The sequence below is a fragment of the Haematobia irritans genome, chromosome 1 (genome assembly GCF_050003625.1).
Source record: "Haematobia irritans isolate KBUSLIRL chromosome 1, ASM5000362v1, whole genome shotgun sequence".
Classification (NCBI taxonomy): domain Eukaryota; kingdom Metazoa; phylum Arthropoda; class Insecta; order Diptera; family Muscidae; genus Haematobia; species Haematobia irritans.
The window spans coordinates 2,303,850-2,408,736 of NC_134397.1; the positions used below are offsets into that span (position 1 = coordinate 2,303,850).

The window sequence follows — 104,887 nt, forward strand, 5'->3', positions numbered from 1 at the left end:
AATAAAGTGCTGAAAACATAGTTATTACGGTTAAAATTGTTAATTCTAATATTTTTATTATATATTTATTTATTAGCTTAATTGTTATTCAATTCTTTTAGATTTTTTTTTAAATATTTTTTCTTAATAAACCTGTTATTGTAGTTAGTTTATTACCGCATAAATCTGTAATATATTGTTAATTAGGCCAGGTTTGGCTTTGTGTATATTACTTTGGAGAATAATAAATGAAATGAAATGAAATTGTGAAAAGTAAATTGGTGAACAATTTTTGACTTTCCAAATGGAATAAAGTGATAGTTTTTCAAATATTTTTCCAGACACGCTGCCTCCATTGGGAATAAAAGTACTGGCTGATAGACGCTACAACATTTAACTTACAACTTGTAACTCAACATCAATCTCTTATTAATGCATAAAAATGTGTTAAATGTGATGTGATAGTCTTATAAATGTTATATTTATGAGAATTTATAAATGTTTCATAAAATTAATAAACATCTAAACAATCGTGTTTTACTTGACCACAATGATTCTTTTACAACTATCTTAAAATGCACTTTGTCTGATTGTTTGAAGGGGCTCTTATTGGCGTCCTTCTAAATGTATCCAGAAGGGCTCCTAATAATTGCACTCATGCGATACTTTTTTGTAGTAACTTGGCGTGGTACAACTTCTCAATAGTGACGGCGCTTTTCCGAGGAGTTTTGGATATCGTATACGACTGTTTTCGACGTAGTGGGGATTCTCAGAAGCGTCACCAAATTCAAAAAATGTTGGCAGGGGTAAAGCGCATTACAGTGTGTCGAATCGAAACGACTTGTCGGCGATGACTAAATAATCGGTAAATGTGTTATCGATCCCATAAACATGCAGCAGTATCGATTATGCCTTCAGACTTAAATTATAATGTGGTCAATATATGGGATATGTTTGACACGAACACTGTCGTCCGGAATAACTGATAATCTGTAAGGCGCATTAACTTATAATGTGGCCAACATCTCGGATATGTTCGACACGAGCACTGTCGTCCGGAATAACTGATAGTCTGTAAAGCGCATAACTGATAATCTCTAAAGCGCATAACTGATAGTCTGTAAAGCGCATTACGAGCCGTTTTAGGATGCATAACCTTAACATTTCTTTACCTTCATTTATCATCCCTGCCATAGACCAAGAAAATATAGAGACATACCTTGATAATTCACCATGGTTTTGTTTATTTGCAGTGCACAGTCATTCCACTCAATTGCGCAGTCAAGTGACTCAATTTATTTTTGGAAAACGAGAATAACCGTATAAATTAGTCAATTTGCATTACAAAAAAGGTGTGGATGAATAGTATTTTTTAAACTTTCACAATATTTGGTGTTTCAACGAGAGAACAAAGGAAAAAAAACAAATTAAAGCCAAATTAAAAAATCACTCAATTGCAGACGAAAAAGAGCCATCTACGGTGTGCAGACAAACTACAGCGCTGTGAATTAACTTTCGTTGTCTATACCTTCCTTGGTCTATGGTCCCTGCCATAGACCAATTAAATATAAGACATCTCAATTGAATTCACAGCGCTGTAGTTTGTCTGCACACCGTAGAGGGCTCTTTTTCGTCTGCAATTGAGTCATTTTTTAATTTGGCTTTAATTTGTCTTCTTTCCCTTGTTCTCTTGTTGAAACACCAAATATTGTAAAAGCTTATAAAGTACTATCCATCCACACCTTTTTTGTAATGTAAATTGACTGATTTGTAGGGTTATTCTCTTTTCCAAAAAGTAATTGAGTCACTTGACTGCGCAATTGAGTGGAATGACTGCGCAATCTAAATAAACAAAACCATTGTGAATTCACATGAGATGTCTACATATAGGGAATTTCCCTATAGCTTCCTTGGTCTATGGTCCCTGCTGTAAGTCATATGTTCTTTATTTACCTTTTTTATTACATTATTATTTATAATTACAATGGTTTTGTAGAACCTAGGAGATATTAACACGCTGGAATATAAATAGAAATCTGAAATGCCTGATGAGGGGTTTATCTTCTCTAAAAAAACTATCGTGACAGCGGCAGGTTTGGGATTGTTGTTGTTAGCCACAAAGCGAAGCAGTCTCCTAAGTTACTTTAAGCGTATGCAAGATCCTTTGAGGCATAGATCCATTGAAGTCGTACAAACTGCTGATGAGTGTCGTCGAATTGTCCATGAATTAAAAAAGTGAGTACATTTAACGTACGTTAAAAAAAATTAATAGCTATGTTTCACTAATCGAATATGTGACGATAAAGATCACACGAGTAGAATAGCAAATATATTCCATCCGTCTAATAGTATTTAAAAGGATTAGTTTTATGTTCGTCGTATAGTTATGAGAAAGGTTGATTTTTCATGAACTTCCAACATAAGGAGTCTTTTTATTACACATTAATTATCTTTATTTCAACATAGGCATTGCGATGGTTACAAAGTTTTGGGATTCGATTGTGAATGGGTAACAGTTGGAGGTACCAGACGCCCAACAGCTCTATTACAGTTATCGTCCGAAAAGGGATTATGTGCTTTATTCCGTTTGAGCTGTATAAAGCAAATACCAAAAAGCTTGAGAGAACTTTTGGAGGACGAGAATGTTCTAAAAGTTGGAGTTGACCCACATGGAGACGCAAAAAAGTTAAGTTTTGATTATGGGGTGGGTGTGGCAAGTACTTTTGATTTGCGATTTTTGGCAGTAATGACAGGAAGAAAGCCTGGAGGCCTTGCAAATATGTCAAAGTCAGTTTTAAACGTGCATCTCGATAAACATTGGCGAATCGTATGCTCGGACTGGGAGGCAACAGAGCTGACAAAGAATCAGTTGCATTACGCTGCAAATGATGCTCTAGTTGCGGTTGAAATTTTCAAAACGCTTTCCGCAGAGCTTTTGCCCAGAAATTTTTGGCAACTCCTAAAACCCATAGATTTTGAATCCATTCGATCACGCTTAGATCCATTTCTTGAAGTTAGTTTCAAAGAAAGTTACATTAATCCCAATTCTTGGAAAACTGTGAAGTCATCCATAACTGCCAAGAAAAAAGATGCTGTCAACATCAAGAAAACGCAAGTACGGCATTATGCTACCAGAACCAAGGCATTGTACGACAATTGTTTATTGGAAGCTCCGGATGGGGAATTACTCTGTACAATCGATAGACGGAAAGCCCAGTGGTACGTAGAGAGAAGTCTGGGAGAGGAAGTCAATAAAGAATCTTTCACCGTGAGACTGAATTTCGAACCAGCCGGAAGGACAGAAGGAGATGTTGGAAAATATTACCAGACCCCAAAGGAAAATCAATGTGTTGTCTGTGGTCATAAGGAAGCGTACATAAGAAAAAATGTCGTTCCTCGAGAATATAGAAAACATTTCCCAGGTAAGATGTGTTTCTACATTGCATAGATGCTTCCGCCTACACATCATACTTTTATTTCCAGTGGTAATGAAAACCCATACCTCCCATGATGTACTTTTGCTATGTCATCCATGCCATCAGTTAAGTAACATATCTGATTTAAAGATACGACACAAGCTCAGTTTAATGTGTGATGCCCCATTTACCCAGGAGGAGAGTTCAATTAAATTCAAAGAAATTCCTGAACTTAAGTAATGATTAAATTTTTTTGTTCAAAATATACCAATATGTAGTTTCATTAAAATTGAAATTCTTCTAGGAAACTAAGATCAGCAGCCCGTGCTCTCTTATATCATGGTGACAAACTTAAAGACGAGCGTCGCAAGGAACTGGAGACCGTAATTCTAGATTATTATAAAGAGGAGTCCATTGTAGAGAAAGAATTATTGGAGACGGCTGCGGAAATTGATATAAAAACTTCAAATGAAAACTATTGTAATCATGGTGAAAAAGTTGTTCAGATGTTCCAAACAAAGTTTGGTGGTCTAATCGAATTGGAAAAAATCTGGCGTCAACATTTTTTAGAAACAATGCATCCTACATTTTTGCCCAAGCTTTGGGATGTGAATCACAATGCTAATAGGTATGTAAACAGGAAGATGAAAGGAAACCGAAGTTTTCAAATCAAGAACAACATAATGATATTTTTATACGATAAACAATCAGAAGACACAATTGTCTCATTAGAAGTCAATTTTCTAAGAGAAGGAGAAAGCAATGAAATCGTACTAAAAAATAAAAATGTGGCAACTTATAGTATTAGAGTACGGACATATTTGACAAAATATTTGACAAAAAATCAAAAAGGAATTTATTGCCACAAGCACCAGTGTGTTTGGAAAATAGTTTCCGTGTTAAAAAAAAATACTTCTAGAAAACTGTTTCACACTTATTTGGGCAATTATTTTCCCAGTGTGCCCATAATCTTAGTTTTTAGAAAATCCAATTTAAGTTGGTCACCTCTTTTCCAGATTATATATAATTTCACTAGCGTAAACCGGCCGCCGCGTTGCGCCTCCCGAAGCATATTTTCGTTAACTTAGTCAACCATATCCTTCGATCTGAAAGCAAATTCGAAAATATTTGAACTCTTTTAAAGAGTAGGGTCAGGGGAAGTCTGGCACAAAAACTGAAGTACTGATTAATCACTCCAGGGTTTCCACATAGGTGCCCCGTATATTTAAAAAAAAAAAAAAAAAAATGGGACTACTTGCTTTTTCGTTTTTATACAGAAACAGGGCGGTTATGCAGATGTAAAACGTAAAACGGCTTAACAAACGTCGGGTAGGTGGTGTTCCCTTTCAACCAATTGTTTGTTGTTTAATTGCTCTGTATTCATATCGTTGGACAATCTTCTACATTTCCTGTGAATTTCAAGCGTGGTTTGTCAAGGGGAGGTATACTTCTCCTAACCATACCGTCCAATAAATCGGAAAAAGTAAAAGTACTTACAAATTGACCATATTTTTTGTTCCTTTATTGTTCCTCTTGGGAGCATAGGGCTTCTACAAGAATTTTGTATATGCTTTTATCGATACATATAATTTCAATATCATTAAGTGTCTTGTTTATTCTTAATAAGTCAGTTTGTATGGTTCTGCGCCATGTGTTTTTGGGTCGTCCTGGTCTTCTCGATCCTTGAGGGTTCTACTCCAGGGCCATTCTGGAGATGGTGTTTGCTGGTTTTCGTAATGTATGCTCAATCCATCTCCATTTTCGTCTAGCAATTTGTCTTGTTATTGGTTCTTCATTTACTTTTGTATACATTTCTACATTTGTTATTGTATTGGGCCTGAATATACCACATATTATGCGGAGGCATTTGTTGACAAAAGTTTGAATTTTCTGGACTATGTTTTTAGACATGAGCCATGTTTCGCTTCCATATAGAAGTATTGACTTCACGCACGAATTGAAAATCTTTATTTTTGTGTTCTGAGATATTTGTCTTGCCCTCCATATTTTCTTCAGTCGGCCAAATGCTGATCTGCCTTTTTCAGCCGATTGTCAACGTCCTCTTCTATACCGTTGTCACTAGACATCATACTACCCAAATAGCAAAAGTTGTTAACAAAAGAAATGGGCCGATTGGAGGTGGTGAAGTTGCTGTCGGTAGATTGGTTAATGCGCATTGCGAAAGTTTTGCTAATATTTATTTCCAAACCTACTTGTTTTGACATGGCGACGAGGTCGTTTAGCTTATTTTGCATGTCAGAGTGTTTATGGGATAATAGGCAGATGTCGTCTGCGTACGCTAGGTATTCAAGGTGCCTGTGCATGTTCGATACTATCCCTCTTTTTTGTTGAGACAACTTTAGCATGATGTCATCTAGCACTACTGCAAACAGAAGTGGCGAAAGTGGGCAGCCTTGTTTAACTCCAGCATTTGTGTAAAATGGGTCACTGATTGTACCATTGTGACGTACTTGTAGCGTGAAGTTTGTGTACATAGCTTTGATGATATTTATTATTTTCTTCGGGACCTCTTTGCGTACCAAAGCTTCCCATATCGATCTTCTCTTTATTGAATCAAACCCTTTTTATTTAAATCTATGAATACCATATCGGTGTACGCCATTCGATAGATTGTTCTATAACTATACGGAGTGTGTTTGTTTGATCTAAACAACATCTGTGCGGTCTGAATCCAGCCTGCTCTTCGCTTAACGCTTGCTCTATACCTTGCATTCTGTTGTTGAGAATTGATAGTGGTAGTTTTATTACTGTTCCTTTTGTCCACTCTTCTGGCAGTTGTTCCATTATCCATGCTTTTTGTATATGTGGGGTTAGTATTTCCGCCGATACCTGAGGGTTTGTTTTTAGGAGTTCTGGTGGGATACCGTCTTCTCCTGGAGACTTGTTGGATTTTAATTTGAGGATGGTATTGGCTATTTCATTGATGTCTGGCATGTCCACGTTTATGTGACTGTTATTCGCTTCTGATTCGTTGTGTTCGCTATACCTGTTGTCTTCGTAAACTCCATTGTCGTTGCTAATCGATTCAAAATGTTGTTTCCATCTACGTGTTTGTTCCTCAGTTGTGGTTGGGATTCTACCATGTTCGTCCTTGATTAGCTGATTGTGGTTTCTGTACTGATTTGATATTTGACCAATTATTTTGTATAGTTCCCTCATATTATTGGCCCTTGCTGCCGCCTCTACTTCGTTTGCCAGAGTCTGGAGATAATTCCTTTTATCATTTCGCGCTGATTTCTTAACTGCCTTTGCGATTTCGTGGTATTGGACTCTGAGATTCAAATTATCAGACTCGTGCCTTTTTAGTTGGTTTCTTTCCTGTATAAGTCCCCACGTTGTTTCCGATATCCATCTTTTCCTTCTCTCGGGTTGCTTGTGTCCAATTTTATTTTTTCCTATTTCTCGTAGCATGTTGCACGTATGTTCCCACGTGTCGTCATTTCCTGGTAAGCAACTCCGTAGAGAGTTTCCTACCTCCTCTTTTAGTTCTTCGTTTCTCAGTTTCGATACGTCTAGGCGGTTGTGTAGACTTCCCTTGTTTTTGGCGACAATGTTTTTTAATTTGATTTTTATTGAAGCGACTACTAACTCGTGGTCACTGTCTATGTCAGCCCCTCGTTTCGATCGAACGTCTTGGAGCGATCCTCTCCATTTACGACCAATGCATATATGGTCAATTTGATTTTTCGTTGTGCCGTTGAGCGATGTCCGTGTGTATTTGTGTATGTCTGAACCACCGATAAAAGTTTGGCATATCTCAATAAAACGATCTCCATTATTATTTTTTGTACCAATGGCATGTTTTCCTATTATTTATGTGTCGTAGTCGTGTATTTTTGCTTCCTTTAGATCCCCCATAAGGATAGGTATGTCCCTCTTCGGAGTACTATGTATTGTTGCCATCAGTTGTTGGTTGTAGAAGTCATCTTTCACTGCATTATCAGCGTCTTTGGTTGGTGCGTAACATTGTATTATTGTGATACATTTTTTATTGTTGTGTGGAAGCGTGCTGTTATAATACGATCAGAAACGGGTGTCCATGATTTAAGAGTTTTTGCAACCTTTTTGGCTATTAAGAATCCAACCCCGCTTTCCGCTCGGTTCTCCTTGCCGCTATATAAGATGATGTTACCCTCCGCAGATGTTATTTTGTCACTTTTACACCATATCATCTCACTAATGCCCAGTATTGCTATTTTAAACTTTTGATGTTGGGATTCGAGTTGTGCCAGGCACGACGTCTCCCTGAGTGTTCTTACATTCCATTGTCCAATTCTAATCCGGTTTCGTGTGCCAATAGTCGTCAACGTGTGGGGGATTGTTTCTCTTATTTCCTGTAGATGTTTCATTAATCAGGTTTAATTTCGGCTAAGTGGGTGATTGGCCTACTGTAACCTATGATGGTGCTGGGGCTGCCAGCTTATAGACGCCATCCCGTCTAACAAAATTACACATTTATATAGCGAACCGCTTGCTCCAAGACCGACGTCCGCTTTCCGCTGTTCGGAAGCCGTTTCCATTGGTAGCCATTGGAGCGCCAACCGATTTCCATTGGTAGCCATACCAGCTGCCTCAGCTTCTGCCCACAAAAGGTACTAAGAGACCACCAGCTGCCGTCCCTTAGGCTAGTTTTTGGTCACCCCGAGTATTTTATTTCCTCGGTACCCGCTTTGCTGTTAAGACAAAGTGAGCTTCCCCAATTCGCCAATGGGAGGGTCCCGATAGAGGATCTAGCAATCCCCCACGGGAATTGACCATATTAACGTTTGTTAAAGTGTTGGACACGGAGAACATGCCTTTCCCAAATATGTACCGGAAAATGAAGCACCTTCTACGTTGCCTGCAACTTCATGTAAATTTAAGTATTTTGCTTTAAAAAGTCTGGTAGAAAATCTGTAAGTTTTCCTCCAAATTTCATAGTGTGGGCCAACGAAAAGGTTCCCGTCCAAATACCCAAAACTCAAGTACACCATATTGATTTCATAACCTTCCCCTACGGCCTTTGTAAATTTCAAGTAAACTTCTAGAATTCTACTTTTTTCAGTTTTAGAGGAGGTCTCTCCGTCCCAAAATATCGAAAAATGATATAGTGTATATTGTGTGGACGTCCCTTAAAATCTTAAGCAAGTTATAAGCTCAATTTTTAAACAGCAGGGCAAGGGGAGGCCCCTATTCCCTTCCGAATATCACAAAAACAGATATCCATTATAATAATATAACCTACCCACATCCTCTGTAAATGTCAAGTAATTTGTAAAAGTTTAATTGTTTCACGGTATTTACTTGAGGAGCTTTCCAACGAATGAAAAACCGTGGAAATCGGTTCGTGCGTTCTGGAGTTACATCAGAGATGGCGATGTATATAAAAAAAGATTTTCCCGCTTTTCCGTTGAAACTTTTCTTGGATTTTCTTTGCTATAAACCTTACGAATCCCGAGACCTTTCCAATGCAAAACCGGGGAATCGGTTCGTGCGTTCTGGAGTTAAAGCGTCAGGAAGGAAAATCCGACTTATTTTTATATATTAGATAATAATTCAAGTCATTTTAATTTGTAATTTATGCATAATTTATTGGTAGACAACTCTGATCATCAAATGCTAAAAACGGCAACATTCTCAAGAATCCAAACAAATTATTTATTTACGGAGCTATATGAAATTGGCCGTAAAAAGGATTAAAAATAGTTATAGAAAGTGATTGAAATATAGTACAGCGATGAAAAATAGTTTCGTTTTTATTTATTTATTTTTTTTTTTTTTAATTTTTTGCAATCAACATCAATTAAAAATTTAATTGAATCAATTGAAAAATAATTGAAATTTCTTAATGAAATCAGTTAAGTTTTTAATCAAGTATTTTTTTGATACTCAATTAAAACTGTGATTGATACTATCATTTTCGTGATTGAAGACATTTCAATTAAAAAATTAATTGGAACAATTAATTTTGTGATTGGATCAGAAAAAAAAATTTTTGTGTGTAGCAGACCGAATTGGGCTGCAATTGTTAAGTTATTTACATTTTCTTTCTGGTGTCTCCTGAAAGATTTACATCCGCAACAATGGCTTGTTATGAGCTGTCTCTGTCATCGATGCCATAACTATATACCACATACCTATAAAAACCTATTAATCTTAACCTTTTTTCATTACAGGCTAGAAATAAGAGCAAATGAAGGCCGTGTGGATAAAGCTGATTTAAAATTAGCTGGATTAGCAACGGAAACGTAGTATTTTTCGTGTACATTATAAATAAACACAAAATGAATATAACGATTTCTACAACAAAATCAACCTATTCCAATATTTTTTCTTCGGGGTATTAATTTGAATTATATTAGGAAGATAGTATGGAACAACGCTTTTAAATTTTATGCCAAGATTCCTCATTTTTAAACAGTTTTAACTAAAATTTAAGAAACAGTGCAAATTTACGCTTTAGGACACGATTTGAATTCATACTCATTTAGTAGGACCGGTACAGATGTCGCTAAATTTCCCTAAATATAGCCACATTAATCTCATTTACTTCTCAACTATTTGGAAATTAGGTACATAGCATTCTTGTCTATCATTAAACAAATATTCATGTTTGTGAGAAGTTCTTATTGGTTTAGGGCCCTCATACAATCAGAAAAGGAGACGGACCAATATATTTTACTTGTTTTATTTATTCATTTGCTATTAATAACTACAAGAGATGAGAGAAACCACAATGCTCAATGCGCTCCTTTAAGTTGGAAATGGTTAATGTGTAATAATAATTTGGTAGGTTAATTTAAATTCTACTTAATCGATAAATAAAAAACGCAGTCGTTTTCTTACTTCGCTATCGCGGGGTAACGATAATGCCCATTTCTTCAGAGCTGTTAATATGACGGAACTTACTACGAGGAATGCTCCCAAGAGTGAGTAGCCGGTAGGTGCTTCTCCAAAAAACATCATTTGCCATATAAAGGCAAAAACAATATCCGCACACCGGGCAATAGCAACAGGACCAGCTTGTTCTAGTTGTAGGGACAATGTGAGAAGTATTTGACCAAGAAAACTGAATATACCCAAAACGACAACTAGCCACCTATCACGGCCACAAGCTGGCCAGCAAATAGCGCCAATCGATCCGCATACAATTAGGGTATAGACGAGCGCAAAAGCTCCAAAATTCGTCATAATAACGGAGAAATGCAAACCTTTTAGAGCTCTTAGTAGGATGTATACATTGGCACCAAATAACGTGGATGATATGGCTGCAACTGGACCCCAAATGTCATAGTGTTTGTCCTCATATCGTTCTGCTTCCAATGAGGGCACTGAATCGCCAAAAACAAATGGCGGACGAGTGATTAGGACTACGCCAATTAGTGTTAGGATTATCGTTACTATATTAAAGAGACTACATTGCTCTTTAAGGAAAACACGAGCAAATATGGCCACAAAAACGGGCGTGGAGAAAATTATAACACTTGCATCCGCTAAGGGCATATGTCGGAATGCGTAGAAACTTAACATAAGTCCCGTGGTGCCCATGAAGCACCGCAACAACAGTATGACACGTTTACCTTCAGGAAATACGGGTTGTTTGGTGTAAACTACTATCGGAATGGCTGGCAGTAGGACTCCAATGAATCTATAGAAATATTAATGTGAAAACAATTAGCATACCAATCTCTAGTGAACTTACCTAAAGGACGCCAATTCCATTGGATTTATGTCAACCAGTCCCTTAACTATCACAGAACATAACGAAAAGAATAACGATGACAACGTCGCCAAAATAATACCCAAATACGGACAATCTAATTTATTTCTCAAGCGTGCAAACCAACGTTTGGACAAGGCTTCACTATGTCGAAAGCCATCGACAAATTGATGCAACTCCAAATTTTCAGGCATTTTATCGCTGTTCCTCTCGCATAAACCACAAATTTATCGTCTCATAGCAATTTGTTCTGCACGACTAAAATTAGTATCAAATTCCTTTTAGAGCATGTGTGCATCTCATGGACGCCCTATATCAACATACCTCTATTATATTGATTTTTTCTCCTTATGTCTATTCTAAGTGCTACTGGGGCTCACTATTTTTACTTTGGGATTTCTGTTGTTTTTGTTTTTTAATATCTATGCGTAATTAACTTCACCGATTCCCTTTGAATTTATTAATTTTTGAGTGCACGTCATTTGATTGTAACATTTTTATTTTGGTATATATCCTTATTTATTTAATTCTTGCATATAATTTAATAAATAAGGGTTGTGAGATTTCGATAACACAATAAAAAGGGACTGTGTGTGTGTTAGTATTACCGTTGTTTCCGATTCTCATGTTAATGACACGGTTGATTTAAAGTGTACTAAACAGCGATGGTTTCAGAAACAATTTTTGTACATCAAATTCCGTTACGTTAAAAATGTATATTTTTCAAACTAAAAAGGTCATCCTGGTTTGGTTTGAAAGGCATTTGCTTTTCACCATAAAGTTAAAGAGGATATACATACGGTCACTGTTGTATTCATGTGGGACTCCATTTAAGAAAAAGAGTAAAAAATATTTTTAAAATGTAAATACAACCACACGGTAAACAAATACTCATTTTTGAAAACCAATGTAGTCTCATATGAATCGGGCTTTCGAAAACCCCAAATTGATTCGAATTCGAGTGACTGATTTTTTTCGAATGGATTTTCCAACGATTAGACATTAGAATTTGACGTTTTCGCCTAAAAGGACGGTACTGTGTTCGTTTTCGCATTAAAAATTTCGCGGTTACTCTGATAAAATAATTAATTTTAATGCAGATAATTTTACTAAATTGATGCGAATGATCTTTCCCACCCAAATTCTGTCATGATTCAATTTTACTCATTTTAGAACCGTGTAAATGCAGTGGTTTTCAACTCGAAAATCGAACATAGGACCGCCTTGAAAGTAGAAAAACCAGTTTACTGCCTTTAAGGCCGGTGTTATTTTCGGATTTAGTCAAGATTTAACAGGAAAAAGTAACTGCAGAGGAGCATAAGAAGTAAACTTTCGCCATATGGATTAAAATTTCTTGACATGCTAAACTGAAATTAATTTACTACACCCAAAAAATTGTGTTACTCATAATAGCAAAAATGTTTGCTAAACAGCAGTTTTTGTTTGTTGAAAAAGGGATAGCAGTAGCATGTAGTTGTTTCAGCAAACATTCGTTAGTTGAAACAGCAAACATTTTTTACAGCTAAAATAGCAAACAAATGCTGTTGAATTAGCAAACGTATTTGCTAAAAGTTTTCGCTGCTGAAATAGCAAACTGCGTTAGTTAAAATAGCTAACATTGGAACTTGGAATGAGTCCAAGTCGTGTCCCAAAGTTCAAATGTAGCCGATAACGACAAACCGTGTTACTTCCGTGTTACTTCCACCCATTTCGACCAGAAATGGATCTGGTCCATACATTCCAGGTACTAGTCCTGTATCGATTGGATCCATTTCCCATAGGCAAGTTCGGGGAAACAAGTGCATATAAAGATACGTTTTTTTTATGTGATCTCAAATTTTTTGTTTCATTTTTAACTAAATGGGAAAGATTCAAATTTTTGAGAAGCATTCAGATAATATATGATGTCCCTATTTCAAATTTGTTGATTGTTTCGGCCCAACCCAATTCTAGTTTAATATATAACAGCAACTGCTTTCACTTTTTTAGTTGACTTTTTACTGCTTATGGAAAATTTTCTGCTGTGTCTACTAACAAATTTATTTGGGTGTAGGAAACACCAACAGTTGTTTTTCAGTAGTCTTGTTACTGGTGACTTTTACAGGTAGGTACTACTTACCTGCTTGTTTTCTCTCTATATTTCAAGGTGACTTAATGCTAGTTGACAATAATAACTACAAAGTTCATAAGACAAAAGAGTCGATTTAATATGTATGGTGCAACTCTTCAGTTTTCCGTGCCATTTGGACGTACTATATATTGCACAATTAAAAAGTTTCCTTGAACTTTATTAACCCTCCCAAGAAATGCCAACACTAGAAATAATCATATTATTTACACATTTTGCTTGGGTTTTACATAAAGCGGTGGTATTTTTTTTTATTTACCTCATATTTTTATTTTATTTGTTTATTTAATATTTTTGTATTGCTGCTTTTGCATCGTTAAATAAAAACATTTATCATCAATATAGTTTAGGGACTCTTTCTTTTTTTGAATACTTAGTACAATATTTATTTAATTAAGTATTTTAAATGTGAATATGTATTTTTCTGTTTGTGTTGTGTATATAAATTTTTGTATATTATTATTTAATTTTTGGGCATTTATTGCCATTTTTAAAGCCTATAATACAATATTGCATGAATAATAGTTATGGTTATAATTTTATTGTTTTGTATTTGGAAAAGTTGTATAAAAAAGTTAATGATAATTTTTCTTGAGCGCGTATTAAACGAAATTTATTGTGTTATTATAATGGGGCCGATCAGTTTAGTAATCCTTCGTCAAATATGGATGTCTTCAGTCTTCTTCTTCTTTTAAGATATTCATTTGGGTTTTATTTAGTTTATTAATTCAATGTATTTTATTGCAGGTTAAAGGTTATTAGAATATATAATTTGGTGCAAGATATAATAATTTTTTAGGATGATTTTGCTTGGGTGAAAATATGTATGCAGCTTTGGATGCATGATTTCAAGGGTTCAATTTCATGTAGATTTTAATGGAGTAATCCAATCATAAACGTATATGACGTTCTTGCGTGATAATGGTGAAAACAGTAAAATAATATGTAAAAAACAAGAATATTTACAATAGAGCTTAAAAATGTATCATTAGAAGAGGAAATAATCGAACAAGATGGGTTTTCATATTCATGCACTCAAAATCTGTTGGAGAATAGAAATCAATTCTTTGAATGCTACTGTTGTGGAACTACAAAGTTCAAAAATAACTCCAAGAAGTTCATTGCATAATGTAAATGGTAGTTACAGTTGTAATGTTGGAACAAGTAAATTTTTGTGTATTTTGCCAATAGAACCGATTAAGCAATGAAAATGTTTGGACGGACCATCTATGTGTGTTTATAAACTAGATTTAAACAAAGAAATTGCCAGTATTAAAAAGCTTGTTTTCATATAGAACTGGATCCAACTTTCTGCCTTTTATATATATATATATATATATATATATATATATATATATATATATATATATATATATATATATATATATATATATATATATATATATATATATATATATATATATATATATATATATATATATATAAGCCTAATGTCGACTTCAACATATTTCATGACCTTACCTGTATTAGTGTGCCCAATTACCCGAAATTTGCCAACATGATTTTAGAGAAATTTCTACACTCATAGAAAAAAGGCTGCTAAAAAAGCAGTCGATGTCTTCAACAACAAATTACAAAATTTTTAGTTTATCAATTTTTAGCCAAAGCCTATTTAAGAACCAAATGTAGTTTTTGGGATATTTTTCCACTGTAATATACTTACTTATGCCTCTACTTTATAAATACTCAGATTTTTGGGCAAATACCATAGAAAAAATGTTGCTTTAATTGTGTTAGGATAGCTTCTAAGTTGATAATTTTATTTGTTTCAGCTAAACTTAAAAAAATGAGGCTAAAAAATAGCAGACAATGTTTGTCATTTCAGCAAACAGTGACTGATTTCCCTTTTTCAGAGAACTTTTTGCTGTTTAGCAGACTTTTCTGCTGTCCCCACTAACAAATTTCTTTGGGTGTATACCTAGGACTTTCTGCGTGTTTTCCCAAAGACAGATTCGACCCTTCAATGACAGAATTAAAAATACACACATACCCAATTTGATGTGCAATGGCAACTAATTAACTTTTAAAGCGGTCTACAGATATGAATGCAATCCTACCTTCGTACTCAAATGTCGGTCTTAATGTCATTTCTCATTTAAAATCACTCACCGAATTTATCTTAATTTTTCAACGCTATAATAAGAAGATAATTTTCTACTGGTGGTAGGGGGTATAACGCTCATACCGCGAGTTATTATAATTTTTGAAGTGCAAAGGCCGTTAATATTGTATGTACGATGATATAAGAGACCATATTTAACGATTATCTGTGGAAAATTAGTAGAGAAAGCGCGTATATTTGTATGGCTATTGACCGTTTTTAGCATTTAAGATAAGTACACTCGAAGAAATTGTTTGGAATAATAATAAAAGAGGAATAATAAAATCCTATCTTGCTTCTTAGAAACGCCACTGGATCACTGGTCGCTGAATTTCGGAGTAGAAGAGCAGAACTGAATAAAAAAAAAATCATATTGATCTGAATGGCCCCTAAGAAACCCAAATACATAAGGGCGATGTTGTTTGTTTATATGCGGTGAATATTTATTATTGTATTTGTTATCGCGTTTGTTTTTCATTTACTTCAAATTTCCTTATCGAATTTTTGTCATATATTTTATATTATTTTGTTGTTGTATGTATGTATAAAATTGATATGATGTGTTTGTTTGCTTATTTGTGTCATTTCAAATACATAGTTGTAAAATCAATTAAAAAATGATTGCATTGATATTCTGGTTATTGTTGCCATAGAGTCATATCTTCTGTCTGTATGGTCCGTTTGTCCGATTGAATGGCTATGAGGGAGGCGGAGAGTGTTTGTTTTCTTCATTTTTACATTTTCAATAAGAACGAACACAAACAAACGAATTAATTCATTTGCTTTGTCAAGTATATAAAGGTAGCAAAATTTAAAATAAACTTTATTACATAATTAAATATGGTAAAATATTTCTTAAAAATACATTTTTAGTATCCTTATTTTGTTTTCTTCTTTTATAATAAATATATATAAGTATGTATTTATGTGTATATGAATGTATATCATATACTTGTATGATAAGCAAGAATATATTTTCTTTAATATATTTTATATATACTGAGATAACCAACTCCATTTGTTTTTGTTTGCTTTTCTAAAAAAAAGTTTTAGAGTTGATGTGTTTTATTTTTCATTATTTTCATCTTACAAACTTTTTCATTTGTATAAAAATGTTTTGTATTTGATATAAGTAAATATATGTATGTAGATGGATTTTGGGACAGAGCAAATACATTAAACATTTAGCATTTCAATAATTCAATATGTAGGTAGTGATAGTAGGTAGTTTTAGATGGTACATGATATAGTTTTGTATGCATGTATATGTTGTAGATAAGTCCAAATATATGTATATGAAAAATGCTTTTATTGCTTATTGGATTAGAGGCAGTAATGAGGAAAATGAGATGAACTATAAAATTCAAGCCGTTCAACTCTTGGCGAGCAAGAGAATCACAGGCAGAGTAAACAACAAGCGGCAAGAATTTTTGTTTGTTTTTTCGTGTGGAATATTTGAGAAACTTAAATGCTCGATATACAATAGTTGTAAGTAGATTAGTATGCTTGTGGTGACCATCAATTGTGTGTTGGTTGTGTTAATATTTCATTTTCAATATATCTCAAAGCCTAAAAACCTCTGAAACCATAGTAATCTTTAATAAATAAAATTTATACAATTCACCATAATGGTGTAAATTATGGACATTTCTGTGACTCTCACATAATAGGATTTTAAGTTAATAAATATTTCTTATGAGATCAACAAGTCGTTTCAGATACGCAGAAGGCTTTGTGATATAAAAAATGGTATTTTTGTGCGCATTGTTGCCAATAATCAACAACTTATAAAAATAGTCACCCTAATGTATGAAACTTTTGGAGTATTGTGCGTAATTCTTTATATTTGTGAGTGTATGCACGTATGTATGTATGTATGTATGTATTCTAATATTAAACTAAACCAATCACATTTTGCATTTGTTTACTTAATAGGTAGGGCTAGTGTAAGATAATAGTAAACACCTACAACGAAGTATAGACCGAAATACTGAAATCATTATTAGGTATGAAAATTTAATTGACTGATAAAATTCTCACGAAAGGCTTGAACGCTTTTTTATTGATTGTTTAACTTATCACAGTCTGAGATTTGGGACAATTGTTGTTGTGAACTTAAGGATGTATTGAATGTATTCATAAAAGTCCATTTAAGGAATTTTTCCAGAATTATAATCAACCAGTCAATTGTGGGGGTCATCTAAATTATCCATAGACAGAAGCCGATATGCTATTTAAAAACTACACTCAAGGAAATGTGCCTATAAAACAACAAAAACAATAATGCAATTTCAAAAACCCTCAAAAAAGAAGAGGAGTCCGTGGTTTTCCTCTAAAGTTCTCACTCCCATATGTGAGTACATGTAGCCAAACGTTACTGATTCGTTTTCTTATAAGTTTGCGAATGGGTCAACTCAGGTGTATGAACTTTTGCGGATGCTGCGTTGTTCTTTTTCCCATTAAAAAATATCTTTAATAAAAGAGGATTTTTAAATTATGCACTGAGCACTGAGTCTGAGTTGTCGTTAATAACAGTGTTTCCCAATGAGTGTAGATAATGTTGGTATTTATACACAAAACTTTGCTCCGAAACGAAATGTTTGGCCCAAAGAGGCTATTTATAGCGAACATGGTTTCTTTTAGTGCCAAATAAATGTCTACTTATTGCAACCTTTGATACTTCTATCTCCATCGTATTGAATTTTCCATCACAGAAACAACATTAATAGCAATTTTCGTTTGCCTATAATTTAGTTTCAGAGAAAAGCAATTTAGTTTTGCATGTATTTACCTTGATTGATCTCCGTATCCTCGATATCTATGTACTTCGGCATACATGGTTAATATTCTCTTTGTAATATAGGGAGAGGGGGATTGCTTAGGTATGACTCACATTGTAACTAAGTGTGAGTGTGTGTGAGTTGAGATTATCAAGCCTTGGGTGGGAGTATTAACTATAATCAGATGGACGCGAATTCAGACTATTTTATAATACGATTTGGTTACGAGATATGAGTGCTTATGTCTTAAGTATAGATGTATTAACGAATATCGTAATAATTCTATGCATGATATACGGCAGTGGTAAAACATGAAAGTTACTTTCTGATTGTAAAACCCACAAAAAGCCCGCACACATGTACTATGTACCACGAAGTCGTGCCGATGGACCTTGTCTTTCGTGTTTTACCACGTCCATACCTACATATGTGTGTATTTAATTATGAAGCACGATTTAAATACTTTTAGAGTACAAGAACAAAAATTTATAATAAAACGAATACTTTTGGAACATTTACACTGGTATCATATGCTTCGCGGCTTTGCCATAAATTGTGGTCTTAATCCATTGCAGTTAATGCAATGGGTTGGCTGTGGCATAAAGGCAGTCCTGATCGGATGTCATGGAGTAGTTGGCGGAGTCTCGATCTTCCGGTATTGTGGAGTTCAAGAGAGTGTTCTCGTAACCGGCTTTTGTAAATGCATGGTGACCTGCTCCTAAACCCAAATGTCCATATGGTGATTCGGCACCCTTCACGTAAGGCAGACGTCTGAGAATATTTGGATTGGAATAGCGGACCCCATTGGGTAGAGTGGTATGTGTCGGATGGGACGATGGGTATGGCGGCGGTAGAGGTGGCGTAGGGCTTGGCTGATTGGGCATAGTCATTTTTGTATTGTGTCCTGCCATTGCCACGCCTGAGTTCGCATAATGAGGCGTTTTGAATGAACTCATATTACTAGCTGCATTCAATGACTGCGTCATACAGTGAGCGGAGGTGGCATAGACAGCTGATTGGGCCTGCTGTGCCTGCGGTTGACCAAAGTTGGCATTTGTTGGTAATGGCATGGTACTGCAATGTTGCGAGTAATCGAATTTCTGCTCTGGTTGCGAGCGTTGTAGTGGTAATGTGGCGCTATTGGTATTGGCACCACATGCAAAACTGGACATGCGCATGTTTGTGCACCGACCATAAGGCTCTTCTTGGATAGCAGGTTGCGGTGGTTTCGCTGGAGGCTTGCATACAGCGCGTGGCCTGATAGCCACTTCCACGTCACGCTCCTCCGCCGAATGAACCCCACTAGACGATTCTGATGGGGCACGCTCTGGGGGAGACGTTGTACTTTCCGTACCCATCGAGGTTGTGTCACTGCGTGGTGTGAGGGCTTCTTGTGGAACTCCCGAATCGGCGCGTCGTAAACATCGCGGTGTGGAACTTGAAGTAATCTATAAAAAGCAATCCTTTTCATATAAAACGCTCTATAGGTGTATGGAAATACTTACATGAGCTTCATTCGTGTGTACGGTTACAGTGACGGGTGCCAATGGGCTGACTAGATGTTCCGAAGATGATGAAAGTTGCATTATATCAGGAATTGCCTGTGGTGGTCTATCTGCAACAGGTATTGTGGGCGGTGGAGGTGGTGGGAGAGGCGGCTCCAAGTCCCTTGTTGACGCATACGTAACACTGTCATCCCGAACGCAAGCTAACAGTTTACCCTCTTCAGATATATTATCATCCCCCAGGGATCCAGTGTTATTATTGTGACAATTAGCATAGTCCCTCGATCCTATTGTATGATTTGCTGCTGTAGACATGGACGAGATCAAGGTTTGTGGTGGCGGTGGTGGTAACTCTTCATATTCACTAAGGCGTAGAACGCTTACACCACCCACAGGTGGTGTATGACCCTTTGAAGTGCTACCACAACCGATTGCCCCACCCACTGCAATGCCCACAACAGATGCTGAAGTAGCTGATCTTAATGTCGCGTACTCTCCGTCATCAATTTCCCCCGTAGCACTGGTAAAACATAGCGCGGTTCCACGGGGCGAATTGCTAAAAAAAGGAAGAAACAATTAATCAATCCATGTAATCCCCAATTCTAATTTCTGTTGGAATTTCGTCATAATGGTACTAGGTATGACGACTATGAGTGTAGCTATGACATTAATGGAAACTTCTTTACATAGTTTACGAGACATATACAAATGTGTGTATGTGTGGTATGTTTATATGTATGTACATGCGACAATGTTACCAATTCCCAATCGACAGATCACCCTTTATCGCCAGTATCCCAGACACGTGAGGCTCTACTCCTCCCCAGCTTTGTGCAGAATATTCCAGCTGCCAACCATCCACATGGGTTCCGTAAAGTGCATAGCACAACATCTTTCAGCACACATAAATAGAGGACTCAACCAGCTCAAGCCGTGGAACTTACCTATCGAAGGCATTCGATACGGTCAACCATGGCACACATTTCGAGGTCATCGAGAATACATTCCTACCGGCAGAAACCAAACGTTGGGTTCTTAATTTTCTTGCGGGCGTTGTGGATGTGGAATTTAAAGTGAAACAGGGAATTCCCCAAGTTGGGTGATATATCTTGGGTGATATCACTGTTCAACCTATCCTCTATTCTTCGAGCCTATTGTTGATGACAATACGATCGATTAAACATCTACCTTGCTGATCTTACAATTTATTTCACTACCAGAAATTTTAAGATATCTGCCACCAAGTATGTAGGCAGTTGAATGTAAGATTTGAAAGAGAGATAACACCGACTACAAATTACCCCAAAATTCTCGGGGTTACATTCGAGAACCTTTCAATTCGTCGCCCTGTGCCACTGCAATTGTGATAATCAGGTCCTTAAGTCACTTGCCGGCAGCACTTGGGGTTCAGACAAAGAAACCTATAAGGTAATTGGCCGGGCAGTGGTAAACTAGGCAGCACCAGCGTAGACACCTCAAACAAGCGACGTGCAGTGGAATAACATACAGACCTGTCAGAATGCTGCCCTTAGAACTGCGACAGGATGTCTCCGCAGTACACTCTGGATCATCTTTATGTGGAGACCAAGATCATCTCATTGCATAGATACAATTACATGTTGTCAAAGCCTTCTAGAGCGCGAAATCAAGCTTTACAAAAGAGAGCCTATAGGTCAGGCATTATACCAGATAGCTGTGAACAGGATTCATGAGAATACTGTAACTGAAGCTGTGAAAAACTACAAAGTTAATCCTGTGCTCGGTGCTCGTCTATCCCCTATAGCACAGGGAGACCAGGGTACTTTTGGGCCAACTATGACCAGGCAAGTGCAGCCGCCTCGATTCCTACCTATCAATGATTTATAGCAGCGTAGTTGATGTGTGTCCCATCTTTAACCGAGCCACAGTCCCAAATCTAAAATGTTGTCCATATCTTAATGATTTTCATTCCAAACCAAAACCATTAAAACATATATAGATTTTTTTTTGAAATAAAAGTCATTTATGAATATACATTTTATGGACATTTGTGATGGTTATAGGCTAGCGACCCGTTATTTTAGTTCACTATATAGACAAATTTTGATACAATCAGAAATGTCAAGAGCATTACTAAACCATCACTGATAAACATTTTAGTGTTCGATCGAAACTGGGAATGATCCCTTCTATGCAAAGCGCAAATACTAACCCTGCATCACGGTAGCTCCGATGGTGTGTATAAAAATTATGGTATTTTTAAGATTTTTTCGTTGTCTACACGTTCCATTTCTCGCATTTTTTTCTTTTTGATATTCCTCATAAAACGTATACATGTACATACATACATACAAACAAACATAACAGTGTTACAGTGTAAAGTGTATAATGCGATTATCGATGTGTTTGTGTTAGTAAACATATGATACATAATAATTGTTATAAAATAAATTAAATAAAAATTAACAATAAACAGGCGACAAGCGGAACAAAAATAGTTTCTCAACAACAACAACAATTAACAATTTTGTGCTATTTTTGTACTCTTCTCTCTCTCTCTCTCTCTAAAATTGTATCAAATTAGCCATCTAATCTAATTTTCCATGTTATAAAGGATAAAAACTAATCATTCAATGGATGGACTAATGATTGGATGAATTAATGTCGAGACTATCGTCGTACGAGTTCCATGTACATAAATACAAATAATGGAAGTACAATACATAAAAATATTTGATGGGAATTCATAAAGGTCATGGAACATTTAGAACTTTGGTAATATACAAAATACAAAAAAAAATAATAATGACTAGTATGTGTGCAGGTGGTTGTTTGATTGATTGATGAAGGATGATTAGTTTGGAAACAAATCAATGGGACATTTAGAACAAAACCGTGCAAACATATGGTGGTACTCTGTGGGGGGACGGAGATAATCACTCAAAACAAAATATCAAATCAAAAGTGGATAAGGCAAAATTAAAAACATCCAATTTTTGGTAGATGTTAAAGAGAAATTGGATGATAAACATAAAATGGAAAACTAAAAATGTCAACAGTTTTCTCTCTAGACTGCTAATCAGTTGAATCAGTTAGCGAAAACCGTGTGCAACGGTTCGTGTGCTCTAAAAAACGATTTTTTACCGCTTGCCATCGTTTTGTTGGTGGTCACCCCCAATAGGTCGACGATTATGATCATCGCCTTCACACGTACTCGTAACTTCATTGAATGTGACTTTTAGTTTCGGCGAGCTCGGCGTCAACTTGGGCCAGTAGACATCGTCCACGGGGGCACCGGCCAAGGGATCCGTACTGGGTGCATTGGCCATTTGTGATCCGTTATGATCACAACCAATCTTGTGTTCGCCATTACTGTCTCCTGCTATGGAAGATGAATTACCGCCTCCCAAATTAGTAGAATTATTTAAGCTGGCTGTAGTTGTATTTGTTAAACTGCCACGATTGTGCATTAGAAGAGGTTGTGTAGTCGCTTTGCTGATAATGGAATAGGCATCCAATGGTGGTAATTTGAAACTCCATCTACGCTTTACGGTCAAACAGAGCCAGATTACAATCCACAGCAAGATATGCATGACACTAACTAGAGCTGAAAAGGAAAACGGAAAAGAAATGACACCGAGTTAGTCAAGTGATAAAAATCCCTTCCTAAAAACAATGCAAAGTATTTGGTTTCGGGTCTCCCTAGCCATTTCTATGGATAGAAAATTCCATGCATTTGCCATCTAATGTTAAAGCACCCCCATACATAAGTAGTCAAGCAAATATGATGGGATACGAAGTATGAGAGAGACCAAGGGGGACGAGCAATTGTAATTTCATATGGAACAATGATAAATTTGTGTTTTACATTGAAGGTGCTTAATCCCCCTAAGCATTTAAGTGGGCGCCAAACAAATTTGTACACTCTACCACATTTCGTGGATAATTAATAGTGTTGGCAATCAGATTTAAAGAGTCGACATCATAAAAATTTTAATAGAATTTGAATTAACTGATTTTCCACGATATTCCACTGTAATATGTAAACAACATAACCAGGGCGAGTGACGATAGGCGGAACATTTCTCCGCAACGATCAAATACTACAAACTTGTCGGAAAATATTTCGGTTTCGGTTCGGCTTCTTCGATTTCAATATAGCGCTATTTATACCCTTCACCACTACTGTGGTACAGGGTATAATAAGTTTGTGCATTTGTATGTAACGCCAAAAAATAGTGGTCATAGACCCATCTTTTAGTATACCGATCGGCTTAGAATTAAATTCTGAGTCGATTTAGCGATGTCCGTCTGTCTGTCCGTCCGTCTGCCTGTATATGTAATTTTGTGCACAAAGTACAGCTCGCAATTTAAGTCCGATCGTCCTCAAATTTGGCATAGGGCCGTTTCTTGGGACAGAGACAATCGCTATTGGTTTTGGAAAAAAATCGGTTCAGATTTAGACATAGCTGCCATATATATTTATCACCGATGTGGTCATAGTTAGCGTGTTTATCAACCGATTTTCTTGAAATACCGTACATCCAAATATTTTATGAATCTCGAAAATCTTGCAAAATATCAGCCAAATCGGTTCAGATTTTGATATAGCTCCCATATATATCTTTCGTCCGGTTTAGACTCATATGACCACAGAGGCCAAAGTTTACTACCGATCTTCGTGAAATTTTGCACAGAGGGTAGTATTGACATTCTACCAATGCTTGGTAAATTTGATTGAAATCGGTTCAAATTTAGATATAGCTCCCATATATATCTTTCGTCCGATTTGAACTTATATGGCCACAAAAGCCAGAGTTTTGCCGTGATTTGCTTCAAATTTTGCACAAGGGGTACGTTTAGTAGTATCGTTGATTGTGTCAAATTTTGTTAAAATCGGTTCAGATTTAGATATAGCTCACATATATATCTTTCGCCCGATTTGGTCTTATATGGTCTCAAAAGCCAGAGTTTTGCCCTGACTTACTTCAAATTTTGCACAAGCGGTACTTTTAACGATACTATTGTATGTGCCAAATATGGTCAAAATCGATTCAGATTTAGATATAGCTCCCATATATATATTTCGTCCGATTTGAACTTACATGGCATCAAAATCCAGGGTTTTGCCGTGATTTGCTTCAAATTTCGCACAAGGAGTACGTTTAGTAATATAGGTAATTGTGGCAAATTTGGTTGAAATCGGTTCAGATTTATATCTCCCGTCCGATTTGCCAAAGTTATACTCCCATTTACGTGAAATTTCGCATAGATAGCAGAATTATTATTCTAACTATGCATGTCAAATTTAGTCAAAATTGGTTCAGATTGTATATAGCTCCCATATATACGTACACCAGAGTTGGGGAAATATGGTAGACTGTTTCATATTTTAGACCCATTTTCAATGGGATTTTCCACCAATTGACTGGATAGTTTCCTCAGAGAATACAAATATGGCCAAAATTCTCACACTTTACACAAAATTCTGTGATGATTTCCCCATATCTTAGCCATATCCTACACACTGCAATGCCAAAATTTCCACAGAACGGATGAGTTTTAAATAAGGCTCCAAGTCGCCCGACTAGACCAAATAATATATCACAACCCACACTTGACCACATATCTTGGCGAGATCTAACCAATATCCTTGTAAAATCGCCACTGCTGAGTAGCAAAAATTGTAAATATTACTCTAATTATCCTATACCTCGAATATATATGTATCGCCTGAAAAATCATAAATCTCTTTTGTACAATTGCATTAAAATTTCTCTCGCTTCATATTTCCTATATTTTTTTAATTTTCTAATTATACGTCTAACCCCTGCTATATAAAGCTAGTGTCCCCTGTTTTCTTTGTTGTGTTTCACTGCACGAGTAAATACACTTGCACATATTGTTACGAAATTTTAAATTCGAGATTTCATTAACAGAATTTTTCACCAATAGAATTGCCAATTGTCGCAATGTTGACATAATAATTGCAGGTAGTGTAATCATATGTTCTTATAACACGATATTGCATCGGGCGATATTGCTGCTGAATCCATCGATTCTCGATACTACGAGACCCATGCGGTTCCACACAATTTCCTATCAATTAGTTAAAGAGTGTAGCTTTAGTCAATACTGAGCAATTTCAAGATTTATTTTTATTTGTGTAATCTATAATCTTTAAAAGAAAGTAAAAATTAACAGGTTGGCTGATAAGTCCCCGGTCTGACACATATATGGCGTCGCTAGTATTAAATGCATATTATTTTTATATAGTACCAACCTTCAAATGATTCGTGTCAAAATTTGACGTCTGTAAGTCAATTAGTTTGTGAGATAGAGCGTCTTTTGTGAAGTAACTTTTGTTATTGTGAAAAAAATGGAAAAAGAAGGAATTTCGCGTTTTGATAAAATACGGTTTTCTGAAGGGGAAAAATACGGTGGAAGCAAAAACTTGGCTTGATAATGAGTTTCCGGACTCTGCCCCAGGGAAATCAACAATAATTGATTGGTATGCAAAATTCAAGCGTGGTGAAATGAGCACGGAGGACGATGAACGCAGTGGACGCACGAAAGAGGTGGTTACCGACGAAAACATCAAAAAAATCCACAACATGATTTTGAATGACCGTAAAATGAAGTTGATCGAGATAGCAGAGGCCTTAAAGATATCAAAGGAACGTGTTGGTCATTCATCAATATTTGGATATGCGGAATCTCTGTGCAAAATGGGTGCCGCGCGAGCTCACATTTGACCAAAAACAACAACGTGTTGATGATTCTGAGCGGTGTTTGCAGCTGTTAACTCGTAATACACCCGAGTTTTTCCGTCGATATGTGACAATGGATGAAACATGGCTCCATCACTACACTCCTGAGTCCAATCGACAGTCGGCTGAGTGGACAGCGACCGGTGAACCGTATCCGAAGCGTGGAAAGACTCTAAAGTCCGCTGGCAAAGTAATGGCCTCTGTTTTTTGGTATGCGCATGGAATAATTTTTTATCGATTATCTTGAGTAGGGAAAAACCATCAACAGTGACTATTATATGGCGTTATTGGAGCGTTTGAAGGTCGAAATCGCTGCAAAACGGTCCCATATGAAGAAGAAAAAAGTGTTGTTCCACCAAGACAACGCACCGTGCCACAAGCCATTGAGAACGATGGCAAAAATTCATGAATTGGGCTTCGAATTGCTTCCCCACCCACCGTATTTTCCAGATCTGGCCCCCAGCGACTTTTTCTTTTTCTCAGACCTCAAAAGGATGCTCGCAGGGAAAAAATTTGGCTGCAATTAAGAGGTGATCGCCGAAACTGAGGCCTATTTTGAGGCAAAAACCGAAGGAGTACTACCAAAATGGTATCAAAAAATTGGAAGGTCGTTGTAATCGTTGTATCGCTCTTTAAGGGAACTATGTTGAATAATAAAAACGAATTTTGACAAAAAATGTGTTTTTCTTTCTTAGACCGGGGACTTATCAGCCAACCTGTTAATATCAGTACGCGAATAGTAAAATTATAAACCTTTTGAGGAATTATTTTCTTGCATTGGCAAGAAATATATTATTTTCCAAACAGTGAGGAAAAGGTGGTAAAGAGAAAAAGTTGACCTAAGCAAAACTATTCTGTTTGCTTAAAAGAAATTGCAGTTTACTTGAAAAAGAAAAGAAAATTCCATATCAATTTTTTCTCTTTCTATAAGATCTCGAATTGAGCTAGTCTTGAAGTAAAGACAAATTACAATAGTGGAAATTTCCATCTCTGCACTTTTATTGTATGAATGAATGTTAACGATTACTAGAGAAGCAGAACACACGTTTCCCCTTCTATTCAACATATTTTTGATATATGATTTCGGTAATCCATTAACTGCCGGAGAAACGAATCCCAGGTTTCCCCCTCTTTTCCACAAGTTTTGGATGCACAATTTCGACGATTCATTCATTTTGGAGCACATAAGGAGGACACGAGAACAAGATCCAATAACAACAAAGAAAGTACAACTAGGTGATCTACGTGGGAGTATAGAAACCCATTCATAAACAAGCTCTCGCGTAGTATTTCAGTTCAAATTGTTCCTCCATTCATAAAATCAAAACATATTAAATCGACGTAGTTGAAATATTCTTGACGTATTGAGTGTGGAACTATTTGGGACAGAATTTATTGTTTTATTGCTCAATTACTCTTTCGGGTTTTGTTTTTTTTTCTATTTTTTTTTCTATTTTCACACAATTAGAACTTAACTCATGACTCGCTGAATGGCCATTGAACGATCATCATGAAGCTGCTGTTACAAGGTAAATGAAAAAAAAACAACAACAACAAAATCTACACCATATTGAGTGTAACAAACAGTATGTACCCAGGTAAAATCCACTAATATACATTTTTGTCAACAATTAATTTAGTATATTTTATTAAGTTAAAAGTCGATCTAAAAGCTATTCATTTATTTATTTAAAATTTTGATTGGTTATATTGATTCCAATATATATTTAAAGTCGAAATTATTTCTTTCACAATTATTAGAATTAGAAGTTAGAATTTTCATTTGAAGTCCACTTCTATTCAATCAAATATTACACATTATAATTTTCTATTTTGTTTATAATATTACAATCTTTAAATTTGTCTTTATTTAGTTTATAATTTCGATTTATTTAAAACGTTGGTTTACTGTGTGAATTTATAAAATGTTTTGCTAAGCTTTTTTATAATAAAGGGAATGCAATTTGAATTTTATATTGAAATGTAAATAACTGCCTAATTTACTATTATAGGGACAAGTAATCTGAATTCAGGGTGTATTATTTGCCATAGGAGTACAACTTTTGTTGTGATTTGGGCGGGGAAAAAGTGCACCCGGAGAGTGAATATCTACTCTTCATATAGGTTTCTAGTTGGTACATCATGGTGGACAAATATCTCTTTAAAGGCACTATGTAATTATGGCATGTATATTTTCTGTGATTGCACGTATAAATCGTGGTACAGAACAATATTTTATTACTTTTTTCAGTGTGTTTTTAATTTGTATCACAAACTCGATATTACTATTAATTACATGTATAGCCAATATTCAACCAACTTACCTGCCATAAATGTTGGACAATGAAGATTGTGACGATATGTAGCACTTAAATCATTGAGTAAAGGTGCTTTCACAACGCACAATGCCAGGATGTAGCACAACGAAGCACAATGAGCAAAATATATCCAGGATTGTCCTGATTTTAATGTTATTATTGATCGATCTCTCATCTTGGCAGCCAATCGACCGTGACCATACAAATACATAATCATCGAAGAGGATAACATTAGTCCAGTCGAGAGTAGAAACAGTGCCAATGTCACAGTGGCATTGAGAATTAAACCGGGATTTTGTATGGGCTGAGCTTCACTGTAGATTTGGAGCTTGAAAAGATTTGATATGCCCGCAAAACTAAAGATAATATCACAGGCGGTAGCAATCATCTGTACACTGAAGACAGTGGCAAATGTCTTTGCCGTTGTCCAAAAGACAGCCGGATAACGGACACACCACACCAACAGAGCGGTAACTAAATTCACGAATTCTGCACTGGGTGGTTGGGTGAAGATATTCACATCTATTGGTTTTTCTATGCCGAAGAAAAGCTGCAGCATTCCGGCAAAACCATCTAGATGTACACTACCATCATCCGGTTGAAGTTCCACAGCATTAGAAGATGCTGTCGATGAATCGATTGTTGTCATCTCAGCTAGATATTCACTGGAATCATTCAAATTCAAATCGCCAATCAAATATTCTGGCTCGATTTCGACTTGATTTTCTTCGGCAAATGAGATGTCCCGCTTGATGCGATCACCAAAACGTTTTGTCTTTGCTTTGATCTCAATAATCTTGGAATTGCTCGAGACCGGTGTGGAGGGTACGATCTCTGGGAGCTTTTCTGGTTTCACAATGTGTATATTGCTATCACGTGTGGTAGTACTGATGGTTGTCGAAGATTTGGGATATATGGCCGCTCTGGCTCGTCCAAAATCCAATTCTTCATAGGAGGAGGGTCTATGCTCGTAGATACGACCGGACGGTGGAGCTGGAGCATATTCAAATTCACTCAGACGGTTTGATTTTACTGATACATCTTCTGAATCTTCGGACACAAATTCACTTGTACGCCTAGATCCCGAGTGCTGATGGTGTTTTCGTTGGGAGCCAGCTCCTGAAGATATTTTCCGTTGCCTATGATGGCCATTGTGTCTTCGCGATGACTTGCCATTATTGAAATTATGATGATGTTGATGTTTGGATGACCCTGAGGAACTCTGCTTCTGCTGTAGGAATTCCCCGCTGCTTGTTGGAGTTGTAGGCCGAGCTGAGAATGTGGTTGCGGTGGCGGCAATCGATGTAGCCGCAGATGTCGAGAATGTTGACTTGGTAGATGACTTCGCATCAATGGCCATGTTATTATTACCACTGATGGTTAATTTACTTCTGCTATATGTAGTGGGTGTAGTGGGAGGGGGAGTAGGTGATTCGTTTGTTGTGGCTTTGGAATTTATCATTAGATTGGGTGTTGTGGGCATTGCCCATGTTATAGCAGGTTGTGCTACAGATGTCGTCGTTGCTATTATCCTATCCTCCTCTATTGTTATCCAGGCATTGCCTCTTTCCTGCTTACCACCAGCATTATCTTCATTGTTCTTTTCCGTGGTGGTGGTGGTGGTGGTAGTGTGTGCTTGTGCTTCTGTTGTAGTAGTACTTGTTGTAGTCGTTCTTTGCTTAGGTATTGCTATTGGTGTTGTGGGGCTTTTTGCCTGTTCCATCTTGCCTGGTGTTTTGTTGTATTTGGTGCTTTGATTTTCGACAGCTTCTATTAAATCTGGGAATTCCAGGAATCTGGTTTTTCCCATTGCCGGCCGTATAACATTGTTCCGTTTACTGCCATGCGGCTGATGACGGGAGTTGACATCCCATATACTATTCCTGATGGAATTGCCACTGTCAATAGCAGAAATCTTATCGTTGGCCGTAGTAGTGGCTCCGCCATGCATAAAAGACCCATCACTGGGAAAACTACTGAAAATGGTATCGTTCAAATACTCTTCATCTTCTTGGGATTCGTATGAACCCGTGTCGTTCTGATAGGGTGAAGCCATCACCGACAGGACAACCATATGACGACGATTTACATTCATGAAATCCAGTTCAGTTTGCCAAATGGTTTCTGCAAAAAAAAACATAAACAAGAATTGTGTAAAAAACAGAGGGGTTTAGTATGGAAATTAGATTCATTTATTTACTCCAGGCAAACAAAAAAAAAATATCCATTAAACGGAAGGATTTCGTTGGAGAACATCGATAAATTTTAATTTCAGTTTCGAAAGTACTCACAAACTGTACTAGGTATTAACTTGGGATAACCCCAAGGAACATAGTTTCTAAGCAGCGAGTGGAAGGAATATTATAAGCATAAAAGTCTATTTTCCCAGAAACAACATTCTGGACCAACGAAGTATTGTGGTTAAAGTTGTTTCTTTAAGGCCCATCAAAGAATGAAAAAAGTAAAAGGTTATGCTGAGTGACCTGCTCTAGTTGAAAATTTTTTTGTACTCCAACTGATGAGATTGAAGCAAGCAATTGTTAAAAAAAAAACATCTAGAACTGATCAACAGAAAATTTTTCGTATACCATCAGGACAACGCTAGACCACATACATCGTAGATGACTCGGCAAAAATAAGGAGATGTTATTCGATTGACCGGAAAGTTTTAATACATCCACACCACACCAAACTTTGCTACATTGGACAAGGTCAATGCAGAACACCCCTAATGGAGTAAAGTTGGTTTCAAGAATAGTCTGTGAAAATTACTTTTCGCTATTGTTTTTCCGAAAAATTACAAAAGTTTTACCCAAACGAAATAATGACTCCAGCGGAAAAATGGCAAAAGGTGGCCTTCCGAAATGGCACATAGTATATGGTTCTGTAAGTTCATTATAACAAAATATAATAAATTTGTGGAAGTTTGATTAGAAATATGAAAAAAAGTTTTCGACTATCCAATATATTCCAAACTTTTTTTGGAAGATTTCGAAAGGGCCAATTCTGGATTTCTATCATAGAATTTCATAGTACTGCGTTAGACTTTGAAGCCCTCAAAATATGTAATGTTAGTGGCATTGAACTTTTCGTTTTGACATGGAGAAAACAAAGGAGTTTGCTTTCGGAATGATAACGGCAATAATAAAAATGTTTGCGTCAAAGAAATTTTATTTTGGTGATCATAGATTGTACTTGTCGGAGAAACCAGAAAAATTGCGACAAATAATGAATGCTTGCATTTTCCAAGCGTTTTATAATTTGAGTATATACTCATTAAGTTGGCATATTTGAAAAAGTATATGGGTTTAATTCAAACCCAGAGTTTATTAGCACGACAACTTTTTCGCCGGACTACAAAACCGAGGTCTCTTGGCGTTATCTTGAAATATCGAGAGAATTTATCCCTTGTCCATGAGACAGCTTTCAACGATTTTAGCTATACCTAAAGAAAAAATACATTCCCCTGGATCGTAATTTCCTCTTGGTAATTTTTTTCTCTAAAGGCAAATAAACCAGAATTTATAAGAAACGGTGCAACGAATGCCTCCAGTCTTTTTATTTCTCTTTAAATAAATTTTTTAAAGTCACAAAAATACTCGTTTGTTTAATATTTCGAAAAGAAAACTCTTCTTTCAGTGTATCTCTCAATATACCAGAAACAAGTATACATTGAAAATTAATTTTTGTTCAAAAAACGTTTAGCATCGTCTCTGATTTTTTTTCCTCACACAAAAAAGATTTAAAACTTAACAAGTTTGTATAAAAAACAAACCGACAACATCTGTTTTATGTATGTATTTGCCAGCAATATTCGTAGATATTGCCATTGTATTGGCTGTGTAGCCAACAATGATGGGTAAATGGCCATGAACTCATTTGGAAGTTTCCTTCAAAATGTCACTCCTTTGGTACGGAAATGGCGAGCAACCAAAATCCAATTCACAAATGCGAAACTAATATTTTGCCGTTATACAGACACAATCATACAAGGACACATAGTATAATCCTTTTAAAATGGAGATTTCAATGAAAGTCCTTTCACGATTGAATTGATGAAACATTGTCATGTACGTAAACGAATTAGCGAGATTATTTATTACCGCGTTTTGGTTTTATGCAAAGTAAAAGTAGCATTGCTATATCTTAAAATTCGTTTGAATTTAATTGATAGATTAGTGATAACAAACAAGCATCATGTTAGAGAGTATATGTAGAAATGGACATTATGGAAAATATAAAAATGTATTCCAAATTGGATGGAAGACAGCTGACACACCCAAAGAAAAAATACTTCCTCCGGGACGAATTTTCAAACAAACAAAATATCCCTTTCTCATAAACTATTCTCTTTAAGAACACATAAATTGGAGTTTATGAGAAGGATATAAAAACATATTTTGTATTTGCTTCTGAAGAAAACTTCTTTACGTCAATAGAAAACTTTATTTGTTTAAAATTTCTTTCCTCAGAAAAGAAAACGCACACACAATTTTTTTTTCTGATCCAATCACGAAATTAATTGATCCAATTAGTTTTTTTAATTGAAATGTCTTCAATCATGAAAATGATAGTATCAATTACAATTTTAATTGGACATTAAAAAATACTTGATTAAAAAAATTAATTGATTTCATTAGCGAATTTCAATTAATTTTTGAATTGATTCAATTAAACATTTAATTGATGTTGATTGCAACCCTCAATAAATTTTTTCATTAAAAACGTAACTTTTTTACAATTACTTTCTTAACTGACTTACGGCCATATTCATGTAGCTCCGTTAGACTTTAACTCCCAGTTAACAGAAAGTAAAATGGATATATCTTCTCTCGGGTTTATTTTAACTGAAAAATTTTTAGCAGTTAAGTTCCTAACTGGCATATGGAATATATAGCCAAGATGACAGTTATGTCCATAGTACGGTTTAAAAGTTTGTTAGCTAACGTACCACTAACGGAGCTTCATGAAAATGGGGGTTAGTGTTTTTAGTTTGATTAAAAAATATATTGTGTGAAATAAATTTTTAGTCAAAAATTAAAAATTAAAAAAATTTCCATCGTTTACTTTAATTGACTTACCCCCATTTTCATGAAGCTCCGTTAGTGCTACGTTAGCTAACGAACTTTTCAACCGTGATATCTACATATCTGTCATCTTGCGTATATATTCCATATGCCAGTTAGAAACTTAACTGCTGAAAATTTTTCAGTTAAAGTTAACCGGAGAAAAGATATTTCCATTTTTCTTTATGTTAACTGCCAGTTAAAGCCTAACGGAGCTACATGAAAAGGGCCGTTAGTATGATTAAAAAGTTAATTGTATCAATTAAGTTTTTAATTAAAACTTTTAAATTTTGCAATTATTGACTTACCCCCATTTTCATGAAGATTCGTTAGTACTACGTTAGCTAACGAACTTTTAAACCGTACTCTGGACACATCTGTCATCTTGCCTATATACTCAATATGACAGTTAGGAACTTAACTGCTAAAAATTTTTCAGTTAAAGTTAACCGGAGAGAAGATATTTCCATTTTACTTTCTGCACGCACAGAAAAAACATGTTTGGACAGGGTTGCCGCATCCATTTAATGCTTATCTAGAGTAGGTAATTGTCGCGAAAACCATGTATTTTGTCTTTGTAAAAATAATTTTCGAGCGGAGAAAAATATATGTTGACAATAAGCATTTAAATGGTTCTCAAATGCCGCAAACATGTTCTATTATTTAAATGATAGAATTTGAAACCATTACATGGTCGGGAAAATCATGTACCTGACCATTCAACTTTTTTACTTTTTTGCAGAGAAAAAAGTATTTTTATAGGTTACGTATAGACATGTCTAGAACCATTACATGACCATAAAGACCATGTACATTGTTTTCGTCACCATTTAATTTTTTTACTTGTTTGCAGCGAAAAGAATTTTATAAAAACATTGAGCAGGTACACACGATTTTCATTTTGAGCGTCAGTCGCGTGTTGATTATTTCTTGGAATGCACGGAGAATACGGAATTACTGTGTTTTGTGTTAATTTATTTATTCAGAAGTGGCACGTGGTTTTATGTGAACACAAAAAAGGAAAGTGTAATTGAAAAAAATGTACCTGATTTTTGTTCTGCATTTTGATATATGGTATCATTTATTTTTATTTGCAGTTACATGATGTCTGCGTTGATACATTTGATGGGCTCGAGGTAAATATGGAATGATACTTATTGTTGAAATTGAATCAAAATGGAATGTGTAAAAATATGTGAAGTTTGCTTGCACGACATTATAAATACAAATAAACAATGAATTAATTTATAAATAAATAAAAACAAATAAATAAAGTTAATTTTGTGTTTTCTTTTCTCAAGTGGCGTCCTTTTTTCGGCAACGAAAAAAGTTTTTTCATAAAGATCAAAACATTTTAGGTTGTGACCATGTTCTTTTAACTGGAAGAAAAACATTTTTGACGAATACCATAACATTTTAGATCGTGACCATTGTCTTTTAATGGAAACAAAATTATTTTTATCAATATAATAACATTTTAGATGAGGACAATTTTATTTTTCTTAGAACCATGTTCACTGAGCCAACATGGTTGCAGGTGAAAATGTTACATGTTCACCGCAAAAATAGTTCCTATCATATTATTTTGCTCTTCGAATATGATTGTGACAATCATGTTTCTTCTCTGCGTGTGTTAACAGGGAGTTAAAGTCTAACGAAGCTACATGAAAATGGCCGTTAACTAACTTAATTTTTCTATCTTGATTAAAAAGTTAATTGTATCAATTAATTTATTAATTGAAAAAAAATTTTTCAACATTAATCAACTTTTTAATTGGAAATATTTTGGTGATATTTTTTTCTTTGCATCCTTCAGTGCAAGCTACTTATTCTAATAATTGACAATATTGTAGATTTTTAATTATTGAGATTGAGATGCGCCTCTCCAGTCCTCGAGCAAAGTCTCTTTCTTTTTACTCTTTGGTAAATTTGCACTGAAAGAAGTTTTTTCGGAGGAACGAAATTTTAGAGAAACTACGATTTCATGTGACACTAACAAAATTTCTTTAAAAACAATTAAATAGACTATTGCAAAGGAAGAATTTCGTGTATGTGAATGAGGTATAAGTTTATAGGAAAAAATCTTAATATTCGATATCCTTCTCTGAAAAATGTCATTTTCCGGTTGTATTGTTAAAGACAAAAATGTGGAAATCACTATTAGACCATTTTTAACAATAACAAGGAATTTCTTTTGTTAAAAATGTTCAAAGAAACTAAAATTATTTGTATTTCTTTGTATAAAGTAAATGTTGTCGACTTAAGGTATTTTTATTATCATTGGACTCGTGTTTTTATGAATACCAAGATGTTTATTGTATGTACATCTGAAAATAATGAGTTACTCGATTTAATTACCTTTTGGCAAAAGACCATTTTCAATAATGCGTGCCTCGAGCAACAGTCGAGGCAACAGCAAGCACATGGCTATCACAATGTGTATAAATGCTGCTGTTGGCCCACCATGTGTCCAAAGGGCGCGCAATGTACCTCCTCGTGATTCTTCTTCTAGGCCATCGTGTGGCGACATGGAACAACGTTGTTCCCTAAAGCTGGTCGCCAGTTTAACTCCATCGTTGGCCATATTGCCCACCTGTTAAGTAAACAAAAGTAAAATATTTAATAAGTTGCATTTAACCAGAACATATGTACGTCTGACACATTGGATGTTAAGTGACTGTGGAGGATATAAGAGTTTGGTATATTCGTTGGTTTATTTCCATCAAATAGCGTCAATGTTTTTTTTTCATGGTAAATGGATACCCAAACATATGGATATGACTGAAACATAAAAATGGACATTCGGTTGGATTTTTTCTAAATAGTTATGGTGGTAGGTTATATGGAAATAGTGGGAGTGACTGCCAACCACAACATCTTCAATTTAGAGACAGATTTTCATTGTAGACTTTTTGATTTCCACCTTGGCTACAAACTCTAAAATTCCAAAATATATTCTCCAGACATATGCCTTTTTTAATATTTTTGTTTCATTGCAAATGCTCCGCCCTAATATACTTGTTTTACTAGACATACAAGAGAAAGAAAGGTGTTGAGCTGCCACAACGTCCTGACATGATGGCCAACCAGCCGACAAACACTCTGGTACATAGACGATGACACGTTGTTTGTGATGTTTGAACTTTAAAATGAACGGTCATAGTTTATTTAAAAATAGCAACCAACAACATCGGCAACAAGGGCATACACATGTTGAAAAGTACAAACATATTCACACACACACACACACACAGGCATAGGTGAGGCGAGATGATTTCGGAGTGATCTCTGTTAGCCTTATTTGCCAAATGAATTTGTGTGCTATGGCTACGTTTATTTATTTTTTTTTAATCCTCTCACAGACAAACAAAGCAACATCCATGTGCCATAAGAAAAACAAAACAACGATATACAATCATTTTGGTGTATAGATTAGAGGTGTGCACGTGAGTAATAGTTTACTCACGAACATTCACGACTGAAAAATCATACTCACGCACACTCACGAAAAGAAATTTTGTACTCACGCACACTCACGCACGAAAAATATTGTGACTCATAATTTTATGATTCATTTACCTGACCGAAGTGTCTGAAAACATGAGCATTATTAAAATCGAGAGTGTTATTAAACTCTTAACATCTCAGATGTCAATAAAATTGTTATTGAATTTAACTCTTAAGCGTTTTATGTTGGTGAGCAGGAATATTTTCGTGAGTGTAATTCGTTACTCACGCGCACTCACGAAGATCTTATTTTCGTGACTCACGCTCACGCACGACATTTTGGTTTGTTAATCACGCACACTCACGCTGTTGCCATGAGCGTGACTCACGACTCACGCACAAATCACGAAAATTTTCGTGACTCACGACAATTTCGTGTCACGAGCACATCTCTAGTATAGATGTGCATTTACTTACTATGTTGTTGTTGTTGTTGGTATTTATGTTGGTTAGCCATTTTTGCCATAATATTTGTTATCATCATTACACATTAATGCACAAGCCCTTATACTCTAGGGCTCACATACACATACAAACCCATGGCTACTATGTCGATAGACACAGGAAACGGACACAACTGTGGCACAACACTTTGTGGGTTGCATATAGAGAGAGAACAAAACACAAAGAACGGTTCATTCGTTGGAAGCTATCACCAGTGAATGGCAACAAGCAATGAATGCAGATGCAATTTCACTTTACTCTTCATAGAGTACGAGCATCCGTATGTACATTCATAAATGAATGGCATATCCATGCTGATGATTATAGTTGTCAGCATCATAGTCAGTAGGCAGTAGCCAATGAAAGTATTCGTCATAGGAGGAAATATGAAAATGTTTTAGGCCCTTGAGCCAACTGAAAGCTAGTCATCGTTATTTAAAATTTAAGCCTATCACTTTTATGAGGGTGATATGATTTTTAATTCAAAGAGTTTTAAATCTGACAATTGGATAAAAATGGTGATTGGAGAAAATTTTGCCTATTTTACGAGTAAAGGCCCAAGATTTGGTAAATATGTACGCATTTTATCATTCTATCTGTGATTTCAGTCAATTAGCCAACAGGTAAATTGAACATATATTCGTTGCGAGTTAATTTTAAGTAAATATTTTGTTAGAAGTTAAGTTGCTAACTGATATGGTGTAAATTACATATTTCCTCTCGTGCTCTACGTTGCTTCATGATTGAATGGAGGTGAGCAAACTAAAGAATCATTTTTTTTTAATTTGGTCAAAAAGTCGACTATCGACATTTTGATTAAAAAAAAAAGAAATCGAGATAGTCTAAGTGACTATTCAGTACATAGTGGTGAACTTTTCTCTTATCACTGAGTGATGCCCGGCGTTTCACCACACTTTGAAATATTCTCAAATGCCACCAGCCGTCAAAACTAATGCTAAATATAGGTCTGAAATTCATAAATTTTGGAATATGGAAATAAAACCATTACCATTTTACTGCAAGACGGGCACTCTAAACATTATATAGCATTTTCACTTAAAATGAAACCATTTTCAAAACAAATGAAAATCTTATGAATGAATTTATAATTAGCCCACAAATTTAACATATTATCGAATAAATTGTTATTTCGCTAAAAGGAAAAATATACTTTTGATTTAAAATTTCATTTAAGAATTATGTGTTACTTTCTTACGTGTGCACTCAGTCACTACGAAAATAATTTCTTATCCACTTTTTATTTTAGAAATATACGACTTCATAAATATAAATTCTTTTTAATTGAATATACGTAAATGTTATTCATAAATTTTTAATAACTTTTACGGACATTTTCACGTAGCTCCATTAAGCTTTAACTGCCAGTTAGTTATCTTCTCTCTGGTTAACTGAAGAATTTTCAGCAGTTAAGTTTTTAACTGGCATATGGAATATAGGGGCAACATTACAAGAAATGTCCATAGTACGGTTTAAAAGTTCGTTAGCTAATGGAGCTTTATCAAAATGGGAGTTAATTAAATTAAAATCATCACTAATCGTTGTTAATGAAAATTCAATGGGTTATTTTTCACATGAAATAAAACAAATTTCTTTGTAATATACATATATAAGCCCATGCAAAAAAGTAAAAATTCTAGATTTCCAAAAAAAAAAAAAATGGCCACGAAAATAAAGTCGCAAACGATAGTAGTTTGTCTTAAATTTCGTTGGGGAGGAAGTACATATTTTTTTGTACGGAACCTATATTCAAATCGAAATTTTTCATATGTTAAATCAGCCTTAAAGTATAAAAATGTTATCCACGTCATTTTGTTTTTTCCTTCATGGCGTTCCATATGTACTCAGTAATTATACCCCAACTATCAATGATCTAAAGTATAAATACGAATAAAAATCTGGATCAAAATTTCATTAAAAATTACAAAAGATTCATTTGTTTTGCAAAAAGTTTCACGTGGAACCCTATGGAAAGGTATAAAATCTTTTTTAAGTACAAAAGACTCCATCTACACTGAAATATTGTCGTGAGGTCAAAGATTTCATGTCTTTAAAATACGAATGCAAATTTTGCTTAGCATAGAAGACGCATTTCTTTAGTATAAAGTTTTTTTCCTTGACCAAAGGTCGATAAACTTTTCAATGAAGTCGTATTGTCTTTATAATTAAGTGATTTGATTTAAAAATGGATATCATAACATGAAAGAAAAAATGTTTGGGCTAAGGTCAACTTGACTTTAATAATTTAGAAAAATCTTTAAATTTAATGATTTTGTCTTTAAATTTGTTGTCTTTTTGCATCTTGACTACAAAGCAAAAAATCGTTCAAATATAGGACATGTTTTTCAACACTTTATTTTAAAGACGTTTTTTACGTGAAACACAACATAATTTCTACTAGAAGTCGAGTCTTAATTTGGAAAATAAAGTCGTCGTTAACTTGTTTTTAAAGGACTTTGATAGCATATGAAGAAAAAAAGCTGAAAAATCGAAAAATTAAAATTTGCTTCCTAGAAGCAAGTACACAAAACCCGATTTTAAAAGAGAATTGTGTCTTAAAAGTATCCTTACTTATATTCTCCGCTTCTTTGGCTCGGAATCAATACCAAATTTTTTAAAGTAAAGACAAAATCTTTGGAACCGGGTATGCTTTTTTGCAGTGTAGTGTACCATACACATATACGGCTATCAACAAACACACTGTTCATAATTAAACATAGCTACTGTGGATATCCTGTCTGTTTTCCAGCTGATATGCCTGTTAATAAACTACCACAACCACTACCAAGAATGAGTGAATATTGAAACTATGGATGAAACAGGACTATCTCATGTCCTTTGTTCTTTTCTATTCTTGTGAAAATTGCAATAAGGAAAAAGTAAACATAATCAAATTAAAACATACAGAGACAAGGCAATATCGACGGGGCAAGTTTTGATGTTTCCGACATACCTACATATAATCATATGTTGTGTACCTTCGACAAATTGCTATCTAGAACTAGGCTTTTCGCATAGAGTACATAAGCCACAGAGTGTTTTGTCTGGATTTGCAGGCATTTTAATTAAAACGTTTAGGTGGACAAAACATATGGCTCTCTAGAATTGTCATTGGATGAATAATGCAATACTCTTTGATAATTTTAATCCTTTCTTTAGTAGAATTCTATGAGATGTGATTTTACATCATTCGAACTAAAGTTCAGTGAAAATTAAATTTCCTGGAATAATTTGTTTTTATAGAAGTTGAACATAATATTGGATGGCATCTACTTTATTATTAATTTACAAACGTGTGGCTATTACATATACACAAATGGATCGTTGTTAGTAACATTTGATTTTTAGGAGCGTGATGCGAACACATCAAGTTAAATTTCATTGGAAGCATATTTTGTTGAAATTTAAAAATTATCAAAACATCTTCCAAAGATTAAATAATTTTTATTATTCAAAACTCAGAAAAAATGTAGATACAAGAATTGACAGATTGTATGTCTAAATTAGTGTCAAAGATCAATTTAAAGTTCCTCTTTTTGTTGTTCAAAATGTAAAATTGGAAAGACATCGTTTAAAGATTCGTTATAAACCGTCTTCGTTATTATAATTTCAGTAAATATAATAATATTAAATTCGAATTTCTAAATATTCTCAAAATAATGTTTGGAGATAGGTAAATGCAACATTATAAAAAGTGTCAAGTCGGTCTTTGGCATATGAGTATGTATATGTGTGTGTATATACCATATATGGCCATGAGTCTCCATGTTAATAATTATCTAGAATGAAACTTACCTTAAAAACAGCCGAAGTAAAAAAGAATGGAAGTAGAATGAAAACTAATCCAGAAAGAATTATTTGCAAATTCAATTCTGCCACAGGTTCAATTTTCCATGATATAAGAGAACATCCTAGAAATGATATAAAAAAAAAACAAATTATTTATATTACTAAATATCTATGGGTCGTGTTAAAACAGTTAATAATATTAAAAATAAAACAATTTCTATGACATGTCTTTAAAGGATATTTGAAAAAAAAAAAAAAATACCACAATTGTGGCACTTGTTATCTCCAAAGAATTTCTTTCCTCGAAGAAGAATTACATTGCCCTTTAGTCTAAAATGTTGAAATTTGGGATCCAAACTTCTATGAAATTAATAAAATGGAAAATGAAAATTTAAAAGCCTTCTGTCAATTCCTAACTGTCATTTGAAATTATATGTTTGCCTCAGAAATCTATAGTGAGTTAGTTAGATTACTATTTAAAATAAAATGTATTTAAATTAAATTATGTAAAATCACTTATTTTAAGTTTAATTAAATTTTTATAACAGTTACTTAATTGAATGAAATAAAATTAATGTTTATTTACATAAAGTTGGCTTATAAAAGAAGATTCTTTGGTAAAAGTTGAACTCGGTCTACCTTATGCGCTTAACAGACTATCAGTTATTCCGGACGACAGTGGTCGTGTCGAACATATCCCATATATTGGCCACATTATAAGTTAAGTCCGATGGCATAATCGATACTGCTGCATGTTTATGAGATCGATAACACATTTACCGATTATTTTGTCATCGCCGACAAGTCGTATCGATTGGACACACTGGAAGATTCTGTACAAACACAGACATTCCGTCCGGAATAACTGATAGTCTGTAAAGCGCATTATGCAGGCATTGTTATTTATTTGTTGGTGGTTACAATAAAGTTAAGATACTGTGAACTAATGGTACGGTCACACTAGGCAAATATCGTCATCACAGCCGAACCAGCAAACATGTTTAGCTCATATTGAATATACAACATCACGATAGCGGTGTTTCAAAAAACGGTATGCGGATATTTTGAAAATGGTCGTGGAAAAAAGTTTGACACTCATTTAGGTCAAATATTTGCCTAGTATGACCATACCATAAAGTATCATTCCTTTACTGTAATCTAAACAAAAGAATTTTTGCAATTTAAATATTTGTTAATGATATAGCTCCAGTAAAACTAATCTACGATCCCAAATACAAAATATTTGCTTTACAACAGAATTATTTCTACCCTATTTTTTCTAAGGGATTTATTTATTTTTTCTCATAGATATTGCGAAGACTTACCCAAAAATCGGTATGCACCATGCACGGCCAAATATCCTTGGAATAATGTCAGCAATACTCCATACCAAATGGACCACAAGGAATTCAAATGTAAATAATTGTTGTGGTCTGGATACATGTTGGAATACATGTTGTTGTACTTGGCATGTTTCCTCTTCGAGTTCATGTACTTTCCCGGCAAATGGCTGGGTGGAAAATTTGAATGCGATGGATGAAGATGATTACTACCGCCGCCGCCGCCGCCACCACCACTACTACTGCCGCTTGTTATGACCGAATTCGAAATACTCGAATTTAGACTGGATGGTGCTGTCTTGCCCATAGACGCGTACGTAGCCGTCGATGTAGTACTGGTATTGAAATGTGCCGAATGTAGGACCGAAGAACGTTTTTTAGATTTACTGACAATGTCGTTGTTATTCTCGTAAGCTAGTAAGGATCCCTTTATAGACATGTCCCTTGTGTTTTCTTTAAAATTTTATATTCTTTGGTGAGTTTCTGCAGCGATCCTATTTCACCCCTAAAATATGTTGGCCATATTTATGGCAATGGCAAATATCTCTCCAAATTGTAGTCATCACATTTCATTGGTGGCTGGTCTCTACTGATATAGATGGCGGGCTGAAATGGAAAACATAAAACCAAAGTTTAAACAGTTTCTCTTCACCAACTCTGTATATGCTACAATATTTAATATGTAAGTGATATCTACTAAACTTTTATGTGTGGGTGATATGTGTTGGTTAATTAGAATTTAGATATGGTTTTTCATAATTAATTGTGAGGTCTATAATAAACATAAATAATAAGCTTATTAAGTTGTTTTCACTTTTTTCCTATGTATTTACCAAAGCATGCTGTTTCATGTGTTATATGATGGCGTTTTATACTCATCACCATGGAGAGGGGAAGATAAGTTGATCCTTTTACTTTAGGCCAATATATTGGTGTCCTACACATAATAAATTTTATATTATGATGAATAATTTTGCTTAAATTTCAGTGTTGCCACCTCAAAATGTTGTTTTCCTCCCTCTTCGATGAACAATGTTCTCTTGTGTCTTTAAAGCATTTCTTTGAAAGACCACAAATATTGCACCACTGTTTGCTTGATTCATAACAAAACGTGAATAGGAACCCATTTTTTGTGTTAAATAAAATATATACGAGAAACGTCCCTTTCATACATTAAAATTATATGCCTTTTTATTGGTTTATCTTGTACTACGTATTATGCAAAAAATAAAAATTTCTATCTTTTATTTATGTGTTTTTCAATAAGATATTATTTTGGTACACAAAGAAAAAACGTCATTTCTTGAGATAAATGTTTTCAAGATATAGAGGAAAGTATGGACATCCCTACCACACTTAAAGGATTATATCATTTGCATAACCAAATTGCAAAGTGGTTGCCCTATGCTCTGTCTAAAGTCTAATGAGCCCGTTGCACCGTAAACGGCACTGAACACGCACGTTGAGAATGAAGAGGCTCTTAAACTGTAATCTTTAGGTTTTCCCAGACCCAAATGGAAAAATTGAATCGTTTCATTTGTTTTAGTAATGGCATAGTTTATAGTTATTAAATGTCAAAGAATAAAAGCTTCAAAAGTGTCAGATACCGAATTACCGGGTGCTCCAAAATAACACGTCTTGGTTTAGCAAAACAACATGACTTCTGGGAGTTATTTGTTAGGAAATGTGTTTCATATAAGAAAATCTTTTATAAGAAAAAATCGATGAAAGAACAATTTGTCAATCACGCCAGATGATAATCCCATTACAAATACATTTCCTTAAAGAAAATATGATTATACAAAAGCAATCCATAAATAATTGATGGCCTCATTAAAATCATTAATTAATTAAACCAATTAAAAAATTAAATAGCACTTTCAAAAAATTAAGAAATCTATTAATTTTTTAATCAATTAATCTTTAATTGAAATGCCTACAATCACAGAAATTATAGTATCACCAAACTCAATTAAAAAATTAATTGATTAATTTTGTGATTGATTTTTATTTTAATAATTTTTTTTGAATCTATTAAATTGTTAATTGAATAATTTTGAAAATTCAATTAAAATTTTAATTGGAAATATTTGGTGAATATTTTTTCTGTGTAACATAATTCATTTTGTGAGTGATACTGATTGAATCAATGTTAATTAAAAAAAAATAATTGAGTCAATTTATTTCATGGTTAAATAAGAACAACTTTTTTCTGTGTAATAATTTTAACTGCTTTTTGCCTCCATTAGCTGCCTGAAAAGCATCAATTTGTGGATGACCATAGCATAATTTGGTTACAAATTTACACATCCAAATTTAATCAACACCATGAAATGCAAACAAAATAATACCCGCCAGTCACTTATCTGTATGATTCCCACTACTTGTTGATATGTTTAAAGGGCAAGAAACCCATCATGATACCGCGGGTTATTTTAAAGCGTTGTTTTTTGTTCATTCACTGGCTGATTCGTTTTTTTTTAGTTTGAGTGAGTGTGGCGTATGATGAATGAACTTTTGGACCGATCACTCATACGCAGGGTGGTCATACATTCTATGAATGGGACCAAAAGTGAATTATTGCCACAGCAAAAACAGATTAATAGTCCAAAAGACAATCACTGCAGAAAATAAAAAAAATTAATTTAAAATAAATGGTTCACATAAAATAGGGCGAACAAATAAATGAAATCAGCAGACATGTTGCTACGATGGAATGGAGTTGGCAGAATCGATATCATTCAAGAGAAATCGATTGGTGGTAACGAAACCTAGTAAAGTTTCGTTGTTTACATAAAACAACATCCATTGCAAGATTACAAATCATTCTATTGTGGATTTTTAATAAAGGATCAAAAGAATATCGGATAACAAAACTCTTATTAGGATTATTTAGAAATACGAAAAACAACTCCTAATGGGAATACCCATAAAATTTCAAATTCTAGTGAGCAATTACCATAGCCTTACAGATATTAATTTTCTCCTTTTTTATCATAGATACTCCTCTTTCCTGTGACTTTATGGTAAACGTAAATTTTTAAAAACAGCAAGCGATTAATTTCATCTAGCTTTCATATTATGTTTTTTTTTCATGTCTTGCTTATTTCATTCATCCATTCATACGGCGGACATGAACGACATACAATGATTTCTGCATCTTGTTTAGGAAATTTATTCCAATCCCAGATGGAAATATTTCCATGTTATGTTTGTTGTTTTGCATTTTATGAACACTCCAAAGAATCAACTCGCTGAATTTTTCACCATGAACTTAGTCTTCAAGCTGAATGAAAATAAACGTTGCATATTCATAGCCACAAAGAACATAGGCCATAATCCTACTCGTTCCTATCGCCCCCTTCATCTCTTCGAAAGTACCCATTGACGTGGTGCATACTCTTTGCATGACTACAACGACGCATCTGTGTGACTACGGATAAAACTATGAACTCTGGCTTGTGGTTTTATTGTCATTTGGCTCGCCATTCCTTTTTCTTCCTTTTGTTCTTTGTCTAGGATGGCGTACCATAGTTTTATCAAAGCTTGTCCCCAAGGACTATGAGATAGCATTTATTATAACTGCGAGGCTATATGTTTGCCATGGCTAATGGTAATGATGATGGTAGTGTTTGTGGTGATATTAGTAGCATCCAGAAGCTATACTGAATCTTTGTTTTTTTTTAAGGCACTATAGGCGGGTGTGAAATGTGAGTGAGTCTGTTTTACCAACAATTGCATTGTTTTACTAGGCCATTGTAAATAGCTGTACATTTGCACTTCTTTTTTTATAGTGGCAACACTGACGTGTACACATCATCGTCTCTCATAGGTATTATGAAAACTCTCCTTAGTGACGGGAAAACAATTGTTTGCACGTGTGGAGCCCACCATTGTTTGTTTGAAGGAATTTCCATAACAAACCTAATTGCACCATGGGATAATTAGGTATAAGGAAGTAATAACGATCATCAAAAGGAAACCAAATATTGTTATATTTAGGGAATGTAATGAAACATTTTCCACAAAGAGAATAAAACTTGGTATGGCAACAAAAGATTTATTTGTTGAATAGTATTTTTACGAAATTAACTGTTGAAACGCACCAAGCGGGCACAAAAAAGAAAAACTAGAGGACATATTCTGCCCTTTACCAATGTCGCCTTCAAGATTTTGGTCATCGCAAAAGGGTCAAAAAGACCATTTATGCGAGCCAGAAAAATCGATTGGTAAATGTTTGGGTTCTCATCCCCTAATAATATCATTTCATAAATTAGTAATTTTAGAATATCTCATATAAGTATAATTTTTAACGCTTTTCTTAATATTTCATAAAGTCCTTTTTTGTGGCGGCTAATATGCTTTATCGAAGAGGTAAAGTGACAAGTATGGGATGGTGATTAAGTAGCTTTGTGTTACATATTCATTCTGGGAAATTACTCCAGTGGCAGTATGGTAGTCAAGATATATAACCGGTGCAAAAATAAAAGACCATGAATCAAATGCAAACTCCCCCATCCCCAAGGAATTCAGAGACTCAGAACGTGTATGTGTTGTTCTCCGCGCCACACTTCCTATTTCTTCATTATCCTAAAGTGAAACGAAAAACGTCAAAGCATTGGCAATGAAGCAAAGAAAAATGAGAGAAAATTTTCCCTACGACAAAGTCATTAGCTTAATAAGCCACAACAAGACAATATCCTTGACAACAACAGTTAAGGCTCTTGTATATCATATTCTTTTCCAGAAATTATTGTTCAATTTTCTTGCCATATATACTCTCTCTCTCACACATTCTCTTGTCGTCCCTATCATGACTTAGTTTTTCAATTAACCCCTTCAGTGGGTAATTGATTTGTTTTCACTCCAGGAAACTTTTCATTGGGAAATCCCAAAAATATTTGTTTGTAACACAAGTGTCGTTATGCGACGGCATTGGATGTTTTAAAAACAATTCCCTCATCCTCTTCTTTAAATAGAGCTAAGGATTTACAAATTCTTCATATCCCACCTCTCTTTGAAATACATTATACAAAAATATTTTGTTGCTATCGCATAAAGGCTAACCCCCCGGCTGCCCCACCGAATAAACATTGTCATAGTTTTTTATGTAGGCAAGAGCACCGTTAGACATTTTGGCAACGAAAACAGAACAGAGGTTCTGAATTAACAAAGCGTCATGATAAAATTATCAAAATTCGAAATCACAACGTTTTCATTTGGCAATTATTTGTATAATAATAAAAGTTTTTTTTTTTTATATATATACACGCAAAGAAAAAAAACGTTTGGAAAACGTGTACCGAAAACGTTTTTCTTTTGTTAGAGTTTTTTGAATTGCTTCGAAAATTTTAAACTTTTATCACCAAAAAAATTAGTTTGTTACAAAATTTTTATTTTTTCAATAAAAGTTATTTTTGAAACAACAACACAGTCCATTTCGTTTATATCAAACACTGTTCTTTAGTTCAAAATTTAATATACTACAATGTAATGTTGAACCTTTTTCGGAACATATTCCGAACATATCTGGAATATGTTAAAAAAAAAAACAAAAATAAAAAAACTTTGGTCGAAGCAGGGATCGAAAATTTATAAAATCATATAATTTCTTCTACATTGTTGGTATTACAGGAAAAGGTGTTAAGAACTAAAAAACCCCGTGTATGTGAGAAAGATGTAAGGGAAAATGCAATTAGCAAGAAAACAATGTTTTTTTTTTTTTTTTTTGAGTTTGTCTTTATGAAATCCTGGAAAAGAATAAACGTTTATCACAAAAAGTATATACTTTTCTCCCAAATACACTTACTTACAGCGAAAAGCAAATGAGAAACGAACTTTGTTTGTCTAAAATTGTCTTCGTTTGGGAGGAAAGAATTATTTTTTTTGCGTGTATAAGTAAAAAGTAGCTCAAGTAAGACTAAGTCGACTATTGAAACCCCAAACCAAACCATCTTTTTGGGGCATAATCTCGCCCTACCTCTGTGAAACTAGGAGATGCCTGTACTAATTGTATTTTTCCTCTGGTTTAACACTATTTGCAATGGACAGGAAATTAAATCACTTTCTAATGTTGGTTTGATCAGTCTTGTTTGACACACAAATGACCTTGAGCAAATATACAAAAAAAAAAGAATATTTTGTTGTTCGGATTAATGCATTATCGTTATCTCTGTTTTTAGCACTTATTGATCACAAAACGGTAGTATGAACGACGAACCGTTTACGCACTGATGGATGTGTTTGGTATTCACACTTCTTCGCGTATGAACACTATTTATTTACAGAAAAATTACATCACCAGTATTTTTCACATAAAATTGTGAAGGTAAAAAATATTCAATTCAAAATTTAATTGAATCGATTTCAAAAATAATTGACGAAGGAGATTTTGAGTAGATCGGTCTGTACAATGTGGGGTCTAGATCCACACAGATCAAATTTCTTTGTGGGTTAGGGAATAAAAATGACATTAACTGACCTTATGGACATCTAATTGGAATAATTGCCAAAGTCTGTTATCACATATATTTGAGAGTTATATTAAAATCTTAACAAATAAGGACGATACTTTGCATATGGGTAAGTATATTAACATATGTTATTAGGAATTTGAAGATGTGGTAGGGTCATACAAAAGTCGCGTGAGATTTACGTTTAAATCTCAACCGAGATATATGATATTTTCCATGCTGATGGAAAAAACAAAAGTATCTTCTGTTTACAATATTACCCAAAATATTCCGCCTTCCAGTATAACGCAATTCCAAATTCTATCTCCATATTAAAAAGCAATTCATTAGAATTTGCCGCGAGCCACTGTACGTTTGCGATTTTATTTAGGTGGCATTAAACAAAAAAACCCCTCATGTTTTTCAAACGCACAATCGCACACAAACACACACGCACATTCACGCACTCGGAATGTCGAAATTTATTATAAAGGGTGATTTGTTAAGAGCTTGATAACTTTTTTTTTAAAAAAAACGCATAAAATTTGCAAAATCTCATCGGTTCTTTATTTGAAACGTTAGATTGGTCCATGACATTTACTTTTTGAAGATAATTTCATTTAAATGTTGACCGCGGCTGCGTCTTAGGTGGTCCATTCGGAAAGTCCAATTTTGGGCAACTTTTTCGAGCATTTCGGCCGGAATAGCCCGAATTTCTTCGGAAATGTTGTCTTCCAAAGCTGGAATAGTTGCTGGCTTATTTCTGTAGACTTTAGACTTGACGTAGCCCCACAAAAAATAGTCTAAAGGCGTCAAATCGCATGATCTTGGTGGCCAACTTACCGGTCCATTTCTTGAGATGAATTGTTCTCCGAAGTTTTCCCTCAAAATGGCCATAGAATCGCGAGCTGTGTGGCATGTAGCGCCATCTTGTTGAAACCACATGTCAACCAAGTTCAGTTCTTCCATTTTTGGCAACAAAAAGTTTGTTAGCATCGAACGATAGCGATCGCCATTCACCGTAACGTTGCGTCCAACAGCATCTTTGAAAAAATACGGTCCAATGATTCCACCAGCGTACAAACCACACCAAACAGTGCATTTTTCGGGATGCATGGGCAGTTCTTGAACGGCTTCTGGTTGCTCTTCACTCCAAATGCGGCAATTGGGGGTGTTTCCCAGATTCACACCCAATGCCTAAGGGCTTATCGTCAATTTCAATTTCAAAGCCAAATGTATTAAATAAACTTCGAATGGCAATCTGAAACTAGGAAACAAAAAGAGAAAAACTTTATCATTTTACCATTAGAAAACTACGATAGAAACCACATCCCAGCAGTATCCATAGCACCCTACCACATACCACCATCATCGCATAGAGCCCAAAACAAATTACATTTCTGGACAATTTGATTTCCATCTGCACACAATAATAATTCAAGTGTATGAAAGTTCTATTAAATCGGTGATTTTTAGGATGAGAGAACACATGGCCCTTCTAGACATATGCATATCCCTTAAGAGCCAAGGGATACTGACTGTCTGGTCTAAACTAAAATCGATGGCCACTTTTACAAGCTGCTTTAGTTGTTACCTTCCGTTCCCGTAAACTAAAGCGTTTAAGAGAGTAAAGAAAAACAAAAAAAAAAAAAAACAAAAATAAACGTGCCCATTGAAATTTACGATAGCATTCCCAATCATTTGAGCAACATTTATGTGTTATGAATGAATGACCTCTTTTACTTCCAGTCGACTCAACACTTGACTGCCTCAAGCCATTTGTCGAAAACCATTGAGATTGGCAATGTGGCAGGGCAGCGACCGTAGCCCATCATGAAAGGTAACACACAGTATTTATGGAAACATTAAAAGCCATCGATAGGTGATACTTGGTGCCTGAATATCAATGAATAAGAAAAAAAGCATACATGGACTCTTTGCATTTCACGAATATGAAATAAAAAGTCAGAAAAGCTTTTACACATACATTTCCTGTATAAGAGTTCTCCATTCTCGATTTCATTTGATTTCATGGAAATTGACGTTACATCAAAATATAAAGTAAAAAAATACGCCAATAAGGCAATGGGACAATGGGAGAACAAGAATACTACATCACATATCACATTAAAGGAAGCCTTTGAAGAAAGACTTAAAGAAGAATTTTAAACAAAACTGATGAAAATATACCTACAAGTTAACGGTTCTACAATCAAAGAAATTGGTTAGTGATAAATGCAAAAAAGTATGCCGAAACAGCAAAAATGCTATTGATTGCTTAAAAGGACAGATATGCTGTCTATGATTAAGGATGATGTTACATTGCTTTAAGCACATCATGACGGTCAAACGGGTTTTTCCAGTTTTAACTAAATCGACTTTTCCACATTTCACCTGAACTTTTCGACTTATTAAAATTTTTGAAAATTTATTGTACAACAATTCTTAACCCTTTCACTACCGATGTCCAATTAGAAGGACATTCGAAAAAGGCAACAAATTCTATTTTCCCACTTAGTTTCGATTTATTTCTCGATGTTATTTTAAAGTCGAGGCTTTAGTATAAATAAGCTATAAATATTTTCCATATAGGTGAGCACTAAAATACATTTTTTATAAAATTCTTTTACATAAACGAAAAATATGAAAATTTGAGACAATTTTTCTACTATATGTTTCTAGTAAATGGACATTCATACAAAAACTATAGCTGATACTACCTCGGGTTCTTTTTGGTATTTTTTCTCACACTTTGAAAGACATTATAGGCCAAATAGCGCTTATTTTCGTAAGGCCATTTAGTCACAATTCAAGAATCAAGTTTTCAGAACAAGCTCATATAGCTCTTGAAGTAATTGTGGTAGGTTCTCAAATTTTGATTTCGATCAAAATTTCTCGATATCGAACGGCGTGATTAGCCCCCAGAAAAAATAAGTACGCAGCAGGGAATTACGCCGTTACCTATTTACGGGAAATTTATATTACAACGATTTTGATACTATCAGGAAAAATTAATAAATCGTCGAATTAAAATGCGTTCTAAAGTACTTCAGTTTAAGTCTTCCCCAGTAAAGACGAGGAAGACTTAAACAAAAGTAGGGAATGAAGCCTCCGAGTAGCACCGTCGATTTTATCCAATCAATAAACATTCCTTAAAACTTTTACCACTTCGTGTCTAAAATTTGAATCTTTCACCCAAAATTATTCAATCCTACGATACTATAATAATTATAGCAAAATTTTGCGATATAACAGATAAATAATATATATGAATAAAATGACAATTTTAATTTTAAATTCGGTTGTACGCTTATTCTCGTAGAGGGTTCGATGGATAATTGACCTATTTAGGTCCACTCAGCCGTCAAGACGCCGCTGCCGATGGCAAAAATTGCTGCTTAGAAGAAATGAATAAATAAGATTGCTTGTACAATTAATCTTAAAATCGTTCCTATAGCTTTAATTTGATTCAGTGTTGTCATTATTTTTCTGGTTCTTGTCCCCAAATTACGACGATTTCGTCCCAAAAACCCCCAATTTAAATTAAAATTCCTCAGAAAAATCCCAAATAAATTTTTGACAAGTTTGTTATGAAAACAAATTAAGAAATATTCTTTGCTGTAAAAAATCAGTAAAAATTAAAACAAATATATACAATTTATTGTCATACCAGCTTGCGAGATTTCGAAATACAACTCCAGGAGACCGGTGTTCGAGAAATGGATATGGGAGTTCGGTCACCATGTATTTATGAACGAAAATTTACTTCTAAATACTCAAGCAATAAAATTGGGTACTAGATCAATATGAAGGCGAACCATATCCATTATTTATGGGATATATTGTCCAAATCAGTATTGAAGACTGATGAGAGGGCAAGGTTTAAGCCCTAGTCCTCACGAAATGATTTCATAATTGTAGAAAAATGTCCCAAACTCAAATGTTTCTTTCCCATCCACAAAAAATATCCCCAATACTGGCAACACTGATTTTATTTTAAATTATTGGTCGTCGAACGAACACATATTTATCGGGCCAATCTTCAAGCTTCCGCCACTAGTGGTACAAATTTTGTTTCAGGTGCCAACGACAACAATAGGAGAATACCATCTTGGCCCTGTCAACTATTGGAAATAGTGACGGTTCAGAGAGTCCTCGTTAGTACTATTATTGGTTACACTACATATGCTAATTATTAGACATAAAAGGTCAACATCAATCTTCTTAACGCCCAAAAAATATCCTTGTGTGAAAAAATACAATCCTGGGGCTTTAAAGCTAGATCTCCATAATTAAACATTTACGTTGTCAATATATTTAAATAATTGGGTTAGATTTTGGCCAATAAAGAGAACTGATGATAATATGAAAATTCGAAACAGCTGCCTTCTGACTTTGAGCTTTACTAGACCATCATTAATGTATAAGCCTATTCAGCTTATATATTTTGTACAGCTCATATTCTTTGAGACCCACATAGACGAAATTGAAAATAATTTAAATGAAAAAATTACATTGATTTCTCTTTATTCTATTAAACACTTGTAATAAACAATGGTATAATCTTTCAACCAGAGCTATTTAATTTATTAAACTAAATCGGAATCCGACAAATTTTTCATAGAGCTATCAGCATTATAAATTGTGCGATTTATTGTTGCTTGTTATCAAACACATAAACCAACAAATCAAATCACAACAAAAGATCGGGATTTTTTGTCAAAAATAGATTTAGATAAAATTTATGTCAATGACAGATACGTCATATAAATAGTATATCAATAATATAAATCTTCATAATTGTTTTTTATTTATTTATTTTTTTTTGTACTTAAACTTAACTTTCTTAGTAGGGCAAATGTCACTGTCATCTCCATGTTTAATTCAATTTTATGTAGGCTTTAACCATTGTCAATAAAAAAAAGCATTTGCTTAATTGACAAATCCTATCATTTTCGTCTATCCAAACATCTAAATAGGATTTTCTATTCGAATAGCAGCTTAGTTTTACTACTGCGGTCATTCTATTGTCAGGCATTTGCTTTATTCTTTTATCCAATTAAGACCATGAGGAAGGAACACCCAAAGACTTTGAAACAGAGCCCAAAACAGAGCAAATGCAATTTACTATTTTGTACTTTCCATTAGAAAATATCCAACGAAAAACAATGGCCAGACTAAATGCATTCCCAAGTAAACTAAATGAGATTTACCCAGGCAATATCTTCTAGTTGCTCTATTGGCATAGTAATAGCTAACTTGCTTATTTTGCAACTTGGTACTATTGCTGATTGGAACTTTTGCAATGGCAAATGATGGTCAAAGAGAAATCAAAGCCCTAGAAGAAAATGATTTATGGCAAATGTACATTTCCTCTAATGTCCAATTTAGCCAATAGTTCGCGTTATTTTCGTCACCAGTACTAGATCACAAATAGGATTGCTGTATGATGACTTATTTACACTTTCATCAGATTTGATATACATATGGCTATGGAATATAATTGGATTTCATTAAATACCCACACGGACGAAAAAAAAATGTTTTTCATAGGTTTGGGTGTAGGTTAGGTTAGGTTAGGTGGAAGCCCGATGTATCAGACTATTCAGTCCATTGTGATACCACATTGGCGAACTTCTCTTTTATCACCGAGTGCTGCCCGATTCCATGTTAAGCTCAATGACAAGGGACCTCCTTTTTATAGCCGAGTCCGAACGGCGTTCCACATTGCAGTGAAACCACTTAGAGAAGCTTTGAAACCCTCAGAAATGTCACCAGCATTACTGAGGTGGGATAATCCACCGCTGAAAAAGTTTTTGGTGTTCGGTCGAAGCAGGAATCGAACCCACGACCTTGTGTATGCAAGGCGGGCATGCTAACCATTGCACCACGGTGGCGTTTGGGTGTAAAAATTATATGTTTGGAACTCAAATTTTTAAACACAATATTTTTAAGTGCAAGCCTATAATGTTCATAAACTAGCATAACTTGTTTGGAACATATATGTTAATATATTATAACATATTATGTTTGGGACATAAAATTTTTGTAAATAATTTAATTTAATTTAGAAATAGACTATAAACATATATGTGTTTAGAAAGAGAGACATAAAGTGTATGCTGGAAGTAAAATAATGAAAGTAACCAATTGGCGCCTTAAAAATATATGTACACAAAGAAAATTTCATTAAAGGTGGAAAAATACTATGTGTGAATATAAACAAGTATAAATTTACAAATTTGGAGTAAACATATATACACGCAAAGAAAAAACATTTATGGACATGGTTACCGCATCCATTTAATGCTTATGTAGATCATGTAATTACAGCGAAAATCATGTATTTTGTCTTTGTAAAAACAGTTTTTGAGCAGAGAAAAATTTATGCTGGCAAAAAGTTCTCAAATGTCGCAAACATGTTCTATTATTTAAATGATAGAATTTGAGACCATTACATGGCCGGGAAAATCATGTACCTGTTCAATTTTTCGACTTTTTTGCAGGGATAAAAGTATTTTTATAGGTTGGGTATAGATATGTCTAGAACCATTACATGGCCATAAAGACCATGTACATTTTTTTCGTGACCATTTAATGTTTTAACTTTTTTGCAGCGAAAAGAATTTTATAAAAACATTGAGTAGGTACAAACGGTTTTCATTTTGCGCGTCAGTCATGTGTTGATTGTTGCTTGGAATGGACGCTGAATACGGAATTACTGTGTTTTGTATTAATTCATTTATTCAGAAATGGCACGTGGTTTTATGTGAACACAAAAAAGAGAAGTGTAATTGAATTGAATTGAAAAATGTACCAGTTTTTTGCTCTGCATTTTGCTATATGGTATCTGTACATTTGATGGGCACGAAGTAAATATGGTTGAAATTGAACCAAAATAGAGTGTGTAAAAATATGTGATATTTGCTTGCTCGGCATTATAAATACAAATAAACAATGAATTATTTTATAAATAAATAAAAAATAAATAAAGTTAATTTTGTGTTTTCTTTTCTCAAGTGGCGTCCTTTTTTCGACGACGAAAAAAGTTTTTTCATAAAGATCAAAACATTTTAGTTTGTGACCATGTTCTTTTAACTGTAAGAAAACCATTTTTGATGAATACCATAACCTTTTAAATCGTGACCATTGTCTTTTGATTCGAACAAAATTCTTTTTATCAATATAATAATATTTTAGATGAGAACAATTTTATTTTTCTTAGAACCATGGTCATTGAACCAACATGGTTGCAGTGGAAAATGTTACATGGTCGCCGCAAAAATAGCTCCTACCATATTATTTTGCTCTTCGAATATGATTGTGACAATCATGTTTCTTTTCTGCGTGTATGTTGTGATATAAAACTTCGCCAAAAATTGTATATGCTTAAGTAAAAATATTAAAATGAGTATTCGGAGAGAAAATTCATTCGGAACCAAGAGAAAAGACATTTGAAAAAAAGAGCATGAGTTTTGTTTATGATTTTCGCATTACGGGCACAATTTTTTTGTTTCGTCAAAACAAATCGAAACGTAGGACGAGTAAGTCAAAATATTCAAACAAAGGTAATTAAAGGGATCTTCATAAAAACTAACGAAAGGGCACTGAAGAAAAGCATGTTCGGTTCCAAAGATTGTGTCTCTACTTTAACAATTTTGGTATTGATTCCGAGCCAATGAAGCGGCGAATTCAAGTAAGGATACTTTTAAGACATAATTCTCTTTTAAATGTGGGTTTTGTGTATTTGACTCTATGAAGCAAATTTAAATTTTTCGCTTTTTCAGCTTTTTTCATATGCTATAAAAAGTCCGTTAAAAATAAGACTACCAGTAGAAATTATGCAGTGTTTCAAGTAAAAACGTCTTTAAAATAAAGTGTTGAAAAACATGTTATACTTTTTCAACGATTTTTGCTTTGTAGTCAAGATGCAAAAATGTATTGCATCTTGACTACAAAGCACAAGACATACGCAGAGAAGGAATATGATCACCTCAAACATGTTTCAAGAGCAAAATGTTATTTTTGTATGGTGGCCATGTAACATGTTTGTCACTAAATGTTATTTTCTCGTCAAATATAACCTGCTTGCCGAAATCAGATACATGTTTTCGAAAAGATAGCATGTTTGAGGTGATCATATTCCTTCTCTGGGTGCAATTTCATTAATTTTAAAAAAATGTTCTGAATTATTAAAGTCAAGTTGACCTTAGTCCAAAAATTTTTTCTTTCATGTTATGATACCCATTTTCAATTCAAATCACTTAATTATAAGGACAACACGACTTCATTGAAAAGTTTATCGACCTTTGAACATGGAAAAAAACTTTATATTAGAGAAATGCGTCTTCTAAGCTAAGCAAAGTTTGTATTCTTATTTTAAGGACATGAAATCTTTGGCCTCACGACAATATTTTTTTCAGTGTATTCTTTTTAGAGTTTTCACAGTAAAATGAAAACATTGAGAAACTGTGAAAATTTAAACAGTAAGATCTATAAAAACAAAGTTTAGTTCCTCTTTATTAATAAGTAGTCCAAGAGGAGTTGACGGATACTTTCGAAAATAAAAATTCGAATTTTGCCACTAAAATTATTTCTCATTTTAGTGGCAAAACTCGAATCGGTAAAACCATTATTTAATTAAATTAAATTTTAGTTCAATTTTCGCACGAGTTAGTTAGTTTATTCTTCTATAAAACAGTTTATTTTTTTTTTGTTGGTGTATGTACAGACAAACAATTTGGAAAGTAGGGAGATCCAAACGTATAGTTTTCCAAACTTTTAAAAAAGCCGACAATTCGAAGAGCAAACTTTTCCACCTTTCAAAGTTTTGAAAACTTGAAAAGTAGACTATTCCTAATTTTTAAAAAGTCGAAAATTCTAAAAATTTACTTTTTTAATTTGATTTTGAAAAAAATGGAAACTCAAAGACTAGACTTTTCAAAATTTTTAAGATTATGATTACAATTCCTAATTTGGTCTTTTTAGCTTTTTACTTAATTAATTATACAGAAATAGGAATATATTCATCACATGCAGCAATGACCCATTCGAAACCTTTTCCGTTTAGAAGGGAGATGAAATGTTCAGCGGCATTGATATTTAATAATTTTCAATTTAAAGAGAAATGCTACTGGGATTCATCATTATCGAAACACTGTGACTGATTCAAATAACATAACATTTTTTGAAAAATTCATTATTATTATTACAAAATTGTTTCATAGCTTGAAAAACTTAACAATATAGGAATTTATTAAAGGAATTTTAAATGCAAGAAAATGGGAACGAACGAGTAGTATTTTCTACATCAAAAATTATAGATGGAGTATATAGGCAAGATGACCGCTATTGAATGCAATTAAGATAAATTGTTTTGACCTACGAGTATTTTTCATAAGAAAGATATTTTACTTTAGAAACTGAATATTAATGAAGAAATCTATTTTAAAGCTAAATTTTTAATATTATCCATAAATAATTCGTTTAAAACAAAATTGATAATCTATTTAGGAAGCAAAAGATGTGGGTTACTAAAAAAATCCCAAAACATTTGTTTGATTAAGCATTTCTCCTCTCGTCTACCCATAACCTTTCTGTTATCCTACGCCAATTCCCAACTACTCCTCCGTATTTCTTAGTTTCGTCGATATGAGGGTTGCGTGTTGCGATTCCATAAATTGCTCGTAAATATGTATGCCAATATACGCTAATGTGAGTATACATGTGTGTGTGTGATCGATTTCTTACACATGTATAGTTAATCGTCTTTATAAGCGATTCGGTAACTTTATCCGGTATACATGCTAGTTGGTATTCACCTTAAACTTGACCATAAAAACCTTTTCCGAGAAATGGTCAAATTAATTCGTACATTGTTTTGAAACGCCATTTGACCATAACTTATGTTTCGGTCATTTTCTTTCTAACAAAATTGAGTTCGAATGATATATGAGAATTCTTATTTGAGTTTTGACATAATCAACAAACAAACGGCTATCGATGTCTACATTCCAAAGTACGCTAAGTCTAAAAAGTGAATTTTACAGGAAACAAATTAATATATTTTTTTTTTTTTTGAAATTTCAAAAAAACCGTATACGATAGAAATTCCCTTATTTTCGGTCTTAAATCAAGTTTTTTATATTTTTCTTAGTATGTGCGAACTCAAAATAGTGATAATAGAACATGGCTAAAAATTACTTAGACCCCTTTAGACCGAACAAAGCTTTTTGCCCTTTTTAGATTGGACATTTGTTAAAACTTTAGTCACAGGGTAAGTACAAACCATAAGTCGACTTAGCGTACTCTGGAATGAGGGCATCGATATTATCCAACGAAATTAAATAGTCAATAGTAAATTAAATTCAAGTGAATATTAAATAGGTTAGGTAAGTTAAAGCACTTTGGGGTCAGGATATAATAAAGTTAACCTGTATATATATATATATATATATATATATATATATATATATATATATATATATATATATATATATATATATATATATATATATATATATATATATATATATATATATATATATATATATATATATATATATATATATATATATATATATATATATATATATATATATATAAATTTGATATGGGGTTTTGGGTACAAGGTATATTTGAAGCAAATATAGTTCGTTTCCTCATTTTTCTATGGGAAGATATAACATGTTTACCACAACCATATTAGTTTCTAGGAAATTATGTATCTGATTTCGGCAAGCATGTATTTTTTTGTAAAGAAAACATAACAATATTCAATATTCCCCGTGAACAAGTAACATTATACTCTTGAAACATGTTTGGGGTAAAGACATGAAACTTTAACATTGAAAATTACAAGAATAGTTTATCACATTCTTGACCAACATATAACCCACAGATGGCCATCAATTTGTGGCATAAATTGACCCATGTATCTTTAGTGCCACATTGCATGTTTGTTTTCCCATTTGATCCGTTTTCACAATTATAAAGTTTTTGCCAACATCTTGATTCTAAGTGATCTCTGGACCTCCTTTATGGTATTTGCTTCCATTTGCAATATTTCCATCAATTAATTGGATATTTCCTAGATTATCCCACAGGTACAATGTAATTTCATTTTTCTTCTCGAAGTAAAACATTCTGTGGTTTCCATTGCCACACACACACACATACATCTCGGTTTATATGACTACATACACATCCTGGGCAATCCTTCAAAAATCACCAGACATTCAATAAAGTAATGGGGAAGGAAAATGGCATTTGTAATACGGCATCTAGAAAATTGGCCTACATTTTTCTTCACTTGTTCGAACATTAAATTCCATTAGCCCTTTAAGGCTCTGTAATTTACCCAATTGTCCCGATGACCAATTCAATGCACAAAGAAGTTTAGAATTGTAAACAAAAGGTAAAAGTAGAGAAAAAGGAACACACCCTCACGTTCGGGTATCTACATCGTGGATAAGGAATACACGTTGAGCATTTTAAATACTTCCCAAAAAAGGGGTGTCGACGTTCGGGGTTCTGTTGGCAGAGTTTGCCTTTAGCTTCCAGAATAGCTTTCTTTTAGAAGCTAAAGAGAGTTTCTTCCAGGAAATTTTTTTTTGACAATAGATGCCTTTTATGAAGTGCCTGTTTTTTGGGACAATTAATTTTTTCATTCAAATAAATTTCCCTTAATTAGGTGTTTTTTTTTCGAAGCTCGGACATGATGGAATGCACAACATTAATTGCTTTTAAAGTTGAATGAGTAGCAGCAAAACTACGAAACATTGACACTATGATCATGTTTATAGTAAATCCTGCAATATTATTTAAATTCCTACCTATATTATTTTTTCTTTAAAATCAGGCATGTTGGGTTTCCAACTCCCCCCTAACTCAAACGATGACGTTCTAAATTGGCCCATAATCCGTTGTAAATACAAAATAAAAATACTTTCCACTGGAACGAAATTTTAGACAAATAAATCAACCGACTGTATCCCAAGGGCGTTAATGTTGGCCACAAATCTATTTTATGGACTTTTTAATAAACTTTGTTGAAGACAAAAACAAAATTTAGTTTGTCACAATTTCGTCCCCCAAAAAAAGAAAATTCCTTCAATGTACATTTCCCATTTCTTGTAACTTCGCTCAATGCCTAAATCGTTAATATGGCAACCCTCTATTTTTGTACAATACAAGAAAACGTATTAGAACTTCCTTTGTCCATTCGAAAGTTTTTGCTTCCATTGTAGTTATTTTGTCCTATGTGTGTTGTTAGCTCGGCTCCTTATACTGCTCACCAACTCTCCCAAAGAACCTACTGATACAAGTGAATAAATGTCTATTGGATTAAAGATAAAAGCTTTATTTATATCAAAACTAGCAATGTTTCTTGTTCTTAGGTCTTGGCCATTTTATTTATTGGCATCCTTTCCCCTTTTATATGTTCTTCACATATGTCAGGAACAAAGGTAAGTTGAGCTCCGTGTATTAGTGGCATTTAGTGGTACTGAATGTAATGGTTGTTGTCAAACATGCACTACGATATGATCCTTTTTCATTGTTAAAGACTATTCCGTCTAAAAGAAATGAGACTACATATGGGGTTTTAGGGTTCTGCTCATCAACACCAATGGGCATAGTGTGTAATTCCGAAAAAAAAACTTACACGAAAGGTTAAAACAATCTCAAGACTCTAAGGACATGACTTTTCCACTAAACTAAATATCTGGGAAGCAGTTAAGCAGCTACAAAAACTCCTCACTGTGGAATATGAATGGGATCGTTCATTGAAATGGGATCGCTGCAGATATGCAACAGAAATGTTGTTTGTATCCTGATACCAACTAGCATGTGTTACCACCTTTACCCATAGGGGGGACTGACTTGACTTGACGAAGAAGTGTGAACACTTTTGAGTCTGATGCTCTAATACTAGTCGTCAACTGATATTTCGCACAGACATGGTGGCTCATACACACTTTGGTATTCTATGGAACATGAAAGCTGCTATTGCTGCAGAACTAGGTTACACAAATGAAAGCAACCCATAAATTGTTTCGGGGAAATAAACAAAGAAAACCCCATAGTTTTCTTTGTGTGCTGCTTGGGATACATTCGTTTAATTTCAGTGTCTATGTATTTTACATTTGTACCACACACACATACACACTTATGTGTGGTGTGAGTGTATATGCAAATTAGAATATATTTGATACATGCAAAAAAACAAGAGAAATTCTAATATGTTTTTTTTTTGTTTTTTCATAATGAAGCCAATATGCAATATGGTGCACAGACGCCTTCCATACAGAGGAACATGAGTTCAATTCTTTGACAAAATACCACACTTTTTATAGTTTCTTCGTGAATGAGACAGCATTTAGGAAGGGGGCCGTGGAAGGAAAAATTATTTTCCAACATCTTAATATATTATTGAGAATTCTCTTCAACATCATTACAGTGGAAAACCTCTTTTGCTTTAAGATGACAACAATCCAATTGGTAATACCCCCACCTAACGCGTAAATATCCAGCAAAACTTTCCATTACCATTAATGTTGGAAGTAACCTAGAGCTAAATTGGTAAGTAATTACTATTAAATGGAAATCCTGATTACTTTCACAAGGACATGTCCTATAAAGAAAACGCTTTTCTGCAGCATTACCAAGAGTTGAATTGTAAGACTGTATGATATATGAGTAAAAATGTAATGTGTGAGGAATGAACAATAAATATGTTATATTGGCTCTGTGGTGCACCACCATCAGGTTTTGTTGAGTATAGCTACTAGCTTTAGATTCAACGTAATTGTTAGCATCTCCACCTTCAAAACAAGGGATCGTAGATTCATTCTTATGGCGATTTCGATTGGGAAAAAGGTGCAACATTCTCGAAATTGATTGCAAAATATCAAGGTCACTATCTTAGATTTTGGATCCGGTATCCCTCACAATATTATGAATTAACAATAACTTTGGAATGACAATATCATTTGGGCGAAAAAACAATGAGGGAAAAAGTAGTGTAACACCAAGGCAACATATTTTTTGCGAAACGAAAACGCCCTTAGTTTCGGACGAAAGCCAAAAATTTTCTTCAGCAGTGGTTGATCTTTTCTCAGAAATGCTGGTATATAGAGGATATGGTGGACGCAGAACCAATTCAAACCCAAATTCATAGAGTTTTATAGCCATGGTCTTTCCTTTTTCAAGAAAATCAATACTATGTCATCGGCATTCCAAAATACAGACTACATAACTTTGACAGCCGACATTTGCCTTTTTCTAAACGTTGAAGCGAGTGCTCTTCACTTCACAGTGGAGCATTTTCATAAATTGGCGCCAAAAGGCATACTCCTTATCATCTCTTTGCATGGCACCGATCTTTCACAGAGCTTTCTCCTACCCACACCCAGAGAAGCAATATGATCACCTCAAACATGTTTCAAGAGCAAAGTGTTAGTTTTGAACGGTGAACATTCTCGAAAATTGTGTATTTGATTTCGGCACCCATGCACCCAGAAAAAAGTGCCTTCGAAACTAAAGGAACAAATTTTCATCAATATAGTTTATCCATTTTATTTCCATTAAGGTAAATTTTTGTGAAAAATAATAAAATTTACTCGTTTCAGTAAACAAATCCTAAACTTTAAGCAGTTAGGAATAGTTCATTAACTGGAATAAGGCATGGAATTTTACTCATACTATTTTCTTCGCTGGGTATAATAATTTACTACTGAAAAAGAAAATTTTATTCACCGATAACAAAGCATTCGTAAAAATAAACAAAAACCGAACTAAAACCAAGTTTCCTCAAAATTAGTAAAATTTCTTATAAAATGATAATTGCGACTTCCTTTATAATAGAAAGTTTTTCATACATACGAACAACACTTGGCATAGAAAAATATTTTAGTTCATTCGTACTAAGAAGTATGCAATCCTTTCAAAACTTAAGGAAACACACTTGTTAGAATATAGGAAATTTTCCTAAATTTCTATTGTCTACCTGTAATCGATACCTGTCATCGTAATCGATGTGTTTGTTAAAAAATAATATGGTAAAATAATACAATAAATAACAAATAAAATATATAAAATATTTGTTATTTTAAATTAGTGAGAAAAATTTTCGTTTTTTTAAATAAATCTATCAATATTCGTGATAGTGTATAAAGAAAGAAAACACCAGCAGAATAACAACCCTTTCATTTGTTTTCATTTTGGAATCTTCAATTATCAGGTAATATTCAGTGACGCTAACCTTTTGCAACAAAAATGTTTTATGATTTTTTATATTTGTAGGTATTGAAATTGTAAAAGGAGGACAAAATCGTTAGGCAGCAACTTATTAAAAGTGAAAAGTACAAGAAGAAGAAAAAGTGCGTTTTACAGTTGATAATATCACACGGAAATTGGAAATAGTGGAATAATAAACTAATATTTCAAAGAGATTCGATGCTGTTGATTCTTAATAAATATATTCAATATATTAATAAAACATGTCTTTTATTGAAGATAAATTTAAAAACGAAGGTAAGCAGTTCTAATTATGAAGTAAACGTTTTACCACAAATGTGTAAGATTTGTCGAAATGAATGAAAAAATTTCAATAAAATCATTCCATATATGAATTCAAATTAGTTAAATTTTTTCATTCTGTAGTATAGTGGTATATAAATATAGGAAAATGTTAACTAATATATGGAATGCATTATTCCTAATTTCTACGAAAATCACATCGTTCAAACAAATAAAAATGTCTTTGGCGCTATACGAAGTTCAACTTTCTTCACAATGAGTTCATTTTAACTTAAAGAAGGGGTCACTTTTTTCTGGGTGTGTACAAATGATCGATGTTCACCGTCCAAAAATAACATTTTGCTCTTAAAACTTTTTTTGGGGTGATTATATTCCTTCTATGCGTGCAAAAATTCGTGACTAATATGATGTACATTAGATAGGGTCACGAAAAAAAGTTGATGCAGTCACCCCCCAGTTTTGTAGCATATACGAAGACAATTTCAGAACACCAAAAGTTTTTTTTTTCCGTGCACCCTACGACCCCCGAAATACAATTTATTGTGCTGCGTCGTCATTTGAAGTCCGATCGAAAAGAAATGAATATCGTTGTTCGTGGTTGATCAGGGGCTATATTTCGTGCATTGGTCATTTTTGACTCCAACGTCAAATTTGATTTTTAAGTTTTTTATTTCGCTTCGTATACCCCTATGATGACCATTTCTAATAACCATTATAAAGATCTTAACAAAATATGAAACTTTTGCTTTTGAAGTATTTACTTATATTCATAAACAAAAAAGTTACAGAGATTTTAAAAAGTCAATAGGTCACCCTATACAACACTAAATAGTTTTTGCTGTGTTGTCATGATGTCCGATCGAAACCACATGCACATCGTTATTCATATCTACGAAATTGATTTATAAGGCATTTAGAACACAAAACCTGTTTATCTGTAAATTTCTAACGGTACCTTTGTATACATACTCGTTGTTTGCACTACGGCATTTTCTGCGTTATGCAAAGTGCATGTGTTTTTGCTAGAAAAAAGTTGAGAGCCTACTGTTTTCATTACGTTTATTTATAAGGTTTATTAATAATTTTCTAATTGATGTATTTCCGACAGTTGGAATTTTCGTAATTTTCCACAATTCTGTTACCACTTTTATTGCAACTTTTATATAACATGTAAGCTTTTTATTTTTTTAACACTTGCGGTGCCTGCTTTCTTTAAATATAAAAGGAATTCAATAACTTGATGATTTGTTGGTAATTTAGTTTTGTCGATATCCCGAGCTTCGAATTTCATTTTGTTTTCACTTTTTTCAAATACTATCAACAACCTTCTCTCACAAAAATATGGACAGACTTAAAACACCATGTAGCGAAAGTGATTGTTAGAATTTTAAAACAGTAGGCTCTCAAATTGTTCTAGCAAAAACACATGCACTTTGCATAACGCAGAAAATGCCGTAGTGCAAACAACGAGTATGTATACAAAGTTACCGTTAGAAATTTACAGATAAACAGGTTTTGTGTTCTAAATGCCTTATAAATCAATTTCGTAGATATGAATAACGATGTGCATGTGGTTTCGATGGGACATCATGACAACACAGCAAAACTATTTAGTGTTGTATAGGGTGACCTATTGACTTTTTAAAATCTCTGTAACTTTTTTGTTTATGAATATAAGTAAATACTTCAAAAGCAAAAGTTTCATATTTTGTTAAGATCTTTATAATGGTTATTAGAAATGGGCACCATAGGGGTATACGAAGCGAAATAAAAAAATTAAAAATCAAATTTGACGTTGGAGTCAAAAATGACCAATGCACGAAATATAGCCCCTGATCAACCACGAACAACGATATGCGTTTCTTTTCGATCGGACTTCAAATGACGACACAGCACAATAAATTGTATTTCGGGGGGTCGTAGGGTGCACGGAAAAAAAGTTTTGGTGTTCTGAAATTGTCTTCGAATATGCTACAAAACTGGGGGGACCGCATCAACTTTTTTTTTCCTTTAGACCGTGACCCTATCTAATGTACATGTACAGTTGATATCTTTGGAGTTCCCCTAGTACCTCATTCAATTGCAATTTACAGTCAAAATAATTTCGTGGACAACTGGTAAACGTCCAATTTGTTCACCATATTGAGTGCTTATTTCACCTACTTACCACACAAATCCTCTAAGAGGAATTTTGCTAAGGCAATCTTATACTTCTATATTTTTTCCTATCAGTTCTTCTTTGCAAGCAAACAAAACCACACAGAAGTTAAGTTTATACATGTTAAAATTTTAATATTTTCTCTATGTGTATATGCCATTTGCATTTGTTTCATTTTCCATCCCTCTGCCTTGAACTACATACATACATACATGCAGACTACACACTTTTCCAACGTAGCGAGCTTTTGATGCAGCAACGAATGCTTTTTAGCAGTCACTTAAGTATCATACATATTTTAATAGATGAGGAAACACTCATTCGACAAATCTATAGCAGCCACATGGCGGCCATCATAATGTCCTGGAAAGTCCCCTACTTCTGTTTGTGAAAAATAAAAATGCCGAAGCTATTGCTATGAAATGGGGGTAGCAGAAAGCTAAGAAACCAGTGTCCAAGTGGAAACTCAAGTATTTCCCATTCAATCTGCGAAAAAAAGAACAAATGTCTAGGAAAATGGTGTTGGCACGCACAGACCATAGTAGCTGATGAATACTTGGTAGATTCTTTTGCTCCCAAATGAAGGAAATGGAAGATGTTTATCGTTATATGCTTGAGAGAAAAGTTGAGAAAAAAATTGCCTCTCATGGCTAAGAAATCATTAAAAGATTCATCATCAGAGTTTATCGCCACAGCATCTGGTTGAATTCGTACACATTCACACTGCTTCCTAGCCAACAGCGTTGCCAGAATTGTTTCACCAAAAACCGCTAGATTTGCCCAAAAAAATAGCTAAAAAAGGCTAAAAAATGTTAAAAAATAGCCAGAAAAAAAGCTAAATTTTTTTGTATCAAAAGTCACATTTTTGAATGAAATTTAACAAACTTAAAGGCTTTATTTTTTTTACTGGAAGTCCTTCGTTTTGTGGGAGCTACCTTCCCAACACCTCTATTTTATTTACTTGTTATTTTAAAATATTAAATGATCTAAGCATGCTTTGGATTTGGTAAAAAATGATTTGTCATTTTGTTAAATAAAATTTTAGTTTGGATTTGAAATTGTGAAAAATTCGAAATACATTACTTTTATTTAAATTGTAGAAAATACCTATAGTTTACATTTCCCAGTAAAAACATTTTCCTTTTCTTCATGAGCTATCAAAGTGCTTTAAAAACGTGCTAACGCCAACTTAAATTTCCAAATTCTGACTCGACATCAAGTAGAAATTATTGTATATATACGTTTTTAAAATAAAGTGTTGAAAAACATCTTCTATTTTTGAACGCTATTTTGGTTTGTGGTTAAGATGCAAAAACTCCTCACATTTAAAGACTATTTCATTAATTCTTCCTTCTTTCATGAAAACATACCCATTTTTAAGTTGAATCACTTAATTATAAGGACAAAACGACTTTATCGTCTTTTGGACAAGGAAAACAGTTTATATAAAAGAAATTCACAAATGCTATTATAACCAAAATTCGCGTTCGTATTTTAAGGAGACGACAATATTTTTTCAGTGCACAAAGCTATTCACATCTACTATTTTAATTTAGTAATATCGTAATAACTTTAGAATATTATAATAACATAAAAAGGATAAACGACTCAAATGATAATATTCCCAATAATTTACTGACAGAATATCTAACAAATTTGTATGGTAATAGTAGATTTAAAGTTTACGATAACTTTTATGTATTCATTATATACATAAAAGTTTACAACAAAGTGTATATGCTACAAAAATGCCCGCATAATGGCTGGACTCATTATTAATGTTTCAACTGAGCTTTGAAATATGTGGAAACCCTTATACTTGCAGCAAGGCTTAGATAAAAACGCCGATTTATCCATATTTCAATAGAAACATGTCGAAAATAAAAAAGCCAAAAATAGCTAAAAGGGTCATGAAAAAAGCCAGAAAAAAAGCTAAAAGCTAAATGCATTTTTTTCCCGCTAAACGTCTTCAAAAAAAGCCAAATCTAGCGGGAAAAAAGCTAAATTGGCAACGCTGCTAGCCAATCACATATAAAAGCTTCAGCATGTGCGAGGTGTGATCCAGGTGTGAAAATTAGAGGAAATAACAAAACGAATTCACACTGAAATATTTCCTTCTTTGGGGGTTTGAGCATGCCAAAGATTATTAACTGAAAAGTGAGATAGCCTGAAGCATTAATGTGAGTAGGAAATCCGTAAATTTCGGAATCTTATGCGGTCTTAAATCAGTGTCTCAACAAACACAATATCCTTTAATAAGGGTTCTAAAAATGAATACAAAAAGATAGAAGCGTGAATGGTAAAAAAATCTCTTCTGTAACATATAGCCCAAACACATTTTGCTTCAAGCATATATATTTTCAGGATTGGTCCAAACAAAATATTGTTTGTATTGTTCCAACATATTATGTTTCACCTTAGGGCATACACTGTTAGAAAAAATGTTTAATGACATTTTCTTTTTAAGGCGCCAATTGGTTACTTCCATTATTTTACTTGCAGCTTACTCCCTAGATCTCTCTTTCTAAACACATATATGCTTATAGGCTAATTCTAAATTAATATATGTTTGCATTTAAGCATATTATATTTACAAACATTATATGTTCTAACATATTGACATATATGTCCCAAACACGTTATGCTAGTTTATGAACATTATATGCTTGCACTTAAAAACATTGTGTTAAAAAATGTCAGTTCCAAACATTTAATTTTTACACCCAAACATATGAAAAACAGTCGTTTTCGTCCGTGTAGTGACTAGATCATGTTCCTGTTCCGTGATGGAAATTGCGTTGCGCTAAAATCCGTTCATCCAAGAAGGAAACACAATTGAAACATTTGAGAAAACTTGGAGTATTGGGTAAAATTAGACACATAGGTCCAAACCGAGTGAGATGGACTTAATGTAGTATTCTTGTAGAAACCCTCTTTAAGATTGCAGTTGTGAATGGTGCTTTAACAAATAATCGAGATACGATCATTATTTCAAGTATGCAACACAAATCTTAGTTAATTAGTTAGTTTTTATCACAAAGCCCCTATTTCCCGATGTTCGGAATCACAAGAATTTATTATACCCTGCGCCACACTGTGGAACAGGGTATTATAAGTTAGTGCATATGGTTGCAACACCCAGAAGGAGACGAGATAGACACATGGTGTCTTTGGCAAAAATGCTCAGCGTGGGCTCTTGAGTCGATATAGCGATGTCCGTCTGTCCGTGAACACATTTTTGTAATCAAAGTCTAGGTCGCAGGTTTAGTCCAATCGACTTCAAATTTGGCACAAGTATGTGTTTTGGCTCAGAATAGATCCCTATTGATTTTGGAAGAAATCGGTTCAGATTTAGATATAGCTCCCATTTTGGCTCGATATGGACTAATACGGTCCCAGAAGCCAGAGTTTTACCCCAATTTGGTTGAAATTTTGCACAGGGAGAAGAATTAGCATTGTAGCTATGCGTGCCAAATTTGGTTGAAATCGGTTCAGATTTAAATATAGCTCCAATATATAGCTTTCGCCCGATTTACACTCATATGACCACAGAGTCCAATTTTTGCTCCGATTTAGTTAAAATTTTGCAAAGGGAGTAGAATTAGCATTGTAGCTATGCGTGCCAAATTTGGTTGAAATCGGTTCAGATTTAGATATAGCTCCCATATATAGCTTTCGCCCGATTTACACTCATATGACCATAGAGGCCAAATTTTTGCTCCGATTTTGTTGAAATTTTGCACAGGGAGTAGAATTAGCATTGTAGCTATGCGTGCCAAATTTGGTTGAAATCGGCTCAGATTTAGATATAGCTCCCATATATAGCTTTCGCCCGATTTACACTCATATGACCATAGAGGCCAAATTTTTGCTCCGATTTAGTTAAAATTTTGCAAAGGGAGTAGAATTAGCATTGTAGCTATGCGTGCCAAATTTGGTTGAAATCGGTTCAGATTTAGATATAGCTCCCATATATAGCTTTCGCCCGATTTACACTCATATGACCATAGAGGCCAAATTTTTGCTCCGATTTTGTTGAAATTTTGCACAGGGAGTAGAATTAGCATTGTAGCTATGCGTGCCAAATTTGGTTGAAATCGGCTCAGATTTAGATATATCTCCCATATATAGCTTTCGCCCGATTTACACTCATATGACCATAGAGGCCAAATTTTTGCTCCGATTTTGTTGAAATTTTGCACAGGGAGTAGAATTAGCATTGTAGCTATGCGTGCCAAATTTGGTTGAAATCGGTTCAGATTTAGATATATCTCCCATATATAGCTTTCGCCCGATTTACACTCATATGACCACAGAGGCCAATTTTTATCTCCGATTTAGTTGAAATTTTGCAGAGGGAGTAGAATTAGCATTGTTGCTATGCGTGCCAAATTTGGTTGAAATCGGGTCAGATTTAGATATAGCTCCCATATATATGTTTTTCTGATTTCGACAAAAATGGTCAAAATACCAACATTTTCCTTGTAAAATCGCCACTGCTCACTCGAAAATTGCAAAAATGACTCTAATTTTCCTAAACTTCGAATACATATATATCGAGCGATAAATCATAAATAAAGTTTTGCGAAGTTTCCTTAAATTTGCTTCAGATTTAAACGTTTCCCATACTTTTTCACTAAAATTGTGTTCCACCCTAGTGTATTAGCCAACTTAAATTTTGAGTCTATAGATTTTGTAAAAGTCTGTCAAATTCTGTCCAAATCGAGTGATATTTAAATGTATTGTGCACCCAACACATTTGACGGATGTGATATGGTATCGAAAATTTAGATCTACAAAGTGGTGTAGGGTATAATATAGTCGGCCCCGCCCGACTTTAGACTTTCCTTACTTGTTTTACTTATACCACAAAAATCAATATATTCTGCAAAGAATATTTACGTGATATTAAAGATTACGCATCCTAAATTTTAGGATGCGCAATCTTTTTTAGGACACAAAACGTTTTTTAGGACACAAATTTTGGAGATTTGCGTCCCTCCGTTAAAGTCACATGTCTTTGAACTAAAGCAGATTTTCCTTAAAGTAAAGAAACACATTTTTTATTTAAAGAAATCGTCCTTAAATTCACTGGAATTATTGACTCTTTAGATTTAGGATAAAAACGCTTCACATATAGGCTAAGACTAATTTTGAGGATTTAGCATCTTTGGTTTAAAGTTTTCTTTGCATTTAGAAAATATTTCTTACTTTAAACCGGCATATGTTTAAACTGGCATTTATTTGTACGTGAATAGCTTCATTAATATACCGCGAAAAGAGAATGAAAATTCATGATATCTGTATCTCAATGTTAATTCTTTTGATCCTAGATTTAAAGCTAAAAAATGACTTTATTCTAAAGAAACCGCATATTTGGCTCAGAATCAATATCAAAATCTTTAAGGGAAGGTCAAAATCATTGAATCCAAGTAAACTTTGATGGAGTGTACTCTAAAACTTCTACCCTTCTTCAATTTGATCTTCTCATTAAAGAGAACAATATTGCCAAATTTACGTTTATATGGGTTAGGGTTAAAAAAATATCGCCAAATTAACATATCGCGATATGCAATTCCGAATAACGGAAGTTGTCGGATTTTCTAATCTTATAAATTCGATTTCCCAAAATGCATTTACTGAACATATTTAATCGAATATATCTTCATCGGAATCTTTTGCAATATAGCATATTGCCTTAATCGAAGCATGTGCCGACATTTACGTTAAAACAACAATTTGATGTACTTGGAAATTGCCATCTGTATGCGGGTTGCTTGCCACACAGTTTTTTTTATACATGGCTTCCATAGGTTGGTTGTTCCACTCCCGTATGTGAATTAATTCAAACAATGTTTTCTCGTTTTCTCTCCCACTTCTATCTGCAAGACGGGGTGTTGCGGCAAAACTTTTGATTTAACTCAAGATGCGTGTCATTTCTATGACTAAACTGAATACAAAGTTTTGCACAGGTGCCAAGAAGTCCTGGGCACAATAAGAAGCACAGGAAATAGGAAAACTGGAATTGAATTAAAGAAGTTTTTTTATGTGATTCCAATGTCACACACCTCATACCACACAACCATACAAAAGACATACGCCCCATTCAATCACCATATGTTTTATGGCTCACAGTTGCCCAACTAATTCGTAAGTAAGGAGAGTAGTAAAGTGATCTAGGCGAAGAAACATATTTGCCAGTTAAATACGAAACTGTTGTAGTGGTGTATTTAATATATAAAAGGATAATATTTTATAAAATATGTCTGTCCATGTCCATACTATGCATTCAGCCTGTAGTTCGTCCTGTTTTGAGCATTGTCTTCAAAATAAAACAAACCACCACCAAATCAATCAAGAGCTTAGTCGCCAAGAGCCATTTCGGTAAATATAATTTCATTGACCGCTAAAATTCTCTGTACATATCACTCCTGATATGCATAAAGACCTTGCATTAGTAGTATTCACTTAATTCACCCTAGGTTTTTTTCGTCTCCTCTGAATTGTGGACTCAATTCCATATGACTCATACAATAGCCATTATGACTATGGAATCTGCAATAGTGGCGCATTTCCATATAAATTTGTCTTCTATTCCATTTGAGTAAGAAATTCAAGGGAATTGAATTGGCACATCGAAGAAAGGGAGGAAACCACGCCGATGCATATGACATACATAAAAATAGTTGTAATTACTACCGACATATTTCATCTACAAATGGAGAACGGGGAACAGAGTTTTGATGCAAGTTCGAAAGTTAGAACATTGTTAGTCATCCATGTAAATCCATCCCACCCACCCTTAAAAATTCCATAGGGAAGTGTAAAATACACCACACGAATGTGCAAATATATAGGAAGTGAGTGGGGGAAACTTATCTATATCTCTTTGAATGTATATATCTGAAAATTGTAAGTTTTACTCTCTCAAAAGGATTCAAGTTTCTTTAAAAAGTACAAATAATAATAAATTACCCCATAAGTTGTCGTTAATATTTGAGCATTCTTGCAGAATACTCTTGGAATAATATCGACAAAATCATGTTTAAAAGTCATCGTAAATCCAGGCGAAATGTTTATTTTATGTTCAATATCCACATGGGAAATATAGTTTTTTTTTTGTCAAACGGGTAGAACAAAGTTTCCCATTTGCTTTATGCTGTAAAAAAGAAGAAAACTAAAGAATTTTTTGTGAAAACAAAAATAGAATAAGGCAGAAAAAATTGCCCGTTCTTAATATCTGCTACTGAACAGAGAATGAAGTCTCTGTTCACTGTTTGGTGTTCGGTCGAAGCAGGGATTGAACTCACTACCCTTTGTATGGCAACACGGACATGCTAACCATTACTCCACGGTGGCCTACTAAATGTATCGTTCTGTTAAATAAAGTTTTTTTTTGACATAGGCTCGTAGGCGCCCAAAACTATGCTATATAAATATAACTGCTTAACTGTATGAGTTGTAGAGCTCGACCGAAGTATCGGCTTCGGCATTCGACCAAAAATCGATAATCGGCCACGAATCGGCCTTCGGCTTTAAGAGGCCGATTAACCGAAGCTTTTTGAATAATTTCTTTCATATTGAATTATCCTGGTGCTGAATTTGTCTCAGTCAAAACGCCCAGTACAAATAAAACGTAAAAAAATATATAAAAAATCTTTTATTGTCATTATAATATCAAACTACTGGACTGAATTATCTTTTATTGTTGTATTTATGCTCGAGCTCTAATGTGTTGCTTATGCGATAATTGTCGTAACTGACAATGACAGTTACGTAGCCCAGTGGATACACACAAATTTTTAATGATTCAATCACGAAATTAATTGATCCAATTAATTTTTAATTGAAATGTCTTCAATCACGAAAATGTTTTAATTGGGCATAACTAATATTTGATCAAAAAATTAATCAATTAAAAATGTAATTAATGTCGATTGCAAAACTCATTTTCTTAACTGACTTTGTGTTTTTATTTTGATTAAAAATTTATTGAATTAAAAATCTAAAAAAAAATTAATTGTATCAATTAATTTTTAATTGAAAAAATTTTCAGCTTCAATTAACCTTTTAATTGAAAATATTTTTAGTGTGTTGGCTTACAGAGTGTATGGCACCCGGTTCGATTCTCCGTCCAGGCGAAAGGTAGAATTTAAAAAAAGAATATAAAATCAAATAATTTCTTCTACATTGGCATGTACTACCGAAAAAGGTGCTTAGAAAAACATAAAAAAAATCTTGGTAGAGGGAAAGATGGGAGTGAAGATGCAATTAGCAAGAAAATAATTTTTAAGTTAGTCTTTATGAAATTGTTGTTTTATTCGTCCAAAGTTGCTTGAAGTCTTTGGCCATTTTTATGTGTTACAAATTAGGCCTTTGGCATTCCATATTAATATAATTCCTGCAATGGTATCAGAATAATGGAAATGTTTTCAGCATATTTAAAAATTCTCTCAATGTAATTTCAATTGGTCCTTTGATACCCTAATTATACACTTTTTCCAGTAAATCATTAACGTTAAAGCACCTGGCATTAGGGTTTCAGAAGGAATGTTGCCAAAAAACAAGTCGATAATGGTGTTAATTAGTCCACAAATAATATGAATAGCATGTTTCCTTATTGCTATAGCAAAAAAACTTAACATACAGCACTAGCTTCCCCCTTTGAGCAATCGTGTTCAATGAAGATGAATTTAGTGGAAACGAGAAGAATGAAATCCTGTCATGTTAGAAGAAATACAGAAATAAGGAGTAACTGGAATCAATTATGGGGCTCAGTGCTTTGCTCTTTTCATTTTTATGCAATGAGGCATCCCTTGAGTTAAGTCTTCGTTTTTTCGACAACATGTGGCCGGCTGCCTACATCTACGTTCCGTTTGTGATATATGATGATATTACCAATATGTATGCTTGAAGAGATAAGATACCTGGGAATTTATTTTACAAAACAAAATTGTTCGATCATTTTGTGTGGTTATAATGCCTTCTCAGATTTACTACACATCCATGGCCATTGTGAGAGCAGGTGCAAAATATAATTTTTGGTGCCCATGATCAAGAGCTAAAAACTTAGCAAAGGGTTTCACTTGGGCATTCTCTACCTGGACCGGTTTGCGGCAGTTGTTCATTTTTGGTATCTTTGATTTGAGAGCCACCTGCCATATATAAAGCTTTCGTTTTTTGCCAAAGTTGTTTATGCTGCTTTATATTCAATCTGCTAAGATGGGCTTCCCAACCCGAGTGTTACCTTGCTTGGCTCTTTACTTTATTTATAAAAGACTTTGGATAAGCTTATATATGTTGGATACGTTTAAAACCACAACCATACCTTTTTCGTATTAGGGAAAAATGAGCAATAAGAGGGGCTTTGTTGCAATCAGAACAGATGGTCGTCGTCCTCGTAACTCGTCAATCATTGAAGAGGCATTGTTTGAATATACATTGGAATTTTTGAAAATCTCTAAATTCATTCACACACCCTCAAAAAAAATCGCCTCTCTAACATATGTTCCAAACATATTTTGCAGGAAGCATATATATTATTGGATACTGCCGAAACATTAATATGTTTGTTTAATGTGAACATATTATATGTTTGGAAGCATTTTGAGCCCAAAAATATTATATGCTTAGAATAATTTTCCCCAACGAAGATTGTGCTCGTTCCCTAACATAATTTTCACATCCACGAATTTTTTTGGTTCTTGGCACCTTTTTCTGTAATACAAATAATGTTGAAGAAATTATTCAATTTTATAATTTTTTTAAATTTCACCTTTCGCCTGGACGGAGAATCGAACCATACAGTTTGTAAGCCAACACACTACCACTGAGCTACGTAGCTGTTATAGTCACCAGTAGACAATTATCATTATAAGTTAAATTTATATAGCATGGTTTGCAGCGCCCACGAGCCCATGCAAACATAACATTATTTAACAGAAACACACATGTGTTGGCAACGTGGAGCAGTGGTTAGCATGTCTGCCGTACACGCAAAGGGTCGTGGGTTCAATCCCTGCTCCGACCAAACACCAATTGTTTTTTTTTAATTTACACATTTATATTTATACTATATTAAATTTTTATAATGAAACATCGAAACGTGGGTTATTAAAGATTTACAGTCAGAAACAGTGCTTGATATAAACGAAATGGACTGAGCTTTTGGATAAAATATTATTTTTTATTGCAAAAATAACAATTTTGTAATAAAAGTTTGAAATTTTGGAAGTTATTCAAAAACTCTAACAAAAGAAGAACGAGTCGAGTATAAACATACATAAATAATTTTATAATATACACATAAATTTATTTAGGCGTGAACAGTTTTTTACTAGCATTTAACACCATTTTAAATGCATTTAATACTTATCATGTTTTGTACTTAATTTAATTTTTAACTTTAAGGCCGGTATTAAGTTGGCATTATCGCTCTAAAATGACCCTGTTTTGCCTTTTACTTTTCTTTAATAATTCATTCTAAAGAAAATAAACTTTTTCAAATGTTTTAGCTGCAAAACTCGAACATAATGCCCGCTTTTATATTTGAAGGTGTCCGTCAACTCCTCTTGGACTACTTATTAATAAAGAGGAACTAAACTTTGTTCTTATACATTTTACTGTTTAGTTTTTCACTATTTCCTCCTTTTTTCATTTTACTGTCCCAACTCTAAAAAGAGTATAATGCCCTTTCGTTATTTTTATGAATATCCCTTTGTAATTTGTGTATATTTTCCATCGTTTTTTTTTTTAATTTCCTTTGCCTGAATATTTTGACGTACTCCTCGTACGTTCCGGTTTCTTTTAACGAACCACGAAAAATAGTGTACCCATAACGCCATAATGATAAACAAAACACATGTCCACACATACGTAAAATGCTGCTTTCAAGACGAAAAAATCTCTATTCTCTTTATTCCGAATACTCATTCTAATATTCAAATTAAACAATATTTAGACTTAAGCATATAAAATTTTTGGCCTTATCATAAAGCACTTTCCGAAACAACATATAAGCGGTTTCACAGAAATTGCTCCCTTTTGATTCTCTCGCTGTGTTAATTTGATATCTATCGTCAACCCTCCCGGTTTCTATCTCTATTTGTCGCTCTCTGAATAAAATATCACAACATATATATGTTTATTCGAAATTTGTAAAATTATATATGTTTACATTCACACATATATTTTTTATGAAACATGTATGCCCCAAACATAATATATTCTAAAATATTAACATATGTGTTCCAAACATTTAGTGTTAGTTTGGGAACATTACATGTTTGCACTTAAATATATTGTGTTTAAAAATTGTGCCCGAAACACATTTTTTTTATATCGAAACATATGAAAAACATATTTTTCTAACAGTGCATGAACGGTTTAATTACTGCTACTAATTTTAGAAGAGTACAAAAAATATAATGCAATAAAAAAATTGTTTTTGCAAGGAAATCATTTTAATTTAAATCTCCATCCATCTTTTTCCAACAATTCCTTCTTCTACTTAATTATCCATGCATAGAGAAGGATCACCTCAAACATGTTTCAAGAGGAAATATAAAGGTCGAATAAAAAAATTGTATTTATGGATGGGGAACAAGGAACATTTTTGCCGCAAAAATGTTATTTTCTCGCCAACAATAAAATCAGATACATAATTTACGATAAAAAATCATTGTTGCGACAAATATGTTAATTAAATTAATTAAATTTTAATTTAATTTAATAATGGAAATTTCAAATATTTTTTTGAAACATCAAGACAATGTTCTCCTAATATTGTTTCGATAATGCACTCATACCCCTGCTGGATATTAATCAATAAAATTAAGACCAAAGATATAGAGCTAAACCAGTGGCCCATATTTTTCAATGCGTTTAGCCATTCTGCCACCCCCGCACTTATAGATATAGTATGTAGTTTAGTTTGTTCGGGGATTTTCTAACTTCTGGTCTTATTGATTTAGTTGTTACTCAACTATATGGCCCAACTGTCCGCCCGTCGTTCGTCCCATTGTCATTTCTTGCATTTAATTGCTTTCAGCATGTTTTGTATTGCTGATATGGTTTGTATTGGATGTCCCCTTTTTGTTCTCTCTTTTGCCCTCTCTCTTGCTCCGGCTCTCTCCTCAAATTCTTCCTTGCTTTCTTCACCTTGACTATTCTTCTTATTTGAAAACTCTATTCGAAATGCGTAACAACAAAAGTTTCTATTGAAATAAAGGTCGCTTTAACTACAGATTTGTGTGTGTGTGTGTGTGTGTGTGAGCGTAGGTTTGTGTATGTAACTGTTTGTTTATTCATTGAGTAGAAAACGAATAAGTCCTTTTTTAATATTTTGGGGATGGTTTTCACGTTACCTTTCCTAAAGGTCACTATAAGAAATACAGCACAAAACAAATCGGGAAAATAAATACAATCAATAATAGTTGATGTACAGAATTTCAATTCGATTTGAATTGCGGTTGGTTGCCTACTCAACTTCATGTGAGAGGGAGTCCATCATCATCATCATTAAGTGTGCCTTGATTTCTTATTAAGGTGCATGGATAAAGTGTGAGTTTAAATTGGGAAATTCTACAATGAATTGAAATTGTTGTGTATTAGAATACCACAGGCCACGTATAATTCGTATGAAGCCTGTACCGAGCCCATTTATACGGTTCAAAGTTTATGATAAATTAAATTGAAATGTGGCCAAGAATATTAATAACTTATGAAATTTTTATCTCAACATCATTTAAAACAATTAATGTTATCAACTTTTTTGGGTCTTGACACTGCTAATGCAAAATGATAACATTTTGGGGAATGGTGAGAACGTTATTTTAATTCTTATGCACAGAATAAATATCGCCATAATATATCAAATAAAAAAGTTGATTCAAGTTAAAAACGAAATTAATTAAAAATATTATTAAAATATTAATATTATTCCAAATAATATTTTAATTTTAATAAAAAATATTTAATTAAATTTTTTAGGAAACAATTACTATTCATAGATTCATTGAATTTAACTCTTATAAAATTACAAGAAAATAATGTCATCAGAATTATTGTATAAATAAATACAATAAATAATTGATTAAACAATCAATTAATTTTCTCGACCAACATCAATTAATTTTTTAATTGAACAAAAATGAATTAAAAGAACCGAAGAAATCATTTTTTATTTCTAATTAAATTTATCATGCTTTCATTTTCGTTATTGAAGAAATTTCATTCAAAAAATTAATTCGGTCAATTAATTTCGTGATTCAAAGAGTTTATCTTATTTTAATTTGGTGCCGATGCTGAACTGAAGACATAATAATTTTTCTTTTCTTTTTCAAGAAAATTTGGTATTTAAAAAAAAATTGAATTCCTTAGCGCATTACGAGGTTCAAGATGGATACATTTTTGGTCATATTTACTAGTTTTAGGAAATTCTGAACTACTTTACGCGAAATTCGAATCTAGTAGAATTGTATACTTTATTTGTCTCCTAATGAAAATATTTATGTTTAAAAAATTGAATTTAACTCTTATAAAATTTCAAGAAAATAATGTCATCAGAATTATTGTATAAATAAATACAATAAATAATTGATTAAACAATCAATTAATTTTCTCGACCAACATCAATTAATTTTTTAATTAAACAAAAATTAATTAAAAGAACCTTATGAAGATATTTATGTTTAAGAAAATTTTAAATTTCCAGACTTTTAGAAATTTGTATTTTATTTAAAAGTTTCTATTTCATACAAATTGGTCTTCTAATGAAATTAATTATGTTTATAAAATGTATACAATTATCTACGATTTTAGACATTTTTAGTTAAAAGTGTACGCCCTAGATTGTCGTCTATCAGGTTTTAAATATGTCCATTTTAATCCCGAATCTCCTAAATAAGTTAAAAATTGCCATGACTGCAAAATGTGTTTCCACATATATTAGAAAAATGATATCCAAAGCTTAGAGATGAAAAATCTTTGTAATAACAATAAAAGTTTTATGCAAATACCGTAAATAATCCCACTGTGCCACTACCGATTCCCTTTTTGCCTTTGCCACACTTTTTCCAGTTTCAGTCATTAATGTTACATTGTCAATATTATGGTGGTTTTTATTGTCGATAATAAAGGGGAACCTTAACTCAATTACGGCGAATGCAACGACAGCGGCAATGACAACGATGATGATAATGACAACGATATACATACATTACATGTAAAACAAGGACACAGACACCGTGTTGGAGGACCCACCCATACACATACACACCCCTATTTAGAGACACTGTTATAAAAATATTACCGTTAAAAGCCTCCTAACATCTCCAGTCGGAAGGCAAAGAAGTCAAATTATGGAAAATGTCAGTGGGAAACCTTTCGATTTCAGGCATTGTCATGTCGATGGCATATTAAAATTTTGTGCCACAAGTCGACAACATCAATATACGAGATCCTATATTAGAAACTGCCAAAGGCAAACGGGAGTTTGTTTTGATACTTTTTCTTTTCCAAACTCATACCAATACGCATACAGTCTCGAGCATAAATATTCGCAGACATCTTATATCATCCCGGTATAATAAATTTGCAAAATATGTAACGCCAGGAAGGAAATGAGATAGACATCTAGTATTTTGTTGACAAATCTATTCAGTATTACGTCCTGATCCATGTACCGGTATAATTAAAGTGCCAATATACATATATAAAAACGAGTTTTATATCTCTCATATTACTCGATTTGTTCTAAATGAAGCAAATATCGAAAGCCGAAAAATCTTCTTATTTTAAGTCGAAGTCAATTTATTGACATTTCGTAATTTTCAAAATGTAGTACAAAATTGTCTTGTTGGAATTAGAAATTGGCCAAAATCTAATAATCATACACCCTCAAAAAAATCGCTTTTTTAACATATGTTCCAAACATATTTTGCAGGAAGCACATATATTATTGGATACTGCCGAAACATTAATATGTTTGTTTTATGTGAACATATTATATGTTTGGAAGCATTTTGAGCCCAAAAATAGTATAATAGATTGATTGTGCTCATTCCCTAACATACTCGTAATTTTCACTTCCACGAAATATTTTAGTTCTTGGCACCTTTTTCTGTAATACAAATAATGTTGAAGAAATTATTCACTTTTATAAATTTTTTAAATTTTACATTTCGCCTGCACGGAGAATCGAACCGAGGACCATACGGTTTGTAAGCCAACACACTATCCACTGGGCTACGTAGCTGTTATAGTCACCAGTAGATAATTATTGTTATAAGTTACATTTATATAGTATAGTTTGCAGCGCCCACGAACCCACGTGGAGCAGTGGTTAGCATGTCTGCCTTGCATGCAAAGGGTCGTGGGTTCAATCCCTGCTCCGACCGAACACTTTTTTTCTTTTTTAATTTACACATTTATAGTTATACTATATTAAATTTTTATAATGAAACTTCGAAATGTGGGTTATTAAAGATTTATAGTCAGTAACAGTGCTTGATATAAACGAAATTGACTGATTTTTGGATAAAATATTATTTTTTTTATTGCAAAAATAACAAATTTGTAACAAAAAACTGTTTTTGGTACAAAACTTTAAAATTTGGAAGGAATTCAAAAACTCTAACAAAAGAAGAACGTGGAGTCGAGTATAAACATACATAAATAATTTTATAATATAAACATAAATTTATTTAGGCGTGAACAGTTGTTTACTAGCATTTAACACCATCGCTCTAAAATGCCTTTTATTTTTCTTTAATAATTCATTTTAAAGAAAATAAACTTTTTAAATTGTTTTAGCTGCAAAACTCGAACTTAATGCCGGCTTCTATATTTGAAGGTGTCCGTCAACTCCTCGTGGACTACTTATTAATAAAGAGGAACTAAACTTTGTTTTTATACATTTTACTGTGTATTTTTTCACTATTTCCTCCTTATTTCATTTTACTGTTCCAACTCTAAAAAGAGTATAGTGCCGTTATTTTTATGAAGACCCCTGATTTCTTTTAACGAACTAAGAAAAAATTGTGCCCATAATACCAAAATGATAAACAAAATACATGTCCACACATACATAAAATGCTGCTCTCAAGGCGAAAACATATGCTGTTTGTTTTTCAAATGTCTATTCTCTTGGTTCCGAAAGTCCATTCTCTTTATTCAAATTAAATAATATTTAGACTTAAGCATATCAAATTTTTGGCCTTATCATTTGGCCTTGATACTTTCGCTGTGTTATGTTGATATTTTTCGTCAACTCTCCCGGTTTCCATCTCTATTTCTTTCCCTATACTCTCTCTGTCGCTTTGAATAAAATATCACAACATATGTATGTTTAGTCGAAATTTGTAAATTTATACATGTTTGCATTCACACATATGATTTTTATGAAACATTCATGCCCCAAACATAATATATTCTAACATATTAACATAGATGTCCCAAACATTTAGTGCTAGTTTAGGAACATAACATGTTTGCACTTAAATATATTGTGTTTTAAAGTTGTGCCCGAACACATTGTGTTTATATCGGAACATATGAAAAACATATTTTTCTAACAGTGTAGAAATTAAAGTATGTCTATCGGTCAAAATAGACTTTTGAATTATTTCAAGTTCGGAAAGTTAATTTTTCGAAATTCGCACATAGATAGTTATTTTCTCTACAGTTAAAAAAATATTGACCTAATATGGAAGATTATACAACTTAAATTTTAGGACCCAAAATTTACGCAATGCTAAGGACAAAATTCTTTAAAACAATGACATTTTAATTAAAAGAAAGTTTATAATCCTTGTTTCAAAAAATTTTTTCATTAAATTTAGGACACAAATCTTGAAATTTTGCATCTCTCTACTGAAGTTGTAGATCTTTGAAGTAAGGCAAATTTTCCTTGAAATGAAGAAAAACATTTTTAATTTAAAGAAATCGTCTTTAACTCAACTGACGTATTGAATTTTTTAATTTAAGATAAAAACGCTTCAAATATAGGCTACAACTTATTTTAAGGATTTGCTTCTTTGGTTTAAAGTTTTTTTTTAGCATTAAGAAAGCTGTTTTTACTTTGAAGTACCTGGCATATTAATATATCGCAAAAAGAAAATAAAAACTCGATGAATGAGATTTGTGTCCAATTTTAATTTATTTGATCCTAGATTTAAAGCCAGGGAGGTCCGTAAAAAGTGTCTTTATTTTAAAGAAGTCGAACCTTTGGCTCGGAATCAATACCAAAATCCTTAAGGGAAGGTCAAAATCTTTGGATCCAACTAAACTTTTTTTGAGTGTACCAAAGCAAATATAAATAAAATGGGTGAAAGAAAATTGAAAATTTGAAATATCGACCTTCTCAATCCGATTGCATTTCCTAAGAACTTATGGCCAAAGTTTTCCCTTTAAAAATCCAAATTTATGTTATCACTCCTTTGACCTATGTATGAACAGTAATCATAGGTGATTGTATTCATTTGAAATACATATTTGGATTAAGTAGAAATTTCAGGTACTACTATCTAACATAAAAATATTCGTATCGTATGTCTGTTTACATTCTGCTGGGCAATGATGTTCTTAAAATCCTAGATCATACATGTATATTAAGGTTTGAGATTACTTTGATATATGCTTTAAATTTTTTTGTTCCCGGCATTTGGAGAAAGGATTTGGAGAAAGTTATTGGTGTGAGCCAACATACTCGTAAAGTATTGATGATATGTGACAACTATTTGCTCATATTGGTAATATGTGCTAAAGATAAATATTTGTGGATGCGCTAAAAAAAATTATATTTATACCCTGCGCCACACTGTGGAACAGGGTATTATAAGTTAGTGCATATATTGGCAACACCCAGAAGTAGACGAGATAGACACATGGTGTCTTTGGCAAAAATGCTCAGGGTGGGCTCCTGAGTCGATATAGCCATGTCCGTGAACACATTTTTGTAATCAAAGTCTAGGTCGCAGTTTTAGTAGAATCGACTTCAAATTTGGCACAAGTATGTGTTTTGGCTCAGAATAGATATAGCTCCCATATATATATTTCGCCCGATATGGACTTATATGGCCCCAGAAGCCAGAGTTTTACCCTAATTTGTTTAAAATTTTGCACAAGAAGAACAATTATTTTATTATTTAGATGTAGCTCCCATATATATCTTTCGCCCGATATGGACTAATAAGGTCCCAGAGTTTTACCCCAATTTGGTTGAAATTTTGCACTAGAAGTACAATTAGTAGTGTAGTCAAGTGTGCCAAATTTTATTAAAATCGGTTCAGATTTAGATATAGCTCCCATATATATCGTTCGCCCGATTTACACTCATATAACCACAGTGGCCAATCTTTTACTCCGACTTAATTGAAATTTTGCACAGGGAGTAGAATTAGCATTGTAGCTATGCGTGCCAAATTTAGTTGAAACCGGTTCAGATTTAGATATAGCTCCCATATATATGTTTTTCTGCTTTCGACAAAAATGGTCAAAATACCAACATTTTCCTTGTAAAATCGCCACTGCTTAGTCGAAAAGTTGTAAAAATGACTCTAATTTTCCTAAACTTCTAATACATATATATCGAGCGATAAATGATAAATAAACTTTTGCGAAGTTTCCTTAAAATTGCTTCAGATTTAAATGTTTCTCATATTTATACCCTTCACCACTACTGTGGTACAGGGTATAATAAGTTTGTGCATTTGTATGTAACGCCAAGAAGGAGTAATCATAGACCAACCTTTTAGTATACGGATCGGCTTAGAATTAAATTCTGAGTCGATTTAGCGATGTCCGTCTGTCTGTCTGTCTGTTGGTGTATTTTTGTGTGCAAAGTACAGCTCGCAGTTTTAGTCCGATTGTCCTAAAATTTGGTATAGGGTCCTGTTTCGGCTCAAAGACGATCCCTATTTAAATCGGTTCAGGTTTAGATATAGCTGCCATATATATTTTTCACCGATCTGGTCATAATTGGCGTGTATATCAACCGATCTTCCTCAAATTCCGTACATCCGAATATTTTATGAGTGTCGAAAAACTTGCAAAATATCAGCCAAATCGGTTCAGATATAGATATAGCTCCCATATATAGCTTTCGCCCGATTTACACTCATTTGCCCACAGAGGTCAATTTTTTGCTCCGATTTAGTTGAAATTTTGCATAGGGAGTAGAATTAGCATTGTAACTATGCGTGCCAAATTGTGTCTATAGATTTTGTAGAAGTCTATCAAATTCTGTCCAGATCGAGTGATATTTAAATGTATGTATTTGGGACAAACCTATATATATAGCCCCCAACACATTTGACGGATGTGATATGGTATCGAAAATTTAGATCTACAAAGTGGTGCAGGGTATAATATAGTCGGCCCCGCCCGACTTTAGACTTTCAACACACATATATTTATAAAGGGTAAGATTGTTTGGTAACATTGCAGACAAATGGCTCGATTATGAAGGTTTTTTACTCGATACAAAAGTTTAAAAATCATCTGTAACTACTGTTAAATATCATAATTGATATTTAACAGTAGTTACTCGTAGTAAGTCGCTTAGTCGAGAATTCAATTTTCGACTTTTGTATTACTAGCTCAGCAGATTTTTTCGAAGTGGCCGCAGCTACTATACCAATTTTTAAAAAGTTGCCGTTCCTTTTTATTTGGTTTTAACCATAGCTTGTAAGGTAACACAATACTCTAAAAACGTCATATTAATGTAAATGCTTACGTCAAATTAGTATAACAAACTATAACTGCTTGTAATTCGTGTGTGACAATAGTTGCACAGGGTTGATAGCAGATACTTCTTTGATCAAGGGTTCATTTAAATATGCAAGAATTTTAAAAGTGTCTCTCAAAACACTCTGTTTGATTGCGTCTATAAAACGGAGATTCCTTTCATTGTTATGAGAATAGAACTATGGTTTTGTCCCATTGATATGAGACAAATTTCCTTTCCACGCCAACAATTTTAGAATGTGACGACACACTTGTATCTAATTTGGTATAAATGGTTTCCGCTTCCGATCGTGACCAGTAGAATATTCGATTTTCGAGTTGAAAATCACTTTATTTTCGCGGTTACTTTTTCTAATATCGCTGCAGTTGACCCTAAAGTAAATCTTCCGGAGAAGCCCCAACTAATGTTTTTATCTCATACATAGATCTGACAAAGTCTAAAACTTCTTGCCATCATGAGTGAACCATAATAGACTACACCCATATTGCTAAAAATATATTGTTCATGTAGATTTTACACTGAACATCTATATTTTTCTCTATCAGAATGCTAAAATTAGCCTTGTACTTAAAAACTATCCTATGTTACATGACTCGCCAGCTAGACGTCTTCATGAATGAAAATGGCAAATGGAAATTTTTGGCATGCACGAGTATTTATAAATGAACTTAGCCAAATAAACAAATAAGTGAAGTTCCATTTTATAAAATACAAGTATATACAGCAGTAAGTTCGGCCGTGCCGAATTATAAATACTCACCACCATGAATTAAGTATAATAGTTTCCTTTGAAAAATCTTAGTCGTAGCGAGTTGATAATATATAGAATTTCAGGGTGTTTAATGACAGATATTCTCCTAAGCTGATCATTTCAACCAGTACGCTTCCTGAAGATGGTTAGGTTAAAGTAACAGCCCGATTTTATGACCCTAAAAAACCTCTAGATTTAAAATTTCAGACAAATTGGATAAAAACTACGGTTTACAGAAGCCCAAGAAGTAAACTCGGAAGATCGGTCTATATAGAGGACACACCAGAACATGGACCGATGCACACCATTTTCCAAAAACCTATTTATGGTCGACACCAAGAAGTAAAATGGGGATATCGGTCTATATGGGGGCTATACCAAAACATTGACCGATAGGCACCATTTTCGGCACACCTATTTGTGTTACTAAAGTACCTCAACATTTCCAATTTCAGTCAAATCGGATAGAAAATACGGTTTCTAGAAGCCAAAGACCCCAAATCGGGTGGTCGGTTTATATGGGGACTATATCAAAACCTGGACCGATATAGCCTGCAAACAAAAAACGAATCTGTGTCAGACGGACATGGTTATATCGTCTTAGAAGTTCTCCCTGATCAAGAATATATATACTTTATATAGTCGGAAATCGATATTTCGTTGTGTTACAAACGGAATGACAAACTTATTATACCCCCATCACCATTCTATGGTGGTGGGTATAAAAATATATATTTGTTTTAATTTAAATGGGATTAAAAAACAAATATGATACAGGCAAAGCAAAAAACAAGCGTTTGGAAAAATTGTATCGAAACATTGTTCTTTTGTTACAGGTTTTTGAATTTCTTCGAAAATTTCAAACTTTCAATTTCAGTTTTATCAAGCACTGTTCTTTTCTGATTTTATTAAGACACATTTAGAAGTTTTAAAGTAAAAATGTAATATAGTAGTATGCCGAAATCTTGCTTTCTTTCGAAATTTTTGCGCGTGGGCGCCCAAAATTATGCTCTATAAATTTAATTGCTTGACTGCTTGATGGCTATAGCGCTAATTATCGGTTGATGACAATAATAGCTATGTAACCCAGTGGATATTGTTTTGGCTTACAAACAGTATGGTCCGCGGTTCGATTAAAAACAAGTTTTTAATTTTTAGATAGTCGATATGAAATTATTTCCCTAAAAGAATCAACGTTTATCACAAAATATATATGCTTTTCTTCCAAACAAACTTCCTTACAGCAAAAAGCAAATATTTGTTTGTCTAAAATTTTGTTTTGAAGGAAATAATTATATTTTTCGTGTAGTATCCAAGGAAAAAAATCGTCGCAAAAAAAAGTTGTGAAAATGTTCTTTTTTGGATCGGGAAGTGGTGCCAAATTGGCGCAGAAGCGATGAATTTAACATGGACTTGTCATAGGACGGATGTCCATCATTTCAGCAGCCGCTGCACTGAATTTGCATCACATCTAGAATTTATTTAACATTTTTTTAAATAATTTGTACCATTTTATTAATTCTTAAATAAAATTTCTTAAATAAATTTCCCATTAAAAATTTGAAAAAAGCGAGTTATAGAAAAATTGACTCAAATGAAATTTCTGTGCAGTTAAAATAAAGAACATCTTTGGGAGGGCATTTTTGGAAGTTCTTTAAAAGTTGTGTCTTGAGAAGAACTTCCAAATTTTTTTTGCTGGGATACTAAGAGAGTAAGCTTTATTGTCTCTAAAGCCACTGGTCACAAAAAATCTTTAGAGGCGTTTTCGATAACAGAGACGAATCCATCAAATCGGAGGTTAGGAAAACGCATGTTAATGTGATTAAATATTGTTTAATCCAGAAGTTGTTTTAAAACAACCCAATGTACCATATTAAAGATACATATGTCCAATTTCTCCTAAAGCCTAGGTTTTGTCCAAATTCGAACAATGAAGTGATCGCATTTCGCAAAAGGAGATTTCGTGTGAACGTAGTAAAAATAGATTTTCGAAATCACTTTCTTGGCTTTGCTTTTCCCTCCTTCCACTAGATAAAAGCAAATATTTATACGAGCTCCTAACGTCGATGACACTCTCCTCACGCTTCCACAACAACAAGGGCTCTATACAACTAAAGAACATAAAGTTTGTAATTTTATATAAAGACAGGACCATGTCCACAAGCTATTGGAATTATTGATAAAGACGTATTTCAATGATGAATTGTATCCATTTCGAGAAGTATTTTTCCATATGATATCCATACGAATGTAAATCACCGACATTCCTATGCGAATATATCCCGAGTTCAGCAAATTTCATCGTTCCTCTTGTTGTTATTGTTATCGTTTTCATATTACCGTTAAACACAATGACAACTGAACAGCAATCAAGAGAGCGAATAGTGGGGAAGAAAATAACCAGTTAGTTCTCTTTCGCCTTTTCTCATCCCTTTGCAAATGTTAAAAAATATTGGCATGAATATGAAAGGTGATGTATGCGGCCTGACGGTGGGTGGTAATGGGAGATTGGCTGATTTCAACGCACGATACTGACTACAGACTGCTAGCCGTTAATTCAAGTCAGTATGTTGTAGACGATAATGCCACAATTTATCTCACCACTATAGATATAGATGTAAAATTGTGGGTGTATAGGCGGCATTTGTGAATATGAGGATGTGTTTGTGTGTGTTTTGTTTTACCGGTAAATTGCACAAACAGACGATGGGCCCAAAATGTAAATGCCGGCAAGTTTATCAAACAAAATGGATGGACGCTTTTCGTGGCGTGTTAAAGTTCGTATTTAAAACGACATACCTACACACAGGACCATTGCTGCTAGGACAATGTCTATTACATATGGTCAAATGTTGTTGAGATTTTGGAAGAAAAAGGCAAAATGTTGTCTACGTACATAATTGAACATACGAATTGGTTAGGCGTGAAGCTTTCCTATAAATCGAGAATCAAACATAAAGTGAAAACTTACCAGACATCCTGTGGGTAAATAATGCTCGATTTGATTCCATTTCAGTATCCACCATTAGGAATGAATATGCATTGTAGATACCGATGAACACTAGTCATTCTATTTAATCAAATTTATTGGCAGATATACACACACACTTTTACGCAAACACATTCACAATCAAGCTTTGGTTTATAAACGATTGTTTATTTTGAATTTCTTCGATGTTTTTGCTATAATCACAATTTCTTAAACATCCAATATGTTTTAAAATAGATAAACACACGCATATATAAATGTAAATTTTTCAATATTTATTAGTACCTATGAATTAGAGGTGTTTTTTTCTTGTTTCTTTTTCTTAAAGAGTTTTGCCCAGTCTAACCGACACACTGTCCGATACGTTACTTAGCACACCGACGTTAGACCAACGAATGAACGACCACTACTCATTGCATTCAAGTTGAACTTCGTTTGGTATCCGTGTGTTCTCTTTCTTTCTCTGTGCGCGCGCATGTTCATATTGTGGCGGCCAAACCGTTTTCCTGTTTCCTCCTACTTTAATTCAGAGTTGCAACGACGAAGTAACACTTGCAAGAGAATACCGCAAATAGAATAAGTAGAATTGAATGAAATTGCGCGAATTGAAAAATCTGGGTTTCCATTCCCTCGTTACGTTATAGACTTTTGAGTACCATTATCGCGATTGTCCATGGCGATGAGAAATGTAGAAAATAATTGTTATAGTATTTTAACGTTACAAGTGCAAGGTAAAACTGTCTACTATTAGGTTCTTGTTTCAAGGCCGATTCAATTTCCGACTTTTTGTTTGAAATCATTTTATATTCATTTTATATACTAAAGGCAAGGCTTTACAGGAATATGCTTGTTTTCATTTATAATTTTGTTTGTTTCAGGAAAAGTGATCGCGAAAATAAAGTAATTTTCAACTCGAAAACCGAACCCTTAAAGGGCGGTATGCACCCTATTTTCCTTCCCCTAAGAAATGCCTCGGTATTTACCCTAACGAATTTTTCGGCAGCGATAAATTACGCAAGCTAAACCCAAAAAATTTTGTTACTCATAATAGCAAAAATGTTTGCTAAAACAACAGATTTTGTTTGCTGAAAAAGGGACAGCAGTAGCATGTAGTTGTTTCAGCAAACATTCGTTAGTTGAAACAGCAAACATTTTTACAGCTAAAATAGCAAACAAACGCTGCTGAATTAGCAAACTTGTTTGCTAAAAATTTTTGACAAACATCGCTGCTGAAATAGCAAACTGCTATAACAACTACAAATGTTTGTTGTCCCAGCAACAAAATTTGTCGTTTTTAACGATATGTTGAAATGAAACCCGTAAATCATTTAATACAATAACTTCTGCATTTATTAAATGTGTGAAATAAATTGAATTCCATCGAAGTATTGGAAGTTGAGTTGAAGTATTGTACAAGATTTATTTACGTTAATTTTTCTTCTTTGGCCTTATACACGCGGATAAAACATAACAATCTGTAATGAAAAGAAGTAGAAAAAAAACAATTACACCCAAAGAAATTTGTTAGTAGGGACAGCAGAAAAGTCTGCTAAAACAGCAGAAAGTCTGCTGAAAAAGGGACAGCAGTCACTGTTTGCTGAAATAGCAAATATTTCCTGCTATTTTTGAAGCTCGATTACTCTAAAACATGTTTTATTTTGGCTAAAACAAATAAAAATGTCAACTTAGGAGCTATCCTAACATAATTAAAACAATATTTTATGAATATCTATAGTATGTGACCAAAAATCTGAATATTTATCGAATTGAGGCATAACAGCAAACAAAATGTTTGCTGATCGTATTTAGGAGCTTGTAAGTATATTACGGTGCAAAAATATACCAAAAACTGCTTTTGGTTCTTAAATATGCTTTGGGGAAAAATTTATAACCTAAAAATTTTATAAATTGTTGTTCATTTGGCCCTGAAGTACAAAAATATAACAGCAGACATCGACTGCTGTTTTTAGCAGACTTTGTTCTATGAGTGTAGTAACTAATCAAAGTTCAAATAGATACTTTTAGCAAAAATTAAAATGGTTAAAACTAAAAGCATACATGATTCCCTCAAGGCCGTATTTAGTAAAATAGCAAGGTTGTAATGTTATCCTGATTTTAATACTCACATTTAAGGCGAACTTTGCCAATTGTGAAACATTCGAGTACAGTTTAGGTTAGCTATAGTGGCAGCCGGTTATTTCAGGCCCACTTTGACTTTTCATTCCCTTATGATAAAGGGTGATACGGTCAAAATTTGGTCAAGGGAAAACGTGTGTAAATCGGTGAAATCGTTTATTTAAAAAATCAAATTAAATTTCTTTTTCAAGTTCAATTAGTATAAAATTCAGGAAAAATATTCAGTTAGGCTTTCGCTTTTCCAAATCCGAATTGCCGGGCCTCACGCTTGACACCTGCCATCAGATTTTGTACAGCCACCTTGTCTTCTTCGCCGCAGAAAGCCAGTTTGCCTTGAACTGCTGCTCGTCCTTAGCAGTTTTTTTGGTCTTCTTTAGGTTCCGCTTGACAATAGCCCAGTATTTCTCAATTGGGCGGAGCTCTGGCGTGTTGGGACGGTTCTTGTCCTTGGGAACCACCTGCACGTTGTTGGCGGCGTACCACTCCATGGCCTTTTTACCGTAATGGCAAGATGCCAAATCCGGCCAAAACAGTACGGAACAACCGTGTTTCTTCAGGAAAGGCAGCAGACGTTTATTCAAACACTCTTTCACGTAAATTTCTTGGTTGACAGTCCCGGAAGCTATGAAAATACTGCTTTTCAAGCCACAGGTACAGATGGCTTACCAAACCAGATATTTCTTTGCGAACTTTGACAGTTTTATGTGCTTGAAAATATATGCTACCTTTCCCCTTCCTTTTGCCGTATAAAACTCCTGTCCCGGAAGCTGTTTGTAGTCGGCTTTGACGTAGGATTCGTCGTCCATTACCACGCAGTCAAACTTCGTCAGCATCGTCGTGTACAGCCTCCGGGATCGCGTGTACAGCCTCCGGGCCGTCGTATTTTGTTTATCATCGGGATTTGGAGTCACTACCTTCTTGTAAGTCGATAGTCCGGCTCGTTTTTTGGCTCGATGTACGGTTGTAGACGATACACCCAGCTTATTTGCGACATCTCGGAGAGAGATGTTAGGGTTTCGCTTGAAACTACCGGCAACTCTCTTTTTTGTGTCATTACATTTGTAATGGTTTATTTGGCAACTTTTAGCGATTCTGCCAGCTTTTCGTGCGAGTAGCTCGGATTTTCGCGATGCGCGAGCAAAATTTTGAGACGCTGCTCATCTTGCTTGGACGGCATTTTGACAACTGAAGAGTGAATTCCAAAATCAAAATAGGAGCAACATTCTACACACACCCACCTTCAAAATGAGGGGTTTTCAGGTTTTTTAAATGCAAAATTGAAAGAAATACGTCAAGTTTATATTGACCAAATTTTGACTGTATCACCCTTTACAGCAGTGTTGAACTTCTCTCTTGTCACTGAGTGCCACCCGATTTACATTGCGATGAAAAATGTAGAATAGTTTTGAAACACTCAGAAATGTTACAGCAGTGTTGAACTTCTCTCTTGTCACTGAGTGCCACCCGATTTCCATTGCGATGAAAAATTTAGAGTAGGTTTGAAACACTCAGAAATGTCACGCTAACGAAATTTTCGGTAGCATTTAATTTCGTAAGCTGGTACGCAATAACAGGGTTGTCAAAACATATTTTGGCAGCAAACATTTAATTTATTACAATCATTGTGTGCGTAAAAGTTTTAAAAGGTCTGTAAATAATAAACAATTTATTTGATGTATATTTGGAACATATATTAACAATTTTTAAAAGCGATTAGCTGGTTTAAAATTTGTGTACACAGCCCTGTTTTTTTGTTGTAGACTTAAATAAATTTTTGCTACCGAAAATTTCGCTAGAGGTGCATACCGGCCTATAGTAGCAACAACTTCTCAAACTAAATTTAATTTTAATGCTTCAAACCCATTTGAAAATTTGTTGAAGGCAAGCAATATGCAAGGCCATTTGAACTAATGTTGATGATGTGATTCACTATCAAATTGATATGGCGTTACCTACGAAAAATATTCATCCTTGTGTTTGATGTCCAAGAAAGTAGAATTGCCATTTTCGAATTTCGAAAATTTGAAAGTTGTGCTGGATTGTGCTAGGTTTGTGCCGATTTGTGCTGCAATTTGTTTTTTTTTTTTTAAATTTTATCAAATAGCCGAGATATTTCGAAAAAACTTTTTTCAACAAAATTTTTGCCAGAATCGCCATTTTCGAAATTCGACATTTTGACAGTTGTGCTGAGTTGTGCTAGCCGAGTACATTATTGTGCCGTTTAAATAAAAATTCTATCTCTTATAGTTTTCGAGAAATTCTAAAATTTCGAAAAATTTCCAGAATCGCCATTTTCGAATTTCGAAAATTTTAATATTGTATTAAACCGTTATCGACTTGTGCTAAGTTGTGCCGTTGAGATCACCTTTCTATCTCAAGCCGTTTCCGAGAAACAGCCAAATTAAATTTTTAAAAAAGTTCAAAAATATGTGTTTGAAAAACGCCAAAATTTAAATTTTCGAATTTCAAAAAGCTGAATGTTGTGCCAATTTGTGCTAGTTCAGTACTCATTTGTGCCGTTTGAATCAACTTTCTATCTCAAACCGTTTTGGAGATATTCGCAAAAACTTTTTTTAAAAAATGCCAATTTATGATTGAAAATAGATAGAAAGTTGATTCAAACGGCACAAATGAGTACTAACCTAGCACAAATTGGCACAACGTTCAGTTTTTTGAAATTCGAAAATTTTAAATTATGACTATTTTGGCATAAATTGGCATTTTTTAAAAAAAGTTTTTGCGAATATCTCCAAAACGGTTTGAGATAGAAAGTTGATTCAAACGGCACAAATGAGTACTAACCTAGCACAAATTGGCACAACGTTCAGTTTTTTGAAATTCGAAAATTTTAAATTTTGACTATTTTCAATCATAAATTGGCATTTTTTAAAAAAAGTTTTTGCGAATATCTCCAAAACGGTTTGAGATAGAAAGTTGATTCAAACGGCACAAATGAGTACTAACCTAGCACAAATTGGCACAACGTTCAGTTTGTTGAAAATCGAAAATTTTAAATTGTGACTATTTTGGCATAAATTGGCATTTTTTAAAAAAAGTTTTTGCGAATATCTCCAAAACGGTTTGAGATAGAAAGTTGATTCAAACGACACAAATGAGTACTAACCTAGCACAAATTGGCACAACGTTCAGTTTTTGAAACTCGAAAATTTTAAATTATGACTATTTTGGCATAAATTGGCATTTTTTAAAAAAAGTTTTTTTCGAATATCTCCAAAACGGTTTGAGATAGAAAGTTGATTCAAACGGCACAAATGAGTACTAACCTAGCACAAATTGGCACAACGTTCAGTTTTTTGAAATTCGAAAATTTAAATTTTGACTATTTTCAATCATAAATTGGCATTTTTTAAAAAAAGTTTTTGCGAATATCTCCAAAACGGTTTGAGATAGAAAGTTGATTCGAACGGCACAAATGAGTACTGAACTAGCACAAATTGGCACAACATTCAGTTTTTTGAAATTCGAAAATTTAAATTTTGGCGTTTTTCAAACACATATTTTTGAACTTTTTTAAAAAATTAATTTGGTTGTTTCTCGGAAACGGCTTGAGATAGAAAGGTGATCTCAACGGCACAACTTAGCACAAGTCGATAACGGTTTAATACAATATTAAAATTTTCGAAATTCGAAAATGGCGATTCTGGAAATTTTTCGAAATTTTAGAATTTCTCGAAAACTATAAGAGATAGAATTTTTATTTAAACGGCACAATAATGTACTCGGCTAGCACAACTCAGCACAACTGTCAAAATTTCGAATTTCGAAAATGGCGATTCTGGCAAAAATTTTGTTGAAAAAAGTTTTTTCGAAATATCTCGGCTATTTGATAAAATTTAAAAAAACAAATTGCAGCACAAATCGGCACAAACCTAGCACAATCCAGCACAACTTTCAAATTTTCGAAATTCGAAAATGGCAATTCTACTTTCTTGGACATTTGTGTTTGTCGGGTAATGTGTACAGTACACAAAAAACAAGCCTATTACAAACTTTTTCGAAACAGGGTTGTTATTCTTAATGTACTCAACGATTTATCACCCCTGTAGTACAGCGCCTTTACATTATTTCGCTTCGCTATTTTTGTTTGTTGATTATACAAGGAAAAATGGCTGCTTGGCATTGGTTATTAGGAATTGGAATCACTGTAATAGTTACTGTCCTCAACCAAGTGTCATCTCGCCGTTTGACGGAGGAAGGACATTCACGCCGTCGGCCTAAGAATTATTCTGTTGAGTGAGTATTCCGTAGGAGAAATTCTAATGCGCCATTTGAATTTGGGGATATCCCCCACGCTCAGCAAATGTAAAAATTGTTGGTAATTTACGATCCAAGGAATTGATTGCTGATTATTTTATATTTCTAAATTAAAAAAAAGTAATCGGGAAAGCAAGCTTAATTTCAGCTTGAAAACTTAACATAGTACTCAGCTTAAAGGTGAGTACTAAGTACGAGTTTAGCCGCTAAGATCAAAAATATAGCAGGAAAAAGGATTGTCAAATACCTATTTGATGCAAATTTTATTATAACTAGATGGGGAATATCTCAAAGCAAATTTTCACTAATAATATTTCTATGACATGTTTGATAGCAGCGTATTGCATATTCTAGTTCTTGTTAACTGCCACCGATGGATACCGAGTATGTATGCCCTTGACCTTAGGTGGCCACTATCATATATCAATGTGAAAATAATTCAATGTTTACAATATTTGATTAATAATTTGCAAAAATGCTAACATATTATTTAAATATCATAAATCTCACTTTCTTTTCAGACCTGATGACACGTGCGCCATTTGTTTAGAGAAAATGAATCCCCGAGATGAGGCATATTTACCCTGCCTGCATTCTTTCCACGACAGATGTTTGAGTAAGCTCATAGCAGCAAATATCAATCAATGTCCAAAGTGCCGCGGTAGAATATAAATGTCATGGTTATCAAAAAAGGGATCAAATATATATATTTATTTTTACAATATACCATTAATATTTTCTTATTTTTGTATGGAAACTTTTGTATATTTTATACCTAGCGTAACAGATAAACAATAAAATAAGTCGAGTGCAAATGCTGGCTGGCCTATGTTGGTCCAATTTTCATGCCACCTAAGCGATTGGAATATTTGCAATTTTTTTCGAAATATTTTCTTGGATTCTAGAAGACTGGAATTATTGGGAAATCTGCAAGCTCTTCGCTTCTCTGGAATATGAACCCATTATGCCCAGGCTTTACCAACTCGTTAAGACATTTAAAGTCATAAGCACAAACGGGCAAGCCACAACCAAAAATGTCAACAAATTTCATGGGCAGATCTAACTAAAGCGGCTTTAAAGCTATTTCAATTAACATAGGATGAGCGCTTTTCAAATGCACCAACTTTTCAGTCCATAGTGTTTTGCAAAGATGGATTCATTTCTTTTTGCTTTCCAGTTTTCGTTTGATACATTTTGATTATTATTTGCCTTATTTTCTGCTACATGAGGGCTCTTTTCAGGAATGTTTCTTTGCTTTCTGGGACATTAGTCTGATTTGTGTCCTAAATTTATTACATTTTAAGCACTTACCTTGAAATTTTATTTTATTTATTTATTCGTATTTTTGGTGGACCTTAGTACAAGATTTTAATCTTATATAGGACAGCATTAATGTTTATGTCGATTAACAATATATTTTAAGTTAGTATATATATAAAAAAATAATAGGAACTATATAAATAGGTTTTAATACATGTAACATTAAATATGAAAATTAATTATATTTTTTTTTTACAAGTTTAAATGAATGACAATAAAATTTGTTCGCGATTTTATTGTCATCATTATTTTGAATAGCCGTTACAACAGTATCATTTCTTGGTAGTGCTGTAAACAAATGCGTTAGCTTGTCGCTTTCAGAAACACTAGCTCCAGATATTTCCAATTTTTGCACTAGCGTCTCAAGTTGTAACAGGAATTCTTCCAGTGTTTCACCTTCATTCATTTTAAGTTTATTAGTTGTTTACTTACCAACAGCTGATTTACAATAGACTTTCTCAAATGTAGCCTTCAATCTCTCCCACATTTCCTTTGCGGTCTTTTTGTCTCTGATACATTCTATACATTCATTTCAAACAAAAGCTACAATTCGTTAGTTAGTCCATATAAAATCAATTCAAATGTCAACCACTACTACTTGAGAAGTAACTAGCTTTAAATTAATTTAAAGTTAACTGCATGTACGACAAGGCATTTTTTTGTTCATATTGAAAAATGTATAGCAAACTATGATTGAAAATTACTTCAATTAAAATATACAAAAGTTTTCATACAAAAATAAGAAAAATTTAATGGTATATTGTAGAAAAAAGCTATATTTTGTCACATTTTTGATAACCATGACATTTACTTGTATTTTCTTTGCTCGCGGCACTTTGGGCAATCTTTTGTTTCATTTTCTTCTCTATACTTCATCAAACATTCTTCGTGAAAAACATGTATGCAGCTCAAAAATGTCGCATTCTCGGGATAAGTTTTCTTTTCACAAATTTTACAAATGTCATCAGGTCTGAAACGAAAGTGAAATTTATCATATTATAAAGGGTGATTCTTTTGAGGTTAGGATTTTCATGCATTAGTATTTGACAGATCACGTGGGATTTCAGACATGGTGTCAAAGAGAAAGATGCTCAGTATGCTTTGACATTTCATCATGAATAGACTTACGATCTGCCACAACGTCGAATTTTCAGTGAATGGGCCCTAGAAAAGTTGGCAGAAAATCCGCTTTTTTATCGACAAATTTTGTTCAGCGATGAGGCTCATTTCTGGTTGAATGGCTACGTAAATAAGCAAAATTGCCGCATTTGGAGTGAAGAGCAACCAGAAGCCGTTCAAGAACTGCCCAGGCATCCCGAAAAATGCACTGTTTGGTGTGGTTTGTACGCTGGTGGAATCATTGGACCGTATTTTTTCAAAGATGCTGTTGGACGCAACGTTACGGTGAATGGCGATCGCTATCGTTCGATGCTAACAAACTTTTTGTTGCCAAAAATGGAAGAACTGAACTTGGTTGACATGTGGTTTCAACAAGATGGCGCTACATGCCACACAGCTCGCGATTCTATGGCCATTTTGAGGGAAAACTTCGGAGAACAATTCATCTCAAGAAATGGACCGGTAAGTTGGCCACCAAGATCATGCGATTTGACGCCTTTAGACTATTTTTTGTGGGGCTACGTCAAGTCTAAAGTCTACAGAAATAAGCCAGCAACTATTCCAGCTTTGGAAGACAACATTTCCGAAGAAATTCGGGCTATTCCGGCCGAAATGCTCGAAAAAGTTGCCCAAAATTGGACTTTCCGAATGGACCACCTAAGACGCAGCCGCGGTCAACATTTAAATGAAATTATCTTCAAAAAGTAAATGTCATGGACCAATCTAACGTTTCAAATAAAGAACCGATGAGATTTTGCAAATTTTATGCGTTTTTTTAAAAAAAAAAAGTTATCAAGCTCTTAACAAATCACCCTTTATTTAAATAATATTTTACCACTTTTGCAAATTATTAATCAAGTATTGTTTGACAAATGCTGTTAATTTTTTGTTTCACAGTAAACATTGAATGATTTCCACTTTGATACATGATAGTGGTATTCGCCGGGGGCAATTAATAAGAACTATAACAGTCATTACACTATCAAACATTTTTTTTTTTCAATGAACTAGGCTATCAAGTTGAGAAATTCCATACAAGTTTGTGTTTCTTATGTGAAAATCAAAAAATGTCACGGAATATTACTGATTTGATAATTTGGACTATTCCCCACATGCTATGTTAGCGTTTGCGGATAAAAGCCGTAACCTTATTATTATTTTGCACTCTTAATTTTGGGTTCCGCAAATTAAACATGAAAGTAGTATTGGTCTCTAGTACCAAGTACTTTTCAATACTTTACCAATTTTTCATTGTTGAGCGTGGGGAATACCCTCATATAGGGAAATTTTCTCATACGGAATACTCACATGACGGAATTATTCTGTGAATGTCCCTCCCGCGTTGAAGGGCGAGATTGAGGCCGCTGTGAATTTTCTCTCTCCAAACCGTGGGATGAAGGCCCCCGTGAATGTCCTTCCTCCATCAAACGACGAGATGCCATTTGGGTCAGGACAGTAGCTATTACAGTAAATCCAATTCCTATTAACCAATACCAAGCAGCCATTTTCAAACAAACAAAATAGCGAAGCAAAAGTGTGTAATGCGGACGAATTCCAGATGGAATGTCGGTGTCTGTAAAGAATCTTTTTTTTCAGTTACTCGAAAAGAGGATTATTTGGCCACCGAAGTACTACGCCAACGCTATTTTTCACAGCCTCGAGGCTCATCAAGAAAGTCACAGATTGTGCTTTAGTGTTGGGAAAGTAACAAGTATTTGATTACAAGTACTCGTTACTGACTAATTTTTTGAGTACTCGTTACGAGTAAATGAGTACTCAATATCTTCAATGCCAGTTTTTTTCTTCTAACGGTAAGTAAGTTGGCGGTTTGGAAGTAAAATTCTTGACTTCTTGGAAAATATTAATTGAAGTTTTCGAAAATCGTTTTTTCAGTTAAAATGACACGAAAAGGATATATGGCTTCATATTTGAAGAAAGTGAAAAATTTCAATTCAATGTGGTACCAACGGACCAATGTGGCACACTGGAATCGCCATCCCATATTATCTTCCATTGTGAACGATATGGCACTCAAAGACAAGCCATAGACCAAGAAAATATACCTTCCTTGGTCTATGGATTTGATTGCAGTCAGCTGACCACTGGAATTTACAGAATTCTCAACTTTGGAACTTTATTTTCGCGACTACTTTGCCAGAAATTATGAAAATTATAAATAAAAACAAATATATTCCTTTAAAGTCTTGCAGAAATCTATAGGAACAAGAAAATGCACACAGCATAGACCAAGGAAGGTATAGACATCTCAAGTGAATTCACAGCGCTGTAGTTTGTCTGCACACCTCTCTCTTTAACGTCTGCAATTGAGTAATTCTTTAATTTGGCTTTAATTTGTTTTCTTTCCTTTGTTCTCTCGTTGAAACACCAAATATTGTGAATGTTTATAAAATACTATTCACCTACACCTTTTTTGTAATGCAAATTTACTAATTTATACGGTTATTCTCGTTTTCCAAAAAGAAATTCAGTCACTTGACTGCGCAATTGAGTGGAATGACTGCGCACTGCAAATAAACAAAACCATGGTGAATTATCAAGGTATGTCCCTATATTTTCTTGGTCTATGGTCTATGCATATATATATATATATATATATATATATATATATATATATATATATATATATATATATATATATATATATATATATATATATATATATATATATATATATATATATATATATATATATATATATATATATATATATATATATATATATATATATATATATATATATATATATATATATATATATATATTACGCAAAGAAATTCACAGATTGTGCTTTAGTGTTGGGAAAGTAACAAGTATTTGATTACAAGTACTCGTTACTGACTAATTTTTTGAGTACTCGTTACGAGTAAATGAGTACTCAATATCTTCAATGCCAGTTTTTTTTCTTCTAACGGTAAGTAAGTTGGCGGTTTGGAAGTAAAATTCTTGACTTCTTGGAAAATATTAATTGAAGTTTTCGAAAATCGTTTTTTCAGTTAAAATGACACGAAAAGGATATATGGCTTCATATTTGAAGAAAGTGAAAAATTTATCTGATTTCTTAAAAAGAATCACATGGATCACGTCTCATGCGAATAGTATGAATAATAATGTCGTTGAGTTATTCAAAAACCCATGGAAGATTTCAACATTGGGTCTCACGATAGAAATGATCGCTAAATATTTGTATCCACTGTCAGTGGTGGATACCCTGCCAGCATTTCAATGTTCCATTTCATCCTCATCGCTACCACAGACTCGTAAGTGACACTGCAACAATCGCCAACTGTGATAGTATTTTGCCATCACTATTCGCATGAAAGTATTTTGCCATCACTATTGTTACAAGAGCCATTTTATATTTTGTGAAACACCAAGCGTAATGCGCTTTACAGACTATCAGTTATTCCGGACGACAGTGCTCGTGTCGAACATATCCCATATATTGTGCACATTATAAGTTAAGTCCGAAGGCATAATCGATACTGCTGCATGTTTGTGGGATCGATAACACATTTGCCGATTATTTAGTCATCGCCGGCAAGTCGTATCGATCCGACACACTATAAGATTCTTTACAAACACCGACATTCCGTCCGGAATAACAGATAGTCTGTAAAGCGTATAACTGGCTTATTATAATTTATTTCAATGAAAACGAAAATAAAGTGCTGAAAACATAGTTCTTACGCTTAAAATTGTGAAAAGTAAATTGGTGAACAATTTTTGACTTTCCAAATGGAATAAAGTGATAGTTTTTCAAATATTTCTCCAGACACGCTGCCTCCATTGGGAATAAAAGTACTGGCTGATAGACGCTACAACATTTAACTTACAACTTGTAACTCAACATCAATATCTTATTAATGCATAAAAATGTGTTAAATGTGATGTGATAGTCGTATAAATGTTATATTTATGAGAATTTATAAATGTTTCATAAATTAATAAAAATCTAAACAATCGTGTTTTACTCGACCACAATGATTCTTTTACAACTACCTTAAAATGCACTTTGTCTGATTGTTTGAAGGGGCTCTTATTGGCGTCCTTCTAAATGTATCCAGAAGGGCTCCTAATAATTGCACTCATGCGATACTTTTTTGCAGTAACTTGACGTGGTACAACTTCTCAATAGTGACGGCGCTTTTCCGAGGAGTTTTGGATATCGTATACGACTGTTTTCGACGTAGTGGGGATTCTCAGAAGCGCCCCCAAATTCAAAAAATGTTGGCAAGGTAATGGTGGATTTAAAAAGTTTGAAAATTGCAAGCATCAGTAATACACAATGCCATCTAGATATACACTGACGAAAAAATACCAAATATTGAATACGAAGTTGGCTCTAAAAATGTGAATGATTGGTGAAAATCTTTTTCTAACGAGACCCATATATCTACAACACCACATTTTAAAACACTAGAATGAAACTGGATAATGTAATCTGCTTTTCTATACCGTTTTTTAATTTTAAAAAGAAGAAAAAAAAATTGCCCACAATGTCTTTTTTAATTTTTTTTTATAAACGTAACGAGTACTCAATTCAAAAGTTACGAGTAGTAACGAGTAGTCAATCAAAATTTACAACACTATTGTGCTTATCTTCTCAATACCAAATAACTCAACAAATTGTTATATGCAGTGTGCATAGACCAAGGAAGATATAGACACCTCAAGTGAATTCACAGCGCTGTAGCTTGTCTGCACACCGTAGATGGCTCTTTTTCGTCTTCAAATGAGTGATTTTTTAATTTGGCTTTATTTGTGTTTTCTTTCCTTTGTTCTCTTGAGGAAACACCAAATATTGAAAAAGGAAATAAAATTGTATCCATCCACACCTTTTTCGTAATATATATATATATATATATATATATATATATATATATATATATATATATATATATATATATATATATATATATATATATATATATATATATATATATATATATATATATATATATATATTATTTTTTAATGCACACAGCATAGACCAATTAAAATAGAGACATACCTTGACAATTCACCATGGTTTTGTTTATTTGCAGTGCGCAGTCATTACACCATAGACCAAAGAAGGTATAGACAACGAAAGTGAATTCACAGCGCTGTAGTTTGTCTGCACACCGTAGATGGCTCTTTTTCGTCTGCAATTGTGTGATTTTTAAATTTGGCTTTAATTTGTTTTCTTTCGTTTGTTCTTTTGATGAAACACCAAATATTGGAAAAACATGTAAAACTCTATACATCCACATCTTTTTTGTAATGCAAATTGACTGATTTGTACGGTAATTCTCGTTTTCCAAAAAGAAATTGAGTCACTTGACTGCTCAATTGAGTGGAATGACTGCGCAAATAAACAACACCATGGTGAATTGTCAAGGTATGTCTCTATTTTAATTGGTCTATGATTACACTCAATTGCACATTCAAGTGACTCAATTTCTTTTTTTGAAAACGATAATTACCGTACAAATCAGTCAATATGCATTACAAAAAAG

General features: G+C 33.7%; 6 protein-coding genes and 1 long non-coding RNA gene across 9 annotated transcripts; 4 read left to right on the top strand and 3 right to left on the bottom strand.

The window, feature by feature from the left end:
- Positions 1-1,767: 1,767 nt before the first annotated feature.
- Exd2 (Exonuclease 3'-5' domain-containing 2) lies at positions 1,768-9,710 on the top strand. Its single transcript, XM_075288843.1, has 6 exons — positions 1,768-1,908; positions 1,976-2,214; positions 2,446-3,401; positions 3,463-3,631; positions 3,700-4,023; positions 9,572-9,710. The coding sequence occupies exons 2-6, from the start codon at positions 2,021-2,023 to the stop codon at positions 9,645-9,647; spliced, it is 1,719 nt and encodes a 572-aa protein (XP_075144958.1). The 5' UTR covers positions 1,768-1,908; positions 1,976-2,020; the 3' UTR covers positions 9,648-9,710.
- Positions 9,711-10,067: 357 nt separating this feature from the next.
- Positions 10,068-11,709, bottom strand: LOC142220001 (solute carrier family 35 member G1). 2 transcript variants are annotated; one of them, XM_075288845.1, is made up of 3 exons: positions 11,440-11,709; positions 11,098-11,365; positions 10,068-11,043 (listed from the first exon to the last, which is right to left on the bottom strand). In XM_075288845.1, the coding sequence occupies exons 2-3, from the start codon at positions 11,307-11,309 to the stop codon at positions 10,206-10,208; spliced, it is 1,050 nt and encodes a 349-aa protein (XP_075144960.1). In that variant the 5' UTR covers positions 11,310-11,365; positions 11,440-11,709; the 3' UTR covers positions 10,068-10,205. The 2 variants fall into 2 exon arrangements, with proteins under 2 accessions (XP_075144960.1, XP_075144959.1); XM_075288844.1 differs by having other exon boundaries at positions 11,098-11,373; positions 11,440-11,708.
- A 6,705-nt stretch (positions 11,710-18,414) lies between these two features.
- Positions 18,415-90,896, bottom strand: tinc (transmembrane protein tincar). The gene is made up of 8 exons (XM_075288846.1): positions 90,501-90,896; positions 42,867-43,487; positions 41,548-41,663; positions 36,142-36,376; positions 28,724-30,841; positions 22,774-23,236; positions 19,651-20,206; positions 18,415-19,593 (listed from the first exon to the last, which is right to left on the bottom strand). The coding sequence occupies exons 2-8, from the start codon at positions 43,318-43,320 to the stop codon at positions 18,721-18,723; spliced, it is 4,815 nt and encodes a 1,604-aa protein (XP_075144961.1). The 5' UTR covers positions 43,321-43,487; positions 90,501-90,896; the 3' UTR covers positions 18,415-18,720.
- A 949-nt stretch (positions 90,897-91,845) lies between these two features.
- On the bottom strand, positions 91,846-101,034 carry LOC142220003 (uncharacterized). 2 transcript variants are annotated; one of them, XM_075288848.1, is made up of 2 exons: positions 100,677-101,034; positions 91,846-91,993 (listed from the first exon to the last, which is right to left on the bottom strand). In XM_075288848.1, exons 1-2 carry the CDS (start codon positions 100,871-100,873, stop codon positions 91,942-91,944), a joined length of 249 nt encoding a protein of 82 aa, XP_075144963.1. In that variant the 5' UTR covers positions 100,874-101,034; the 3' UTR covers positions 91,846-91,941. The 2 variants fall into 2 exon arrangements, with proteins under 2 accessions (XP_075144963.1, XP_075144962.1); XM_075288847.1 differs by lacking the exon at positions 91,846-91,993 and adding an exon at positions 99,008-99,219 and having other exon boundaries at positions 100,677-101,023.
- On the top strand, positions 96,706-97,785 carry LOC142220004 (E3 ubiquitin-protein ligase RNF13-like). Its single transcript, XM_075288849.1, has 2 exons — positions 96,706-96,908; positions 97,451-97,785. Exons 1-2 carry the CDS (start codon positions 96,781-96,783, stop codon positions 97,599-97,601), a joined length of 279 nt encoding a protein of 92 aa, XP_075144964.1. The 5' UTR covers positions 96,706-96,780; the 3' UTR covers positions 97,602-97,785.
- Positions 101,035-101,039: 5 nt separating the features above from the next.
- LOC142220006 (uncharacterized) lies at positions 101,040-101,569 on the top strand. The gene is made up of 2 exons (XR_012717831.1): positions 101,040-101,179; positions 101,262-101,569. It is a non-coding gene; the product is annotated as an uncharacterized LOC142220006 (long non-coding RNA).
- Positions 101,570-102,163: 594 nt separating this feature from the next.
- LOC142220007 (uncharacterized) lies at positions 102,164-103,370 on the top strand. The gene is made up of 3 exons (XM_075288850.1): positions 102,164-102,300; positions 102,383-102,646; positions 103,162-103,370. The coding sequence occupies exons 2-3, from the start codon at positions 102,388-102,390 to the stop codon at positions 103,215-103,217; spliced, it is 315 nt and encodes a 104-aa protein (XP_075144965.1). The 5' UTR covers positions 102,164-102,300; positions 102,383-102,387; the 3' UTR covers positions 103,218-103,370.
- Positions 103,371-104,887: the final 1,517 nt, after the last annotated feature.

Bases quoted from the DNA above. Each gene is read 5' to 3' on its own strand.
- LOC142220001 (XM_075288845.1), bottom strand. From the start codon at position 11,309: ATGCCTGAAAATTTGGAGTTGCATCAATTTGTCGATGGCTTTCGACAT. The intron at 11,044-11,097 runs GTAAGTTCACTA...ATATTTCTATAG, and splicing joins ATGGAATTGGCGTCCTTTAG to ATTCATTGGAGTCCTACTGC.
- LOC142220004 (XM_075288849.1), top strand. From the start codon at position 96,781: ATGGCTGCTTGGCATTGGTTATTAGGAATTGGAATCACTGTAATAGTT. The intron at 96,909-97,450 runs GTGAGTATTCCG...CTTTCTTTTCAG, and splicing joins CCTAAGAATTATTCTGTTGA to ACCTGATGACACGTGCGCCA.
- LOC142220003 (XM_075288847.1), bottom strand. From the start codon at position 100,873: ATGGCTGCTTGGTATTGGTTAATAGGAATTGGATTTACTGTAATAGCT. The intron at 99,220-100,676 runs GTGAGTATTCCG...CTTTCGTTTCAG, and splicing joins TCACAGAATAATTCCGTCAT to ACCTGATGACATTTGTAAAA.
- tinc (XM_075288846.1), bottom strand. From the start codon at position 43,320: ATGTCTATAAAGGGATCCTTACTAGCTTACGAGAATAACAACGACATT. The intron at 36,377-41,547 runs GTAAGTTTCATT...TTTACTTAACAG, and splicing joins TTACTTCGGCTGTTTTTAAG to GTGGGCAATATGGCCAACGA. The intron at 20,207-22,773 runs GTAAAAAATCGT...TCCTTTTTTTAG, and splicing joins CAACAAAACGATGGCAAGCG to CAATTCGCCCCGTGGAACCG.
- LOC142220007 (XM_075288850.1), top strand. From the start codon at position 102,388: ATGACACGAAAAGGATATATGGCTTCATATTTGAAGAAAGTGAAAAAT. The intron at 102,647-103,161 runs GTAAGTGACACT...ATATTTCTCCAG, and splicing joins CTCATCGCTACCACAGACTC to ACACGCTGCCTCCATTGGGA.
- Exd2 (XM_075288843.1), top strand. From the start codon at position 2,021: ATGCCTGATGAGGGGTTTATCTTCTCTAAAAAAACTATCGTGACAGCG. The intron at 2,215-2,445 runs GTGAGTACATTT...ATTTCAACATAG, and splicing joins ATTGTCCATGAATTAAAAAA to GCATTGCGATGGTTACAAAG. The intron at 4,024-9,571 runs GTATGTAAACAG...TTTTCATTACAG, and splicing joins GTGAATCACAATGCTAATAG to GCTAGAAATAAGAGCAAATG.